A 125,235-nucleotide genomic window follows, 5' to 3' on the forward strand; every position below is an offset into this window, starting at 1 on the left:
TTTCACAAAACACCGATGTTTGATAACTGTACGCCATGCTTATATGTAATTTATGTGTCAATTTCGAATTTCGAACGATTACGGTACAAGTTCTCAATATAACAATGACTCATTCTTAAAATTGTCCTCAGATAGAAAAAAAAATAAAACAAAAGTTATGTGGCGATGGCCAAGTCTTCAGGAGTCGGACTTATGACCCTAACTCAATGAGCCCCTTACCGACTTCCATATAGAACTCTTCTGGGACTCGGTACACCACACCTCCTTCCCTGTCCATCCATGTAACTCGAAAGTCAGGCACCATAAAGGGAGGAAACGAGGTGGCACCCTAAGCCTTGCTGCCGAGTCAGCAAAAGAACCCCGTACCTATACGCAGACGCCAACCTGGACTTCGCAGACAGTCCCAACTTGTGAGTCAGCTTACCGACCGACCGAGCTAACTGCTGTTGGTGAATTACGACGGGAAATTAATACTCTTAAATTAAATGACAAAGCCGCGTGCATATATAAAACCAAAAAATGACACTGCGTGGGCTCGAACCCCTAACTCTGGGTCCGCTGTCAGACAGCCTAACAACTAGGCTATTTCAGGAGGTGCTTTTCTCCTAGAGTTTAAAAGAAACAATCCTTATTTCCGCAGTTGGATCGAGTACTTGTTTTTCGAGAGGTGCGAAAGCCGCACCGCGCTACACAAATAAATGCCGTTACATAACTCTTTTCTACAATCATTCTTATGTACCGAGCAGTTGACTATTCAGAGTCACTACGAGCATTACCAGGCTCGTCCATATTCTGTCTCATTATTGTTTCGCGTCGCGCGTCTTTCGGCCGGCACTGACATCGCGCCGATGGAGTGAAACTCTAGCAAGCTTTTCCTACCTCATAATTTATATCAAACTACTGACCCGTTCAATTCAATTTAATTCAATTAATTCATATTCCATTTCACAGTTCATAAACTACAGCAAAATATAGATTAACAATTGGTGTATACTCAAACAAGAGTACATGTGTTTTAAATATTTACTTAAAATTAACAAAGATGAAAATGGAGGCATGTCCCGGTATTAAAGCGGTTGCTTGAGCTGGGGATGCCATACAAGACAAAACGAACAGACGGACAGCAACAGACAAAAACATTCGGACAAACAAAACATTGAGTCAAGAAAAAAAACCATACAAACAAATATTAAATTATTACGGGCCTAGAATACTATACAATAAAATAACATAATAAGGATTAAACAAACTCAGTGTTAGGTAATACAGATTTATTACAAAGAGCAGTTGTACAGGCGCATTTTAATTTTAGTTTTGAAGTTGAGTTTTTGATATGATAGGGAAGTTTGTACCAGTTGATTGCGCCAGTATATCAATTTGCGTGTTGAACAAGTTGTGTCCTATGTTTAGGAAGATGAATGTTAGTATAGAAGTCCTTGTGTTGTAGATATGGATGTTGTAAATAAAGGGAATGTGCAACATTTTCTTTCGCTGCAATTTTCAGAAATAAATGGATTTGGAGGATCAGTATGTTAGAGTACATATTGTTACACTAAATTGTTTCACGTTTTGGGCTTGTAGATGCTGGAAAAACCAAGAAAACCTATCATGTTCTTGTAGTCTGGTTCCCTGACCCCACTTAAGATGAAACAGAGCAATTGATACACTTTAAGGAATTGTAAGGTCAGAGAATCAGTCTAGCAGGCTTTTACCCCTGCACAGGTGTGTAATCGATTGCAAAGAAAAGCCAGAATAACTAAATATGAACAATTAGGAACAGTTTTTGAAAAAAAGCCAGTTTTCTCCAGCGCTGGTCGGCCGACCAGCGTTGGAAAAATACAGTTTTTCTTAAAAATGTCAGCACACCAGATGCCACAATTTTAAAGGATGCTTTAGACTTTCATTCCCTAACAATTCAGTAAGGTATTTTGTGATAACTTGATCATTTCGTTTTTTGATGTTTGCAAATGTTGTATCTTCCCTTTAAATTGAAAGAGTGTTTGGAAGTGGGTGGGGAGGTGTTTGTTAAAGCATTTGTACATAAAGATATTCTGATGATACATTAATGTTTCTATTAAAGGTTGAGTAGTTTGAGTTGTTTGAACAGAGGATCCGTGTGAGCAGTGCAATGCGATTTGGAGACGAAACGAATGGCTTTCTTTTGAAGAATGAACAGTTGATAATGTGTTCATGAAATGTGTTTCCCCAGACTATATTACATATTTTTTAGGCAGGAGTGAATGAGAGAGCGATAAAGTGTACGAAGAATTCAAGTGGGAAAAATGTGTTTGAGTCTGTGTATTATACCGATGGATTTTGGAATCTTACTAGCAATATCATTGATGTGATGAGTACATGTCGACTTGTTTTCAAGCATTACACCAAGCCATCCAGGAACGATATCAATTAAGCCATATACTTCTACGGATTTCGACTACAAACCATTCAAGGATCAAGGATCTTCAGCTGGACAATGGCGTTCCTCCTCAAAAATTCACATCAAAGCCTGCCATCGTGAAAATATATCAATTAAGCCAGATGCTGAGGATCTTGGCTAAGGGTGCATGTGCTAGTAACCTCTCCCCTCATATAGTTGAAAGGAGATCGACGACAAGCCATTCAAGGATCAAGGATCATCAGCTGGACAACGGTGTTCCTCCTCAAAATTTCACATCGAAGCCTGCCATCGTGAGAAGATATCAATTAAGCCAGATGCTGAGGATCTTGGCTGAGGGTGCAAGTGCTAGTAACCTCTCCCCTCATATAGTCGGACGGACATCGACTACAAGCCATTCAAGGATAAAAGATCTTCAGCTGGACAACTTTGTTATTCCATTAATAATTCACATCGAGCCATCCTGAAAAATTATACATTAATTAAGCCAGATGCTGAGGATCTTGGCTGAGGGTGCAAGTGCTAGTAACCTCTCCCTTCATTAAAGGAGTTCGAAGACAAGCCATTCAAGGATCATTGATGTTCTCAGCTGGACAACGCTGTTCTACCGGTACCATAAAAAAAATGCACATCGAAGCCTGCTATCGTAAAAAGATATCAAGTGCTAGTAATCTTTCCCCTCATTTACCTCAACGGACTTCGACTACAAGCCATTCAAGGATCAAGGATCATCAGCTGGGCAACGTTGTTCTTCCGTTGATAATAATTTTCGAAGCCTACCATCCTGGAAAGACATAACGCAAGCCAGATGCTGAGGATCTTGGCTGAGGGTGCAAGTGCTAGTAACCTCTCCCCTCATTAAAGGAGTTCGAAGACAAGACATTCAAGGATACTGATGTGCTCAGCTGGACAACACTGTTCTAAAAAGAAAAAGAAAAAAAAGAATGCATATCGAAGCCTGCTATCGTAAAAAGATATCAAGTGCTAGTAACCCCTCCCCTCATTTACCCCAACGGACTTCGACTACAAACCATTCAAGGATCAAGGATCTTCAGCTGGGCAACATATTGTTCTTCTGCTATTAATAAAATTCGAAGCCAACCATCCTGGAAAGACATCACGCAGGCCAGATGCTGAGGATCTTGGCTGAGGGTGCATGTGCTAACCTCTCCCCTCATGTATACATGAAGGAATTAGACTACAAGCCATTTAAGGACCGAGGAACTTCAACTAGACAACCATTATTCTTCCATCCAAAGTTCACATCGAAGCAGTGGCGCACCCCGGATTGGGGGGGGGGGGGGGGGGGGCTCAAAAAAAATTCTGGTCGCAGAAAAAAATTTGATTTTTTTCGGGGGGCGGACTATTTTGACGTTGGTGGCGCCACTTACACCCCCATTATACTACTCGAAAATAGGCCACATACATATCACCAAGGTAAAATCGTGGGACTAAAAAAAAAAATTGACAATATGGGGGGGGGGGGCCAAGCCCCCGAGGCCCCCCCCCCCCGGGTGCGCCACTGAATCGAAGCATAACATTCTGAACGGAACCTCTCCCCTCTTGAAAGAACTTCAATTGCAGACCATTCAAGGATCAAGAATCTTCAGCCAGACAACGTTTTTTTTTTCATCACAAATTCACATCGAAGCCTACCATCCTGAAAAGATATTATTCAATAATCCTGATGCTGAGGATCTTGGCTGAGGGTGCAAATGCTAGTAACCTCTCCCCACACATACTTCGACGGACTTCGACTACAATTAGCCATTCAAGGATCAAGGATCTTCAGCTTGACAACGTTGTTCTTCAATTAACAATTCACATCGAAGCCTGCCATCGAGAAAAGATATAAATAAAGCCAGATGCTGAAGATCTTGGCTGAGGGTGTATGTGCTAGTAACCTCTCCCCTCATAAAGTCGGGCGGAACGACTACAAGCCATTCAAGGATCAAAAATCTTCAGCTGGACAACTTTGTTCTTCCATTAATAATTCACATCGATGCACCATCTTCAAAAAAAAAAATTAATTAAGCCAGATGCTGAGGATCTTGGCTGAGGGTGCACGTGCTAGTAACCTCTCCCCTCATATACTTGGACGGACTTCGACTACAAGCCATTCAAGGATCAAGGATATTCAGCTGGACAACGTTGTTCTTCCACAAAATTCACATCGAAGCCTGCCATCGTGAAGAGATATCAATGAAGCCAGATGCTGAGGATCTTGGCTGAGGGTGCATGTGCTAGTAACCTCTCCCCTCATATAGTCGGACGGACCGACTACAAGCCATTTAAGGATCAAAGATCTTCAGCTGGACAATTTTTTTCTTCCATTAATAATTGACATCGAAGCACCATCCTGAAAAAAATATGAATTAAGCCAGATGCTGAGGATCTTGGCTGAGGGTGCAAGTGCTAGTAACCTCTCCCCTCATATACTTGGACGGACTTCGACTACAAGCCATTCAAGGATCAAGGATCTTCAGCTGGGCAACGTTGTTCCTCCTCAAAATTCACATCGAAGCCTGCCATCGTAAAAAGGTATCAATAAAGCCAGATGCTGAAGATCTTGGCTGAGGGTGCATGTGCTAGTAACCTCTCCCCTCAAATACTTGAAAGGAATTCAACTACCAACCATTTAAGGACGGGGAAACTTCATTATTCTTCCATCCAACATTCACATCGGTTCCTACCATCCTGGAAAAATATTAAGCCAGATGTTGAGGATCTCGGCTGACGGTGCAAGTGCAAGGAACATCGCCCCTAATGTACTCGAACGGACTTCGACTACAAGCCATTCAAGAAACAAGGATCTTCAGCTCGACAACATTGTTCTTTCATTAATAATAAACATCGACGCCTGCCATCATGGACATTTATCACGTAAGCCAGATGCTGATGATCTTGGCTGAGGGTGCAAGTGCTAGTAACCTCTCCCCTGATATATACTTGAAGGGAATTAAACTACAGGCCATTCAAGGATCGAGGCACTTCAACTAGAAAATTCTTTCATGGAAAGTTCACATCGAAGCATAACATCCTGAAAAGGTATATTAATTAAGCCAGATGCTGAGGATCTTGGCTGAGGCTGCATGTTCTAGTAACCTCTCTCTCCCCTCATTAAAGAATTTCGAAAGCTCCCGTCGAAGACTATCAACCTGACAAGATATAGGCCAGATGTTGATACGAGGATCTTGGCTGAGGGTGCATATGATAGTTACCTCTCCCCTCATTTGCTATGAAGGACTTGGACTACAAGCCATTCAAGGATCAAGGATCTTCAGCTGGACAACGATGTTATTCCATCAAATATTCACATCAAGCCTGCCGTCCTGAAACGGTAGTATTATGCCAGATGCTGAGGATCTTGGCTGAGGGTGCACGTGCTAGTAACCTCTCCCCACATTATAGTTGAAAGGAGTTCGACGACAAGTCATTCAAGGATCGAGGATCTTCAGCTGGACAACGTTGTTCTTCCATCAACAATTCACATCGAGAGACTGCAATGCTGAACACAATTAAGCAAAATGCTGGAAGATCTTGCCTGAGGGTGCAAGTACTATATAGTAACCTCTCCCCTCATAAACTTGAACAGATTTCGACTACAAACCATTCAAGGATCAAGTATCTTCAGCTGGACAACGTTGTTCCTCCTCAAAATTCACATCGAAGCCTGCCATCGTGAAAAGATATCAATTAAGCCAGATGCTTAAGATCTTGGCTGAGGGTGTTATGAATGTGCTAGTAACCTCTCCCCTCATAACTATAGTCGGACGGACTTCGACTACAAGCCATTCAAGGATAAAGGATCTTCAGTTGGACAACTTTATTCTTCCATTTATAATTCACATCGAAGCGCCATCCGGAAAAAAATAATATAAATTAAGCCAGATGCTGAGGATCTTGGCTGAGGGTGCACGTGCTAGTAACCTCTCCCCTCATACTTGGACGGACTTCGACTACAAGCCATTCAAGGAACAAGGAACTTCAGCTGGACAACGGTGTTCCTCCTCAAAATTCACATCGAAGCCTGCCATCGTGAAAGGGTATCAATAAAGCCAGATGCTGAAGATCTTGGCTAAGGGTGCATGTGCTAGTAACCTCTCCCCTCAAATACTTGAAAGGAATTCAACTACAAACCATTTGAGGACCGAGAAACTTAATTATTCTTCCATCCGAAATTCGCATCGGTTCCTACCATCCTGGAAAAATATTAAGCCAGATGTTAAGGATCTTGGCTGAGGGTACAAATGCTAGTAACCTCGCCCCTCATGTTCTTCTGGTCGGACTTCGAATAAAAGCCATTCAAGAACAAGGATCTTCAGCTTGACAACGTTGTTCTTTCATTAATAATGAACATCGAAGCCTGCCATCATGGACATATATCACGCAAGCCAGATGCTGAGGATCTTGGCTGAGGGTGCAAGTGCTAGTAACCTCTCCCCTCATATTTACTTGAAAGGAATTAACCTACAAGCCATTTAAAGATCGAGGAACTTCAGTTAGACAATTCTTCCATCCAAAGTTCACATCGAACCATTACATCCTGAAAAAATATCAATTAAGCCAGATGCTGAGGATCTTGGTTGAGGGTGTATGTGCTAGTAACCTCTCCCCTCATTAAAGGAGTTTGAAATCTCACATCGAAGCCTACCACCCTGAACAAAATATAGGCCAGTTGCTGAAGCTCTTGGCTGAGAGTGCATGTAGTAGTTACCTCTCCCCTCATTTGCTATTACAAGCCATTCAAGGATCAAGGATCTTCAGCTGGACAACGATGTTATTCGATCAAAAATTCACATCAAAGCCTGCAGTCCTGAAACGATATTTATTAGGCCAGTTGCTGAGGATCTTAGCTGAGGGTGCATGTGCTAGTAACTTGAAAGGAGTTTGTCCACAAGCCGGAAAAAAGATTAAGGATCTTCAGCTAGACAACTGTTAGTTTTTCATCAAAATTTGAACAGGTTAGTTGCTATTCACCCTACTACATATTTTTTAAAAATGTTGTGGTTTAAAGCGAATGCAAAAGCATTTGATCATTCCGCAACTTTTAAACCAAGGTCAATTCGTTTTCCCCCTAGTAACGTCCGAAATTAACAATACCCTTTTGGGTCTAAGGAAAAGCATATGCCGATGTGGTTCTGCCGGTCTTGATATCACTTATATACACATGATTTGTAAACCAAAAACTGCCTTTATAACAGATTTCCGTGCACTTTATTGAATTCAATGTAGCCTATAGCTAATTAAAGGATTCAGATTTCCACGACTTTGAAACGTTTTTCTTTTAATTTAGTAATATTGTTTGTTTTTATTTACTGCATGAGGCCCCAACAAAAACAACCAGACCAACAACAATTAGGACATCGGATGCTGAGGATATGTGGGAGGAAAGGACGCTGCGTTTTCTTGAAATGATAAAGGACCTTCAAGAAGCAAGAATCGACACTTCGATTAAGATGCCTAAATGAAGAGTGCTACTCTGAAATTATATCATTTCAGCCAAATGCTGAGGATCTTGGCTGAGGGTGCAAGTACTAGTAACCTCTCCCCTCATATATTTGAACGGACTTCGACTACAAGCCATTCAAGGATCGAGAATCTTTAGCTGAACAACGTTGTTCTTCCATCAAAAATTCACATCGAGGCCTGCCATCATAAAAAGATATCGAAAAAGGCGAGATGCTGAGGATCTTGGCTGAGGGTGCACGTGCTAGTAACCTCTCCCCTCATTATAATTGAAAGGAGTTCGACAACAAGCCATTCAAGGGTCGAGGATCTTCAGCTGGACAACGTTGTTCTTCCAACAACAATTCACATCGAGAGACTGCAAAATAAAGCCAGATGCTGAGGATCTTGGCTGAGGGTGCACGTGCTAGTAACCTCTCCCCTCATATATTTGGACGGACTTCGACTACAAGCCATTCAAGGATCGAGAAGCCAGAATCTTCAACCGGACAACGTTGTTCTTCCATCAAAAATTCACATCGGAGCCTGCCATCATAAGAAGATATCAAAAAGGCCAGATGCTGAGGATCTTGGCTGAGGGTGCACGTGCTAGTAACCTCTCCCCTCACATACTTTGAAGGAATTCAAAAAGATATATCAATCAAGCCAGATGCTGAGGATCTTGGCTGAGGGTGCATGTGCTAGTAACCTCTCCCCTCATATACATGAAAGGAATTCAAAAAGATATATCAATCAAGCCAGATGCTGAGGATCTTGGCTGAGGGTGCATGTGCTAGTAACCTCTCCCCTCATGAAACTTGAACAGAATTCAACTACAAGCCATTCCAGGATCTTGAGCTCGACGACGGTTGTTTTTTTTCCATCAAAAAATCACATCAAAGCCTGCCATCGTGAAAAGATATCAATTACGCCAGATGCTGGGATCTTGGCTGAGGGTGCACGTGCTAGTAACCTCTCCCCTCATAAACTTAAAAAGAATTCAACTACATAAGGATCGAAGATTTTTCAGCTGGACGGCGTTGTTCTTTCATCAATAAATCACATTGAAGCCTGCCATCCTGGAAAGATATCACGTAGACCAAATGCTGAGGATCTTGGCCGAGGGCGCATGTGCTAGTAACCTCTCCCCTAATATAATTAAAAGGAGTTCGACTACATCCAAAATTTACATCGAAGCCTGCCATCGTGAAAAGATATCAATTAAACCAGATGCTGAGGATCTTGGCTGAGGGTGCATGTGCTAGTAGCCTCCCCCCTCATTTAAAGGATTTTGAATACAAGTCATTCAAGGATCAAGGATCTCCTGAGCTTCACAAAGCTGTTACATCAAAAATTCACACCGAAGCCTGCCATCTTGAAAAGATAGCAATTAAGCAAAAAGCTGAGGATCTTTGATGGTGGTGACAGTGCCGGTAACCTCTCCCTCATATGCTTTTCTCTTCTTTTTTTAAAGTAATATTGTTCTTATTTTCATTACTGGCATGGGGCAATACCTGAGGAAACGAGGATGCGTTTTCTTCAAATGATAACTGACCTTCAAAAATCAAGAATCTACACTTTGATCAAGATGCCTGATCAAAGCGTACCGTACGCAAAAGATATCACTTAGGCCTAAGCCAGATGCTGAGGATCTTGGCTGAGGGTGCAAGTGCTAGTAACCTCTCCCCTCACATATTGAGTTCCACGACAAGCTATCAGAGGATCGAGGATCTTCAGATAGAAAAAGGTTAATCTTCCATTACAAATTCACATCGAAGCCTGCCATCCTGCAAAGATATATTAATATAGCCAGATGCTGAGGATCTTGGCTGAGGGTGCATGTGCTAGTAACCTCTCCCCTCATATACTTCGACGGACAAGGAGGTCGACTGCAAACCACTCAAGGATCGAGGATATTAGGCAAGACAACGGTTATTCTTCTACCACAAATTTACATCGAAGCCCGATATCCTGAATAGATTATTAAGCCAGATGCTGAGGATCTTGGCTGAGGGTGCACGTGCTAGTAACCTCTCGCCTCATATACTGGAAAGGAATTCAACTACGAGACATTTAAGGATCAAGGATATTCAGCTAGACAACGTACGGTTATTCTTCCATCCAAAATTCACATCGAAGCCTGCCATCCTGGAAAGATGATTAATTACACCATATATTGAGGATCTCTGCTGAGGGTGCAAGTGCTAGCATTAAACCTCTCCCCAACATACCTGAAGAGAGTTCGACTACAAGCCATTCAACGATCGAGGATCTTCAGCTGGAGAACGGCTGTCCTTCCATCACAAACTCATATCGAAGCCTGCCATCCTGGAAAGATATCACGTACAAGCCAGATGCTGAGGATCTTGGCTGAGGGTGCAAGTGCTAGTAACCTCTCCCCTCATACACTTGAACGGACTTCTAGTACAAGTTATTCAAGGATCAAGGATCTTCACCTAGACATGGAAGCCTGCCATCCCGAAAAGGAATCAATTAAGCCAGATGCTGAGGATCTTGTTCTATGGTGCTGGTGCATGTGCTAGCCTCTCTCTCCCCTCATTATACTTTGATGACAGGAGTTCCACTGCAACTCATTCCGAGGATCAAGGATCTTCAGCCAAACAAAGGTTAATTTTTTTCATCAAAAATCACATCGAAGCCTGCCACTGTGAAAATGGATTAATAAGGCCAGATGCTGAGGATCTTGGCTGAGGGTGCATGTGCTAGTTAACCTCTCCCCTCATTTGCTATAAGGAGTTCGGAAGGATCTCTTGAGCTGGACAACGCTGTTCTTCCATCAAAAAATCACATCGAAGCCTGGCATCGAGAAAAGAGACCAATTAAGCCAGATGCTGAGGATCTAATAAGATCAGGGTGCCAGTGCTAGTACCTCTATCTCATAAACTTGAAAGGAGTTCGACTACAAGCCATTCAGAGATCAAATATCTTCAGCTGACTAGACAACTGTTAATCTGCCATCAAAAGATCAACAGGTTAGTCGCTATTCGCCCTACTTCATATTTTGAGAAATGTTGTGGTTTTAAACGAATGCACAAATTACAATCGATCATACGTAACTTTAAACCAAGGTCAATTCGTTTTACCCAAAAGTGTTATCCGAAATAACAATACCCTGTTGGGTCTGAAGAAAGACATAATATGCCCAAGTGGTTGTTCAGTTCTTAATATCACTTTTATACACGTAATTTATGAACCAATAAATAGCTTTACAACATATTTCAGTATACTCTATTGAATTCAGTGTAGCCTAGCTATTTAAAAGATTCAGAGTTCTGCTACGTTAAAACGGTATTTTTTTATTGCGTGTAGAAGTCATATTGTTCTTTGTTTTAATTACTGCATGAGGTCATAACAAAAACAACCAGAGAAACAACATAGAAATCGGATGCGTTTTCTTGAAACGAGAATAGACCTTCAAGAAGCATGAAGCTACACTTCGATCAAGATGAAAGCGTGTCGTACTCAAAGATATCAACTCAGTAAGATGCTGAGGATCTTGGCTGAGGGTGCAAGTGCTAGTAACCTCTCCCCTCACATAGTTTCTTGAAAGGAGTTCGACGACAAGCTGTCCACGGATCGAGGATCTTCAGCTAGACAACGGTTATTTTTCCATCAATAGTTCACATCGAAGCCTGCCATCCTGGAGAAATATATTAATGAAGCCAGATGCTGAGGATCTTGGCTGAGGGTGCAAGTGCTAGTAACCTCTCCCCTCATGTACTTGAACGGACTTCGAATGCAAGCCATTCAAGAACAAGGATCTTCAGCTAGACCACGAACCGTTATTCTTTCATCAAAAATTCACGTCCAAACATGCCATCCGGGGTAAAAAATTAAGTAAGCCAGATGCTGAGGATCATGGCTAAGGGTGCAAGTGCTAGTAACCTCTCCCCTCATATACTTCAAAGGAATTCAACAAGCCATTAAATGATCGAGGAACTTCAACTATAGACAACTGCTAATCTTCCATCCAAAAATTCACATCGACGCCTGCCATCCTGAAATAAATATATTTATTAAGCCAGATGCTGAGAATCTTGGAGGGTGCAAGTGCTAGTAACCTCTCCCCTCACATACTTTGAAGGAGTTCCATGACAATCTATCCAAGGATCGAGGATCTTCAGCTAGACAACGAATATTCTTCCTTCAAAAATTCATATCGAAGCCTGCCATCCTAAAAAGATTAAGCCTGCAGATGCCGAGGGTCTTGGCTGAGGGTACATGTGCCGGTAACTTGAAAGGAGTTCGACTACAAGCCATTCAGCGATCAAGGATCTTCAGCTAGACAACGGTATTAATCTTCAATCAAAAATTCACATCGCAGCCTGTCATCCTGAAATAAATATATTAATTAAGCCAGATGCTAAGGATCTTGGCTGAGGGTGTAAGTGCTTGTAACCTCTCCCCTCATTTCAGGATCGAGGATCTTCAGCTGGACGGCGTTGTTCTTCTATCAATAATTCACATCAAACCCTGGCATCTTAAAAAAGGTATTAATTAAGCCAGATAAGCTGAGTATAATATTGGCTGAGGGTGTAAGTGCTAGTAACCTCTCCCCTCATATACTTTGAAGGAGTTCCACGCCAATCTATCCAAGGATCGAGGATCTTTAGCTAGACAACCAATACTCTTTCATCAAAAATTCATATCGAAGCCTTCCATCCTAAAAAGGTTATTATAGCATGCAGATGCCGAGGGTCTTGGCTGAGGGACATGTGCCGGTAACCTCTCCCCTTATATACTTGAAAGGAGTCCGACTACAAGCCATTCAGAGATCAAAGATCTTCAGCTAGACAACGGTATCCTTCCATCAAAAATTCACATCGAAGCCTGCCATCCTGAAATAAATATATAAATTAAGCCAGATGCTGAGGATCTTGGCTGAGGGTGAATGTGCTTGTAACCTCTCCCCTCATTACATTTTAAGGATCGAAGATCTTTAGCTGGACGGCGTTATTCTTCCATCAATAATTCACATCGAAGCCTGCCATCCTGGAGAAATATATTTATGAAGCCAGATGCTGAGGATCTTGGCTGAGGGTGCAAGTGCTAGTAACCTCTCCCCTCATATACTTGAACGGACTTCGAATGCAAGCCATTCAAGAACAAGGATCTTCAGCTAGACCACGGACCGTTATTCTTTCATCAAAAATTCACGTCCAAACATGCCATCTGGGGTAAAAAATTAAGTAAGCCAGATGCTGAGGATCATGGCTAAGGGTGCAAGTGCTAGTAACCTCTCCCCTCATATACTTCAAAGGAATTCAACAAGCCATTAAATGATCGAGGAACTTCAACTATAGACAACTGCTAATCTTCCATCCAAAAATTCACATCGACGCCTGCCATCCTGAAAAAAATATATTAATTAAGCCAGATGCTGAGAATCTTGGAGGGTGCAAGTGCTAGTAACCTCTCCCCGCACATACTTTGAAGGAGTTCCATGACAATCTATCCAAGGATCGAGGATCTTCAGCTAGACAACGAATATTCTTCCTTCAAAAATTCATATCGAAGCCTGCCATCCTAAAAAGATTAAGCCTGCAGATGCCGAGGGTCTTGGCTGAGGGTACATGTGCCGGTAACTTGAAAGGAGTTTGACTACAAGCCAATCAGCGATCAAGGATCTTCAGCTAGACAACGGTATTAATCTTCCATCAAAAATTCACATCGCAGCCTGCCATCCTGAAATAAATATATTAATTAATCCAGATGCGGAGGATCTTGGCTGAGGGTGTATGTGCTAGTAACCTCTCCCCTCATTTAAGGATCGAAAATCTTCAGCTGGGAGGCGTTGTTCTTCCATCAATAATTCACATATTGAAGCCTGGCATCTTGAAAAGGTATAAATTAAGCCAGATGCTGATGATCTTGGCTGAGGGTGCATGTGCTAGTAACCTCTCCCCTCATATAGTTGAAAGGAGTTCGACCACAAGCCATTTAAGGATCGAGGTTCTTCAGCTGGACAACGTTGTTCTTCCATCAACAATTCACATGAAGCCTGCCATCCTGGAAAGGTATATGTTAATTAAGCCAGATGCTGAGGATATTGGCTGAGGATGCAAGTGTTTGTAACCTCTCTGCTAACAAACTTGGAAGGAGTTCGAATTTAAGCCTTTCGATGATCGAGGATCTTCGGCTATACATTTACTCTCCCATGAAAATATAACATCGAAGCCTGCCATCTTGAAAAGAAATCAAGTAAGTCAGATACTGAGGATCTTGGCTGAAGAAGTAAGCGCTGGTCCTCTCCCTTTTAAAGGTTCACTCATAGCCAAATCAGAGTCAGGCTTACTCTTCAAGTGGAGTCCAGCAACTATGTCAAAAATGACTCCATTTTTGGAGTCAAATGACTCTGTTAAAGAGTCTCAATATTTACTCCTTTTCCAGAGTCACAATGACTCTCATAGGACTCTCACTGTTGCGAGTTTAATGTGACTCTCCTATGGGGCTAGGGTGACTCTACTATTGGGTTAAGGTGACTCTCCTATGGGGCTTAGGTGACTCTCCTATGGGGCCTAGGTGACTCTCCTTTGGGGCTAGGGTGACTCTCCTATGGGGCTAAGTGATTCTCTCAAAGAGTCATAGTGGTTTTTCGGTGGAGTCAAGGCACTAAATGACCAAATTATTGTCATGGAGACTATTGCAAAACATTGTAGCAACTTGTTTAATGAAGTAAATTTACCTGCCAGGCAAATAATGCTGTCCAGCAAAAACGATTACATTTTGACGTTTATAAAATCCGTCATACATACTAGTTGTGTTTGAGTGTGTCAAGCGGCTCGTCACCATGAGTTTAGTTTTAAAACTCGTCCTTAAACTTTTGCCCAAGGCCTGTTGTGAAAATGGAGGCACCGTGCCGAATACTTTATCTTGTGATCCATGATTTGTAATTATTACTGTGAATTCCGACTTAACTTACAAAACTTTTCAGAGTTTCACTCCACCGACCAAGCACTGTAAGCAGCAAGAGTGACAAGATGGCGGCAAGCATAGCTACGTAGGCTGGAGACCGGCCGTATCGATCTCAATGTAGGAGAGTTAGTGACCAGACAACAGCAGCAACGCGCTTTACGCGCCATCAACAACAAAATAGAAACTTTGCGAAGCTGGCCATGCACCAATGACTCTTGGACGGGAGTCAAATTGACTCTGTGTTATAGTCCACTTTACTCTTCATGAGAGTAAGGGGCTATTTAACCTGTTTGACGAGTCATTTGACACCAACGACTCTGGGAAGGGAGTCAAATTGACTCTATATTATAGTCAACTTACTCTTTATAAGAGTCAGGGGCCATTTACTCTCTTTGACGAGTCATTTGACTCCGATTTGGCTATGAGTGTTGTTAAAACTCACGTGTGCCATATCATTGTGGTCCTAGCTTTGGAAAAGTACATAGTCGGGTTTTGGATGGTTGGATGGAGGCGAGGCTAAAAAGAGGGTGGGAGGGTGGCCCCTGTATGATCTTTATTAGGTAAGTCGTAGGATTCCCTAAGTTTCCAGACGGTTATTCAACTTTGGCTCATTAAGTGGGCGTCAAGATTGTTGGTGTACTAAGTACACAAACAGTATCACACCAAGTCATCACAGGTCAAAAGCAAGTCATCCAGTTTCAAGTCAAGTGATTAAGCTGTTCAACTATACTGCTAAAGGCACTCAAACCCTTGTCGTTCTTCATCCCATTTCCTTGGGTCTTGTGATTGACATGTGATCGACTTGGAAATGACTTCGTCCAAAGTAAGAAACACATTTTCGTCTGAAAAGGCTCGGGTAGAACCTGACCACTACTTTTCACCTGTGAATGCAGTAAAGGCCAATGGATGACATTAATGTGAGTAATCCTTCTTTTTTTTAAACTTATATAAAAGCATTGTGGCATTTTTTAAAAGAGTGATTATTTCTTTCTGCTTATACTATATTGGTGTTTCCTTTTCAGTGGATGACTGAGATCCAGTTCGCCAAGAAGAATATGGGTTCAGATTTCGCCGCGGGGCAGAATGTAAACCCTGCATAGTATATGCCGTGTGTGACTGTTGAGCATTTATGGCATACTATGCTACAGTGTGCAATTTTGCCTGCATCAATTGCCTGCTAAATCAAGAAACTTCCAAAGAAGGTAACAATTAACGGTGGGGAGGGGTAAACATTATATACCAACATCCAGATTTCCTCACTACCACTGTATGTAAATATGGTTATATTTTTGTGCGATGATCCAATTTACCCCCACTGTCGCCTCGACAAAAGGTCGGGATGTTTTGGGAACGCATTCGACAATATCTATCTTTTCCAATATCGACTATTAGTTAAATGCGATCATTCAGTTTCATCCCTAAACACGGCAAATCACTGCTGTTCTTCCGTTCCAAAATTTTGCAGAAGGTCCCCGGGAAAATATAGCTACTGCAATCAATAAAAACATGACCTGGAATTCCTTCCATTCATATTTTACACAAAAAGACACCAAAGCAGCCTCATTGTGTACACACACAACGAGATCGTTGCACAGGTGCAAAAATGCGTTGAAAATCAATCCATTCACTGCGTAAGCTTTGGACTTTTCTCCGATGAATGCATTTTTTCTATGCGATGTTTTTGTGCACGTACACCTATCAGCTATCGCTGTGTGTGGCACTTTGCACTTGACTCTTCTAGTGCGTAAACTATAGCGTATCCATTTATACTGCGCCCTGCTCATGCATATAAGCGTAAACAAACCTTGGCTTTTTCGCGCGCACAACAGGGGTTTTCTGTTTCTGAAAATCGTCTCGGGTTGTTTTCGGTTGGCGAGTTGGAGTTTTATTGAATTTTGCTGGGAATTTCTGGAGGGCTGCGTGTGAATTGTTAGTTGGTCTGTTGATCTGGAAGCTGCGGCCTTAAAATTAGTTCCATCGTCGAGGCTGCAACCAACCAACCAAGCATGGCTAAAGAGATACCGTAAGTATATTTTGAGTCTCGGATTCCTGACCTTTATCTTAGCAGAGTTTTATTTACAAATATGTATTATATATAGTGTTTATGTAAGTTCTTTTATTTTTATTTTACGTGCCGGTATAGGCATGTATCTTTCAGTCGTGTAGAAAGGGAGGGGCGCATGTTCGGCAAAAATATAACCAACGGCATCTGTAATAATTATAACATTTTTTGCTCAGTCATATCTCATGTTCTTAATAAATTAAGGTACTAACTGATGGCTGTACGATACACGTACAACACGGCTGGTAATTAACCCGCAATTGCAAAGACACGTGGTGTTAATTAATTATCAAAGAACACTTTGCAGTATTTATATTGGGTCAGTCGTCCAATGTAATGTTGATACCACGTATACACGGCTCACACTAAATGCTACTGTTTTGTACAGTGCCTTTTCATTGCTGCTACCTTTACATCTGCTGTTGTGGTGTAGTAGGCTACTATATGAAAGTATTATATGATGGAATTTTGCGTCGGGGTGATATAAATCAAATTAGGTTTTTGCCCTTCGGGAGGTAACACTGAGTATACACACTGAGTATACAGTGTTTAAACGTCGGGGAAGGCCAAAAACCTAATTTGTATGAAAGTATCTTTCATTCATAAGATGGAATTTTTGCGTCGGGGTGATGTAAATCAAATTAGGTTTTGCCCTTCACCGACGTTTATATCGGTTGGCTGGTTCGAATCGAACCAGTTCTGATTCGAACCAGCCAACCGATCCCGTTAGCTCAGTGGTCGAGTGGTAAGATGTCTGCACTAGAAAGCATGAGGTCGTGGGTTCGAATCCGACCCGAGTAATTTCCCCCAAATTTCACTCGGGAGGTAATACACTGAGTATACAGTGTATATAAACGTCGGTAAAGGGCAAAACCTAATTTGATTTATATCTTTTATGCCAAGAAAACCGACGTTTCTACCGATACAAAATAATATATTGGGCCCTTGCCCAATGATCGTTGATCCGTGTCATGCCAAAGGGTTCCCATGGAGGAAGTGGAGCATATATGCCATGCGGACATGCAGTGATTTCTATGCAGAAGTGGTAGCTGAGTAAACCACTGTGTAATTTTCTGAGGTGGCTCCCGTTGAAAAAAGTACTTTAAATCCTTTTTCACTACGGGTTAAAAGTACTACTGCACAGCTGGCGACTGACCAAGTGCAAATTAAAAATACAGAGTTTGGGGTTTTCATGTATTTTGAATGCGTTTGACTGCTCTGCACTACACGGTGGTGCAAAAAGAAGGAAACCCACTTTTGACAGCAATTTTCACCTACTAGTTGAGTATATTTCAAAAATTCAATTTAGCGGTATTAAAGTATTGATCTTTACACATAAGTGACGAAAACAATGATTGCCAATGCATATATATGTGTACGGACGGCTTGATCTATCCGCTTGACTGAGCTCCGGAACTTGATATGAAGGCAAAAAACACTACACTAGACTTACACGTGGACAACAGTGATTTTGGTGACTTGTATTCAAATTAGCATAATAACACTATTCTTGCTTTTTTTAGTAAAGATATTTTTCACCACGTATGGTTGAAGAGCTATACTTCACTACATTGTAAAAAAAAAAAACAGTTCAGATAAGTTCAGTAAGTAGGTTAAAATTCCTGTCAAAAGTTGGTTTCCTCCTTTTTGCACCGCCCTATATATTGTATGATGTGAATTGGAGTACCAAGTAGCCAATTTCATGGCGCTGCCTAACACGAAATCAAAGCATCTAAAGTTATTGGAAGCCTATACAGGGTGAGTCAAAAAGAGGAAACCCAAATGGCGCCCCCTATTTTGACTCACCCTGTATACCTTGTATAAACTGGTTCCCAGATGATTTTTGCGTAGCGCATGAAATAAACTATAGAAGGAATAATTTCTGGTAAAGTAGGGAATACTTTCTGCTTTGCACCGCCATGAAATAAGGTTAAAATATTTTACGGCATTTTATTTTGTTTACCTAAAATCTGCTGTTTGATCAGACGTGGCATCTGACACGTTTTACGGATATTGACCCACTTAGCCCTCAACTGTAATTTACGAGCTGAAGTCACGGGTGTACTTTGTTCTGTTGGCTGTGTTGATTTTGTCAAAAGGGGGTTCGAATTTTGTATTGTGGATGGCTGTTGTGCCGAACTTACAAGCACTTGACATTGGGTAGATAGGCCATGGGTTGAGTGCAACCCATCCTCCCCTTTATAAAATATGCAAGGGTCTTAAAGAGCAATGCAATCCTTGGAAATGCACCTTTGTGTCCCATTGAACCTGTTTTCAATTTTCGTTTTGCCATTTTCAAGGGTATTTTGGTAGCGGTTTTTTGTATGCTCATGCGAATTTCTATATTCATGAGCAAGAGTGTGATGTGATTTTTGGCAGAAACATCAATGTTACAGCTATTTCAGCACAAAGGTTTTGGATATTTCACCGTCGTAGATTTTCTTTGGTGATTCGATGTATCAGTACATGGTGCCAATAAGCAAACTTTTCTCGCAAATATTTTCAATAACCAAAACTTGCACAAAATTTATTCCTCAGAAAAATTCAGTTCATCATTGGACCCTTTAAACAACCTCATGCTGCCACCCTATGGCTTGTGTCCATGATTGCCACACCATTAACTAAACCATGTGTTACGCGCCAACTAGACCATGGGTCCCAACTTATTAAGTTAGGGCCGTCCCAACTCAACTGGAGCACTTCGGTTGGGATGGTCCCAACTTAAGATGAGACCATCGTCTATAGCTGAGGCCACACTTCAGTTGGGATGGTCCCAACTATTTAGATGGGACCATCGTCTACAGATTGGGCTACACTTCAGATGGGATGGTCCCAACTTAAGATGGGACCATCGTCTATAGATTGGGCTACACTTCAGATGGGATGGCCCCAACTTAAGATGGGACCATCGTCTATAGCTTGGGCTACACTTCAGTTGGGATGGTCCCAACTATTAAGATGGGACCATCGTCTATAGATTGGGCTACACTTCAGTTGGGATGGTCCCAACTTAAGATGGGACCATGGTCTATAGCTTGGGCTACACTTCAGATGGGATGGTCCCAACGTAAGATGGGACCATCGTCTATAGCTGGGGCCATACTTCAATTGGGATGGTCCCAACTATTAAGATGGGACCATCGTCTTTAGCTTGGGCTACACTTCAGTTGGGATGGTCCCAACTTAAGATGGAACCATCGTCTATAGCTTGGGCTACACTTCAGATGGGATGGTCCCAACTTAAGATGGGACCATCGTCTATAGACTGGGTTACACTTCAGATGGGATGGTCCCAACTATTAAGATGGGACCATCGTCTATAGCTGGGGCCACACTTCAATTGGGATGGTCCAAGATGGGACCATCCTCTATAGCTTGGGCTACACTTCATGCAGATGGGATGGTCCCAACTATTAAGATGGGACCTTCGTCTATAGCTGGGGCCACACTTCAATTGGGATGGTCCAAGATGGGACCATCCTCTATAGCTTGGGCTACACTTCATGCAGATGGGATGGTCCCAACTATTAAGATGGGACCATCGTCTATAGCTGGGGCCACACTTCAATTGGGATGGTCCAAGATGGGACCATCCTCTATAGCTTGGGCTACACTTCATGCAGATGGGATGGTCCCAACTATTAAGATGGGACCATCGTCTATAGCTTGGGCCACACTTCAATTGGGATGGTCCAAGATGGGACCATCCTCTATAGCTTGGGCTACACTTCATGCAGATGGGATGGTCCCAACTATTAAGATGGGACCATCGTCTATAGCTTGGGCCACACTTCAATTGGGATGGTCCAAGATGGGACCATCCTCTATAGCTTGGGCTACACTTCATGCAGATGAGATGGTCCCAACTATTAAGATGGAACCATCGTCTATAGCTAGGGCCACACTTCAATCGGGATAATCCCAACTATTAAGATGGGTCCATCGTCTATAGCTGGGGCCACACTTTAGTTGGGATGGTCGAAGATGAAACCATCCTCTATAGCTTGGGCTACACTTCAGATGGGATGGTCCCAACTATAAAGATGGGACCATCGTCTATAGCTGGGGCCACACTTCAGATGGGATGGTCCCAACTTAAGATGGGACCATCGTCTATAGCTTGGGCTACACTTCAGTTGGGATGGTCCCAACTTAAGATGGGACCATCGTCTTTAGTTGGGGCGTGTAACAGATGTAATGAAGGGGCATGAAGATATTTTGGTGTACAGTCCGGATGGGTGCATACCACCAAAAAGCTGTAAATGAAGGGGTGCGAGCTCATTTATATATTGTGATCCCAAAGGCCTTTGTAGTCCAATATTATTGTAGCCCTTTGTGTCCTTTTTTACGTTGTTTCCTATATATGAGCACGTACTTGGTGTAGTGCAACCTTATTTCTGTTTTGTCAGGTTCAGACATATTGTTAAAGGAAATATCCATTCCGTTTGCTTTCCCCACAGGTCAGACAATATTGACATTTTGTCTTTGTAAAATAAACTATATGCCTTTTAAAAACAGAAAGTGGCCGACTTAAAACTCTGAAGGTACAATGTAAACAAATGACTAGAATCAGAAATGTTCTTTTTTTCGTAATGAACGATTTGTCTCGTTCCCCTGTCTTTTTCTTGGTAATCAGATTAATTTGGCATTTATTTAACTCTGATGTATTCATATGGAAATCAGTATTGAGATAAATAACATTTACTTCGTGTTTATTGTTCGTGAATTATTTTACCAATGCAGCTGTGGGTTAGTTGCCACAGCTGAACGTTTCCATAATTCCTTCTGTGTATCGCGCTAACAAACACACTAAAAACCTGTCTGAAAACACAGGCTGAGCGTAGCGTTTATCATTCCAGATGTTCTTTCAGCGTGCATTGTTCACCGATACTGAATTAGTCTCGGTTCAAGACTTATGTGGTCAATGTTTCGCGGCGTTGTTTTGGTTACGGCTGTGGTTGAAATTCATTCAGAGCGCCCTCGCACGTCAAACTTCGTCACGCGAGGGCGCACTTCCTTGAATAATGCTAGTCGTTCTCACAATAACTAGAAACTAGTCAGTGTTTTTGACTGTGATTTTCCAAGAGTGCATTCCGGATATCAAGAAAAGATTAGAGCGATTTGATATCTTTCTTTTTTTCAATCGCGACAGTGCTTGGTATTTCGGGAAGGTGACGAAGGATGTTGCTCACGAGAGACTTGCCGGTACAATGTCCGGTACTTTCCTGGTGCGAGACAACGAGACATCTAGAGGAAGCTACGTCATCTCCATGAAGTAAGCCGATCGATACTGAAATAAAAAAAAAACATTTTCCACACGTACCCTAGCTCTTCAATTAAACTGTCCTTTTGTAATAAACGAAAGTTTATTCTTTTTTGATAAACGAAAGTGACGGACACTTTAGCTTCGACTTTGCGGTCAACAAATGAACAGACAAGCCAGCAGATAGGCAACGGTGTTGTTAGTGGAGTCCACCACAAGTCCATTACAAGTTCTTTGTTTTATAAAACACAAGTCCTTTCACAGAAGTCTAGTCACAAGTAACGGGTGAACAAGAACAAAGGAATGACTTCATTTGATATACCCAGCACGATATGAGACAGAGGGGTAACCCCCCCCCCCATCTCCCTATACCCTTCCCATTGTTGCCTAACAACGTGACTGAACAACGTGACTGAAATGGTGGCAGCATGATAAGGATCTATTCCTCCTTGCATAATACCCGTGGCAACGTAAAAAGTAAAGTGTCTTGCCAAAGAACAAAAGCTCAATGCCCTCTCCATATCGAACCTGTACCACTGCATATGCGTCCGTCACGGTAACACTACAATATGCAATCGATTTATTAAAATTTGAGGTCAACTTTGGGGGGGGGGGGTCATACCTTTGTCGCCCTTCTACTACTCATCATCACCGTCTTATCAAAGTCTTGTATCCAATATGTTAAGCTGAATTCGGTTTGTCATTGATTTTAAGTGACAACGGCATGGTGGTTGATTACGACATCCGTAAGACTGGCCGGACGCTCAAGATCCGTGACCGAGACTTTGCCGACCTCGACGCCCTCATCGGCTACTACCAGAAATACCCGCTGGACACCATCACACTCGACACGCCTGTGAGTACAAGTATAGCCGGTGTAGTGTAAAATTTGAACGCCTATGAAAGCTGGTCTCTTTTACCTCCCCACACGTGACCTGTCTGTCCCAATTATCTTCAATTAGGCATGCGCAATAAGCTAAGGAGTCCATATTTCGAAGAGTCCAAATTTTACACTACATCAGTGTAAATTAAACTAGGTTTTGCCCTTCACCGACGTGGTTTGATTTACATCACCCCGACGCAAAAAAAATCTTATCTTATAAATAGTTAATGTGGTACCCGCTGCTATGTTCATCACATTCGAACCAGCCAACCGATCCCGTTAGCTCGGTAGTCGAGTGGTAAGATGTCTGCACTAGAAAGCAGGAGGTCGTGGGTTCAAGTCCCACCCTAGCCTTGTTCAATGCGGTCTCTCGGCTTTTTGTCGAAGGGAGATAATCGGGCCCTGCACCCACAATCAACGCGGCTACGTGCGTGTACCACCGACCCTTGTCCGTGCGTGTACCGTACCACCGACCCTTTTCCGTACGAACGGTTTGGTACTAACACAACCAGCAAGCACAAACACGTGAGTACGGACTGTACGCATGGTGTAATAAGGCAGTAAATGTAGGCCTACTATGTTCTGCGTGTGGGTGTACGTACGTACGTGTGGGGGATATACGCGCCGCGTGGCCTGTCGAACGACCGCCTTGTTGGGTCTGCAACTTCCGGGTTTAATGTCTTTCTTTACTTTTTCGTCCAGTTTTGGAAAAAAATGGGCGGGCTTCAGGTATGCGGGTATGCCGTGATGATTATGTAGGTTCGTCTTGGACCAATCACATGAAACAACCTTCCCAATAGTATGATTAATTCATTTCTAAGCTGACCAATCGTAAGCTTCACAAGAATCATGTGACGTCGCGCGGCATGCATAATGCATTAGTCATCATGGCGTCTTCCATGTCTTTTTAGCGAGAGCGAAATGTTCGTCACTTTTTCAACAATTTGACATTGATTCGAGTTTTTCGGCTCGTGTAATGAATCCATTTGAGTGGGCAACGATCGTCTAATGACAGCATTACCTGCAGAATTCGTTGGAGCCTTCAATACTGCTTCGGACAGACTGGGACTGAACGACTTTCACCCACAGCAACGGGCCGCCATTGCAGCGTTTCTTCGCGGATGCGACGTGTTTGTTAGCCTATCGCGGGCTGACCAATGAGAATTCAGTATATACGCGGGGGTGGTACCTCATTACCGTAATAGGTTTTGCTGGGTCAACTCAAAACCATCAAGGCGTTGGGTTACGCGGACTAGCTCATGCATGTACATGTACATGTACATGTACATGTACAGTACTGTGTGTACGTGCATGGCTGTTGTACGAGTACGTGTGTGATGTACATGTACGTGCGTACGTACATGTACAAGCATAGCCTTGCTGTATGGTACAAGTTGCTTTCTCACTAGCAGCGTACGGGCATCGATATGTGCACGCAATTATGCCTTGCCAAGTTGATTAGGGATTTTCTTATCGGCGATTTTTTTTATCGGCGAATCGATAAGCCCAACGCCTTGGTCAAGGCTAGTCCCACCCGAGTGATTTTTTCCAACTTTCACTCGGGAGGTAACACACTGAGTATACAGTGTTTATACGTTCGGTGAAGGGCAAACCTAGTTTCACCCCGACATCACCCCGACGCAAAAATCTTATCTTATAAATAGTTATTGCGGTACCCGCTGCTATGTACATCAGTTTCGAACCAGCCAACCGATCTCGGTGGTCGAGTGGTAAGACATCTGCTCTAGAAAGCAGGAGGTCGTGGGTTCGATCGAGTCCCACCCGAGTGATTTTTCCAACTTTCACTCGGGAGGTAACACACTGAGTATACAGTGTTTATACGTCGATGAAGGCCAACCCTAGTTTGATTTACATCAGCCCGACGCAAACATTCCATCTTATGAATACATCAGTGTAATGTTAAATTTGAACTCTATGAGGGGTAGTACAGTGCAGTGTGAACAGATTCGGGTTTTAATGTTTCGCTTCAGCGGACAGTGCACGATTGACCTGTAGCTCGTTCGCACTGCACGGCAGCATGAGGTGTGTGCTTTTGTTCAACAGGGATATAGGCACGAGTAGACCTATTGTGCATTCATTGTTAATAAATTAGCATAACAAAACACGCCTCCAAGATGGCAGCTGTATGCAATCGATCTATTAGTGAGGTCAATTTTTTTTTTTTTTGGCCATACCTTTGAAATTTTTATACGTTTATTGTAATACTAATATTTCTGTCGTCATAATGACGTCACAATACTCTTTGTTACAGTGCTCAAAAGAGGGTATGCCGTCCCCGCCCATCTCACCATCTTGGCACAAATAGTGACGGCTGGAAGGAAGTCTATATAGCCACGTATAGGAAAGGAAGTTGGAGTTTGAACCTTCGCGTCCGTTTGACCCAGTTGAACTCACCCAGTGTGAAAAAACTGAGATAAAAAGAATGACTGTTTGTTCTCTGCTTGTATACAGACAAAATGCATGTGTTGAAACGTCGATTTCATGAAGCGTTGGACAGCTCTTTATTATTTGTATTTTTGTTTTAGTAGTACAATATTGTTCAATTCGGTTATACGTTTGATTATACATGCACTTAGTAAAGATAGAGCCAGGTCAATTCCAACTAACTCAAAGCGAAAAGTCCATCACAAGTCAATCACAAGTCATCACAAATAACGTGAAATGACACTGGGCTAACTTTCTTATTCAGCAGTTTACCTATAGCTTGTTAATTGGTTCACCTGAGACTGCATGATTTGTGATTGATTAGTCTAAACGGTCGTGATTGACTTTTAGAACTTGACTGCAAGTTACAACTCCAATTGTTATTTTCCAGAATTTGTGTTTTTAAAAGTTTAGTTTTCTGAGTTGTTTTCGACAAGACATGAATTCAGCATTTTTAACGCAAGTCTTCTGCTGAAACAAAGGCAGTCGTTTATGTGTTTTAGCATACCCACCTTCAAAGTAAAAAAACACGAATGTGACGAATGCGAGATAAAATGTTAGTGTCATGGAGGTTATGTTAATTGTACTTGTATTACAAGCAAAGATATGCATAACTTAGAAACATGATATAATTCTAAACCATTATACAGTAGGCTTTTAAAGGGAATGTACAACATTTGTTTTTGCTTCAATTTTCAGAAAACAATGGATTTGGAGGATTAGCTTGACATAGCAAATATTGTTAAACTGACTTGTTTCATGTTTTGGGCTTGTAGATGCTGGAAAAACCAAGAAAACCAATGTTCTTGTAGTCTGGTTCCCTGACCCCACTTGAGATGAAACGGATCAATTTATAGACCTTGGGGAATTGTAAGGTCAAAGAATCAGTCTAACAGGCTTGTACCCCTTCACAGGTGTGTAATCAGTTGCAAAGAAAATGCGATATGAAAAATTAGGTACAGTTTTTGAAAAAAAAGCCAGTTTTTTTTCCAACGCTGGTCGGCCGACCAGCTTTGGAAAAATACACGTTTTCTTGAAAATGTCAGCACACCAGGAGCCACGATTTAAACAGGATGCTTTAGACTGTCATTCCCTAACAATTCAGTAAGGTATTCCGTGATAATTTGATCATTTCGTGTTTTTATGTTTGCAAATGTTGTATTTTCCCTTTAAGGGAAATGAAATTTTCAAGCCCAAGTATTCTGAAAACCAAATAGTTTTACGTCACAACCGTGTTAAAAACGTGCCTTATATGTTTCCCTAGAATTGTACTTAATCAGTCACTCAAGTAAACTCGTATATGAACTGTATTCGTTGGTTTTAACGATCGATGTCTGAAACTAAGGCTTATCTTCTTATTTGTTGTATATTACTTGTGTTACAAGGAACCAGCTGTATGTATTTTCATTATAAGTAGTTAGACTATGTAGAACAGAGCTTGACGAGTATCTTGCTTAGTACATCCAAAACTGCACTGAAGTTTGAAAAAGTCAACATAGTTATATAAGGGTTAGTCTGTAGACCATATTCACGAGGAACCATTTTTGGTATTGTTCGCTGAATCTATTTTATAAATTGTAAACTGTTGAATGGGATGGTGCCAGACTATTTTATGATGTGAGTGCGTTCCAAGCCTCACTTGGAATGTGGCTTAAGACATTAGGCTATGTTTAATGATCACACATTTTGAATTATTCATCAGAACAGAGTCGGGTATAACTTTGTAATGAGCTTTTATTTTATTGCTCTCATTCATACTTGCAAGTTCCAATAGTAAAGAGTTTTACCTCGCTTTCAATTTAATATGGCTGACACGTGAATAAAGTCCATTCGGATATTTCAATGCGACTATTTCAGTACCCTACTTTATATTGGTACGCGGTTGACTGTTGGCTAGATTATTACTAAGTTACTCTATATTCTGTACAATGCCGTGCGAGATGAGTGCGATTGCGTGACCAAGTTTGACTCGTACGTAATCGACACAATGGCTCCCTGAGAGTTTCCGCAGTTGAAAATAAAGTTTGCGGTGAAAACATCAGTGTTACCTGTTATGTAATTAATTGATACCAGCTTGTAAACTTTTTATTGCTTCATGGTACATGTAGGCCTATATACTTTTCATTTGTGCCTTGGAAATTGTCAGCAAAGAATGTCGAGAAAACCTTTGTCACAACTCTGTGACTCACACCATTGGGGCACAACAAATCCTTGTGTCTTCCAAGAAATGACCAGATTATCATTGAACACACTAGCGCATGCTGCTGGGATTGATGTTGTGATGCGCATCCGTGCACGTGCGGGGATCTGCCGGACGCAGGCAAGCGAAGAATCGTGCTGCGTGTAGCCCGCCGGTATTTTTGCGATGCATGGTTTGTAAGAACATGCAGTTCGTGTGTGCTCATGCGTACTTTTGCCTGAATACAAACAACATAATGTAACCAGGTCGGGTTTTAGTACTTACTCTTACTCGAAATTTGTTTATATACGTATTGTCATATTTTGAGACAACCAGACGATTTCGCTTTACCCAAATTTCATTTTTAGTGGAACCACTTGGTTGGGTGGAGAGTGACCCATTTAAAACTTTTTTTTTCGCTCTCCCCGGCTACACTTGGCGTAGTCGGCAGGATAGCTTTGCTATAAATTTCATTTTGATTTGGGTGCGAACTTAGACAAATTATATCATTAGGGTTGAACGACAGTCAAATAAATAGGGAACTTGACCGGCACTGATGGCATGAGCACATCCCCAGCAGTAGATGTCGATGCCCACTCATCAGAATCACCGATCAGCGAGCATCTAGTGACTTAATCTTGTATCCTTTCTTCAAGTTAGAAACACAAAAGGCCGTGCTCCCAAGGATGACGTCAGTTTTGTATCCTTGACTGACACAAAGGATCTATACTCCTGGGTAATAACAAGCAAGCGACTCCTGATGAAAAGAAAGGGGTGAAAGGTGCGGGTCGTGAGGCGCGGAAGTCCATTGCAAGAAGTGGTGATTCAGTGACACGAGGCCAGCTTGATAACTTGTGAACGAGTTCACTACGCATTTCCTGGTAGAGCTGGTTCGGATCCGGCCTGTATGCTCGCCCACTCACATTGTGTTCGATATAGGCTGCTCTGTGATCCGGTCCTTGATCACTAAAGGTTATTCTTGGAAGTTCAAAGAGACTTGACACCGTACTGTTTCAGTCGCTCTCTTGATTTTCAGCTCTTACCACGCAAATTGAAGAGTTATCGTAAGAAAAGGCCGCAGCTTTGTTTGCCTAAATCTGAATTCGAAGTGAGAGGGATATCTCGAGTCACGGTAATTCCCGTCTGACAAGATATTAGCCTATGCATACACGTGCCTTATCGGTCACGTTCCGGCATTGACCCTAGACAAGAAAGTGTGGCTGCATTAGAAAAGTAGGAATCTATCTGCTGTGGAACTTCCGCAACTACCCGTGGCAATACTGAGGACATAGTGGGAGACTTCGAGTAACCAAACGAAAACCTTCGTTGATCACAAACTACAGGACGACGTCGTTGGCCATTTTGGGCAACTTTTACAACGGCAGATTGGATTGGAAATTATAGTTCACGTCAGCCGCAGCGAAACGTCATTCGAACGAACAAGTGACACCGGGGGAATAACTAACAGGCCTATCGTGTTTGAACTAGCAAACGTCGTATAGTATCCAGAAATAGTGTACAGCAAAAGGTTAGATCGTTCTTGGTTTGTATGCCTTTGCCAAAATGAAGGGGCATACAAAAATTCTAAAAGTTTCTTTTGTGCTCGCCATGATGTGTTTGTTGTCGGTCAGAGGCAATCCCGTGGAGAAGGGGGTATCTGGATTGGTTGGTAAGAAAAAGCAGGACCCTCGCAGTGGAGATATAGGTAAGGAGAGAATTATGTGTTTGATTAGTTACATTCTTTAGTTTCAATATGAACTTCGATCACTTGATGTTAAGCGATGTGCGATACAGATTTCAGGGTGTTTTAATCATTTGTAATTTTATGGAGGATTCTTATGTAATTTTTTCCAGGGAAATTGAAGTAAGAGACAACATATACCACTTGAAGAACTTTTTTTTCCAAATTTTGTTTTAAATTAACGAATTTTGCCACTGTCTATCGTCGCCCTATAAACTTTAATATTAATATTCAACGGAAATCTTATACCTCTGACAGATTAGCTATAACCCGGGGGGTATCTGCTTTTATACATATCACATATTCGATTCTTAATTATTGTTTCCATTGTTTCCGCTTGCCCCCCCCCCCGGAAAAGCAAAAAAAAAAAAAAAAAAAAAATGGCGCAAAGTCATAATAGTGTAAATTTAATGGGTGAAGGGGAAAAATGTCCCTGGCCCCCTCTCCCCCTCTAAAACTGATAAATCAAGAATATGTTGAGAAATACAGGATTTTTTTTGTAAAAAAATATGTTTTGCCCCCTCTAGAAAAAAATCCTGGCGACGCCCATTATTGTTTCAGTTAATAAGTTAGAGTTACGATTAATTACTGCTAGTTTGAAGATCAAAACTCGTTCCATGCGTTTTGTTGACTATAGCAGACGTAGACATCATTGAGACCAAGTGGGGTTGTGGTTAATCAATTTGACATTGTTGTTGAAACGGGACATTCTTTTACAATAATTTATTTATCTATCTCCTTTCCAGATCTATCCAAGCCTGGGACCTGCCCCACTGAACCAGTAGTCTCCATGTTCAGCCCGTCCGTCTGTGCCCTTGACTGCCTCTTTGATCTGGAGTGCCCGGGCACCGAGCGATGCTGCCCGGATCACTGTGGTGGAACGGCTTGCATTGAGACTACGGAAAATGCAGGTACGTGTATAGTCGTCAGGCCCATCATCAAGGGAGCTCGCTAGGAAGTTTCCTCCCTCACTTTTACAACAACTTATGATGACAAACAAACAAACACAGTCAGAGTTCCCAAATGTAAGATTGAACTTGATCAACTGCTGCAAGCTAGCTGCTTACTGACTGGACTGACCTGAAACATATTACATGTACAACTCGGCAAAATTAGCTGGCATAGCCCAAAGCGATTCGGTTTTTTTTTTTTATAGGGAAGACCAGTAGGAAAGGCAAATGACAAGGCTTTTTTGGCTTTGATAAAAGTCTCTCTTAAGACAGAATCGTGTGGCGAATTTTGTTGAAATTAACGTATACAAGTCACATAATTATAAGAGAAATATTTTCCATCGTTGTATTATCCCCTAAACATGAAAGTCCTACACTTTTGCGTTCTTACTAGTTTGGTGTTTCGGAAAAAATAAACACCCATGTGCGATTGTAGTTCCGATTCATCGAGGGTACATTTGCCTGCAGCATAGAAAGGTGGTCTGCATAGGACTCTGTATATAACGCACTCATTGTCATTGACTGATTGATATAGCACCGGCCTTGGCCAAAATGAAAAACGGAAAAATATAGGCCTAAGTGGGTCAGGGCAACTAGGTTTTGTGGCTAAAACCCGGATGCAGCAACGAGTTTCCTGCAATTGTTTATATTGGGCCCTGATGTAGGCTTATCTCGATCGAGTCTTGTTATATAGAAGCACGTACGTCAGGATTCAGCGCTCTTTTGTTAAATACAACGTTTTCCGGCCGAAGTGAATTGGTTTCTATTTGGTTACTTTGTGCCCTCGAAATTTGAAAAGAAAAGAATCAGGTTGTCATTTTGCTAACAATTTGGTAGCCTCACAGGCCGGACAGACACATAGCAATCTCATGACCACATGTATTCTCATGTTGTCGGCCTTTCACTTCCTTCCTTTTTTTTAATTTATCTATGTACATGTATACTTATTCATCTAAAAAGCACTATACTAATGAGACCGAGGAATTCTCAAAAGCGTGCATAGCGCAATTTCGATCGAACGCGTGCAGATTGAAGAAGACTGTCTACAAAGATAAGTCGACGAATTCCTGTTCCACAATTTTACAAAAACCTCGGAATTATGTTGCACGGCGAAACCCCCGCATTGAATAATGTTTAGACCAATCCGGGCACGCTGTCAATTCTATCACGGAGGCCCCCTTCAATGGCGAAAGCATTGTGCTATAGCTACTGTTCAGATAATGACAGTTGCTTTGTATAATAGCATGCACAATGGTTTCTACATTAAAGGGGGCCTCGTGAGTGTACAGTGGGCACGTGCAAGGATTCGTCTATAGGCACTGAAAACAAAATCCACTTGACGGTCTGGGCAGGATTCTGGCCGAGGCCACACGGGAAGGCGAAGAAATACTGCGTCAACCTGACGCCCCTTTGCATCTCTACATACTCAATGTATCATATGCCATACTTGCCTCGAAAAAGGGTTGGAAAATAAACATTTCAATCCTTCTCTGAAGACTAGATTGTCATTTCTATTACAGATGAATCCACCACAACTCGTCCAGTGACAGAGCCAGTAACCACGCCTGCTGCAGATACCGGTGACAACACAGGTGATTACGACACCAAACAGTCGATCACAAGCTAAACGAAGCCAAATACATCATATTTTCTTAATTCATTTAAAAACCCATAACACTCTCTTCTCCAAGGTCGACAATTTGATGCGTACATGATATGTCACCAAAGCATACTGATCAGAACGTACAGTGCGACCATTCGGTTCTGCCAAGAAGTGCCATCTTAAATACAGTCATGCAAAAGAGACAAACGTGCAGTACCATGTTTTCAACAAACACACTCCGCTATCAATTTTGGACCATCCAAACTTCTGAAATTGTTTTTACTGTAGTTGTAAAGAGATTTATTGTAATACCTCCTTTTCTTTTAACGGTTTCTAGAAGTCATTCGGCCACAAACAACAGTGTCTACTGCCAAGACAACAGAAGCTACAACTTCCCCTAAAACCACTGGAAATCCAGGTAGGCCTCCTTGAACATTTGCAGGACCCTTTCAAAATATGGGACCGAGCAATTAACCACCATCTACTATCTACCAGTAATGCAAACAATTTAAAGAGATAAGCATGTAGTACCGTGTTTTTAAAACACACACACTCCACTGTTAATTACTCCACCATCCAAACTTCTTACCGTGATTGTAAAGGGACTTGCATTTTAATACCTCCTCTGTTTGTTTTTGTTTAAGCCACACAACCACAACCAACAGTTCCTACAACCAGGGGTACGGTAGCTACAACTTCCCCTGACAACACTGGAGATTCAGGTGAGCCTCCTTCTTTAACAGTTTCAGTACCCTTTCAAATATTTTCCGATCAAAAAACTTGCTAGAAACAAATTGGAAGCCTGAACAAACGGAAAAAAAAGATGATGCAGACATGGAATCCAAACCCTGAAACTTTAGTGGGATTCGAACCTAGGCCATGGGAGAGGAAACGGCGAGATTCTCATTCATTATAGATTTTTCACTTAATAATTCGGAATATGTGGGTATATTGATGGATTTTGCTATTGCAAAATGTGATCCAAAATCATTTTCAGGAGTAACTGTTTTCAACAGCATCTAAAAGTGAACCCTCGATATCCATCCAGGTTTGAAATGGCAACATTCAGATTTTCACTTCACAACTTCAAATAAGCTTCCATATCAGCGATCCAAGTTGGGTGATCTGAAGATATAGGCACGTGAAGCAACAGCACAAGAAAAGTCCACAATCTCTTTATAAAAGACAAAGACACAAAATGACACCTCAGAAACACGCTCTGTCAACCTCAGGGGCTCACAAGTAGACCTCCATCAATTTGTAAAAATGTCCCTGCACGGAACCTCCAATATCAATATAAGTTCATGGGTGTGTCTTGTCTCACAATTTGCAATCAAGTCGTCACACATCAACCGGTCTCAAATCAAATCACAAGCTTTCAAAATGCGACCGAGACACACCTTTACCTCTGTTCGTTGAATAAAAAAAAGTAAAGGTAAAGGGGACGAACCTGTGTTCACAGGAACAGAGTGCCCATCTCTCTTTTGGAGCGATTTGGCCAGACTCGAGTCCATGACATGCTGCTGTGGGGGATCGCCACACCTCCTCCACAGCGAGTCTGTTACCTTCCCAGCATTGAATAATGCCGATACCCATTTAACACCTGGGTTGAGGGGAGTAATTGAGGTAAAGCGCCTTACTCAAGGGCGCAACACGCTTGGCCACGACAGGGCTCGAACACACAATCTCACGATCGTGAATCCTATGCTCTAGGCCTACCGCTAGAACACACGTGCCTTCCTTGGTTACTTCGATTACAGACTATATCTTGTCATCAGATTTGTACCTTCAGGGGGATGTCGTCGTCAACGTATCGGCCGTTGTTGGTCAGGACTTGGTCCTGCACTGCAAAGTCTCCACGTCCGCGGACGAGCCGCTTTTGCTTTTCTGGATGGTGCAGATAGGCGTCGGATATCTCCCGTGGTCCGATGTGCCACCGACAGATAACAAACGAGGTAAGCTAGGGACGGTGGCCTTAAGATCTTAATGAAGTCGGCTTCTGCCGTGGCAATACTCACTGTATACCAATAGGGCTAGTTATAAGTATTAATACTACGATGATGCATTTTCCGAATTTGTAAAACAAGATGGTAGCAAAAACTGACTAGACTGTAACAATTAAGGCTTTCCATTGAGTATCCAGCCATATCCCCAGCAACTGTTCAAGGTAAGGCCGATATTTTAGAGTTTACAGATAAAACAATTTTTGAAAGCAAGCTGTGGGGGCTACTACATGTGGTTTTTGCTGACATAATCAGTCACTAAATCAATCAATACAGAGAGTGTGGCTTGTTGGTAGGGATTAGCAGCTCATGGCAGAGGGTCGGGAGTTCGAATCCAGCTGCTGAACGTATGTTGTGTCCTCGGAGAAAGCCATTTCATGCACCCTTATATTTGCCTTTCTCCACCAAGGAGTAGAAAGGTATACCAGCATAATCTATTTTCCTCCTGGGGCAATAGGAAAACATGTATTCTCAGTCGTTTCATGCCAGACCAGAGACAAACGCAGACCTAATGAGTTATTAAGATCATTTGTCTTAGCGCCAACATTGCGGCACGTTTTTGATCCGCAGGAAAACGCATGAGTTAGACCCCTTGTTCTTTATTCATTTTTACTGAAATAAAATAACAAAACAGTCCCTCCAGGATAGCTGCTTAAAATGCAAAGGGTCTATTTCATCATGACATACTTTACTTTCTTCTTATCCAATGGTAGTTTTAAACAAAGCTTTACATTTTCACCCTGTAGTATCACACGGCGGCTCCCGGCTGGAGATTAACGGGGCAACGCTGGAGGACTCCCAGAGATTCGTCTGCTTCGGGGGACACTCGAAGGGTTACCTGACGCAAACCTACGTGGTCACGGTGACAGAGAAACCAGGTACCATGAGAATGAGGATGTCAAATCACACTTGTCAAGTCTTTACTCGTAATCACAGGATTCACGTAATCACAAGTCAATTATAAGTTAGCTAGTCTTAAGTGAAATTGTACTAGAATATGTGTTGTCTGAAAGACACGCACATACAATGCAGGGAACTGAAGCTGAAGCTTGGCGTTTGAGCCGAGCGGTGTCTTGTTAGATCTGAGATCCGCACAGAAGGTGAAATGCATGGCCAAGAATCAACCCTTGGACTCAGTAAGTTCGAGCGCAAACTACATGCATTGATAGCTACAGTTTGAATGCCTTTGCCCGAACACACGCTAGTTAACTAAAGGGGGTCTAGTGGAGTGGCGGGACCAGCTGAGGTTGGTCGCATCACTGGTTGTCGACAGCCGCACAATTATAAACTTAAGGGAGCTAGACCGAGAATATTCATGATGACGTTAAATCATCTTTCGACAAAGAAGCGCTCGCACGAACATTAGCGCGCATGCGCCACTTGTGTCACGATTCAGCAACTAGTCAACCGATAATCCTCAATCGAACTTGGTCTGGATTTCATTAGGTACCGATCAAGAAAGTCCAGCGGACGGTTGTGGCAACCACGCCTGCATGAACGGTGGGACATGCGTCGAGGAGGACCAAAGCTTCCGCTGCGTGTGTCCAGATGGTTTCAAAGGTTTGTTGTTTTGATCATGAGAAACTAGCATGTAATCACGCGTTTGGCAAGTCTCCAAAGACTGAATATTCAACTTCATCTAACGGGGAAACTTTAAATTGAGTTGCAGTTCGACTTTGGACTATTTTCAAGCCAGCATTCGCTGTTTTAAAGAGTGCCATCGACTCTTTATTCTGCTTTATTATGGCTCATTGCCAATTTTTCTCTGTATTCACCAACAGGCGAGAACTGCACTGAACCTTCAGACCCTTGCCAGCGACATCCAAACGTCTGCCAAAATGGCGCCACTTGCGTCCCCGATGACGGTGATGCTGTTCTCTGCGCGTGCGCAGAAGGCTGGGAGGGTAGGCACTGCGAAAAAAGGGCGAGCCCGTGCGTTAGCAATCCGTGCCACAACGGCGGTAGCTGTGAGGATTTGGAGGGGGAGTACCAGTGCATTTGCTCGTCCGAGTTTACGGGACCTCGGTGCGAAGAAGAGGTCGTCGTTACAACCAAACCGAATGGAGAAGAGATGTCCGATGCCTGCTACTTGCCGCTGGACAAGGGGAACTGCTCGAGAAAGGAAACTAAATGGTGAGTGCAACTACAGGGTGAGCCAAAAAACCGAAACCCAAAATGCCGGAAACATTGTTTTAGTGAAGTTCTGCATGTAGCACTTTCAAAAATCTAGGATATGAAAGCCCAACTCATTAGCTTTCTATAGTACAAGAATCATTCAAATCACTCATGTACTTTTTAAGTTACGGAATTGTAAACACAAGCACCGTTTTAAAGTTCTTTCCACAAATCACAAAAAAGTAAGTGTTCTTTCAGCACAACTAAAGCAATGCACACACATCCCTATGAAATAGACCCCCCTACTGATATAAAAAAGCTGAACATTTTCGTCTACATTGCCTTCTTTATGTTGCTTGACGCCTCTGTCCACAAGTTGTGGAATTCTTGATCTGAATATTCAATATTCATCACCACTTGGTCAAAAAAAGTGCATTGCATAGGCCTACTTGTACTAATCTGGTCTGCTGAGCAGTTCTATAAAGATTGTTTGTTTTATTCAGTCGAAATACTCACCTTGCTACTCTTCATGTTTCTGTCACGTGATAGGTATTACGACACCGAGACGCAGCTATGCCGACAGTTCATCTACAACGGTTGTCAGGGTAACGCAAACCGATTCCGCAGCTACGACGAGTGCCAGTGGGAATGCCCCGAGCTACCACGTGACCCCTGCTCCCATCCAATCGCCACGGGGCGTTGCAAGGCCTCGATTCCAAGATGGGCCTACAGCACAGAGAGCAAGAAATGCGTTGAGTTCGTGTACGGCGGCTGCGGCCCGACTGGGAATAACTTCCTGACTGAGGAGGAGTGTGCGCAGACGTGCATGTCAGGTAACGAAGCTCAACAAACTGTTTACTGTATGAGTCCTAGATGGGTATATGGTACAGAGAGGGCAGTCTGGGTTCGAGTATGTTCACGGTGGCTGTGCCCCGACTGGGAATCACCTCCTGTATTATTAAATTGCACGACTGAGGAAAAAAACTGAAAACACACGTAAAGTAATCGGCTATTCTAATCTCGGGACAATGCCGGCAAATCTCGGCACAAAGCCGGTAACTGACAGCACAAAGCAAGTAACTGTCGGCACAGAGCCGGTGACTGTCGGCACGAAGCCGGTAATTGACGGCTCATAGTAGGTAACTATTGGTCGAAAGCTGGAAATTATCGGGCATGATCGAAACTTGGGGTTCTCGACACAGAGCCTGCGATTCTCAGCTGGCACTTCTCAGCTAAAACCGTCATGTAAACACAGTCATGTAGTTGATGTTTTCCTCAATGACGTTGATGTTTTCCACAATGTGCCGACAGACACCGGCCTCACAATTATTAGCAACACTGGGCACAGAGCCTGCAAAACAAAAACCATAGATTGAGTCAGCTTTCGACAGATTTTACACGCATTTCCACTACATTTGATGTTGTTTATTTAACACTGAAATTAAGAGCTCAGAGTGGCTCAATTTACGCCAATTAATATGGCGCCTATTACCATTTTATATCCAGATACACAACAGCCATGCGAACGTTGCGGCACTCCGAGTCTAGCAGAAGCGTACTGTGACAGCGACTTTGGTAAGTTAGTTTCTCGTCGAATTCATAGCACTCAAGCTGGTACATGAAGAAATTGCACATGACATCACAACTAAAGTAGCGAAGTAGAAAGATTGCGGATAACACCATGTGGAAATTAATTTCCTCTAGGAAGAAGCGTGGTTCTGAAAAGAACCGGTTGGTTGAGTTTAGAACTCAACGTTTCGGACAGTGTGCTCTGTTCGTCCTCAGGAGGGTGAGTTCTACAGTCAACCAACCGGTTCTTTTCAGAACCACACTTCTTCCAGGAAGAGATTACTTTCCACATGGTGTTACCCGCAAACTTTCTAGTTTACCTCATCCGCCATGCAAAACTTCAAGTCTTTATAACCAAAATAGTCCTGTTCCGAGTTCCCAACTGTGTGTTAAAAGGTACTAGCATCCCAGGTTAGTGTCCTGTAGAATTTTATGTTTCAAATTTCGGCTTCATCTCCAACTTCGGCTTCAAGCCTCAGACTCACGATTTTAGTCCCTGAGCCGAGGTCCTCCAACTTGACGTGCCTCCACTTGTTTCTGCTTCAGACACATCGAATCCCAATTGTGAGGACAGAAGTTGAAGTACTTTTGTTTGGATCCAAAAGTACAACTTACAGCATGGTTTTAGAGCCTGAGATGCAGCCAAACCCAAAAATGAAACCGAGATTTGGAAAAATCCTCCACTGACTGCGATGTTTTGCATTTCCTTTGAGGACAGGTGTTAATTTTGTGTGCATGCTGTCCCCAATCATTAGGATAATTACACAGTCTCTTTGATGTCTTTCTGTGTTTTTAGTGATCACCGGCATCGTCCGTAGACAGTTGATTTCCGATGGTCGACTGAAGACCGTCGTCTTGGAACTGACCAGGAGCTACAAGGGCCACGGTCTGACACTCCGGCGATCTCGATTCCTCGACGAACCGCTTGTCATTGCGAAGAGTCGATCCCATGAATCGAACGGGTGTTCGGGACGCTGTTTTGAAGACCTGGAAGGTATAAGTTTTTCTTGGTCATTTCACTATCCGGCTCGTTAGTGTGACGTCATCTCAATTCAACCATGCGTACTTCACACGGTGTAGCCATTTGGTGTAGCATGCACGAATGGAACCGGAAGTTAACGCAACCCTATAGTGTTTAGCCAATGGGCGCTAGTGTGGTGCGCGCGCGTGTATGACGTTTTTACTAGTGAACCGGATACATCTTTCGTTTCGTTACGTGACCGGGACATTCCGTAGAAATTAAAGCGTTATGAATGCAGAAACGAAAAGTAAAGAACTGCAGTGATATTATACATGTGGTAGAAAAAAAAGCAGCAAAGATATTTTCCTGACAATCTTTAATGAGAACAGTCCTCTTTCAAGAAACGTCCTAACAGGGTAGAAATAAAAGAAAAGAGTTGAGAAGAACGTGGTCCCATAAGAGACATATCTTTGGCAACATAACCCCGTTTATAGTGCACACAATTCCAACAGCATCCAATTTCAACAGCTATTTTTACAGCAGACGACTTTCTTTGTTTCAAGAATTACTTACTTAATATGTTATTAGGAATCAATTCTGCTATTAACACCATTTCAACTGATAAATAGTTTAGGTCCATACTGAACTAAGCAAGTCTTTAAAAAATAAGCTGTTTTGGAAAGATGCGATTAATAATATTTGGACTTCCTTCAAGAACTTTCTACAAATTCATACAAAGTTTTCAACAACAGAAACAATTTTATCCAACATTAGGGTATTGTCTGGTTTTGTTCTAAACGAAGATATTTCCAACAGCCTTATTATGTTTCACAATTATTTTTAATTCCATTCCAGACGGCAAAGAATACATCCTGACCGGGACCCTGTCGGGAGAGGGCGCTAGCAAATCCGTAGCCTTCCTCACCAGCAGTAGCTACATCAAGCCCGCCGTCAGCCGACGGCTTGTCAAGTTAGAATTGATCCGTAACGACCGAGCTTTCAACAGAAGATGCTCGCGACGACTGCAGACCCCACTTTAGACTTCAGTGGAATCCGGCAAACACAAGCGGCTTTTACTGTGGTGTTCGCACTCATCACGCGCAACGCGCACGCACATTTTGGTATTCCTATTGGCTGAAGGAGCCCGAAGTGCGTGCGTACTACCTGAGCGCGACTCGCGCGAGCCTAAGGTTGCAGGCCAGTAAATAAACTTCCACAGATCCCAATGGTAAATGCTCCCACTTCAGAAATTCGGGGAAAATACTCACAACTCTCCAAGGTGTTCGAGACATACATCAAATTAAAGCTTATTTCATCATCTTTCATTTTCTTTTCAATTTTTGGGGGGTCAACTGATGACTTTTAGGAGAAATTTCCATCCGAAGATGATCACCCCTGAAAATAGTCCTGAAGCCCATCGCCATTTTGAAAAACGATGCCTACACTCCATTGCAAAATAGAGCGCTTTAAGGGCCCCAATTTCATCCAAATTGAACGGAACTACAAGCTCACAGTCCTATGCACGGCTTCCACCCATATTTTTTACAAACCCTCAAGTTCATGGCCCACAGCATGCTCAAATTTTGAAGATTTTGAGGGCATGCAAATCGTGATTTGGCCGGCGTAGGCAATTTCAGACCGATTTACTGGTCTGCAACCCTAATGCCACCGCAGAAAATGGCTGCCGCCGGATGTGGGGCAATATTTCGTAAATGTTACCATAGTCAGCACAAGCCTTTACCCAGAGTTCCGCAGTTGTCAGTTACACCCTCGCCACGTGAGGGACCTCCATTTTTAGTAGTTACATTTTGTCATTCAGTATGTCTTTGACAACTGCCTTTTCTTTCTTTTTCCTTCTTTTTATATTTTGTTTTCATTGACGGCCAACCATAGTTTGCCAACCACGGTTTGCCAACCACGGTTTGACAACCACCGTTTGCCAACCACGGAGCAGAAAACCGACTTCGCATCTTGCATGCGAACCTTTGAAAATTATGTTGCGTTTTAATTTACAGAATACAGACTTTTCACCCTCGGCCCTAACACCGGCTCGAGTATGCTATTGAGATTATGTGTACTTTGTTAAAGGACTGCATGATAAATTAAATGCTCCTGTAACGATCCAACATTTTGTTTTTACTCGTCACGCTTGTCCACATAATGCTGCTTTTTTATCTCACATTTAATAAAAGTGTGAAGGTAGTGTTGTACAATGTAGTATTTTTAAAGTTTTTTGTCAAGTGAACAAACATGTCGAGTAGGCTAAATAAACTTTTGCTGTTGTTGAAATTTTGAGGTTTTATAAAACATGAGAAATTGCCAACTTGCTCAGTTATAGTATGCAGACAGGCCTATTTGACTTCGGAGTTCCTTTTTTAGCTGCGGAAAAGTAGCTCAACAAATCGTCATGTCTCCCCGTTCGTCCGTTAGTTAAACAAACGTTGACATTGACTATTGCTCCTACATATTTCGACCGATTTCAACCAAACTTTGTCAAAAGTATCAGTAGCCCAGCCCCAACATGTCACAATGACCAAACTGGGGTCAAAGTTCATCATAGGGTCACTGGGGTCAAAACGCTGGGTTTTTTTTATGAAAACGCTACTCCTTCTAGAAATTACATGGCACAATCACGTGACCCATGCATGAACACGAATTCGTTGGCCCTCTGCAGCCTCCGAGATATTTCCGATCGAGCAAACTGGCCCTGATTAAGTGTTTCGTAAGCCCTGGGCACCAGTGTTCCGAAGAATGGAGAAGGAAGGGGAAAGGACGAGGGAATAAGAACAAAGTGGAGAATGTAAATAATAAACACCGCTGCTCAAAACTCCGCGAAGCTAAAATCCGGTTCTGAAACCCACGTCTAAAGATTGTACATTCTGTCATGTCGGCACAAGCTGCCGCGCGAAGTCGCTTCATATACGGGGGTTGACAGCTACAGCTGTGCATATAAAAGAACTATAAAAAATACCCAAAAAAAATCCACTATAGGATTTAAAGAACCCCCCCCCCCGGCAGTCTGGGATCAGGGAACAGGCCTGAACAAGGTATGCGCAAAGGTACTGAGCATGTACATGCAGTTTTGCGACAATGAAATAAAAACATTTTAGCTGGATTAAATTTTGTATTTTCGAGCAATTTTAAAAATAAATTTTGAACGATTACAGTGCAAGCTTTCAATATAACAAATTAATCATTCTTGCAATTGTCCGATAGAAAAGAAAGAAAATAGAACAAAAAGTTATGTGGCGATGGCCAAGTCTTCAGGAGTCGGACTTGTGACCCTAACTTAATGAGCCCCTTACCGACTTCCAATATAGAACTCTTCCGGGACTCGGTACCCGGCCCACCACACCTCCTTCCCTGTCCATCCATGTAACTCGGAAGTCAGCCACCATAAAGGGCGGAAACGAGGTGGCACCCTAAGCCTTGCTGCCGAGTCAGCAAAAGAACCCCGTACCTATACGCAGATGCCAACTTGGACTTCGCAGACAGTCCCAACTTGTGAGTCAGCTTACCGACCGACCGAGCTAACTGCTGTTGGTAAATGACCGAACCGCGGGCATCGAAAACCAAAAAAATGACAGCAAGCGGATTCGAACCCCTAACCCCGGATCCACTGTCAGACAGCTTAACAACTAGGCAAGAAGAGCAAGAAGAGCATCAATCACTATTCAAACACCCCAATTTTGTAGAGACAAATTTCACTGATATTTTGTGTTAAAAAATTGACATTTTTGACCGATTTTGCCTCCAATTTTTGGCAAATGTTCTTTTTAGAAGCACGCCTGTCCACAAATCGAATTGGAATGTCTTCTAGGGTCCATCAGGCTTCTTTGCCGCAAGTTTTACGGAAATTAATTTTTCGGCAAAAATTGACTTTTTTTTCTAAAAAACGAAGAAAACCCTTCAAAAGCAAGAGGAGTATCAATCACTACTCAAACACCCCAAATTTTGAAACTTTAGGCAAAATTCAGTGATATTTTTCAATAAAAAAGTTCACATTTTCGACCGATTTTGCCTACAGTTTTTAGCGATATTTCCTTTTCAGAAGCATATTTGTCCACAAATTGAATCGGAATGTCTTTCAGTGTCTATTAGGCTTCTTCCTCGCAATTTTTTTTTTTTTAAGAAATTCATTTTTCGACAAAAATTTTAACAAAAAACTGTTCGTGATATATAATACAAGTCTGTTGATTGTTGTGAGAAATGGTAAACCAATAAAAGTATTATAACCCGAACAATCCAGTGTGTTCAATGCGAAAGATGCAATCCGAACGGAAGTCAAGGTTTTTGGGGGAATTTTCCGAACGATATTGAAATTTCCATTTCAGCAGCACGGCTGTCCACAAATCGAATTGGAATGTTTTCTTGGGTCGATTAGGCATCGTCCCTGCAAGTTTTAAGAAAATTCATTTTTTACCCAAAATTTGCAAAGGGTTAGCCTTACATTTTTGTCAAAATTTGCCCCAAAATTCACTTTTCTCCAAAAAAACTCAGAAAGTTCTTCAGAGCAAGAGCAGCATCAATCATTATCCAAACATTCTAATTTTGTAGATTTAGGCAAAATTTATTGATATTTTTTAATAAAAAATTCACATTTTTCGACCGATTTCCCCCCCCCCCCGCCCCAATTTTTGCCGAAATTCTAGAGTCCATTTGGCATCTTCCCCGCAGGTTTTACGGAAATTCAGTTTTCGGCCAAAATTGAAAAATTTGCGAGGGGTTATCCCTGCATTTTTGTCAAAATTTGGCCAAAAATTCACTTTTCTCCAAACAGCCCAGAAAGTTCTTCAGAGGCAAAAGGAACTTCAGTCACAATAGGAACACCTCAAATTTCGAAGAGTTATAGGAGGCAAAATTCATTGATATTTTTGAGTTGAGAGAAAAAAGTTCACATTTTCGATCGATTTTGCCCCAAATTTTGGGCGAAATTTTCTTTGAAGAAGCACGTCTGTCCACATATCGAATTAAAATGTCTTCTACAGTACATTAGGCATCTTCCCTGCAAGTTTTACGGAAAGACATTTTTCACCCAAAATTTAAAAATTGGCAAGGGGTAATAAAGCCTTACATTTTTGTCAAAATATCGCCCAAATTCAGTTTATCCAAACAACGTTAACGCAGAAAGTTCTGTAGAGGCAAGAGGAGCCTCAATTACAATCCAAACGCCCCAAATGTTTGAAGATTTAGGCAAAATTTATTAATATTTTTTAGTAAAAAATTCACATTTTCGAACGATTTTGCCCCAAATTTTATGCGAAATGTTCTTTTAAGTAGCACGTCTGTCATCAAATCGAATTGAAATGACTTCTAGGGTCCATTAGGCATCTTCCCTTAAAGTTTTATGGACATTCATTTTTCACTGAAAAATTTGCAAGGTGTTAGCCTTACATTTTTGTCAAAATTTGGCCAAAAATTCACTTTTCTCCAAACAACGCAGAAAGTTCTTCAGAGGCAAGAGGAGCATCAATCACTATCCAAACACCCCAAATTTTGTAGATTTAGGCAAAATTCATTGATATTTTTAATAAAAAGTTGACGTTTTAGTCCCATTTTGCCCCACATTTTTGGCGAAATTTTCTATTCAGTAGCAAGTCTGTAAACAAATCGAATTCGAATGTCTTCTAGAGTCCATTAGGCATCTTCCCTTCAAGTTCTACGAAATTACATTTTTTTCACCCAAAATTGAAAAATTTGCCTTACATTTTTGTCAAAATTTTGCCAAAAATTCAGTTTTCTCCAAACAACACAGAAAGTTCTTTATAGGCAAGAGGAGCCTCAATCACTATCCAAGCGCCCCAAATTTTGAAGCTTTAGGCAAAATCTATTGATATTTTTTTAGTAAATAAGTTGACATTTTCGATCTATTTTGCCCAAAATTGTAGTTGAAATTTTCTTTAAGCAGCACGTCTGTCATCAAATCGAATTGGAATGTCTTCTAGGGTCCATTAGGCATCTCCCCTTCGAGTTTAAAAGGACATGCATTTTTCACCCAAAATTGAAAAATTTGCAAGGGGTTAGCCTTACATTTTTGTCAAAATTTGCCCCAAAATTCACTGGTCTCCAAAAAACTCAGGAAGTTCTTCAAAGCAAGAGCAGCATCAATCACTATCCAAAGGCCCCACATTTTGAAGATTTAGGCAAAATTTATTGATATTTTTTAGTAAACAAATTCACATTTTTGAACGATTTTGCACCAAATTTTAGGCGAACATTTCTTTTAGGCAGCACGTCTGTCATCAAATCGAATTGGAATGTCGTCTAGGATCCGTTAGACATCTTCCCTTTAAGTTTTACGGACATTCATTTTTCACCCAAAATTGAAAAATTTGCAAGGGGTAAGCCTTAAATGTTTGCCAAAATTTGGCCTAAAAATCAGTTTAAGATTTAGAGGATGCAAAATTCGTTAATATTTTTGAGGGAAAAAGTTCACATATTTAACCGATTTAAAAATTTTTCAAAATGTTGCCCCCCCCCCCCGAAAAATCACTTTTCTCTAAACATTGCAGAAAGTTCTTCAGAGGCAAGAGGAGAATCACTCACATTCCAAACACCGCAAATGTGAAGATTTAGGCATAATTCGTTGATATTTTTTCAGTAAAAAAGTTCACATTTTCGACCGATTTTGCCCCAAATTTTGACGAAATTTCTTTTCAGGAACCTGTCTGTCCACAAATCGGATTGAAATCTTTTAGGGTCCATTAGGATTCTTCCATGCAAGTTTAACCGAAATTTATATTTTACCCAAAATACATGTATTGATAAACATGTATAGGCTAACCCCTTTTCAAATTTTAATTTTGGCCGAAAAATGAACTTCCGTAAAATTTGCGGGGCAAGAGCCTTATGGACCCTAAAACACATTCCAATCCATTCTGTGGACAAACGTGCTCCTGAAAAGGAAATTTCGCCTAAAATTTGGGGCCAAATCAGTCAAAGATGTGAACTTTTTTTTCTCAAAAATATCAATGAGCTTTGCCTCCATCTTCAAAATGTGGGGTGTTTGAATAGTGATTGATGCTTCCCCTGCCTCTGAAGGTTTTTTACTCCGTTGTTTCGAAAGAAATTTCGCTAAAATTTGGGGCAAAATCGGTCGAAAATGTGAACTTTTTTACTGAAAAAAATATCAATGAATTTTGCCTAACTCTTCGCATTTGCGGTGTCTGGAATGTGATTGATGCTTCTCTTGCCTCTGAAGAACTTTCTGCACTGTTTGGAGAAAAGCGATTTTTTGGGGGGAGCAAAATTTTGACAAAAATGTAAAGCTAACCTCTTGCAAATTTTTCAATTTTGGCCGAAAAATGAATTTCCGTAAAACCTGCAGGTAAAGTGCCGAATTGAACTTAGAAGATATAGTAATTCGAATTGTGGACAGACGTGCTTCTGAAAAGAAAATTTCGCCAACAATTTTGGGTAAAATCGGTCGAAAGTGTAACCTTTTTTACGGAAAAATATCAATGAATTTTGCCTACACAATTTTGTGGTGTTTCGATTGTGATTGAGGCTCCTCTTGCCTCTGAAGAACTTTCTGCGTTCTTTGCAGAAAATTGAATTTTTTGGCCAAATTTTGAGAATGCATGTTTTTCAATTTTGGCCGAAAAATGAATTTCCGTTAATTTTGCGGGGAAGAAGTCTAATGGACATTCCTATTCAATTTGTGGACAGACGTGATTCTGAAAAGAAAATTTCGCCAACAATTTGGTCTGTTAAAGCCCCAGGTAATGGATTTTTACCTTCAATCCCTATGTACATTCGGGTGTTCCACTTGACTTTGCTTTACAATATTTTGTATTTCCAGTTTTAAGGGTGAGGGGCTTTGTTTTCTTGAGTTTTCCTATTTTGCGAATATCTGTATCTTTTGAGAATGTTCACGATTAAAGAAACGGTCTTTGAAAGATGTAGTTTATGATGTAATGCATATATTACAATGTACACCTTATGTTTTTCCCGGCGTGTCTTACGTCAATTAAAAATTGCGCCATTAATAATGGTAGGCCTGCCCAGCAGATGTAAATATCAAACTAAACCAAAGTAAAAAAAAAAATTAAACAAATAGAGTATCAAAAAAAATCAAAAAGTTATGTGCTAGCCAAGCTTTCAGGGATCGGTCTGAGCCATAACAATGCCCCAGCCAACCCCTTAGTTCTCTTCTGGGCTCTCGGGTGTCCCGGCCAATACACACTTCCTTCCCTGTCCATCCATATAACCCCGGAGGGCCAGTCGCCATGTAAAAGCAAAGAGCTAAGGGAGGAACAGGGCGGCACCCTAAGCCTTGATCCTCCGAGTGGACCACATGCCCTGAACCTGTACGAAGACGCCAACCTGGAACTCACGGACAGTACCAGCCGCAGTGCTTACCGATTAAGCTAAGGTACAGTTGGTATCTCACGACGGGAAATTAAACATCTTATAATCACTGAATGGAATGCGTGCGTTGAAAAGCAAAAAGACACTGACGGGATTCGAACCCGGGCTCCGCGAATAGTGGACGACGAATCTAACCACTCGGCCATCACGCTTCCTTAGATTTCTCCTCAAAAACAAATTGTCTTAATAATAGGCGGAGAAACGTGGAACATTGCAGCGTGCATTTGGCTCCATGGACGGATTAACAGAGGTCGATATTTCGGGCAATAATGAGTCAACTGTTTTCATTTGTTTGGAAAATTGTAAACGGCAGCCTCGTTAGTCGTAGGCCTGTACGTATGCTAAACATTCTTATCGTTACGCAACAGTGAACACTATTATCATGTGGGCTTTTGTGAAACAGGCATCAGGTGCGTTCAGGAGCGGATCCAGGATTTTCGGCGGGGGGGGGGGGGTTGTCAGGCCCGTTAGATGTTTATATCCGATGAGTTGTTTTTTATGGTAAAGGGTTAACTTAACTTCTTTTTTTAATAGAATTTGGTCAAAACTAGTGCAGCTATATAGAACACAAGTCTATTAATTGTTAAGAGAAATTTTCAAACAAAAAAGTACACACAATTCAGTGTGTTCACCGCGAAAAATGCAATCCGAACATCAGTCAACTTTTTTGGGAAAAACAATACACTCGTTTTCTGAACGATAAGTTTGGAAAATGTTGATGAATTGAGTTGAAATTCGGTCTGGTTATTTGTTTGATATATATTAAGAGAAGTCTATTTATTGTTGAGAGAAATTGTCAAACAATAGGCCTAAAAGTAATGTAACCAAAACAATCCGGTGTGTTCACCGCGGAAAATACAATCGGAATGAAAGTCGTGTGAGCGTGGTGAACGGGCGTGTTTTGAATCGGCTCCGACAGTTCACATTTTACTCGGCAGAATTGGGGCATTTTTTCCCCAAAATCTTCAGAGCAGTTTAACTGAGGGTTTCGACCTGTCTTATTTTGCTTCAACCTGTGAGTATTCACATTTGGAACATTGTCAACTTGCAAAAATGCCGCCAAAACGTCAAGCCTCGACAGCAACAGTGTCTACCCCTGAAGCGTCTATTGACCCCATAGCCCTAGCTACTGCTATATCTGAGGCCTTCAAGTCCCAGGCGGTTCTTGACCTTATCATTCCTGCCCTTTCCGATGCTATATCTCACAACCTGCACCAGGCTATGCAGCTCGAGTTCGTCAAAAGAGATGAACAAATTGCGAAACTGCAGCATGATGTGCGCCATCTTGAATCGAGGATCGAACAACAAGAACAATACAGCCGCCGTGATACGCTCATTGTTCACGGCATTCCTGAGCCAGCATCGCCGGAGATTGAGAATGCTCACAAAAAAAAGATTATCGACGTTGCGCAACACCACCTCAGCCTGGACTTAGGCCTGAACAGTATTGACCGCGCCCATCGTATCGGTTCGCGCCTGGATAAGTCTGAAGAGGTTCGTGCACCGTGCTTGAGAACGACACCGTGCTTGAGAACGACTTTGCACGTACATTTTATACGTTTGTCCAATGCATACATGCTGTACAGCGTCAGTTGGCGAAATCGAAAATTTTGAGAGAGACCCTCAAACTTTTTTTTGTAAAACTTTTCTCTGCGCGTGTGGGCGAGCATGGGTAGGCCTATGTGTTTTATGGCACACTGCGGTATTCTCGTAGCGCCTCCCTCCCCCGTTTTGGTAGGCCCCCAAATTTTTCGTAGGCCCCCAAATTTTGGTAGGCCTATACGCACAGTGCCCACTGTGCCTATTGGGTAATCCGGGCCTGGTTTTAAAGGTAATCGAGACAGCATAATTTGCCTATTTAGACTTCCTGTATTGACTTCCTGAGACTGCGGTGACGCACTGACAGCCAGTCCAACCAACCAATCAAACAACAAAGTCGCCTGTCACTTGCGCGTGTCGCTACTATGGCAACGGGCTCGTCCACGTGCCGTGGTCGCGCGTGCGCCACCTGTTGTCCTCATGTGCCCACATTTTCGGTATTTGTTGATTAAGGAAAACCTAACCCCTCAAAATTGATGAACCGAAAGATGTCCATGTTAGTTTTGATAGTTTGAAGAAAGCGCGGTGAAGATGCGCAGTTCTTAAAGGCCTTGCTTGCCTTGGGCCGGGGATGACTAAATAAAAAACTGTTCGGTCGTTCGTGCCGAATTTTGTGTTCGACCGGTAAAACTAAGATCGCACATATACAGACCATTGCCCAATCAGACCACTGTGCCAACGATATTGCGGAATTGGATTTTGAAATGTAAAGACCGGGGGAAAATCACATCTGATTTTAGACATATGTTTTGACAATGTAGATTGTAAAACATTTGTTTTTGTTGACGCCCGCTTTTTTCCAAACTGTTATCCTGCCACTATTTTAGAATTATTATTTTGAATTTTTCCCCTTTGTTGAATGCCCACCCCAAAATTAGACGACTCCATCCCGAACTTGTACATGAAACCCCTATTTCACATATGACAATAACAACCAAATCATCACATTCATTAAGCTAAAATTATGTTAAGTCGTGTTAGGCAGGCAAATACATGTGGGAATTTCAAAAGTTATGTACCCTTAATGACTGAGTAATAATTTGCATGATTTTTCTTAGGAACTAAACAGAAAAAAATTATAACCTTCGTAACTAATGCACTGCATGTATGCAGTTTGAATTCCACTTGTATTATATCCAAGCGAAATCCCTAGCATGCCTTATTAATGTAGCAAAACCTGTTTGTAGCCATTACAAATAATACAATCTCTGCATTCTGTCCAAATCAAAGTGACTCGTTATTCAGAGAATTCTGCCACTTGGCCTCAGGATTGTTGACCTCACTTCTCCAGCATCGGACGTGACTGTTCCTTTCCCAGGTAAGAAGAGCAGACAACAAACAAATTTCCAACAATGCATTCACCTTTCAATAACGCACCTGTTGGAGAGACACGTGATGTTCAAGCCCCGCCCCTTTCCTTCTCAAGTAGCTGAGCCTATCATATTGCCTTGAAAAGAAAACAAATACTACAAATATATACATCCAGTTGTCTAGTTGGCAATGGACATTGATAAGAGACCAACCAGTGAAGACATCTATGCCCGGGCATTGTTCACGTAAATACCTTGGGTGTTTTAACCGACTGCGATTCATTTTGCGCTCGGTGTTGACAGATCATGACGTTCTATTTGAAAGTGATAGCGTCAAACTGTGGACTCCAAGAAAGGCTGGGCGAAAGGCCAAGTTTATGTTTGTAATTTGTACCGGTTCTCACCACAACGGCAAGGCATCCAGCGGTAGGACACGGCTTATGGTTTCAGTACACCAGACGACATCTTGACGTACCAACTCTGCCGAATAACTTCGTCACTTCACATTGAAGAGCACGAAGCTGTCGGTTGCTGTCGTCCAGATTTAGGAGATGTGCTCGGCGATTGTTCTTTAATAGACACCTCCCGAAAATGCAAGATAATTTTAGTTCATTTCCACCTTCCAGCACGTATGAATGAAGCCAGCTCAGAGTTCAAATGCTATGTGACTTTATTCTGGACAGGTATCCTGCATCTCCGCACGTTGTGGTCGTCTCTGCTGGTCACCAGTTACATCATCAGAGAAATAACAATATCCAGTTTGTCAACTTTGTAAATCCATTTTTAATGATGAAGATTAGATTATTTTTGAAAGGAATTTTCATTCAGTCTCGCCCTGAATAATTAGCGCTCATCTCTTAATTCTTGGCGAGCCACGTGGCGCAAAAACCGTGGGATTTTTCTTTAGCCAATTAGCCTACTGTTGGCGTTGCATGGGACATCATTAGTTTGTTACAGTTGAACCGTGTGTCGTATGCTCTAATTACAACTCACTGGAGTACCATGAACCAATTCTGTGCAGTGTCGCCGTTCAGCGTTTAGTGAGCATCCGAAAGAAAAGATTTTTGTTTTTGGCTGCTTGAAGATAACCAAAGATACTGCATCAATCTCGGGAAAGTAAATTTGACTTCTAGAATTTCCAAAATGGATAAGACTGACTTTATTGACATGGATTCCGTATCTACATGCAGGCAGGGTAAGTACTGATGCTCTTGCATGGTAATTTTGTAGATTTTTAGAATACCTCAATTTCTTTTACAAGTTCCGATTAAAAACGACTCTTGCAAATGACAGTCAATTCCAATGTGACTTTTGCAGCCTCAAGCAGTCTTTTTTCTTCAGATTTTTTCTTCAGATTAAATCATATTTTTTTTTTAGAAAATGTGATTTTCTTACCGTTTTTGCACTCAGATTCATGCGTGCGTGTTGGAGAAGTTCACACCATTAATATGCGAGACTGGTATAGCGGGGGCTGCTGTTCAATGTTTTACCCCATAATTTCTCCTATAAATTAAACCGAGCCCTCTTTCCACAAACTTCAGCTTGCTAATATTCAACATGGTATCTTAGTGAACTATTTAGATGATTCCAAACACATAAAGTGACTTTTCCTACTAAGTCCCAAAACAAAAATGTGTCTTTTTGTACTCTTATATGGAACTGGGTCCCAAACTACACTACCGCTTCTTTTATTTTCACTCGTTCATCCTTCCGAAATCTGGTGTGATTTGTTTTTAACGATATCCTTCGTTTGATCAGTCTCGTGCATTTGCTTGTATTTGTTCACTTCTACAAAATAATTCACTGTACAAATTACGTGCATATATAAAAAAATTCTCGAGCAACAAAAACTTTTAGAGGACCAATATTTTATTTAGGCATTCGCTCTAAGTCGAAGCACATGTGTAAAATGAGACACCAAGAGCCCCATCCAACGCCCAGGATTCTCAAATGGTAAGTTATCAGTTAGGCGTACAGTCTGTTTATGTTCCTTCAACACATTGAATGAAACTACATTTGTGAATAACAAAAACAGTAAATCGAATACCCTCTTAACTCAACCATCCAAGATACTTCGAATTGGGGCCGTATCATAAGTCTGAAGCCTCATAGGTCCGACATCTCACAAGTCCGACATTGGACAAACACTGTTTCGGACTTATGAGGCGTCGGACTTATGCGGCATACAATTCGCCTCATAGGTCCGACGCCTCATAAGTCCGACAATGGACAAACACTGTTTCGGACTTATGAGGCGTCGGACTTATGCGGCGTCGGACCTATGAGGCGGAATAAATAAATGCTATGCCTCATAAGTCCGACGCCTCATACGTCCGAAATTTCGGACTTATGAGGCGTCGGACCTATGAGGCGTCGGACTTATGAGCGGACCCCTTTGAATTCACTCTGAATGTTTGGGTGAATTTTGTCATTTCAATATGTGGATAATGTACAGTCTGCCTGGGCACTATTTTTGGGATCGATAGAAATTCGAAGGCCCGTGAATGTGTAGCCGTAGGGTTCCTGCAGTGTTGTGGATTCAGAAAGGTTCCCCAGGAAAAATAGTTTGGAGTTTGGGTAAAAAAATAAAACTCCCCTCTCATTTTCCAGAGACGAATATTTTTACCGTAAAGACAAACGTTTTTCTTTGCTGTCTAATTTGATAAGTGATTTGAAAAACCAATTATTAAAAACAAACTTGGCCTTGTCATCCCTTTTTAAAATCCAGACGTTGTGGACGGAAATTAATATCAAAAATATTGAAGTCTCGAATTAACTATTTAACATTAATGACTACATATCATAAAAAGGTAAACATTTCGGTTAAAATATGATAGATTTGTTTACAATTCCATTGTTATGGGAGTGGTAATAATTATGGTGAACAATGACTTCACTTCTTGCAGCCAATGTGCCATCCAGATTTTTGTATAGAGAACAGTGGTCTATTCTCTTTGACTGTCCTTCATGATGTCTGTATGTTGATGGTTAATATTTCTTTTTGGGCCTTACAAATTGGTTGAAGGCTGCAGTCCAACTACGAGCTTGCTGATGGTGTGTGCATCCCGCGCAACACGCTCTATGTCCACTACACGGACTTCTGTAAAAAGACCAGCACTCATCCGATGAACGCTGCAAGCTTTGGCAAGGTACAAATAAATTATACCAATGTTGAGACTCTTCTTATAGACATCTAGGTCCACCAACATTCTACTAAAATTGCCAAAGACATTGAATCACAAATTTGTCATAAATATTGCTTTAGTTCGAAGTAGTGACTCATCACTCTACCTATGCTTACCACTCTGACTTGGAAAGATTTCACATATGTTGAGCACCTTAAATCCCAAATTGCGAGTATTAGTAGGCCTTGGGTTTTTTTTATAATAAGACTGCTGTACAGACAGACTGGTAGAATCTGCTACTTTCTTTTCGCATTCTTAATTTTCTATCGTTTGTTTGCCATATATTCTCCCCTCATTTTCAGAGAAAAAAAAACAAGTGCCATCATTTAGTCAAAAGTAAGTCATCTTGAAATGACATAATATTCCTTGAATACACTGCAAAAACTGTGTTTAGTAATTAAACACTTTTCTAAACACTTTTCTTGCTATCAGTTTGTAAACATGTTTTCAATACTAAACATGTTTAGAGTGCAGGATGGATAGTGTTTAGCCATCTAAACATGTTTGCAAAGTGATAGCAAGATTGTGTTTTATTGCTAAACACAGTTTTTGGAGTGTAGACAGTTTACGTAAGACGCCACACTTTGCAGCAGCTCAATTTTTTTAAATTACCGAATCTTATTGCAAAGCTTCGTCTACAGTTTTGTCACAGCACGTCTCACTTCCCAATACCAAACAAATCCATCCCGTCATATCAAAGACATAATGTATATCTAAAACTCTCGAATTGTTTTTCTGCGGCATTTTTCTCATTTTTTCTTGAAGGAATCAGCCCTTTTGACGAAGACATGCTTCAGTCGAGTGATGTCCGTTCACATTGAATTGCCTTTGTCCATAAAGTGGGCAAAGTGGAAATGCACACAAAGAAATAGGAGTGACGATGGGCTCACTTCAGAATCTGTACCATTAATAACACGATTTCAAGGCCTTTATATTTTCGTACCAACACCTGAACACTTTGTTGGCCAAGACACAGTTGTTGTTCTTGTGAAAATCTTATGTGGAAATCACGGCAGGTTATATTGAGTGACCATCTGATTGTAAACATGATTAGTTCAACTTCCGATATTTCAATGGACCCTATTGAATTTGACATGCATTTTGATGGATTTTACGTCAGATAGATTTACATTAATCTTTTTACTGGGCTTTGTCATCCCCAGTGCGACTTTAACAGCACTGTATATCATTCGTTTAGCCCACAAACTTGTGAGGAAAAAAAACCCTCAAAGGATCCCCCGGAAGGGACTCCAACCCGAGACGACCTCGAGCTAACTACCCACGACCTATCTACGAATCACCAAAAAATAACCGTTTTGCGGACATACAATGTTGCTGGAAACGTTTAAGTGTCAATGTAAAGTCATCGTGTTGTTGGTACCTTTTCTGTATATAAATCTCACTTTTACTTAAATGAAAATAAATAAACATTTTGTTCCACTTTGAAATAATCTGAATGATTTTCATTTAGATGATCAGACAGAAGTTCCCGCAGTTGACGACGAGACGTCTAGGAACCAGAGGACAATCCAAGTAAGACATGTAATTTCCCTTAAAAAAACCCTTTACTTTCTTCACAGGCAAAGATGTTTTCTGTACAAATGTGAAGAAAAAAAAGAAAAAAACTAAATCTAGCTGATATTTATTTGCTTATTTCACACTTTTTTGTTTAGGTACCATTATTACGGAATTGCAGTCCAGGAGACTTCCGAATACTATGAAGAAAACTACTCCAGTAAAGTTGCTGAAAGGTAAGAAGTATTTAATATGCTGTGGAAAAAATAAAAGTGAGTAAACTGTAATAACTTTGAAAAAATGAAGTAAACAATCAATCGAGAGAAATACACTCACGTTGCTAAAAAAGGGTTTTTTTCACAAAATGATGATCAGTTAACCTCTGGAAAATACTTAATAAAGTCAAGCCGCAATTCCTTTTCACATAAATTGTCGAGCTAGTCTACCTCGAGTTCAAAATAATTCGGCGTCACAAACAATTTTTGGGCTTGACTGAATGAGTGGAATTTGGGCAGAAAATGCGATCTTTTGGGACGTCTGGAACGAACAAACAAGTAAGTCAACAAACTCATATTTCAGTTATCATTACTTCAATCAAATTTCAGAATATGATTTGTGTGCAATGGACCATTCTATCGGTATTCGCGCACTGGGCTGCTTCGGCGTGTAATACTAGATTCCCCGACAAACACACAAGACAATCACCGGCCACTTTTCCATTCTACCGGCTCAAGTTCCATGTTGACAGTGGTAGTGTTAAACGCAAACGTTAAACACTGGATTTTCGCAGGTGCCGTGTGTAGGAGCCAACAAACCCCTACTTCACTCGATGACTCTGTCTATATGCACACCGTGCGGGATGTATACAGGCTACCAGTCTTTACAAGTCATATTAAATACCGTATTGGGTTAAGTTCACTGTCTGTACCAACTTGATCCATTTTTTTAAAATTGGAAGGCATGGGTCTCGATTGCCATTTCCCCTTTTTTTGAGTCAAACAGTTTGTCTTTGGTAGGGGCCTGACTTAGTTACGGATCTCCAGAGTCAAATTGGAATCAACTTCCAAACATTATAGTTTCGTCTCTGGCTAAAACCCAAGAACTGTACTTCCGACTCAGGAGACAAATCAGCTCAGTAATGCTGATTTTTTTTGGGCACAGGAACATTAATTTATATAAAATGAGATGAAAGTGTAGAGTGTTTTATTTCTTTTTACGAATGTGGAAGGCTTTTGAACGGCTTCCCCAATTGTATTGAGCCAGGGATGAAAGCACAACTTGAAACATAGCCGAGGTTATGGAAATGGGCCCACTACTAGAAAAGAGCTTCAATTCAGTACTAGCTTGATGTACCTTTTGGTGAAGTTACCATTGTAGTTCAACCGCACTGTTTACTGGCTAGGCAAATAATTGGTTGAATTAACCCCTCCATAATTTTATGTGAAAAAAGAAACTTCGAAAAATCTAGCTACTAACTGTGGGGGTAACAGCAATCTTGACACAGGTGTTTCGTGCACACTAGGTCTGATTGCTAAGAGTCATGATTGAATGTCCTTTGTGAAGATAATATATGACGCCTTAATTTGGGCCCTGTCGTTGCATCAGTGGACAACTAGGAAACAACGATTACACGTGTGAGTTGTTCATTTGCACGTCTAATAAGAGAACACAAGATTTGGAAAAAAAATTAAAGCGTAACAAAGGGTAAAATTTGGTCGCCGCCAGCCGGTTGCCGGGCAGACCATCTCTCGCTGTCTGGAATGTCGGATAATGAGGGACAGAGCCCGCCAAAAGTCACCTGCGCTACAATGGTACAATGGCGTGTTGATTGATGATCCCTTTACAGGTGCATTCTTGTAACTGAGGTACAGATCTCCAGGGTAACAGGGGCTACAATGTGAATTAAGGGTCAGCTTAATTTGGAGATGTTCCTGCCCTCGGTCACAAGATAGAAAAAGACAAAGGCCAATCCATACGTTTCCTATGACATCACAGATTCGCATTTATGTTCACTTTTGCCCCAAGCAAGAGCCACCCTTTATATAAATGTATATACTGAAATTTGAAATGAACTAAAGATTGTGTTTACATCATTTTGGATTTGGGTTATTTATTGCAAAGTATTTTGCAAATAATACTAAAATGTAAGAATAATGTGCATCGTCTTATTCAATTTTCATTGATATTAAACTGTCAACTTTAATTCATTGGCTCAATGATCAGGGGAAATAGCAATAGATAGTACGCTGTTCGATCTTTGTTCCAATCGCTACTTAAATACCCGTTACTATTGTTAATCGACACAGCACTTCTCACGAAGTGAGTAAAAGAGAACATCCCAGACAGACGGTGGCCTACTCACCCCGCTGCAAGTTGGGCACACTTCTGCCACCTTTTCCTGACGTCAAGGACATCAAGCTGCCTGGAAACATCTCAGAGGGAAAGGTAAAACTATTTGAAGTTATCTGTTAAAAAGAAAGATTGCAACCATCTTTTTGAAAAAAAATATATGAAGCTTGAAATGGCGGAAGGGGTACAATTATTATAGGTTTGCGTGTGTACTGTAAAATAAAAAAAACACCTTTTTAGATTTAACTACGAACCACAGAGACCTGCACCTAGCTGACAACAGCTGCAGGGTCTGATGGGTGCACGTTTAATAATATAATAATAATAACAAGAGATGAGAGTAGCTCTGGACGTTTCTCGACGTTTCGACAAACATTGTTCAGAAGACAGGTGGGCTACAATCAATTTTTCGATTGAACGAGACATTTGTATTGATTTGAGATCATGCAAACAAGGCATGACAAATTTCATCGAATTTCATCAGCTTTGTACAAGAGAGTGAGATTTAAATGCCATACGAAACAAATACTCACTTTCAGAATCTGCCACTTTCGACTTGGTGCCCTCCAGTGTCGGTACAGCGCTGGAGACGGTGGCTGAAGGCGCGTGCTGCTGCTGCCGAAAGCTTCTGAAGGAATGCAGAATCACCCCCGATATCATTGCACACCTCCTCGGTCGTTTGGCGCAACACACGACCGAGGAGGTGTGCAAAAACATCAGGGGTGATCCTGCATTCCTTCAGAAGCTTTTGGCAGCAACACGCTCCTTTTGCCACCGTTTCAAGCGCTGTATCAACATTCTGAAAGTGAGTATTTTTTTCTTATGGCGTTTAAATCTCACCCTTTTGCACAAAGCTGATGAAACTCACTCCATAAAATGTGTCATGTCTTGTTTATACGATCTGAAATTTTGGTTAAATTCCATTGGTAAAAAAAACCAGTTATTAAGGGTCAAAAGTAGGACTTTTTTTACACGTAGTATACCTGAGTGATAGGTTTGCGGGTACACCATAGAATATCTCTTGAGTGAAGAAGTGCAGTTCTAAAAAGAACTAGAGGGGAGAGTAGTTCTAGACGTTTCTCGACGTTCCGACAGATATTGTTCAGAGGACAGACAGAGTACAGTGCTCTCACTCTCCGAAAAATAATGCCTTTTAAAATCAATGGCCGTTTTTCAAACCCCGGCTTCGGTCCGTCCCGGCTCCAGTTGTATTGCCAAACTGCATTACCGAAGCCAAAAGACGGAGACAAAGCCGGGTTTTGGAAAACGGCCTTGGTATATCCTTTACCCCAGGTATGTACATTTCTGATGATGTACCGCACCCACTGCCAGCGCATTCTGGACACGGTCATCCGGGCCAGCTTCGACGAAGTGGAAACCTACCTCCTCCATTTCTGGCAGGGGATGCCGCCCCACATGCTGGGCGTGCTAGACTCCGCTACAGTCGCTGATATCGTCGGCCTGTGCGACTCCATATTGTACAAGGTTTGGTTTTTGTGACGTGTGTTAATTGAGTAGAACATGGCTACATGCTGCCATAAACTGAATGCACTGTTGCCTTAAAGTGGTCAGAATCTTTACAGGGTGAGTAAAAAAACACCGGAAACCCAAATGTGGGGACCATTTTGTTAATGAAGTTCGGCATTTAGCACTATCAAAATCTAGCATATGAAAGCTCAATTTATAAGCCTTCATTTAGTACAAGAATCATTCAAATCACTCATGTAATTTTTAAGTTATGGAATTTTAAACACAACCACCGTATAAAAAGTAGTATCCACGGGTCACAATAAGCTAAGTGTTCTTTCAGCAAAACGAAAACAAATCACATAGGATGTGTGTGAATTGTTTTCGTTTTGCAGAAAGAACGCCACCTTTTTTGTGATCCGTGGACAGAACTTTAAAACGAAGGCTGTGTTTAAAATTCTGTAACTTGAAAAGTACACGAGTGATTTGAATGATTCTTGTACTAAAAGAAAGCTTATGAATTGGGTTTTGTATATTCTAGATTTTGAAAGTGCTACATGCAGAACTTTACTAAAAAAATGGTCCCGACATTTGGGTTTCGTTATTTATTATTCACCCTGTATAATTCACATTTCACTATCAAAGCACATTTTCATTGTTGTATAAAATCCCATAATTATCATGAATTTCTAAAACAAACTGTAGGCTAACTTTACCTATTTTAACTTTTAAAATGCCACGGTACAATAAGATGCACTACCGTTATATTTCAAAGGCAAACGTTTTCTGACATTTTAAAAGGTTGGTGCAAAATACTTTCTTTTTGGTATCGAATCGTTGAACTGAGTGCATCTTTGTGTCAATTTTCAGTTTTCTTAACGAACCCACAAGAGGTTTGACGGGAAATTTTTGATTCACATGAATTTTCACAATCATTAGGTCAGTCTCGAACTGTAGGTTATTACAACCACGAAAATTGAATAGCGTTTCCTATGAGAAATGGCCAACTCATTGTAGTTGTGAAAGTTCATCCGTTTATACCAACGATAATCCCTCACTACGAGGTTTATAATTTTTCCCTTTTAATATTTTTCACCAGGCCATTGCTGGGGTACTCATGCCGTCCGTTACGCAGACCATACCGGAGAGCCTGACCCAGGTCATCGGCTCGTTTGTCCGCAGACTGGAGGACTGGCTACGCGACGCGCTGGACCAGCTTCCGGAATCTCTCTGCAACACCAAATTCACGAGTACAAAAACTTCTATGTGCCTTGAGCTCTTACATTCGACTTAATTCGATACCACTGGCAAGAGTCTGAGTCACTACGATATAGCAAAGACTGAGCACCAAGTCAAAAGTCAATTGAAACAGGCGAAACCCAGTCTTGGTTCCAAGTCAATGTATTACCAAAAGATAGTTGCTCTCGAAATGTGAAGTTAAATTCTTGCTTTAATTATTGCAACAAATTCCAGCAATACTCAAATCTGCAGATTCGTTAACACTTGATCATATACCATGTCTTTGTTTATATCCCTTGATCACTACATTATCTCCATATCTCTGGTGGTTTGGGTTTTTTCCCTCTTCTGTTTCGAAGATTTCTATCTTTTCTTCAGCCCTGGAACCCCATGAAGAAACAGTTTTGAACCATTGTCAGTGCAACTATTGATCCTTCCTTTTACATGATTAGTCAATAAAACAGTGCGCAATGACCAACTGATCAAGACTTTTGGTAAGGTATTCCAGAGAAGCTCCTTTAAACTTGTTAACTGCGAGAAATACACAGAAACCGAAGGTGCAGGCAACGCTTATGTCCAATCTTGAATGAGCCGCTGGGTAAAAACAAGCACAATACGTTATTAATTCACCAACCACAAGAACCCACTTTTTATTCACCAACTCCTTCCCAGTGGCCAGGTACTTCTCGCGTCTGATTCAGCGCCAGGGGTCTCTCAACCATCTCTGCCAGGCCTCCAAAGCAACCATCCAGACCAGTGACGTCACGTCTCAGATGGCCGATGATTGGTCCCTGATCGACCACGTGACGCTACGTAGCCAGACGCTGTACGCCGTGCAGGACATGGCGCCTGCGCCTCAGCTAGCCCAACGTTAGTTGGAAAAAGTGTTATCAAATGTTGACTTGCTTTTGAAAAGTGGCGGAAGAAGTTATCAGGAAAGACAATAACATTGGTGTTGATAGCCCTTCCTACACAAATTCCGTAATTTGCGAAGAAAATGACATTTTATCCTTTTTTATGATTCAACTCCCCCCCCAATGATAATAGAAGGTAAATGTGTATAAGGCTCATGTATCCACCAGGACTGGTGCTCAAGGCGCTACATCATTATTAACCCTGCTCAATGGGCCCATGAAACATTCCAAAAAGCATCTCAGCTCCATTGGGAGTATACAACTCGGTGCTGCCTGTTACACGCAAGGAAGCTAATTATATCACAATAACCGTCTCTGCCCTCATAGGTACCCATTTACTCCTGGCACATGCACCATAACCCCAGGCTGGACTCGAACCCACAACCTGCAGCTTTACCCGCAGACCACGAATCCAGTGCCCTTAACCACGAGGCCACAGCACATACTCCACAGATTTTCGCCTACACCATTACCGCTAACCTGGCCGTGTCTGCAAAACTATTACCGAAATCCCCCTTTGATTATTGCTAATATAAGTTTTATAAATGAAAGGAACTTTGCAACCGTTTTTTTGTCTTAATGCTCACATTATTCCGACATCTGAATGGTACTTATTTTTGCTCACAACAACATGGCAGTAGCCGAGTGACGTCACACGTATAGAGTCCCAGCATACGCTTGCAAGCAGTCAGATCAAACTTTGATCATCACTGTTACAAAGTATCCTCCGTAGTACAGGAGATATGTCGTTTGTTTGCATAAAAGGTTGCATAACAAAGTAAACTTTGTTCTCTGCTGTCACAGTGTGCGAGGAATTCGGTGGCCTTTTAGAGGAGCAATCGTCACTCGAGGCCTACACTGACTGGCTTGACTCTCTACTCGAGAAGTGCGTGGAAAAGGTTAGTCTTCATCAAAGACAATGGAAACATAGCATGGAGCGCCCTCACTGGGGTAGTTTTTGATAGTTAAATTGAGTGACTATGAAATGTACAATGTGCCTACCCGTGCTTGTCACAGAGAACAAAGACCTGTCCCTCGATGTGACGTCAGATGCGAAGAGTCTATTGAACTGGTACACATGTTCTCCTTCGCTTGAGTCATCATTACGGGCTGTGCACACTTATAAGTAGTCTGAGTATCACCCTTTATCCACGGAGCCAAGTCTCCTGTATAACGTCTGATATGTCTAAACATGCAAATATATGTAAGCCGTGCGCCAGCCAATCGGAGTCGACTTTACTAAATTGTGACGTCATTTCATTCCCAATTCAGGACTAATGGTTTGATTGGTCAATTCGAATGCAGTGTTTTGTACAGTTTTGTAACACAGTTTTTTTAATCCATGTCTACGACGCGCAACGGGTGAATGACCGGAGACCCGATATAGAAAGCGCCCGCTAATTGGTCAAAGTCCAGAGGTCAAGATGCGGTTGTCTTGCATAATTAATCAACGAATCTGCTCAAACAAGGGGCTCTGATTCTAACTATTTGTGATTCAAATCGTTTCTCTTGTTCTTACTTTTTCTTGCAGCATCAACAAGGTCAAGGGTCAAGCAGCGTGTGTCAGAGGGCACGGCGGTTCATGCTCATTTGGTCCTGTTTGAGCACAAAGGTCATGAGAGACATGACGCTCCACAGCTCCCCAAGTTTCGGTGAGAAATGTATAGACCTAAAGACTAAGAGCATGTTCGATCAAGTGGTCAGTTCATGACGTAACTTACGCCTAGGCACTCATAGTAATGTGCAAAAGTCTCTTGTCAAACGATGGTCAAATGGCTCCCTGAGGTACACCGTGATGTGGGGGGCTGTACGTGGTCCAATGGTTACGGTGTTATGTGCCGAGGTACACGGGTTCGAATCTTGACGGGGAACCGTTCTTGTGCTTTTGAGCAAGGCACTTTACCATAATTGCTTCTACATTCGGATGGGACGTAAAGCCGTAGGTCCCGTGTGTTGTGTAATGCACGTTAAAGAGCGCAGTAATACTTTTCGCTAAGAGAAGGGGTTTGCTCCGGTGTTTCTGGCAGTGGCTGCAATATGCGCCGCAGCACCTTGTAAACCCTTTATAAAGGTGCTACATAATGGGTCTCACATTTCTCATAAACTTCATTTACCTGTCTTTAAAAATATACATAACTGCCAGCGCCTTGAGTACCTAATCGTTGGTAGATACGTGCGCTATACAAGACTCCAGTATTATGTGCGCTGCTATTGTAACGGGCTACAACGAAATGAGGCTGATATAAAGTAAGTTTACGGTTGCACTGCGTTTATGGTGCTACCGTAATTTTCTTTACCATGCAAACCTTCAAATCGTATCACATTAGTAGGCTGGTCGCTTGCGGAAAGGTGGCTGAAGACATACACAAATTTCTGGACCAAAATATACGTTAAGAGGAACGGTTAAGTACACTGAAATAACGTAATGAAAAATAACGTTATAGTTACATTGATGTCTCACTTTTATGCACATACAGGTTCGTTCCATCTTCTCCACATGACACTGGATGAGTACGTACACTACAAGATGGAGCTGATCCACACTCAGGAGCGAGCCGACAGCTTACTGCGCAGACTCAAAGGAGAAACGCAGGGAGGTGGGTTTATGTAAATGGCTTATATTCGCCAGTTTAGCCTCCCTTTCAACCTTTGGTGTATATACAAAGATCCAATAACTGAAACAACTACATGTATTCCTCTGTACACCATAGCTGTGAAAAGATTTGATCGACGACTGATCCACACTCACGAGAAATATCAAGGAAGAAACAGAGTGGTGTGTTTATTTTTATGACTCGTATTTGCCAGTTCAGCCTCTTTCATCGATGTTTAATACAAAGACCCCAGCATCGCTAACACAACTACACCTCTAACATCATGCTATTTGTTTCGACAAGTGATCCACACTCAAGAGATATCTCAAGTGAGAAACACAGGGTGGTGGGTTTATTTTTATGGCTATAGTATTTACCAGACTTTAGCCTCTCTTTCATCTGTACCATGACAACTGATCCAAGAGAGTTGACAGCTTGTTGCAAAGGCACAATAGAGAAACACAAGGTGTGTTTATCGAGGTCATTGGTGACTGAGATTTGCCAGTACAGTCTCTCTATCAAAACAATGGTGCATCCTATGGCTATAACAATTATAAACACTTTAGCTATGTTACCAATAACGACATAACTGATCCTCACTCAGGAGCAAGCCTTCAATTCGCAGAAAACGATCCAGGAAAAAATATGGGTAGTAGATTTTACGAGAATTAATTTGATTATTTGCCAGTGTAGCCTCCTTTTCAACCACATGCTACAAAATGTGCCATAGCTTTAACAAGTACCATCTATTAAACTGGTGCGACCATGCATATGTACCTCTATTTTTGTCTTCCCGAAGCCTTCGACACTGACGACATTTTTTCGTTGATACCAAACTGGAGGTTGACGTCGACAAAGCCGTCCTATCACACGCCGTGCCGACAGCAGTTTGGTGCTCAGACCACTACATCTCTACCCGCAAGTGAGTCACTTCAATTTTCTTTTAGCTCATCCGTTATCATTAAAGAGCATTGCAATCTGAGTCCTCAAAAGATGATGCAGCAGCCAAGCGGTGATTGAATTCTCCACATTTTTCAAATTTGGGCATAATTTTTCTTCAATGGGCCAATTAGGCCAAGCTTCCATGTAATCTTCACCCCTACTATACACCACAAGCCTGTAGACTCCCATTGGCCAGACCCTAGCCACTCCGGAGTAAGGAGTGTTGAAAGACAGAAGCCAAGATGGCGGCTAATGCCTTTGTGCAGTAATGGAGATCTTAGTGGCCAACCCCTAAGTGCCGCCGATCCCTTTGCGTCAACCCCTCGTGCCGCCCAGAGCTCAGACAGGTTGTAAACCATCCCTGGACACGTGAAAGACCTATATCTTGTGCATGTACAGGCATGACAGGGTTATTGACCTATAAGCACATGTGGTGATAAAATTCTCCACGTGGTTGCACCGCGTAAAATGTTTGGGCTTGATGGGATGATGCGGACCTTTCATAACAATTGACGTATTTGGTTATAAAAATCCTTTTGCATATTCCCGGTAGATTCGCACAGTCTGCCAGCCGACTGCTACTATTTGAGCCGCTCAGGTCCCTCATCAGACATGGCCTCAAGTTACATGACCTGCTCGGAGTCACGTGGTCCATCTCATGTTCCGGGCATGCAACAGTCGCCGGCAGCGGGTTCACATTTGGCGAGTCTCAGCGAGTTTGGCGACTATCCCCCTTGGTCGATTTACAGCTCAGAGTACGTGTTGATATTGTCACGTCCGAATAATATGTCTGTATGGTATTATCGTCCGATAGAGTCCAGCCACTATGTCTAAATGGCTCCATGTTAGGCTACGACTACTTAACTTTTGAAGTGTCAAAGAGATACGGTCTGTGTGGATGGACGCTTCAACAGTGTCCCTTGAGCCAGTGATGGAGTCATTTCAGACAGAGTTGCTGGAATCGGCAGTCAAGATGTTAGAAAGTAATCTTGAATGAAAAGTTGAACAAAGAACTTGACTGGAGCGGGGCTTGAACCTGCGACCTCCAGATAACCATTCTGGTGCTCTTACTAACTGAGCTATCCAGCCCCATGTTGGCGGTTTCCCAATTAGTCAATATCTTTGCTCAAGGGGCGCTGGTCAGAAGCCATAAACCAGTTTATGCCATACAGCCAGGTATCGCGTCCAAAGTCACGATACAGACCTGGGAAATAACAAACGGGGTTCACTCAAAGAGGATAGCCTACATCTTTTCATTACAATTTTTCAAATTAACCACAAAGTAATCTTGACTCTCTTTACAATATCAGTGTTGTCCATAGCATTGCGTGTCCCAATCACGTCCAGCTGATTGAACTAATCATTTCCATACCTTCATCTTCATTGTCATGATCATAGTCGCCGTCCTCATAAATTTCGGAATTATCGACATTTTTATCATTATCAACATCATTACTACCAAAGTGCCACACCACGATAACAGCAACCATTGATCGCACTTAGTACTGCTAACATCATCTGTCATCGTCAATTCTGTTTGCCCTCTTTACCCTTTGCAGAAATAGTGCCTTCACGCCCGTGACTAGTAATACCGACTGTGCAACCGCCAAAGCGCCTTACCCAAACAACCCATTCATGGTGCAGGACGCTCCGCGCGACCACCCATTCCATGCAACATCGGCATTTACTTCCAGTTGCTATCATGGCGACGGTGTCTGTACCAGTGACGCCCAGAAAGACCCCTGCCTCGACTGTGATGCAGCGCTGTCAAGGAGCAGCTTTGAAAACCAGTCGGAACCGGTCGGAGCCAGATACGTTCGTCGACTTCCACCGGCGCCGAGTGATGCAACTTGCGCTCTGATGGACGGTCACCAGCTTGTTTCAGATACTCCCTATCATCTCAACGACAGGGAGTTTCACCACTTTGCGAACTACGCCCAGCACCAGGAACCCTTTCACACATCGACCCATGCAAATGAGTACAGACATTACGGTTCATCACTGTGCAGTTAGCCTCATCCGCGCAGGGTTGACTAAATAATTTCAAATTCAATCCTTAAGGTACATTCGGGTGTTCCACTGTGGTTTTCCTATTTTGTATTTCCAAATACAAAATAGGCCAAAAAAAATAGGCCGAAAAAAATAAGTCGGTCTCTGGTCAGCGCGCGCGTCGATTTTAATCATGCGCGTCAATCTTTTTTTTTCCAAAATGCTCCCCGGTAGCTGCAACAGCGCCCTCTATTGCCGCACCTCCTCCATTTTTTTTTACCAAAGAGCATCAAGGAATGGGAAATTGCACCAAGGCAAATGATCGAGAGCATCAAGGCAAATTATGGAGGAAACCAATGTACATGAGGACACCAAAAAAAGCAAAATAGTACCCCACCTTGTCTGTACAATCCAAGCTTGAAGAAGAAAAAAAAAGCCAAAAAAAAAAAGCCGCATCCCCGCGTCAATTCCGGAACTTTGGTCTGACCAGAGACCGATTTTTTTTTTTTTGGCCTTAAGGGTGATGGGGTTTTCTTTTCGTGCGTTTTCCTATTTTGCGAATTACTATATTTTGGGGGAATGTTCACAATTAAAGAAACGTTATTATTTTGAAACATTAACCTAATCACAATGTACATTTTTATTTTTGCCCGGTACAATATTGCATACTACGTTTCTTACTTAGTAGTGGTAGCGACATTAGTAATGGTACAGTCATATTGATCTAATGATGTAAATATCAAACTAAACCAACGGGTTTTTTAAATATAGAATAAAAAAAATCAAAAAGTTATGTGCTAGCCAAGCTTTCAGAGATCGGTCTGAGCCATAACGATGCCCCATCACAATCCCTTAGTTCTCTTCTGGGATCTCGGGGGTCCCGGCCAATACACACTTCCTTCCCTGTCCATCCATGTAACCCCGGAGGGCCAGTCACCATGTGAAAGCAAAGAGCTAAGGGAGGAACAGGGCGGCACCCTAAGCCCTGATCCTCCGAGAGGACCACACGCCCTGAACCTGTACGAAGGTGCCTACCTTGAACTCGCGGACAGTACCAGCAGCATTGCTTACCGATTAAGCTAAGGTACTGTTGGTATTTTACGACGGGAAATAAAACCTCTTATAATGACTGACTATAACGCGTGCGTTGAAAAGCAAAAAGACACCGACGGGATTCGATACCAGGCTCCGCGATTCGTGGACGACGGATCTAACCACTCGGCCACCAGGCTTCCTTAGAATTCTCCTCAAAAACAATTTGTCTTCATAATAGGCAGAGAAATTTTCGGGTGGAAATTTCTCCCAAAATTCTTTAAATTAAAGAAAGACGAGGAAATAAGCTTTAATTTTATGTGTGTCTGAAACACCTTGAGAGAGTAAATTGTGAGTACATTTCCTGACTTTCTGAAGTGGGGCCATTTATCATTTGGGTCTATGGCAGTTTATTGCACCCATAGGGACACTGTTAAAAGCGGGCCCGTATATGGACACCCACGGACAGTAGGTGGTGCTCTTCATCGCCGACGACTGACGTGACTCGCTTTTCCCGATGATGTCGCCGGCCCCATCCTGCTCGCCCCCCCCCCCACTCCCCCCTTCCCCGCTCGCTCTTAAAATCTGTAACCGGTTGCAATTTGCCACTGTGCAACCGCCCCTCCCCCGCTATGCCGCTGCCCTGAGGTGTGTACTGAGGCCAGTCGCTCGGAAATATGTTGCCATCAAAAAATTAACGGTCGTGTTGCTTGCGACTAATTCTCCGCAAACATTGCTTGAATGCAAATATCACCAACAATATCTTTGCAACGTTCGTCTTGGCATTGCTAGTCGGTGCTGGAAGTAGGAGTTTTTCAGAATGTAATAAATACTAACTAATTTTAAATGGAATTAGTATGCCGGTATTTACAAAATAGATAACATGTTAGAGTCGACACACACTTTTTTCTTTTAAATGAAAAACGAAATTCGATGAAAGATGATGTCTCAAAACCGCCAAACTCACTGGTTTGACTGGAATCCTGCTGGTGCACAATTTTAACGTGTTTTTAGATTGGGTTATGGTCGAGAATAAGCTTTATGTGGCCTCTCTGGACTCCCATATATTTGCACTAAGTTTAATCGGGCACCATTTGCAGTCATCAGCCGACATTTAAAGCTAAAATATCAGGTAAAAAAAAAAGCTGCGTCGCCGCACCACTATTTGGGCAAGCTCCATACCAGAAACCGGAGACTTTTTTGGGGGGGGGGGGGGCCTAAACCTACATGGCAGAATCATTATTACACCTGTGTATAGATATTTACATACCTGGTATTTTGTTTTAGAATCGCCTTGAACAGAGGTCTTGCAGCTAATGAACAAGTAGGTTATTTTGCATAATTGTTGAATCGCTTGGATAATTTTTGCTGATTCATGCACGGTCATGATTGCGGAATACACGGCAGAGGTGAAGAATTGCATGATTAAGAGAGATTTACTGGCAACATTTATGAATTCTTACTGATTAGGCTAATCGATGTTTCTCAATTTTGAAGGAAAAAAACCGATAAAATACAATAATTAGTGATATTATGTACACTGTTTCAGTGATGTGCTTGTTTTACACCCCATTTATATTGCCTATACATGGAGCTGGTCCTCGCCCGTCATGCATACATTTGCTATGACTGTATTTAAGAAACGCATTGTTTTCTTCTGCAACTAAGTAAAGGTATTTACCATAGGCCTATGCACATGCGTGAAAAAAATATCACGTGATTGATACAGTCACAGATCACCAGAACTTTTGGCTTAACTTTCAGTGGATAGTCGGAGTGCCATTGTGGCGTAGCTGCTTGTATATGCAGTGTGCCAGTGAGCCGTTGGATCGAACCCTGATGAATTATTGTTTGTCCCCGTTTTTTCTCCCGAAGCGAATTTTCTTTCTATAATTGTGATAAATGAAGGGAACCATTCCGTTAATTACCCGGCGCATGCGCATTATTGTCAGTGACTAATAATTCGTGCAGAAAAAGCATTGCGTGCCCGCAGCGCCCCGGGGCCTGAGGCGATTCACTACGCCCCCTCCCAACCTTCCCCCACCCGACCCTTCCCCCCACCCCACCCGACCCTCCCCCCAGGCCCAAGTTCGCGCACTGTCGCACCAGCGTCGTCTTGAACAAAGACTAGCATTTTTTTATCAAAGGCCAAGGTCCATTTTGGTGGCCGCACTTTGAACTTGTAAATTTGCTGGCACTGTCGGCCTTGCAGCGCATACTGACATTATGCATCGGGCGTGCGTATATTCATGCATGAAGAAGCGGCGAGAAGTAAACATCAAAACGAATAGGCCCAGGGAACTTCGGAATTTACGCGGATAGAATTTAGGTAAAGATCGTTAATTTGGTAAGTTTATGAAACTAAAAGTCGGCCTACACTTTTAGCGTATTTTCTAAATCATTGTTTTGCGTTTCAAATTGAGCACATGCCCAAAAGCTTGTTCAAGTTGTTGTACCATGGCCATGGGTGTACTAACTTGTAACGTCAGGCTTGCCACCGTCTGTGACCACAAAACAAGACACTGGAATGAGTATTAAGCAAAATTAGAAACGTTAAGAACGTTTAGAAACGTTAATTTCGAATTCTGTTTTTGTACAACTGTATATATATGTATATTTAATATATAGGCCTATATTTGCATAACTATTCGTGTACTTGTGATCATATTAAAGCAGTGGATGCTTTGAATTACGTTCTGTTTTGTTTTCAAAATGCATTTATTTAACTATCCTATAATGACTAGAGACATTTTTGGATCTTCTCTCATTTCAGAAAAATGGAGCAACACAGCCACTGCAGGTCCTGCTATAACATTAGGTGTTGTACGGATCTGACGGCGTGCATGATGGTGCACTGCGAGCTGGAATGCGGGGCCAGGTTCCACGCCTGCAAGCAACACGACCACCTCGCGCTGTGCCGGAACCAGCCCGCCGCCTGCCCCAACGCGGGCTACGGCTGCCCGACCCGCGTGCGGAGATCACAGATGCGCAGCCATCTTCGCCGGTGCCCGGCCAGCGTTGTGCAATGTAAGATGGAGTGGAGCCGGCTCCGGGTCTGCCCGAATGCGCGGGAGACCCTGAGCGACAGACCGCTCCGTCTTCTGACAGAATCCGACCGGGAAGACCTCGATATCGCTCTCACTCTCCGGGACCAACGCATGCTCTCCGAGTCCGTTCGGGCATCAGTGGAGGTGCGGGAGAGACTAGCAAACAGTACTAACGATATATATCCTGCCGTACCCTTGCCTGATAGTGCGTCTAAGGGTCGAAGCTTAAAAGATAAATTAATCGAGCTTGACTGCATCTTTCAAACAGAAGAAAAGAATTGTCTTTCATATTGGGACAGAGTGGATTGTGTACCTTGCTACATGAAGAGATGGTACCCTAAAGCCACAGAATCCGATCCCCATCGATCAGAACCAACAGAAGGAAGCGAGTTGCATGACGGGATAGGTGAGGAGACAAAAGATGAGAGAACCAACCTAGTAGCAGCCTTGTTCGTTGGTAGGCAACCACACAGAAGTGATTTGAAGATTGTCATGATGAGAAAGGTAAGTTACATGTAAATAGGTCAGACCGTAAGCTGTGGTCAACTTTGTGGCGTTCACAAAAGGTGCAGTTTACACCGTAAAGCTGCAGGCCCCTAAAGTTCACTGTACAGTGTACACACTTGTATCTTGACGCACCGTAGTAGTAGTAGTTGTACGAAAGATCTGAACATCAATTTACTGGCCTGCATCTAGACTGTACCGTGTTTTGGGTTTTATAATGGGGGACCCAGGTCCTGTATGTACTACTCTGGCCTTTAGTCAAGGCCCGCGTGGCTATACCCGGACGTGTGGCGCCCCGGATGCTGGCACGAAAAAAAGATCAGTGCGAGTGGCAAAGTCGTGGGAACTACCCGTAAATGCGCACCCTTAATCAACTCTCATCATAATGTAAATAATGTGTGAGGTAAAAAAGTCGTATGCCATTGTGACACATTATTTGCACATCTCTTAAAGGTGACTTCGGGCGATTCATCCAGGGAGGAGGGATGTGGCGTAGACTACGTACCAGCCGCCACCTCATCAAGCGCCTCAACTGTGCCAGGATCCCTGGACCTAGATCTTCGCGCACATTCGACCTCTCCACTTGCAGAAAAACCCAAATGCATGTTCATGTTCCGCTGTGCGCAGGTTGGTAGCTCTAATTTTGACTTGGGCTTGCTTCAAACAGACACAGTATTCTGTCGTAACCGTCAACTGGGTTTTGTTGATTATATGTGCCGAGTATCCCAATATTCGTTCAACCACAGAATATTCGAATTGCATTTTAACAAACACGTGAGATATCTAAAGAAGATGACAAAATCTTGTGTCGATGTCTGATGAAAAAAACTGTTTGTTTTCATTCGTATAAGTTGAGAAGTTTATTGTTTGTCATGTAATAGCTGAATAATACCGGAGTCTTATGTAGCGCACGTTTCAACCACGACAAGTAGGTACTCAACGTGCTGGAAAATCATGTCTATTGTTAAAGACAGGTAAATGAAGTTTATGAGAAATTAGAGACCCGTTTAATATGTAGCACCTTATAAGGGTATACAAGGTGCTGCGGCCTATATTGCAGCCACTGCCAGAAACACCGGGGCAAACCTCTTCTCTTAGCGATAAGTGTTACTGGGTTATTTAACGTGCATTACAAACACACGGGACCTACGGCTTCACGTCCCATCCGAAGGACAAAGCAATAATGGTAAAGTGCCTTGCTCAAGAACACAAGCATCATATGTTCCAACGGTCAGGATTAGGGTCGAACACCATTGGACCACAGCACCCCACATAATTATGCCACTTTTTTGCATATTCCCCAAGCACGCAGACAGCCATTGAGATCACTACCAACATGATGAATCAAATCCAGTTTTGGGAACGTTTGCATTGGGAGCCAAGTGTTCCTGGTGTGCCTGATGTGCAGGCATAGCACGCATCATAGAACGCATGATTGGGATTTTATCGGATCCCGGTACCAATTAGTTCAATCCTAAGACTGGGTTTCATGCATCTGGTTCATGCGTAGCATCCTCTCATACGTGCTGATTGGACTGCACTTATCAGGGACCTGTACATTAAGAAATAGTGACAATGTATCAAACGCACGTATCCACCACTCAATGCGCTACATCCCTGCTCATTGTGCCCATGAAACATTCTTAACACCATCTCAACTCCCTGGGGAGTATACAGCTCTTTGCCGCCATTTCGGCGCAAAGCAGCTAAAAACAATCACAATAACCATCTCTGCCCTCACAGGTACCCATTTACTCCTGGGTGGAGAGAAGCAATGAGTGACTAAGTGCCTTGCCCAAGGGCACACGCACCATATGACCCCAGGCTGGAGTCGAATCCACAACCTGCATCTTTACCCGCAGACCATGAATCCACCATTACCCTTATTAACCAAGAGGCCACAACACCAACATCGCATGCTGGACCAAGAAAACCTTGTTGGTATATTTGTCTTTGGCAGGATTTTAGATTGGACGAATTTGGGTCCCACTACAAGTTCGTTCACGATGAGGTCCACATGGGTCTCGATGGCTGGCTAGTTCAGCGCTGCCCTCTAGCGATCTATGGTTGCACGTACTCGCAGCATCAGCACTACCCCAACCAGGAATGCAACAGAGTTGTTTACAACCAACCACTGGAGAGTTTCACATTCAAACGGGTAAGGGGTGTAATCATACGGTTTTTGGCTGGTATGAGAGGCCAGCTTTGCTTAATTAATTTTTTTATAGCCAAATAAGCTACCTTTGAGTTGGAATGTTTCCAACAGAGTTGTTATAGCTCGATTCAATGACTCGACTCGAGTCCGACTCGAGTCACAATTTTTGGTGACTCTACTCGAGTCGAGTCCCTAAGGGCAATTGACTCGACTCGACTCGGGTCACTGCGAGCAAATGACTCGACTCGAGTCCCTCATCAGAATGACTCGACTCGACTCGAGGAAGGAAAATACTTGACTCGATCTCGACTCAACTCGACTACACACTGTGATTCGACTCGACTGGGCTCGATTTGACCTTCCTGACCAGATTCGACTGACTCGAGTCACTTCTTTTAAATGACTTGACTAGACTCGCGTCTCAAGAAAATCAGTGTCTCGTTACAACTCTGTTCTGCAAGCGAAAGCGCATCATACACTTTATATTAGGCCTATGTGTGGTTTTAGTAGACGACAGTTTGTTATTAAATTTGCTCTGATAGGGCGACCTCATTAAGGCAACACATATATGGGTCGCTAGAGGGCATCGCTGAACTAGCCAACCATCGAGGCCCGTGTGGACATCATCATAAACGAACTTAAAGTGAGACCTAAATTCTTCCAATCTAAAATCCTGCCATGTAAGTGTCGTACTATTGTGGTTGTTAATTTTACTATCATTACCGTTATCGAGATTTATCATTTCACCCCACCAAAAGGTGGAGGATATCTCCAAGGATACAGCTCAGATTGAAGAGATGCCAGCATCAACCAACGATTACACGGGACAGACTTCAGCAGCTCTACCAAAAGGCAACTCGCCATCGGGTGAAACGGACCGCTGCTCCACTGCCCGACCCAGAGTCCACCGATCTCTCTCTTGGGAGCCGGACTACCTCAGCCTGCTTCCCGTAGAGCTCCTGCGATACCTCACCTGGTTCCTGGACCCCTTCACCCTGAATTTCCTGGCGCAGACGTCCAGGTGCCTGCGTCTTGTATGCTGTAGCGTCCTGGAAGAGCGGGGGATGGTGGTGCCGCAGTGGGAAAAGATGGACGGAAGATGGAGAGTCGCTAAGGAGGTATGTATATTGTGATTTCATTCGTCAAGAACAGTCACATGTTCGAATTTCACAGGGGGTTGGTAAACAGGGGTTGTGGGGTGTTCGTCACCCCCTGGCCTAATATTTTTTTATCAGGTAGTTAGAGCCACAGAACTTTTGCAAACGAACTTCAACAAAATAGTCGAACAGCAACGTTACCCAAATTAATTTGCCGTTCACGCACGCGGGTTCAATGCCTGTGAGACTCTCTAAATTCCGAATCTGGATATGGCGTTTCTCAGCATCATAGGGAAATTCAGATATCCAACCTGGAAAATGTGTTTTTCAAATCTTACATGTCTATTATCTAGTAACACCCGTTAAACCTCGTCTGCTTGGTGAGTACCAATGTTCCTCGGCGAGACCAAATAATGGGCTGGGTACCTGTGGTCCCTAGCCATGTTTTTCAGTCCCTATGTTCCCCTAAACTAACCCTAACCTAACCCTAATATCGGGAATGCGGAACATAATTATTGGGACTCTGGAACAGGGGTCTACCCGATGTTTCCCGATACCGATGTTCCCCCAAATCCTTTGGATTAAGGCTAGAGTTAGGTTTGGGAAACATCGGTATTGGGGAACTTAAGTATACACCCGTGGAACAGAGGGATTTGGGAACATCGGGTCGACACCGTTTTACCGGTAGACCTCTATGAATCAGTAGTAACGAGCATAACACTCAGTCCTTCATAACGTTGGCATTGCCCCCACACCAGAAGCGGGAAGTTGCATTTTGCTGCATGTCAGTGGTCATGTTGATATTTTCTTATGGAATTTTGTTTCTCTTTAGGTCTGGAATTTCAGCACAGCAGTCAGCCCAGTCCGTAAGTGGTGCTCGACCGAGCCAAACCGTATGGCCGCTCATCTCACGAACTGTCCGTACAATGTCACACATCCGTACACGGGGCCGCGTGTGCGTCGCGTCATGATGAGAGATCCACAATTGCCACCCGCGTCGAAACATTGGACGTATGAGGGTTTGGAATATCCGTGTTGGAATGATGACTGAAAATAAGTCATGAGTGGAGCCATGAATGGAGTCGTTAATTTACAGTGCCCTTTTGTCTCTAGTGATCCGAACATTGTAAATGGCCGGAAAATTGTACCCAGGACAACCCTTTAATGTTCCAAGTGTAGTAGAGGTAAATTTAAGTTGTGGTTTTTCTTCACTGGTTCCTTTACCTAACAATTTTCCGGCGGCATTTTTTTTTATCTATGTCATCTTTAGTGGAGTCAAGGAACCAGACTACTTGAACATTCGTGTTTTTCTTGGTCTTTCCAGCATTTTCGAACACAAAACTTCAACCATCGTAACAATATTTGGATCTATTATACTAACCCCCAAAATAGTTCATTTCTGAAACTTACAGCAAAAGCTGGATGTACATGTACATTCCCTTTTAAAGGACTATAACATCCAGTAGGGGGCCATTCAAAATTCTCAATGTCTTTAAATTTTGATTTGTTTTTTTCCAAATTGTTTTGACCCACCTATCCACCCCTATATTCGATTTGAAAAATGTGATTTGTTATGCAGTATCAAAAATCCAAATACATGTACATGCGCTTGCATGCACATACATTCGTAAACACCGGCAGTCGTGGACCCCCTTGGTTTTGTACACACATTTCAATCGAGGACTAACGGTCAATTGTGGACGTTTTGTTTGCATGAATTGTGTCCTTACTTTTTTTCCCGGTCCACGATTGCCGGTGTGTAAATACTCATGTACACACAGTACATGTACAACAGGCCCGTCTGTACTGTCGGTTTGTATTGGGAAAAAAGTTGGAAAAGAAATGCACGCAAGGAACGCTGGTGCATAGGCAAGTCAAAATATCTAGATTTTTTTGTTTTTTTCTTGCTTTTTTATAAAAAGTGAATTTGGATTTTCAATTATTTATCTTGACCCACCCACCCACAAGTAGGAAAAAAAATTCAAATTTAAAAATATTTACAGTCTTTTGAATGGTCCCCAACAAATAAATTTGCTGGTTTGCTTTTGCAGGCCTTTACACAGTTTTAAATGTTGGTTTTAAATGGCGCGCTTTTCTTCTAAAATTTTGCGCAATATTCAGAATTAACGAATAAGGAGCGTCCTATCCTGCACTTAATTCCAAAATTGAAATTGATTAATTGATTGCTTGAATTGACATGGGCCGAGTTTTTGTTTTCGTGCGATGTCTCATTTGAAAGCTCACAGATATTTGTGATTTGTTTTGTTTAATTCTATTTGTAAACAACATAGTTATTGAGGATCCTAAAGAAAGACTTTTTTTGACACGACGTATGATCTGATGTTGCGCCGGCATATACTATCGAATTCACACTAGCACTGTACAAGAGTGGCGCGGATCCAGGTGTTCGGGGGTCACACCACCCCCACCCGGCCCCAGCTCTGTCAAAATGATTGTGCATATTGCTTTAAAAAATAATGCAAACCTCCCCCCGCCCGCTATCTGTCCGACACCCAAAAAAATATACTGCTACCGTGACGTCCAACTGTGCACAAAGTACGGACAGGACAGAAGCAGCTTGGTTGGATATAGTCGGAGTGCCATTGTGACGTAGTTGCTTGTATGCAATGTGCCAGTGAGCCGTTGGATCGAACCCTGATTAATTATTTTTTGTCCCCGTTTTTTTTTCTTCCAAAGTGAATGTTCTATCTATAATTGTGATAAATGAAGGGAACCATTCTGTTAATTACCCGACGCATGCGCGTTATTGTCAGTGACTAATATTTCGTGCAGAAAAAGCATTGCGCGCCCGCAGCGCCCCGGGGCCTGAGGCGATTTACTACGCCCCCCCCCCCCCACCCGACCCTTCCCCCTACCCCCAACAGACCCTCCCCTCAGGCCCAAGTTCGCGCACCGTCGCACCAGCGTCGTCTTGAACAAAGACTAGCATTTTTTATCAAAGGCCAAGGTCCATTTTGGTGGCCGCACTTTGAACTTGTAAATTTGCTGGCACTGTCGGCCTTACAGCCTGCGCATACTGACATTATGCATTGGGCGTGCGTGCATCCATGCATGAAGAAGCGGCGAGAAGTAAACATCAAAACGAATAGGCCCAGGCAACTACGGAATTTACGCGGATAGAATTTAGGTAAAGATCGTTAATTTGGTAAGTTTATGAAACTAAAAGTCGGCCTACACTTTTAGCGTATTTTCTAAATCATTCTTTTGCGTTTCAAATTGAGCACATGCCCCAAAGCTTGTTCAAGTTGTTGTACCATCATGTATGGGTGTACTAACTTGTAACGCCAGGCTTGCCATCGTCTGTGACCACAAAACAAGACACTGGAACGAGTATTAAGCAAAATTAGAAACGTTAATTTCGAATTCTGTTTTTGTACAACTGTATATATATGTATATTTAATATATAGGCCTATATTTGCATAACTATTCGTGTACTTGTGATCATATTAAAGCAGTGGATGCTTTGAATAACGTTCTGTTTTGTTTTCAAAATGCATTTATTTAACTATCCTATAATGACTAGAGTCATTTTTGGATCTTCTCTCATTTCAGAAAAATGGAGCAACACAGCCACTGCAGGTCCTGCTATAACATTAGGTGCTGTACGGATCTGACGGCGTGCAGGATGGTGCACTGCGAGCTGGAATGCGGGGCCAGGTTCCACGCCTGCAAGCAACACGACCACCTCGCGCTGTGCAGGAATCAGCCCGTCGCCTGCCCCAACGCGGGCTACGGCTGCCCGGCCCGCGTGCGGAGATCACAGATACGCAGCCATCTTCGCCGGTGCCCGGCCAGCGTTGTGCAATGTAAGATGGAGTGGAGCCGGCTCCGGGTCTGCCCGAATGCGCGGGAGAATCTGAGCGACAGACCGCTCCGTCTTCTGACAAAATCCGACCGGGAAGACCTCGATATCGCTCTCACTCTCCGGGACCAACGCATGCTCTCCGAGTCCGTTCGGGCATCAGTGGAGGCGCGGAAGAGACTAGCAAACAGTACTAACGATATATATCCTGCCGTACCCTTGCCTGATAGTGCGTCTAACGGTCGAAGCTTAGAAGATAAATTAATCGAGCTTGACTGCATCTTTCAAACAGAAAAAAAGGGTTGTGCTTCATATTGGGACAGAGTGGATTGTGTACCTTGCTACATGAAGAGACGGCGCCCTAAAGCCACAGAATCCGATCCCCATCGATCAGAACCAACAGAAGGAAGCAAGTTGCATGACGGGATAGGTGAGGAGATAAAAGATGAGAGAACCGACCTAGTACCAGCCTTGTTCGTTGGTAGGCAACCACACAGAAGTGATTTGAAGATTGTCATGATGAGAAAGGTAAGTTACATGTAAATAGGTCAGACCGTAAGCTGTGGTCAACTTTGTGGCGTTCACAAAAGGTGCAGTTTACACCGTAAAGCTGCAGGCCCCTAAAGTTCACTGTACAGTGTACACACTTCTATCTTGACGCACCGTAGTAGTTGTATCGTACAAACTTTACGAAAGATCTGAACATCAATTTACTGGCCTGCATCTAGACTGTACCGTGTTTTGGGTTTTATAATGGGGGACCCAGGTCCTGTATGTACTACTCTGGCCTTTAGTCATGGCCCGCGTGGCTATACCCGGACGTGTGGCGCCCCGGATGCTGGCACGAAAAAAAAGATCAGTGCGAGTGGCAAAGTCGTGGGAACTACCCGTAAATGCGCACCCTTAATCAACTCTCATCATAATGTAAATAATGTGTGAGGTAAAAAAGTCGTATGCCATTGTGTCACATTATTTGCACATCTCTTAAAGGTGACTCCGGGCGATTCATCCCGGGAGGAGGGATGTGGCGTAGACTACGTACCAGCCGCCACCTCATCAAGCGCCTCAACTGTGCCAGGATCCCTGGACCTAGATCTTCGCGCACATTCGACCTCTTCACTTGCAGAAAAACCCAAATGCATGTTCATGTTCTGCTGTGCGCAGGTTGGTAGCTCTAATTTTGACTTGGGCTTGCTTCAAACAGACACAGTATTTTGTCGTAACCATCAACTGGGTTTTGTTGATTATATGTGCCGAGTACCCAATATTCATTCAACCACAGAATATTCGAATTGCATTTTAACAAACACGTGAGATATCTAAAGAAGATGACAAAAATATTGTGTCGATGTCTTGAGAACCTGATGAAAAAAACTGTTAGGTTGTTTTCATTCGTATAAGTTGAGAAGTTTATTGTTTGTCATATAATAGCTGAATAATACCGGGGTCTTATGTAGCGCACGTATCAACCACGACAATTAGGTACTCAACGTGCTGGAAAATCCTGTCTATTATTAAAGACAGGTAAATGAAGTTTATGAGAAATAAGAGACCCGTTTAATATGTAGCACCTTATAAGGGTATACAAGGTGCTGCGGCCTATATTGCAGCCACTGCCAGAAACACCGGGGCAAACCTCTTCTCTTAGCGATAAATGTTACTGGGTTATTTAACGTGCATTACACAACACACGGGACCTACGGCTTCACGTCCCATCCGAAGGACAAAGCAATAATGGTAAAGTGCCTTGCTCAAGAACACAAGCATCATATGTTCCAACGGTCAGGATTAGGGTCGAACACCATTGGACCACAGCACCCCACATAATTATGCCACTTTTTTTGCATATTCCCCAAACACGCAGACAGCCATTGAGATCACTACCAACATGATGAATCAAATCCAGTTTTGGGAACGTTTGCATTGGGAGCCAAGATACTCCTGGTGTGCCTGATGTGCAGGCATAGCACGCATCATAGAACGCATGATTGGGAATTTATCGGATCCCGGTACCAATTAGTTCAATCCTAAGACTGGGTTTCATTCATCTGGTTCATGCGTAGCATCCTCTCACACGTGCTGATTGGACTGCACTTATCAGGGACCTGTACATTCAGAAATAGTGACAATGTATCAAACGCACGTATCCACCACTCAATGCGCTACATCCCTGCTCATTGTGCCCATGAAACATTCTTAACACCATCTCAACTCCCTGGGGAGTATACAGCTCGATGCCGCCATTTCGGCGCAAAGCAGCTAAAAACAATCACAATAACCATCTCTGCCCTCACAGGTACCCATTTACTCCTGGGTGGAGAGAAGCAATGAGTGACTAAGTGCCTTGCCCAAGGGCACACGCACCATATGACCCCAGGCTGGAGTCGAATCCACAACCTGCATCTTTACCCGCAGACCATGAATCAACCATTACCCTTATTAACCAAGAGGCCACAACACCAACATCGCATGCTGGACCAAGAAAACCTTGTTGGTATATTTGTCTTTGGCAGGATTTTAGATTGGACGAATTTGGGTCCCACTACAAGTTCGTTCACGATGAGGTCCACATGGGTCTCGATGGCTGGCTAGTTCAGCGCTGCCCTCTAGCGATCTATGGTTGCACGTACTCGCAACATCAGCACTACCCCAACCAGGAGTGCAACAGAGTTGTTTACAACCAACCACTGGAGAGTTTCACATTCAAACGGGTAAGGGGTGTAATCATACGGTTTTTGGCTGGTATGAGAGGCCAGCTTTGCTTAATTAATCTTTTATAGCCAAATAAGCTACCTTTGAGTTGGAATATTTGCAACAGAGTTGTTATGGCTCGATTCAATGACTCGACTCGAGTCCGACTCGAGTCACAATTTTTGGTGACTCTACTCGAGTCGAGTCCCTAAGGGCAATTGACTCGACTCGACTCGGGTCACTGCGAGCAAATGACTCGACTCGAGTCCCTCATCAGAATGACTCGACTCGACTCGAGGAAGGAAAATACTTGACTCGATCTCGACTCAACTCGACTACACACTGTGACTCGACTCGACTGGGCTCGATTTGACCTTCCTGACCAGATTCGACTGACTCGAGTCACTTCTTTTAAATGACTTGACTAGAATCGCGTCACAAGAAAATCAGTGTCTCGTTACAACTCTGTTCTGCAAGCGAAAGCGCATCATACACTTTATATTAGGCCTATGTGTGGTTTTATATTACTAACAGGTCTAATAGTAGACGACAGTTTGTTATTAAATTTGCTCTAATAGGGCGACCTCATTAAGGCAACACATATATGGGTCGCTAGAGGGCATCGCTGAACTAGCCAACCATCGAGGCCCGTGTGGACATCATCATAAACGAACTTAAAGTGAGACCTAAATTCTTCCAATCTAAAATCCTGCCATGTAAGTGTCGTACTATTGTGGTTGTTAATTTTACTATCATTACCGTTATCGAGATTTATCATTTCACCCCACCAAAAGGTGGAGGATATCTCCAAGGATACAGCTCAGATTGAAGAGATGCCAGCATCAACCAACGATTACACGGGACAGACTTCAGCAGCTCTACCAAAAGGCAACTCGCCATCGGGTGAAACGGACCGCTGCTTCACTGCCCGACCCAGAGTCCACCGATCTCTCTCTTGGGAGCCGGACTACCTCAGCCTGCTTCCCGTAGAGCTCCTGCGATACCTCACCTGGTTCCTGGACCCCTTCACCCTGAATTTCCTGGCGCAGACGTCCAGGCGCCTGCGTCTTGTATGCTGTAGCGTCCTGGAAGAGCGGGGGATGGTGGTGCCGCAGTGGGAAAAGATGGACGGAAGATGGAGAGTCGCTAAGGAGGTATGTATATTGTGATTTCATTCGTCAAGAACAGTCACATGTTCGAATTTCACAGGGGTTGGTAAACAGGGGTTGTGGGGTGTTCGTCACCCCCTGGCCTAATATATTTTTTTTTATCAGGTAGTTAGAGCCACAAAACTTTTGCAAACGAACTTCAACAAAATAGTCGAACAGCAACGTTACCCAAATTAATTTGCCGTTCACGCACGCGGGTTCAATGCCTGTGAGACTCTCTAAATTCCGAATCTGGATATGGCGTTTCTCAGCATCATAGGGAAATTCAGATATCCAACCTGGAAAATGTGTTTTTCAAATCTTACATGTCTATTATCTAGTAACACCCGTTAAACCTCGTCTGCTTGGTGAGTACCAATGTTCCTCGGCGAGACCAAATAATGGGCTGCGTACCTGTGGTCCCTAGCCATGTTTTTCAGTCCCTATGTTCCCCTAAACTAAACCTAACCTAACCCTAATATCGGGAATGCGGAACATAATTATTGGGACTCTGGAACAGGGGTCTACCCGATGTTTCCCGATACCGATGTTCCCCCAGATCCTTTGGATTAGGGCTAGAGTTAGGTTTGGGAAACATCGGTATTGGGGAACTTAAGTATACACCCGTGGAACAGAGGGATTTGGGAACATTGGGTGGACACCGTTTTACCGGTAGACCTCTATGAATCAGTAGTAACGAGCATAACACTCAGTCCTTCATAACGTTGGCATTGTCCCCACACAAGAAGCGGGAAGTTGCATTTTGCTGCATGTCAGTGGTCATGTTGATATTTTCTTATGGAATTTTGTTTCTCTTTAGGTCTGGAAGTTCAGCACAGCAGTCAGCCCAGTCCGTAAGTGGTGCTCGACCGAGCCAAACCGTATGGCCGCTCATCTCGCGAACTGTCCGTACAATGTCACACATCCGTACACGGGGCCGCGTGTGCGTCGCGTCATGATGAGAGATCTACAATTGCCACCCGCGTCGCCAAACATTGAACGTATGAGGGTTTGGAATATCCGTGTTGGAATGATGACTGAAAATAAGTCATGAGTGGAGCCATGAATGGAGTCGTTAATTTACAGTGCCCTTTTGTCTCGAGTGATCCGAACATTGTAAATGGCCGGAAAATTGTACCAAGGACAACCCTTTAATATTTCAAGTGTAGTAGAGGTAAATTTAAGTTGTGTTTTTTTTCACTGGTTCCTTTACCTAACAATTTTCCGGCGGCATTTTTTTTTTATCTATGTTATCTTTAGTGGAGTCAAGGAACCAGACTACTTGAACATTCGTGTTTTTCTTGGTCTTCAACCATCGTAACAATATTTGGATCTACTAACCCCCAAATAGTTCATTTCTGAAACTTACAGCAAAAGCTGGATGTACATGTACATTCCCTTTTAAAGGACTATAACATCCAGTAGGGGGTCATTCAAAATTCTCAATGTCTTTAAATTTTGATTTGATTTTTCCAAATTGTTTTGACCCACCTACCCACCCCTATATTCGATGTGAAAAATGTGATTTGTTATGCAGTATCAAAAATCCAAATACATGTACAGTCGTGGACCCCCTTGGTTTTGTACACACATTTCAATCGAGGACTAACGGTCAATTGTGGACGTTTTGTTTGCATGAATTGTGTCCTTACTTTTTTTCCCGGTCCACGATTGCCGGTGTGTAAATACTCATGTAAACACAGTACATGTACACCCAGGCCCGTCTGTACTGTCGGTTTGTATTGGAAACAAAGTTGGAAAACAAATGCAAGCAAAGAACGCTGGTGCATAGGCAAGTCAAAATATCTAGATTTTTGTTTTTTCTTGCTTTTTTATGAAAAGTGAATTTTGATTTTCAATTATTTACCCTGACCCACCCACCCACAATTAGGACAAACAATTCAAATTTAAAAATTTTGACAGTCTTTTGAATAGTCCCCAACAAATAAATGTGCTGGTTTGCTTTTACAGGCCTTTACACAGTTTTAAAAGTTGGTTTTAAATGGCGCCCTGTACTTCTAAAATTTCGCGCAATATTCAGAATTAACGAATAAGGAGCGTCCTGTACTTAATTGCAAAATTGAAATTAATTAATTGATTGCTTGAATTGACTTGGACCGAGTTTTTGTTTTCGTGATATGTCTCATTTGAAAGCTCACAGAAATTTTTGATTTTTTTTTTGTTGTTTAATTATATTCGTAAACAACAAAGTTATTGAGGGTCATAAGAAAGACTTTTTTTGACACGACGTATGATCTGACGTTGCGCCGGAATACTACTATCGAATTCACACTAGCACTGTACAAGAGTGGCGCGGATCCAGAGTGTTCGGGGGTCACACCACCCCCACCCGGCCCCCGCCAGCTCTGTCAAAATGATTGAGCATATTGCTTTAAAAATAATGCAAACCTCCCCCCGCCCTCTATCTGTCCGACACCCAAAAAATAAACTGGTACCGTGACGTCCAACTGTGCACAAATTACGGACAGGACAGAAGCAGCTTGGTTAGGGGGTATTTTGTACACTGTTCTTTATAATAGATCTAATAATCGTGGGATTTGAACAGCGCCCCCATTGAAAGCATGGTGTGAGCCATAATGCATCACATCGTTATTTGTTCCCGTATCGTTGAATGTTGTATATGGCGTTTCTTACGTCAATTGCAAATTACGCCATTAATAATGGTTGTCATCTTGATCGAACGAAACTTCATTTTGATTGTATTTAAGAAAGGCATTTTTTTCTTCTGCAACTGAGTAAAGGAAATTACCATAGGACTATGCACATGCGTGAAAACTATCACGGGATTGATATAGTCACAAATCATGAGGACTTTTGGCTTAAATTTCAGTGGATATAGTCGGAGTGCCATTGTGACGCAGTTGCTTGTATGCAATGTGCCAGTGAGCCGTTGGATCGAACCCTGATGAATTATTTTTTGTCCCCGTTTTTTTTTCTCCCAAAGTGAATGTTCTATCTATAATTGTGATAAATGAAGGGAACCATTCTGTTAATTACCCGACGCATGCGCGTTATTGTCAGTGACTAATATTTCGTGCAGAAAAAGCATTGCGCGCCCGCAGCGCCCCGGGGCCTGAGGCGATTTACTACGCCCCCCCCCCCCCCCACCCGACCCTTCCCCCTACCCCCAACAGACCCTCCCCTCAGGCCCAAGTTCGCGCACCGTCGCACCAGCGTCGTCTTGAACAAAGACTAGCATTTTTTTATCAAAGACCAAGGTCCATTTTGGTGGCCGCACTTTGAACTTGTAAATTTGCTGGCACTGTCGGCCTTGCAGCGCATACTGACATTATGCATTGGGCGAGCGTGCATCTATGCATGAAGAAGCGGCGAGAAGTAAACATCAAAACGAATAGGCCGAGGCAACTTTGGAATTAACGCGGTTAGAATTTAGGTAAGGATCGTTAATTTGGTAAGTTTATGAAGTCGGCCTACACTTTTAGCGTATTTTCTGAATCATTCTTTTGCGTTTCAAATTGAGCACATGCTCCAAAGCTTGTTCAAGTTGTTGTACCATCATGTATGGGTGTACTAACTTGTAACGCCAGGCTTGCCATTGTCTGTGACCACAAAACAAGACACTGGAATGAGTATTAAGCAAAATTAGAAACGTTAATTTCGAATTCTGTTTTTGTACAACTGTATATATATGTATATTTAATATATAGGCCTATATTTGCATAACTATTCGTGTACTTGTGATCATATTAAAGCAGTGGATGCTTTGAATTACGTTCTGTTTTGTTTTCAAAATGCATTTATTTAACTATCCTATAATGACTAGAGACATTTTTGGATCTTCTCTCATTTCAGAAAAATGGAGCAACACAGCCACTGCAGGTCCTGCTATAACATTAGGTGCTGTACGGATCTGACGGCGTGCAGGATTGTGCACTGCGAGCTGGAATGCGGGGCCAGGTTCCACGCCTGCAAGCAACACGACCACCTCGCGCTGTGCCGGAATCAGCCCGTCGCCTGCCCCAACGCGGGCTACGGCTGCCCGACCCGCGTGCGGAGATCACAGATGCGCAGCCATCTTGGCCGGTGCCCGGCCAGCGTTGTGCAATGTAAGATGGAGTGGAGCCGGCTCCGAGTCTGCACGAATGCGCGGGAGAATCTGAGCGACAGACCGCTCCGTCTTCTGACAAAATCCGACCGGGAAGACCTCGACATCGCACTCACTCTGCGGGACCAACGCATGCTCTCCGAGTCCGTTTGGGCATCAGTGGAGGCGCGGGAGAGACTAGCAAACAGTACTAACGATATATATCCTGCCGTACCCTTGCCTGATAGTGCGTCTAAGGGTCGAAGCTTAAAAGATAAATTAATCGAGCTTGACTGCATCTTTCAAACAGAAGAAAAGAATTGTCTTTCATATTGGCAGAGAGTGGATTGTGGATCTTGCTACGTGAAGAGACGGCGCCCTAAAGCCACAGAATCCCATCTCCATCAATCAGAGCCAACAGAAGGAAGCGAGTTGCAAGACGGGATAGGTGAGGAGATAAAACATGAGAGAACCGACCTAGTACCAGCCTTGTTCGTTGGTAGGCAACCACACAGAAAGGATTTGAAGATTGTCATGATGAGAAAGGTAAGTTACATGTAAATAGGTAAGACCGTAAGCTGTGGTCAACTTTGTGGCGTTCACAAAAGGTGCAGTTTACACCGTAAAGCTGCAGGCCCCTAAAGTTCACTGTACAGTGAACACAGTTGTATCTTGACGCACCGAAGTAGTTGTATCGTACAAACTTTACGGAAGATCTGAACATCAATTTACTGGCCTGCATCTAGACTGTACCGTGTTTTGGGTTTTATAATGGGGGACCCAGGTCCTGTTTGTACTACTCTGGCCTTTAGTCAAGGCCCGCGTGGCTATACCCGGACGTGTGGCGCCCCGGATGCTGGCACGAAAAAAGATCAGTGCGAGTGGCAAAGTCGTGGGAACTACCCGTAAATGCGCACCCTTAATCAACTCTCATCATAATGTAAATAATGTGTGAGGTAAAAAAGTCGTATGCCATTGTGTCACATTATTTGCACATCTCTTAAAGGTGACTCCGGGCGATTCATCCCGGGAGGAGGGATGTGGCGAAGACTACGTACCAGCCGCCACCTCATCAAGCGCCTCAACTGTGCCAGGATCCCTGGACCTAGATCTTCGCGCACATTCGACCTCTTCCCTTAAAGAAAAACCGAAGTGCATGTTCATGTTCTGCTGTGCGCAGGTTGGTAGCTCCATTTTTTTGACTTGGGCTTGCTTCTAACAGACACAGTATTTTGTCGTAACCGTCAACTGGGTTTTGTTGATTATATGTGCCGAGTATCCCAATATTCGTTCAACCACAGAATATTCGAATTGCATTTTAACAAACACGTGAGATATCTAAAGAAGATGACAAAAATATTGTGTCGATGTCTTGAGAACCTGATGAAAAAAACTGTTAGGTTGTTTTCATTCGTATAAGTTGAGAAGTTTATTGTTTGTCATGTAATAGCTGAATAATACCGGGGTCTTATGTAGCGCACGTATCAACCACGACAATTAGGTACTCAACGTGCTGGAAAATCCTGTCTATTGTTAAAGACAGGTAAATGAAGTTTATGAGAAATAAGAGACCCGTTTAATATGTAGCACCTTATAAGGGTATACAAGGTGCTGCGGCCTATATTGCAGCCACTGCCAGAAACACCGGGGCAAACCTCTTCTCTTAGCGATAAGTGTTACTGGGTTATTTAACGTGCATTACACAACACACGGGACCTACGGCTTCACGTCCCATCCGAAGGACAAAGCAATAATGGTAAAGTGCCTTGCTCAAGAACACAAGCATCATATGTTCCAACGGTCAGGATTAGGGTCGAACACCATTGGACCACAGCACCCCACATAATTATGCCACTTTTTTTGCATATTCCCCAAACACGCAGACAGCCATTGAGATCACTACCAACATGATGAATCAAATCCAGTTTTGGGAACGTTTGCATTGGGAGCCAAGTGTTCCTGGTGTGCCTGATGTGCAGGCATAGCACGCATCATAGAACGCATGATTGGGATTTTATCGGATCCCGGTACCAATTAGTTCAATCCTAAGACTGGGTTTCATTCATCTGGTTCATGCGTAGCATCCTCTCACACGTGCTGATTGGACTGCACTTATCAGGGACCTGTACATTAAGAAATAGTGACAATGTATCAAACGCACGTAACCACCACTCAATGCGCTACATCCCTGCTCATTGTGCCCATGAAACATTCTTAACACCATCTCAACTCCCTGGGGAGTATACAGCTCGATGCCGCCATTTCGGCGCAAAGCAGCTAAAAACAATCACAATAACCATCTCTGCCCTCACAGGTACCCATTTACTCCTGGGTGGAGAGAAGCAATGAGTGACTAAGTGCCTTGCCCAAGGGCACACGCACCATATGACCCCAGGCTGGAGTCGAATCCACAACCTGCATCTTTACCCGCAGACCATGAATCCACCATTACCCTTATTAACCAAGAGGCCACAACACCAACATCGCATGCTGGACCAAGAAAACCTTGTTGGTATATTTGTCTTTGGCAGGATTTTAGATTGGACGAATTTGGGTCCCACTACAAGTTCGTTCACGATGAGGTCCACATGGGTCTCGATGGCTGGCTAGTTCAGCGCTGCCCTCTAGCGATCTATGGTTGCACGTACTCGCAACATCAGCACTACCCCAACCAGGAGTGCAACAGAGTTGTTTACAACCAACCGCTGGAGAGTTTCACATTCAAACGGGTAAGGGGTGTAATCATACGGTTTTTGGCTGGTATGAGAGGCCAGCTTTGCTTAATTAATTTTTTATAGCCAAATAAGCTACCTCTGAGTTGGAATGTTTCCAACAGAGTTGTTATAGCTCGATTCAATGACTCGACTCGAGTCCGACTCGAGTCACAATTTTTGGTGACTCTACTCGAGTCGAGTCCCTAAGGGCAATTGACTCGACTCGACTCGGGTCACTGCGAGCAAATGACTCGACTCGAGTCCCTCATCAGAATGACTCGACTCGACTCGAGGAAGGAAAATACTTGACTCGATCTCGACTCAACTCGACTACACACTGTGACTCGACTCGACTGGGCTCGATTTGACCTTCCTGACCAGATTCGACTGACTCGAGTCACTTCTTTTAAATGACTTGACTAGACTCGCGTCACAAGAAAATCAGTGTCTCGTTACAACTCTGTTCTGCAAGCGAAAGCGCATCATACACTTTATATTAGGCCTATGTGTGGTTTTATATTACTAACAGGTCTAATAGTAGACGACAGTTTGTTATTAAATTTGCTCTGATAGGGCGACCTCATTAAGGCAACACATATTCGTCACCGTTTTCACGAAGAGCCACATATGTCCAAAATTACAATTTTTTTCGATTTAGATTTTTTTCAATATTTCGCATTAAAACAATGTACTTAACCATTTTTATATGGGTCGCTAGAGGGCATCGCTGAACTAGCCAACCATCGAGGCCCGTGTGGACATCATCATAAACGAACTTAAAGTGAGACCTAAATTCTTCCAATCTAAAATCCTGCCATGTAAGTGTCGTACTATTGTGGTTGTTAATTTTACTATCATTACCGTTATCGAGATTTATCATTTCACCCCACCAAAAGGTGGAGGATATCTCCAAGGATACAGCTCAGATTGAAGAGATGCCAGCATCAACCAACGATTACACGGGACAGACTTCAGCAGCTCTACCAAAAGGCAACTCGCCATCGGGTGAAACGGACCGCTGCTTCACTGCCCGACCCAGAGTCCACCGATCTCTCTCTTGGGAGCCGGACTACCTCAGCCTGCTTCCCGTAGAGCTCCTGCGATACCTCACCTGGTTCCTGGACCCCTTCACCCTGAATTTCCTGGCGCAGGCGTCCAGGTGCCTGCGTCTTGTATGCTGTAGCGTCCTGGAAGAGCGGGGGATGGTGGTGCCGCAGTGGGAAAAGATGGACGGAAGATGGAGAGTCGCTAAGGAGGTATGTATATTGTGATTTCATTCGTCAAGAACAGTCACATGTTCAAATTTAACAGGGGGTTGGTAAACAGGGGTTGTGGGGTGTTCGTCACCTCCTGGCCCAATATTTTATTTATTTGGTAGTTAGAGCCACAGAACTTTTGCAAACGAACTTCATCAAAACAGTCGAGCAGCAACGTTGCCCGATTGTTTTGCCGTTCACGCACGGGTTCTATGCCTTTGAGACTCTCTGAAATCCGAATCTGGATAATGGCATATCTCAGCATCGTAGGGGAAATTCAGATATCCAACCTGGAAAATGTGTTTTTCAAATCTTACATGTCTATTATCTAGTAACACCCGTTAAACCTCGTCTGCTTGGTGAGTACCAATGTTCCTCGGCGAGACCAAATAATGGGCTGGGTACCTGTGGTCCCTAGCCATGTTTTTCAGTCCCTATGTTCCCCTAAACTAACCCTAACCTAACCCTAATATCGGGAATGCGGAACATAATTATTGGGACTCTGGAACAGGGGTCTACCCGATGTTTCCCGATACCGATGTTCCCCGAAATCCTTTAGATTAGGGCTAGAGTTAGGTTTGGGAAACATCGGTATTGGGGAACTTAAGTGTACACCCGTGGGACAGAGGGATTTGGGAACATCGGGTGGACACCGTTTTACCGGTAGACCTCTATGAATCAGTAGTAACGAGCATAACACTCAGTCCTTCATAACGTTGGCATTGCCCCCACACAAGAAGCGGGAGGTTGCATTTTGCTGCATGTTAGTGGTCATGTTGATATTTTCTTATGGAATTTTGTTTCTCTTTAGGTCTGGAAGTTCAGCACAGCAGTCAGCCCAGTCCGTAAGTGGTGCTCGACCGAGCCAAACCGTATGGCCGCTCATCTCGCGAACTGTCCGTACAATGTCACACATCCGTACACGGGGCCGCGTGTGCGTCGCATCATGATGAGAGATCCACAATTGCCACCCGCGTCGAAACATTGGACGTATGAGGGTTTGGAATATCCGTGTTGGAATGATGACTGAAAATAAGTCATGAGTGGAGCCATGAATGGAGTCGTTAATTTACAGTGCCCTTTTGTCTCTAGTGATCCAAACATTGTAAATGGCCGGAAAATTGTACCCAGGACAACCCTTTAATATTTCAAGTGTAGTAGAGGTAAATTTAAGTTGTGTTTTTTTTTCACTGGTTCCTTTACCTAACAATTTTCCGGCGGCATTTTTTTTTTATCTATGTCATCTTTAGTGGAGTCAAGGAACCAGAATACTTGAACATTCGTGTTTTTCTTGGTCTTCAACCATCGTAACAATATTTGGATCTATTATACTAACCCCCAAAATAGTTCATTTCTGAAACTTACAGCAAAAGCTGGATGTACATGTACATTCCCTTTTAAAGGACTATAACATCCAGTAGGGGGCCATTCAAAATTCTCAATGTCTTTAAATTTTGATTTGTTTTTTCCAAATTGTTTTGACCCACCTATCCACCCCTATATTCGATGTGAAAAATGTGATTTGTTATGCAGTATCAAAAATCCAAATACATGTACATGCGCTTGCATGCACATACATTCGTAAACACTGGCAGTCGTGGACCCCCTTGGTTTTGTACACACATTTCAATCGAGGACTAACGGTCAATTGTGGACGTTTTGTTTGCATGAATTGTGTCCTTACTTTTTTTCCCGGTCCACGATTGCCGGTGTGTAAATACTCAGGTACACACAGTACATGTACACACAGGCCCGTCTGTACTGTCGGTTTGTATTGGAAACAAAGTTGGAAAACAAATGCAAGCAAAGAACGCTGGTACATAGGCAAGTCAAACTATCTAGATTTTTTTGTTTTTTCTTGCTTTTTTATGAAAAGTGAATTTTGATTTTCAATTATTTACCTTGACCCACCCACCCACAATTAGGACAAAAAATTCAAATTTAAAAATTTTGACAGTCTTTTGAATAGTCCCCAACAAATAAATGTGCTGGTTTGCTTTTACAGGCCTTTACACAGTTTTAAAAGTTGGTTTTAAATGGCGCCCTGTACTTAAAAATTTCGCGCAATATTCAGAATTAACGAATAAGGAGCGTCCTGTACTTAATTGCAAAATTGAAATTAATTAATTGATTGCTTGAATTGACTTGGACCGAGTTTTTGTTTTCGTGATATGTCTCATTTGAAAGCTCACAGAAATTTTTGATTTTTTTTTTTTTTTTAATTATATTCGTAAACAACAAAGTTATTGAGGGTCATAAGAAAGACTTTTTTTGACACGACGTATGATCTGACGTTGCGCCGGAATACTACTATCGAATTCACACTAGCACTGTACAAGAGTGGCGCGGATCCAGAGTGTTCGGGGGTCACACCACCCCCACCCGGCCCCCGCCAGCTCTGTCAAAATGATTGAGCATATTGCTTTAAAAATAATGCAAACCTCCCCCCGCCCTCTATCTGTCCGACACCCAAAAAATAAACTGGTACCGTGACGTCCAACTGTGCACAAATAACGGACAGGACAGAAGCAGCTTGGTTAGGGGGTATTTTGTACACTGTTCTTTATAATAGATCTAATAATCGTGGGATTTGAACAGCGCCCCCATTGAAAGCATGGTGTGAGCCATAATGCATCACATCGTTATTTGTTCCCGTATCATTGAATGTTGTATATGGCGTTTCTTACGTCAATTGCAAATTACGCCATTAATAATGGTTGTCATCTTGATCGAACGAAACTTCATTTTGATTGTATTTAAGAAAGGCATTTTTTTCTTCTGCAACTGAGTAAAGGAAATTACCATAGGACTATGCACTTGCGTGAAAACTATCACGGGATTGATATAGTCACAAATCATGAGGACTTTTGGCTTAAATTTCAGTGGATATAGTCGGAGTGCCATTGTGACGTAGTTGCTTGTATGCAATGTGCCAGTGAGCCGTTGGATCGAACCCTGATGAATTATTTTTTGTCCCCGTTTTTTTTTCTCCCAAAGTGAATGTTCTATCTATAATTGTGATAAATGAAGGGAACCATTCTGTTAATTACCCGACGCATGCGCGTTATTGTCAGTGACTAATATTTCGTGCAGAAAAAGCATTGCGCGCCCGCAGCGCCCCGGGGCCTGAGGCGATTTACTACGCCCCCCCCCCCCCCACCCGACCCTTCCCCCTACCCCCAACAGACCCTCCCCTCAGGCCCAAGTTCGCGCACCGTCGCACCAGCGTCGTCTTGAACAAAGACTAGCATTTTTTATCAAAGGCCAAGGTCCATTTTGGTGGCCGCACTTTGAACTTGTAAATTTGCTGGCACTGTCGGCCTTGCAGCGCATACTGACATTATGCATTGGGCGAGCGTGCATCTATGCATGAAGAAGCGGCGAGAAGTAAACATCAAAACGAATAGGCCGAGGCAACTTTGGAATTAACGCGGTTAGAATTTAGGTAAGGATCGTTAATTTGGTAAGTTTATGAAGTCGGCCTACACTTTTAGCATATTTTCTGAATCATTCTTTTGCGTTTCAAATTGAGCACATGCCCCAAAGCTTGTTCAAGTTGTTGTACCATCATGTATGGGTGTACTAACTTGTAACGCCAGGCTTGCCATCGTCTGTGACCACAAAACAAGACACTGGAATGAGTATTAAGCAAAATTAGAAACGTTAATTTCGAATTCTGTTTTTGTACAACTGTATATATATGTATATTTAATATATAGGCCTATATTTGCATAACTATTCGTGTACTTGTGATCATATTAAAGCAGTGGATGCTTTGAATTACGTTCTGTTTTGTTTTCAAAATGCATTTATTTAACTATCCTATAATGACTAGAGACATTTTTGGATCTTCTCTCATTTCAGAAAAATGGAGCAACACAGCCACTGCAGGTCCTGCTATAACATTAGGTGCTGTACGGATCTGACGGCGTGCAGGATGGTGCACTGCGAGCTGGAATGCGGGGCCAGGTTCCACGCCTGCAAGCAACATGACCACCTCGCGCTGTGCCGGAATCAGCCCGTCGCCTGCCCCAACGCGGGCTACGGCTGCCCGACCCGCGTGCGGAGATCACAGATGCGCAGCCATCTTGGCCGGTGCCCGGCCAGCGTTGTGCAATGTAAGATGGAGTGGAGCCGGCTCCGGGTCTGCCCGAATGCGCGGGAGAATCTGAGCGACAGACCTCTCCGTCTTCTGACAAAATCCGACCGGGAAGACCTCGACATCGCACTCACTCTGCGGGACCAACGCATGCTCTCCGAATCCGTCCAGGCATCAGTGGAGGCGCGGGAGATACTAGCAAAAAGTAGTGACGAAATATATCCTGCCGTACCCTTGCCTGATAGTGCGTCTAAGGGTCAAAGCTTAGAAGATAAATTAATCGAGCTTGACTACATCTTTCAAACAAAAAAATCGGATTGTGCTTCATATTGGCACAGTAAGGACAGTGTACCTTGCTACAAGAAGAGATGGCACCCTAAAGCCACAGAATCCGATCTCCATCAATCAGAACCAACAGAAGGAAGCAAGTTGCATGACGGGATAGGTGAGGAGATAAAAGAAGAGAGAACCGACCTAGTACCAGCCTTGTTCGTTGGTAGGCAACCACTCAGAAGTGATTTGAAGATTGTCATGATGAGAAAGGTAAGTTTAATGTAAATAATTAAGACCAAGGTGTGGTCAACTTGGTGGCGCTCACAAAAGGTGCAGTTTACACCGTAAAGTTGTAGGCCCCTAAAGCTCACTGTATAGTGTACACACTTGTATCTTGCTGTATTGACGCACCGTATACAGTAGTTGTATCGTACAAACCTTTATGAACAATTTGAACATCAACTTCCGAGATCTGATTTTGGGGGTTGGGTTTCTTTAACGGACACCCGGGTATCCGTGTTTTTTTCTTTATTCAATGGGGGACTTTAGTCAAGGCCCGCGTGGCTATACCCGGACGTGTGGCGCCCCGGATGCTGGCACGAGAAAAGACCAGTGTGAGTGGCGAAGTCGACGGTACTACCCGTAAATGCGCACCCTTAATCAACTCTTATCATAATGTAAATAATGTGTGAGGTAAACAAGTTTGTCTGCCATTGTATCACAGTATTTACACATCTCTTAAAGATGACTCCAGGCGATTCATCCCGAGAGGTGCAGGGATGTGGCGTAGACTCCGTACCAGCCTCCACCTCATCAAGCACCTCAACTGTGCCAGGATCCCTGGACCTGGATGTTCGCGCACGTTCGCCCTCTACAGAAAAAGCCAATTGCACGCTCATGTTCCGCTGTGCGCAGGTTGGTAGCTCTAATTTTGACTTGGGCTTGCTTCTAACAGACACAGTATTTTGTCGTAACCGTCAACTGGGTTTTGTTGATTATATGTGCCGAGTATCCCAATATTCGTTCAACCACCGAATATTCGAATGGCATTTTAACAAACACGTGAGATATCTAAAGAAGATGCCAAAAATATTGTGTCGATGTCTTGAGAACCTAACGAAAAAAGCTGTTAGGTTGTTTTCATTCGTATAAGTTGAGAGGTTTATTGTTTGTCATATAATAGCTGAATAATACCGGGGTCTTATGTAGCGCACGTATCAACCACGACAATTAGGTACTCAACGTGCTGGAAAATCATGTCTATTGTTTAAGACAGGTAAATGAAGTTTATGAGAAATAAGAGACCTGTTTAATATGTAGCACCTTATAAGGGTATTCAAGGTGCTGCGGCCTATATTGCAGCCTCTGCCAGAAACACCGGGGCAAACCTCTTCTCTTAGCGATAAGTGTTACTGGGTTTTTTAACGTGCATTACACAACACACGGGACCTACGGCTTCACGTCCCATCCGAAGGACAAAGCAATAATGGTAAAGTGCCTTGCTCAAGAACACAAGCATCATATGTTCCTACGGTCAGGATTTGAACCCATTTACCACGGCACACGAGTCGAGCACCGTAACCATTGGACCACAGCATCCCACATATGCCACTTTTTTGCATGTTCCCCAACAACGCAGACAGTCCATGGCAAGCGGAGCCAAGTGGACCCGCAGACCATGAATCCATCAATGCTCTTAACCACGAGGCCGCAACACCAACATTGCATGCTGGACCAAGAAAACCTTGTTGGTATATTTGTCTTTCGCAGGATTTTAGATTGGACGAATTTGGGTCCCACTTCAAGTTCGTTCACGATGAGGTCCACACGGGTCTCCATGGCTGGCTAGTTCAGCGCTGCCCTCTAGCGATCTATGGTTGCACGTACTCGCAGCATCAGCGCTACCCCAACCAGGAATACAACAGAGTTGTTTACAACCAACCACTGGAGAGTTTCACATTCAAACGGGTAAGGGGTGTAATCATACGGTTTTTGGCTGGTATGAGAGGCCAGCATACAGTTCTTTGTACCTTGCTGGCTGGCTGGCTGGCTGGCTCCCCGGCTGGCTGGCTAGCTGGCTGGCTGGCTCCCCGGCTGGCTGTCCATCTCCTTTCCTGACTATCACCTTATGATGCTTGCCCGTCCATTATGTAGTATTTACATCACATGCGCTGCTTCTTTCTTGTCCCGACTGTAACTTTACTAACGAAAGATAATTTGTGAAGGGAAGATTCGAGTCTCAATCAGAAGTCAAAAGTGGATATTTTTTATTTCCAAGCTACAGCTTTGCTTAATCACTTTTCTTTATAGCCATTCTGAATCAACTGAATAGAAGTTTGTGTGTTCTGGGGCCAGCTGTACCAGGCTTGTCTAGTTGTGATCGCAAAATGATATGATGACACAGATAGAGGTCACGACATGAGTCTAAAGTCAACTAAGCTACCTTTGAGTTGGAATGTTTGCAACAGCCTGTTATGGCTCGATTCAATGACTCGACTCGAGTCTGACTTGACTCACAATTTTTGGTGACTCTACTCGAGTCGAATCCCTAAAGGCAATTGACTCAATTCGACTGGGGTCACTACGAGCAAATGACTTGACTCGAGTCCCTCATCAGAATGACTCGACTCGACTCGAGGAAGGAAAAATACTTGACTGGATCTCGACTCAACTCGACTACACAATGTGACTCGACTCGACTGGGCTCGACTCAACCTTCTTGACCTGACTCGAGTCGACTCGAGTCACCTCTTTTTAAATGACTTGACTAGACTCGAGTCACAAAAAATCAGTGCCTCCTTACAACTCTGTTTTGCAAGCGAAAGCGCATCATAAACCTTATATTAGGCCTATGTGTGGTTTTATATTACTAACAGGTCTAATAGGACGACAGTTTGTTATTAAATTTGCTCTAATAGGGCGACCTCATTAGGGCAACACATAATGGGTCGCTAGAGGGCATTGCTGAACTAGCCAGCCATGGAGCCCCGTGCGGACATCATCATAAACGAAGCTGAAGTGGGACCCAAATTCGTCCAATCTAAAATCCTGCCATGTAAGTGTATGTCGCCCTATTGTGGTTGTTAGTATTATTACCATTACCGTTATCAAGATTTATCATTTCGCCCCAACAAAACAGGTGGAGGATATCTTCAAGGATACAGCTCAGATTGAAAAGATGTCAGCATCAACCAAAGATTCTAAGGGACAGACGTCAGCTCTACCAAAAGACAACTCGCCATCGGGTGAAACGGACCGCCGCTCCACTGCCCGACCCAGAGTCCACCGGTCTCTCTCTTGGGAGCCGGACTACCTCAGCCTGCTTCCCGTAGAGCTCCTGCGATACCTCACCTGGTTCCTGGACCCCTTCACCCTGAATTTCCTGGCGCAGGCGTCCAGGCGCCTGCGTCTTGTATGCTGTAGCGTCCTGGAAGAGCGGGGGATGGTGGTGCCGCAGTGGGAAAAGATGGACGGAAGATGGAGAGTCGCTAAGGAGGTATGTATATTGTGATTTCATTCGTCAAGAACAGTCACATGTGCAAATTTAACAGGGGTTGGTAAACAGGGGTTGTGGGGTGTTCGTCACCCCGGCCCAATATTTTATTTATTTGGTAGTTAGAGCCACAGAACTTTTGCAAACGAACTTCATCAAAATAGTCGAGCAGCAACGTTGCCCGATTGTTTTGCCGTTCACGCACGGGTTCTATGCCTTTGAGACTCTCTGAAATCCGAATCTGGATAATGGCATATCTCAGCATCGTAGGGGAAATTCAGATATCCAACCTGGAAAATGTGTTTTTCAAATCTTACATAGTAACGCCCGTTAAAACTCATCTGCCTTCTTGACCAATGTTACTAGATAACTTGGGTGCGTACCAATGTTCCCCGGCGAGACCAAATAATGGGGTATGTACCTTTGGTCCCCTAGCCATAAATGTTTTCCAGTCCCTTTGTTCCCCTAACCCTAAACCTAACCTTACCCTAACATCGGGACTGGGGAACATAATTATATGACTCTGGAATAGGGGTCTACCCGATGTTCCCCAATACCGATGTTCCCCCAAATCCTTGGATTTGGGCTAGGGTTAGGGTTAGGGTTAGGGTTAAGGAACATTGGTATTTGGGGAACATATAGTTATTGGGGAACATAAGTATGCACCCGTGGAACATAGGGACTTGGGAACATCGGATGGACCCCGTTTTACCGGAAGATCGTTTCTATGAATAGGTAGTCTCGAGCATAACACTTCCTTCATAACGTTGGCATTGCCCCCACACAAGAAGCGGGAAGTTGCAATTTGCTGCATGTCAATGATCATTTTAATTTTTCTTATGGAATTTTGTTCCTCCTTAGGTTTGGCAGTTTAGCACAGCAGTCAGCCCAGTCCGTAAGTGGTGCTCGACCGACCCAAACCGTATGACCGCTCATCTTGCAAACTGTCCGTACAATGTCACACATCAGCACACGGAGCCGCGTGTGCGTCTCGTCATGAGAGGTCGACGATTACCACCACTGTGGGGTAGGAAACAGGGGGAGTACGAGAATTTGGAATATCCGTTTTGGGATGAATGAAATAAGTAACAAGTGAAAGTCGTCAATTTACAGTGCCTTTTTGTCTCTAGTGATCCAAACATTGGAAAAGGACAGAAAACTGTACCCAGGCCAACCTTTTTATATTCCAAGCAACACATTTTAACTCTCAACTCTCTTGTAAATAGTGTAAATTTTAAAAGAGGGACAAAATGTGTAAGCAATTCCAGTGTGATGTAATGTTTGCAACAGGGCTTTTAGGAGCTCAGTGAATAAACCTGAAGATGTAGGCCTATTTTCCAGTCTCATGCATCCATCATCTAGTAGTAGTATGATAGTCGAAGAGTTTTCAGACTACGAGTTTGGATCATTTCTCTGAATCATTCATTAGATATCATGGTCATGCCGTGAATCCACTTTTACCCCCCAAAAAACCCGAGTTGGTCTGTTATATTCAGAGTTTTGTATCGGGCTTACTGCCCTCTCTTAGGCCAAAAAAATATATTCGGTCTCTGGTCAGACCAAAGTTCCGGAATTGACGCGGCCACGCGGCTTTTTTTTTTTTTCTTCAAGCTTGGATTGTACAGACAAGGTAGGTACTATTTTGCTTTTTTTGTGTCCTCATGTACATTGGTGTCCTCCATACTTTGCCTTGGTGCTTTCGATAATTTGCCTTGGTGCAATTTCACATTCCTTGGTGCTCTTTGGTAAAAAATAGTTGAGGAGGTGCGGAAATCGAGGGCGCAGTTGGAGCTACCGCGGAACGTTTTGGAAAAAAAAAAGATCGACGCGCATGATTAAAATCGACGCGCGCGCTGACCAGAGACCGACTTATTATTTTTTTTTTTGGGGCTTATCTCAAGCTGGTAATTGGGTGGGGTGGGGTGGTATTACCAGATGAATGCCCAACACCACCAAGGAAGATCAAGGAGTATCGCTTAACTACTTGTTGGGCATGCCTATATCTTACTGCACACGCAGCTTGTCACAAAATTAACAGCCAATGTAGCATTTGTTTTTATCAAGTAATGAAACCATCTATTATTTTGTTGAATCGTTGAAAATGGTTCATGAACAACATGAATCCTGAATTGAGGGAATCTATATCCACATACAGTGTAGGCCTACATAATTGTATGTGTGTCCAGAGTGAGTGGCTGGTCACCTGTGGTTATGGCCATTTGCCTGAAGGGATTTACCAGATAATGTTACAGTGGGGCTGGTAAAAGATAACTATGAAAAGGGGAAATCACCTCATGTTAATGAACAGATCCAGTATATACCGCCCCATGGTGTTCAGACCAATCACAGCGGTGATTTAGGCCCGACGTGCGTGCACAAAAGTCCGACATGCGTGCACGCACGTATGATGCGCGCGGCAGGATAATGCAGCGTGGCATTGGAGAGGAGCACGTGTTAATTTAACCAGTGCGCAGTGGGCGGGGCTTACTGGATCGGTCCATTGGCTCTATCACTGACATTACACTGCCTTTCCTAACGCTGGAATTGCCATAAGCAACGAACTTAAGAATTCAATATCAGAAACTGTAAAAACAAGTGCAATTGAAAACTACTTGAGTTATTTTGAAATACATGTAGTGTATATGCTAAGCATGATGTGAATTCACATTTATTCCATTCTTTTACTGAAATTTAGTGTGCCCATGTAGACATTTATTGTGAATCTGCAAAGGTTTAGTCCAGTTATGTAGTGGACTGCCGTTGCCTCGTGATCGGGAGCCTGCATTGAATTCGTGATCTGTGGTTAATTCTGCAGGTTTTGGGTTCGAGTCCAGCCTGGGGTTATGGTGCGTGTGCCCTTGGGAAAGTGGTGCACGCCTCAACGAACTATACTAGCTGCATGCGTCAGTCTTTTGACCAGCCCGTCAGACGCCCCCCCCCCCCCCCCGACGAGCAACTGGCCTCCATTGGCAAAAACCATAATAAGCGTAAAAATTATATGTATTAGTGTGGGTTTTTTTGTGGTGTGCCCCCCCCCCCTAATTTGCACTGTGCCCCCCCCCCCCACCCCCAAATGCCCGGAGCTCAGTATATGGCGACGGGCCTGCTTTTGGTTGGGGCTGGCTTCAGAAAACCAATCTGCTTCCTTCATCAAATTCTGCTTCATTTTCTGTGTGACACTTTGCAAACGACAGACAGTTTAAGCTATTAATGACTAAGTTTAAGCTATGAATCAAGATCCACACTGAAAACCATGCAGGATTACCTATGTCTTTTGGTCGAGAGCTCACACAAAATCTCCAAAATCTCATTAAAAGAACAAAACAGCAAAGAATAAAAGTCGCCGGGGAGGGCTGGTGCCCCCCCCCCCCGGCGAGCAATTGGACCCCAACGGCATACAGGGCCTACAGGGCCTACATACGTATTTTTTGTATTTCTTTATGGTAGTGGTCCCCCTAGTTGTGACTATTTCCCCCTCTCTCTCCCCCCCCCCCCCCTGATGCTCGGGGCTGGCGACGGCGCTGTGTCACGGTGCCCCATATACGATCCCCCTAAAAACTGTTTTCGGCTAGGGGACGCTTATATTGATCAGCTGTGCATAAGTTGAGGCATATTGCTGTCGATGTTTTGGTCAACGGCAGTGGTTTGCTTGCCTATGCATTTTGGGTTGGACAAATGTCGAGGGACGAACTTGCTGGCCTCGGCATTTTAGCTTCTTTTCATCCCTTAGTCAGGCTTGATTTCTAACCTGACCCAATTGCCCTGGTGAAGCCACTGTTGTGCGTCGCTAATTGCCGCCTTATTAACAGAGACTCTACGATTGTGGTTTACAGGTGTTTAACAGCATTTTTTTTAAAGCGATCACTGCACCAAAAGCCAGAATATACAACCAGATCAATGCAGAATCACGAGAATCAAGGAAGAGGCACAAGAACATGAAGAAAGATAACGGTTTACTCCATATGTAGTATCAGCACTCTAGCACACAGTTGTAAATAAGCAGTTCTCATCACTGTCTGCTTATACGTGCATGCAGAAAACAAAGGACAGAAGCAGCTTGGTTAGGGGGTATTTGTAGTTTATTGTACACTATTCTTTTATATAGTATTTATAATCGAGGGATTTGAACAGCGCGCCCCATTGTAAGCTAGTTTGAGTATCACCTGTTGGAGCCATCTCCTGTCTATAACGTCTGATATGTCAAAGCATGCAGATTTTTGCAAACCGCGCGCCAGCTTATCGGAGTCGACTTTACTAAATCGTGACGTAATTTCATCCCAAAATCAGGACTAACGCTGTGATTGGTCAATGCGAATGCAGCGTTTTGTAATACAACAACAGCCGGGAGCGCATTTGCGTAACACGATACCGATCGCCTCGCGCCGTGACATTTTTTTTAAATCCATGTCTATGACAGGCAACGGGTGAATGACCGAAGACCCGATAGACCTATAGAAAGCGCCTGCTAATTGGTCAAAATCTAGCAAGTCAAGAGGTGGGGTCTTGCCTAATTAATCAGCAAATCTGTTCGCGCATAATAGACCACAGCATTTCTATTACATAGATTAATTGAAAGCATGGTGCGAGCCATAATATACATCACATCTTTATTTGTTCCCGTATAATATTGTATATGGCGTTTTCTTGCGTCAATTGCAAATTACGCCATTAATAATGGTAGTCATATTGACCGAACGAAACTTAATTTTAATTATAGTCAATTATCAAATATTCATTGATATATGATATAGACCTTTGTCTCGTTTTTGATATCACCGTATAGACCTGCCCAGTAGATGTACATATCAAACTAAACCAAAGTTTAATAAAATAGAGGATAAAAAAAATCGAAAAGTTATGTGCTAGCCAAGCATTCAGGGATCGGTCTGAGCCATAACAATGCCCCAGCCAATCCCTAAGGGCTCTTCCGGGATCTCGGCGTTCCCGACCAACACACACTTCCTTCCCTATCCATCCATATAACCCCGGAGGGCCAGGTACCATGTAAAAGCAAAGAGCTAAGGGAGGAACAGGGCGGCACCCTAAGCCCTGATCCCCCGAGTGGACCACATGCCCTGAAAAATAAGTCGACATTTCAGGTAATAATCTGCAAACTGTTGACATTAACGGCTACCTTGTTAATCGTAGGCGTATACGTGTGCTAAACATACTCATCGTTACGCAACAATCGGAACACCATTTAATAGACGGTCCGCCAGTGGTAGGCTTGTGGCATGCCTCCAGGCCAGTGGCCTGCCGCTCCAAAACCACCGGCGGACCACCAGCGGCAATCAGCAGCATATATACCACCGGCGGTCTACCGCTCCAAAATCGCCAGCGGACCATCAGCGGCAATCAACGTTCGTCGCTGTCCCCAACAGTCCATCTTCAGCCTGTATATCCACGAGAAAATAATGTCAACAGTACGTTCTCATCCTTAATTTTAAAAAAGACGAAAACAACATACCAGGACAGCCCACTACACTAGGGGCGCTGTTTATGATGTATGCCCATCTTTATTTTATGTGCAGCGCTTCGCTCGTACCCGGTACCCCCTTCCCCACCCAACCCCCCCCCCCCCCACCTCCTTGCAACCAGGCCCAAGGGCGCTGGGCAGGGATGGGCTGCCGCTTCACGGTATCTTGTGAAGGAATTGGGGATGGTATAGTGGGTAACTTATGATGACCTTGTTATAAAGCTGCAGCTGTTTAAAGGGTGCAGACCAGTAGAGCGGTCCGAAATTGCATACGCCGGCCAAATCACAATTTGCATGTTCTCAATTTTTTTCAGTACTTGAGCATATTGTGGCCCATGCACTTGACGGTTCGTGAACAATAAGGGTAGAAGCCGTGCACAGGAACGTGAACTTGTATTTCTGTGCAATTTGGATGAAATTTGGACCCCAAAGCGCACTATCTTTTAATGGAGTGTAGGCACCGTTTTCAAAATGGCCATGGGCTTCAGGACTATTTTAAGGGGTGATCATAATTCGGATGGAGATTTCTCCCAAAATCATCTATTAGACCCCAAGGACAAATAATCAAATGAGCTTTAATTTTGATGGTGTCTCAAAAACCTTGAAAGTAACTTGTGAGTGTTTTCCTGACTTTCTGAACTTGGGGCACTTATCATGGGTGAGTTTACTGCACCCATAGGGTTGCAGAACAGTAAATAAACTTCCATAGACTCCAAATGCTCCCATTTCAGCAATTCGGGAAAAATACTCACAACTCTCCAAGGTGTTCGAGACACACATCAAATTAAAGCTTATTTCATCATCTCTCATTTTCTTTTCAATCTTTGGGGGGTCAACTGATGACTTTTAGGAGAAATTTCTATCCGAAGACAATCACCCCTGAAAACAGTCCTGAAGCCCATCGCCATTTTGAAAAACGATGCCTACACTCCATTGCAAAATAGAGCACTTTTAGGGCCCCAATTTCATCCAAATTGAACGGAACTACAAGCTCACAGTCCTGTGCACGGCTTCCACCCATATTTTTTTTAACAAACCCTCAAGTTCATGGCCCACAGTATTCTCAAATACTGAAGAATTTGAAGAAAAGCGGACACTCAGAGACACTTTCGGAAAGTAGGTGGCGCTCTTCATCCCTGCCGACTGACGTGACACGCTTTTTCCGACAGGCCGATGTCGCCGGCCCCGCCGATTTTGCTCAGTCACGCGTGCCAGCCTGGCTCGCTCTTAAAATCTCTAGCCGGTTGCAATTTGCCATTCTGCAACACACCCAACACCCGCCCCCTCCCCCAGTAACTATTTTGAGCGATAATCGAAATATTGCATCGTCACGCACACATTTCATAAAGTATGACATTTTTTTAAAGTTGGTGTGTAGGGCCTATACCTGTATTTTTTTTAAATTGAGATTATCTTTTCCGGACGAAATTTAAACGGAAAATACAACATTGGCAGACATCGAAAAATAAAACTACATGTACCAAGTTGTTACGAAAAACACCTTACTAGGATGTTGGTAACTGGCAGTTTAAAGCATCCTGTAAAATTATGACACCTGGTGTGAAGTCATTTTCAAGAAAATGGTACTCTTGTATACATTTCCAACGGTGGTCGGCCGACCACCGTTTGAAAAATCGAACTATTTTGCAACTACTGCTTCAAATTTACCTCTTTTTTTCATTCTAAATTGGTTTGCAAATCGTGATTTGGCCGGCGTACTAGCAATTTCAGACCGATTTACTAGTCTGCAACCCTATGATGGTACGTGGGTGTGCGCGGTGTGTGAGGAACATGCATTACTAGCACAATTTCTGGTATAACGTTTGGTATGTAGCGCCACCTTTCGTTAGAAATGGTAAAGTTTATGCTAGACTGTTTTTCAGCCACTATTGTATTGTGAACGTTTATAAGCAATAATGATATTCTTGCATTACAAGCCATGAAGACACGAGATGAAATTTAAAGTGCAGTTTGAATCTCTACAGTATTAAATAATATATGAATATATAACTGCGGAAGTCAGTTCATTTTGACAATCAATGATATCCCGATGACAAATTAAACAGTAAATCACACGGCTGTTTTCGAGTCTATGCCGTCTGCACAACTCTATTTTTAGCTCCTTTGATAAAGTCCCAATCTAGCGGCCGAAGAAATTTTGGGCGTCGGGCGATTTTCCTAGAGGCGACTGAATCATCGCTTACGATTTTAATTACTGCTGAATCTGGACAAACACAATCTCCACAGTCAATGAAGAGCATCAGAGACTGCTGAGGACGTTTGGAGGAACTTGCAGGACTTGTTTTGAGACGCAAATGTTGGGCGAATCGGCGGAGATAAATTAAAACCATGACGGAATACAAACTGGTTGTTGTTGGAGGTATGTTGCATGGAATCCCGTTGCCCGTTGCATGCACGTTGTTGGACGCGGAGCGTGCGCTTCCGGATAGGGCCCCTATGCAGATAATGTACGATGAGTGAACGTGTACACATGTATTTCTCGATCCAGCCCCATAAATATGGCCAATTTTATCGTGAAGTGTAGGGCCCCTGTTTTGTTCTGATCAAATTAGAGTAAAAAATGTTTGTTATTGCTCAAAAATCACCTTTTTACAATCAAAAGCAGACTTTTCTCAATTCTAGTGACACCCGTTTTGCTATTTTGAACAGATTCTTGGGGTAGGAATCACCATTTTCCGGTGCGATTTGTGCCTTGCGATTCAGCGCGCGGTGATAGCCATCTTTCATGTCTTTATTTTCGGGTCGCGTGTTAATTGTTGTCGCCGCGCTGTCATTGCATTTTACCCCCAAATTTCCCTTCAAAATCCTGCCCTCTATCTATGACATACCTGTTTATTGAGAATGTTGCCAACTAGTTTGGTAGGCCTAGGTCCAATAATTTAAAAGTGGATTTTGTTCCCGTATAGGAACCGGGCCCTTCACTACACGATCGCCCAATTTACTGGACTACCTCCGTAAATAAGGGCCACACTTGGAACATGTACCCGAAAATGTAGAACTTTGTCAATGTTTCATTTTACATTTAGACTTTGTCATGTTTGTTTGTAGGCCTAGTTTATTTACGCTTTAGAACTTTAAAGCACACTCACCCTCTTTATAGAAAAGAAGTCCGGCCTTTCTCAGACGTCTATTTTTCGTGTAATTTCCAGGTTCATTTGCACACGTTTGCGTATCTGAATTCCAAAATCGAAAAGATCATGCGCCTGCTGGATCGTTTCTGCTGTCAGTCAGGTAGACTTGAGTCAAGGCGCACGTGGTAACCCGAACACGAATAAAAGACCATGCGAGTGCAGTGGGGGCACACAGAGCCAACAAGCTCCGGCAATTTAAAAAGAGAATTTGCTCTTTAAAAACAGAACTTGCATAAGGCCAAACAAAACAAAATGGTGTGTTTACGGTAACCCAACGGACCTGGAATTTTTTTGGCCAATTTGCCGACCTCAAACTTTTTATTGCCACTTTGAAAATAAATATTAATTTTAAATGAACAAATTTCAAACCTTTCAAGTACTTTTAATTATTTGCCACAAACTTAAACGATTTTCCACACTTGAAACTGACCATGATTTGACACAATCATAGTTGTGTTAAACGTGCAAAAATCGCGACGATCTCAAATTGAATTCTCAAACTACATGAAGTACGATTATTTTTGCATAAATGTATCGGGGTGAACTGGTGCGCGTGCAGAGCTAGCTCATTTGAATCTGATGCATGAGGTTGAGTAGTGAGCACCAGCCTACATGTACGTGATTTAGGTTTTTATGAAATACATTGAACAGACTCTTTCTTGGAATATTACTTGCGCATGGTCATGCATATCACATGAGATGAACCTCCTCCCAAAATTTGGGACTCTCAATACTGGGTATGAGAGTCCCAAAACTTAAAACTCCCTAGGCCTTTTTGCTAGGATGTAGCCTCAATCCTGCAAAATCCTCCAATTGGCCTCATGGAAAAATAGCATATAGCCTCAATCCTGCAAATTCCTCCGTTGTTTCTTGAATATGGTCCATGGAGGGGTGACCACTGCCTGAATCCTGCAAAATCCTCTGGCTATGACTGTCAATAGGCTGAGGCAGAGGCAGTGACATCCTGGAGCAGTGCGGAGGATGTCAAGTATAATCAAGGACTAAATTTATGCATGGCTGAGCATACACGTAAACAACACAAGGTCCGGCCCAAGACCTTGACACAGTGCATACTCCGAAATCAGCAACGCACTTTGGTCATGTAACCTCAATCCTGCAAATTCCTCCAATTTGCAAAAAGGATTTTGGAGGATTCAGGGCGGTTAGGTATTGAAAACATGCAGTGCAAGAAAATAGACTGGCACATGAAACCACCAGTCCAACACCGCTTCAGTACTGCATCAATCTACTGTCAGCTGACTGTGCCAAAAGAAATGTCTAAGATGTCAGGTACTACCGGTATGTCACTATTTCTACACATTTCTCCATACTCAGGCACCTGACTAATGACAATGAATGAAGAAGTCAGTTTTGTCAAACAGTTGGACCATGGATGGACATGTACATGTAGAAGTCTAGTCTTTAGCCTCATTTTGAAATCACTTGATTTCCCGCTCATGTGCAAGCCAGTGCCCTCCTTTAAACATTGAATTGAGTCTTCAAACTTGGTTGGTGAAATACTGAGAAACTTTTCTTTGCCCAACGACAGTTTTTGAGAAATTTGCTGGCTAAAGAGTGAGTAAAGTTGGCCTGATCTTCTTTTGCATCATTTTGAGCACTTAACCCTAACTGCCCTGAATCCTCCAAAATCCTTTTTGCAAATTGGAGGAATTTGCAGGTTTGAGGTTACATGGCCAAAGTGCGTTGCTGATTTCGGAGTACGCACTGTGTCAAGGTCTTGGGCCGGACCTTGTGTTGTTTATGCTCAGCCGTGCATAAATGTAGTCCTTGATTATACTTGACATCCTCCGCACTGCTCCAGGATGTCACTGCCTCAGCCTATTGACAGTCATAGCCGGAGGATTTTGCAGGATTCAGGCAGTGGTCACCCCTCCATGGACCATATTCAAGAAACCACGGAGGAATTTGCAGGATTGAGGCTATGCTTTTTTTCCATTAGGCCAATTGGAGGATTTTGCAGGATTGAGGCTACATCCTAGCAAAAAGGCCTAGGGAGTTAGGGTTTTAAGGTCCCAGTCTGGGCAAAACCCTATATTAAAGAGGAAGATTTGAAACGGAAGGGGCCAGAATTTTACCATCATGACCATAACAAGCATAAGATGTGTTCATTACATGTGTTCCGGTCATGTGTTTCTGTCGGAATGGTTGTGCACTAGACGTAGTAACTGTATAGTCGAAATGGGAAACGGCCATGTCTGCATCATTTGACCAGTCTCAATACATGTCGTGAATTTCTATACGCCCGAGGACAATGCTTTGTGTTTCCCTTTGTCCCTGTAATACATGTATAACACTCTCCCATAGACTAAGCACATAACCGTACAATCATGGACCATTTTCAACGAAAGACCCAATGCTCAAGAACTGAAAGAATCTTTTGTTTTCCCTTCTGTGTGTCTGTCCTCTATCGTAAAGCCATACATGTACATGTACACACCCTCTTGTTTTACTATACTCCCGAGGACAATGCTTTGTGTTTTCCTTTGTCCCTGTAATATAACACTCTCCCATATCTACTAAGCGCATAAACCTACCACAGAGGACCGTTTTGAACAAAAGACCCAACTCCCGAGGACTGAAAGGATCTATTCTCCCTTTGTGTATCTGTCCTCGGGAGTTATGTAGAACAAGTAGGCCTACACACAATCTTGTTCTGTAGGCCTAATTGTGGGGACTGCACACCTGTTGAGCGATAGTTATTATGGGGACCAAAGATGCTATGGAGACAGCAGAAAGTCCCCATAACTCAGTCCTGAGTTCCCTAACAATAGAAAACTTCCCCACAACGCAGTGCAGGCCAGGGTATGTTGTTCCTTACTCCATGGACAATGCCAGTTTTGTTCTGTTGAAGGTCATTGAGTGTTTCATGTTTACTCAGCCAGCCACAAAAAGCAATTGTTTTCCTGTTTTTTGTTCTGTGACCTTATTGGTTTTGAGGCTGCCAACTTTTGTGTGTCATCTGGCAGCACATCCTCAAAGTTTAACCCTGGCTATGACATGTATGACATGAGTGCTTAATTAAGTGGAGACGCCCAGCCCGAAATATTTCCAAGAAAAATTAATTCTGCTGATTGTTAAATTGATACAGTTGCAACTTGTTCGTTTTATTCCAATCAAATTTGTGACATGTGCCAACAATACCCAGTAGTTGGAGTAGTTCCAACTAGGAACACGTGTCCAACTACATGTACCATTCTTTACAAAAACGTAAGAACAAGACACCTTCCTATATGTTTACGAGAAGTTTGGGCAATACTGGTTGTTCTAACTTCTAAGCCATGGCTGAAATTTACGCAATGTGAGGCTACTAATACAAAATGATTGTCAAAAGTATAGTTGGGACAGCCCAAACTACAGGGTTATTAAAAAAAAAAAAAAGCGAAGCCCAAATGTCAGGACCGTTGTTTTAGTGAAGTTCTGCATGTAGCCCTTTCAAAATCTAGGATACGAAAGCCCAATTCATAGGCTTTCTTTTTGTACACGAATCATCCAAATCACTCTAATGTACTTTTCAAGTTACGGAATTTTAAACACAACCACTGTTTTAAAGTTCTGTCCACGGATCACAAGAAGGTAAGTGTTCTTTCAGCAAAACAAAATCAAATCACATAGGGATGTGTGTGAATTGCTTTCATTTTGCTGAAAGAATGCACACCTTTTTTGTGATCCGTGGACAGAAAGGTACATGAGTGATTTGAATGATGACTAAAAGAAGCTTATGAAAGAAGCTTTCATATCCTAGATTTTCAAAGTGCTACATGCAAAACTTCACTAAAACAATAGTCCCTACATTTGGGTTTCGCTTTTTTTTTTTACTCGCCCTGTATAGTTGGGACTGCCAAAACTATAGTTTGGCCTGTATAGTTGGGACTGTCTAAACTATAGTTGGGACTGTCCAAACTACAGTTGGGACTGCCAAAAATATAGTTCAGACTGCCCAAAGTAAACATGGAACTGGCATAAAACTGTAGTTGGTGCTGCCAAAACTGTCCTTTGGACTAGGGACTAACCAAACTACATGTATGTTTGGGATTGTCCAAACTATGACTTTGTGACTGCCTAAACTTTTGTTGGGACTGTCCAAACCATAGTTCGTAGATGCAATAGACCCATGGCGAATGCCAGTGGTCTATGATATGTGAGCAGATTTGCTGATTAATTAGGCAAGACCCCGCCTCTTGATCTCCTAGATTTTGACCAATCAGCGGGCGCTTTCCATATCGGGTCTTCGGTCGTTCACCTGTTGCACATCACAGACAATGGATTAAAAAGCCCTGCGGCGCGTCACGCGTTCTGTATCTATCATGTTCATAGGATCATGTTACGCGATAACGCGCCCAGCTGTTGTTGCATTACAAAACACTGCATTCGAATTGACCAATCAAACGTTTAGTCCTGATTTGGGAATGAAATGACGTCACGATTGAGTAAAGTCGACTCCGATTGGCTGGGGCGCGAGATCGCATAAATTTGCATGCTTTGATATATATCAGACGTTAGACAGGAGTCTGGGCTCCGTGGATAACGGGTGATACTCAGACTAAACCATAGTTGGGACTTAGTCCTAAAATTTGGGACTCTCAATACTGTGTATGAGAGTCCCAAAACTTAAGGTATTGAAAACATGCAAAACACGAAAATAGACTGGCACCTAAAACAACCAGTCCAACACAGCTTCAGTACTGCATCAATCAACCATGCCAAAAGAATTTAAGAAATATGTGGCATGAAGCGGGAACTAGTCTCAATTTACTACACATTTCTCCATAGTCAAGCCACCAGACTATTGAGACTGAATGAAGAGGTCAGTCTTTTCAAATAGTTGGACCATGGTTGGACATGTACCAGTCTAGTATTTAGCCCCATTTTGAAATCACTTGACTTCCCTCTCCTGTGCAAAATATTGAAGAAAAGTCTCCTTAAAAAATTGAATTGAGCCTGCAAACTTGGTTGGAGAAATACTGAGGACATTTTCTTCGGCCCAGTGGAATTTTCAGAGAAATTTGCTGTCTAAACTGTGAGTAAAGTGGGCCTGATTTAGTTTTGCACGTTTCAGAGCACTCCAGAGCCCTGTGTCTGAGTTGGGACTGCCCAAAACTTTGGGACTGCCCAAAGTACATGTATACATGTAGGTTGGACTGGTGTAGGTGAGACTGGCAAAATTGTAGTTGGGACCGCCCAAACTACATGCATAGCCTGTGTAGTTGGATGAGTTGCAGATGTAACATACTGTAGAGAACCATAATACATGTACATAAAGCTAATTACACAATAACTACCCACTGAAGGACGTACATGGTACAAAGTTTTTTTTTTCAGGCAATTCGCTTGGATGGGGGTCAACAAGTTCCATATTTAGGCCAGTTTAGCCGACCTTGGGATGTCTCATTAGACACTTCCTGCCACAGGAAGTTTACAACCGCTAGTAGAAGGCTAGGGTTTCAAAACCCATACAAGCACCACATGTAGGCCTACATGAAAGATTTTTGGCAGTGATTTTTCTCGCCATTTGAAGTAAAAAGAGTCCATTAAAGGGAAGATACAACATTTGCAAACATCAAAAAACGAAATGATCAAATTATCATGAAATACCTTACTGGATTGTTAGGGAATGACAGTCTACATCATTCTGTAAAGTTGTGGCTCACCTGATGTGCTGACAGTTGCAAGAAAAACTTCATTTTTCCAACGCTGGTCGGCCGACCAGCGTTGGAAAACTGTCTCCTACATGTAATTTTCCATATTTAGTTCTTCTGCATTTTCTTTGCAATTGTTTACAACTTTGAAGACTATAAACCTGCTAGACTGATTCTCTAATCTCACAATTCCCAAAAGTCTATAAATTGCTTTGTTTCATCTTAAGTGGGGTCAGGGAACCAGACTACAAGAATATGACTGGTTTTCATGGTTTTTCCAGCATCTGCGAACCCAAAACGTGAAACGAGTCAGTATAACAATATGAGCCATAACATACTAATCCTCCAAACATGCCAAATCCATTTGTTTCTGGAAATTGCAACAAAATCAAATGTTGTACATTCCCTTTAAATTAATGGGTTGCACTACATTTTTCTTGACTGCTATGTTGGAAATCGTGACAATGGATGACAGTAATTACATAAAAAATGCTGATCTTATCTTTTGGTCAGTTCATCATGCACATTGCTGTTGGGTAAAGTAATTGCGTAGTACATGTACATGTATGTAAGACAAACATGGACTCGACTTGTCGGTGTTTGGTGTCAAGACAGATTGACATAAACAGTAAATGTGAACTGGCCAGCTTATTTCTGTCAAAAACATACACTGTGCCTGTTCACAAGATTTGACTGAGCAAACATTGAAGTGGTAGAGGTAAAAATGTTAGACACAGTTGTGTAATTTTGGACACGCTGTTTCTGTTAAAATCTCACAAGTTGTGCAATCACAGTTACAGACATATTCTTCGTGTACATGGTAAAAATAAACCACATCTGCTGCATTTACTAAGGGAATAAATGTGTGCTCCGGAGGCTTTTAACACTCTGTTTAAGACCGCTTAGAGTCTGGGTGCTGATAATTACCCGAGCCGGAGGCGAGGGTAATTATCAGCACCCAGACTCTAAGCGGTCTTAAACAGAGTGATAAATACCGACCGAGCACACATTTATTCCCATTCATAAATACCTTTTCGGTAAAAAAAATCAAATAATTTGTTCAAAAAATCCCGGTTTTGTTCAACAAGTTCACTTCATGCTTTTTGAAACATCCCTCTAGCAAAATAATGGAGTGTTCAGCTGGTGAGTAAGATGTAAACAACCCTTTTATGGAGATTGACGCGCGCGTAGCATGTTCTGTGCGATGTCGTGCAGAACGCACCTGGGGCGTTGCGTTTTGAATTACGAACTAGAAAATTCTGACTCGCTGGTAGTGTTGCGCACGCCTACCGGTACGTGAGGATTGTGAACGTTCAACCAATGAAATGGTAAGAGGCACTGGATTTGTAGGAGTCCACATTTTATGTGACACTGGAAAAGTGTTTAAGACTCGGCTAGCCATGTCTTTATCATCCGTTTAAGACTGGCCACGTGATGGGCTCTCGACCAATAGGAATAGCTAAACTGTCTGAGGTATTTATGAATTATTTGTAAAACTGTGTGACAAAGTTACAATCTCCTGTACACCCGTTTTTTGTTCAACAGCTGGAGGTGTAGGGAAAAGTGCACTAACGATACAACTGATCCAAAACCAGTAAGTACATTGCCACTCTGTGGACCCATCCGTTATAAGGCTCTTTTTCTCTTGTTTTATTCAACAGCCGGTGGTGTCGGCAAGAGCGCCCTCACGATACAGCTCATTCAAAACCAGTGAGTGGCCTCAAAGGCGGGTTTATACTCGACGCAAACGCACTTTTGTGTTGTCACGACAAGTTTTCGTGCCACGTATTCACCAAAGTTGAACACATTGCAACTCCGGCGAAAGCCGGAGCAAACGTTTATGTGGTGTCAAATAGGCTTCGCGTTCGCCCGAAGTATGAGCCAGCCTTAAACCTACCCCTACCCCTACCCTCCCTAACGCTCATCCACCCTCCCCCACCCTCCCCCAACTCAAACCTTGCATTTGTCTCTGCCAAAGTTTGGCCCTTCTAGTGTTTTCAAGGGTTTGTTAAATCTGATTGAAAAGCAAATTTTGCAAATGAACAAAAATGAGGTTTTCTAATAACCTCTGTAGATACCTCAATGGTAAAAGACTGTTTCTTCCCATAACGTAATTTTTGTTGACTTTCCACAAAGCCGGTACATGTAGCCAGTGAACATTGCACTGTTTTAAAATCAACCAAATTCTTGTCTTGTCTTTCAGCTTCGTGGATGAATATGACCCTACAATTGGTGAGTTGGCCTTTTTGTTTAATTTACCACTAGCAAATGGTGAAATATTATTTTTATTTTTGTTGATGGTAATGAAACCAAGGATTCCTCAAAAGCTCCCTAGGCACTGCAGCTCGCAAGCCTGAAGAAACCCGTAGAGAGAAGACAATGAGAAGAAATTACAGTTTTAGAGGTGGGAGGAAAACCCCAGAGCAATATTCTGGGGGAAACCCACGGAATCAGGTAGGGACTGGAAAATCCAATCCACAGGTGGACCAGGGGAGGAATTGAACCCAGGCCATATAGAGGTTGGAGGCGAGGGAAGGGCCACTGTGCCAACCTGACTCTCCTAGTGTTGTATTTGAGGACATTTCCATGAGCATGTGAGCACGAATATGAGTACAAGTACTCTGCCATGAGTACATGTACACGTACCTTGATCAAATGCAAGTACAAGGCAATTTTTTGTGTGACTTCAATATAAGAGCACACTCCCACGAGTGCTTTCCGTATGTACAAGCACATTTCAGTGGGTAGTGAGTACACATGCTCTTAAGGGCCTTTTTTGCTTGTCAATCTAGGCCAAGTTCGGGCAAGGACCATTAGTCGACTAGTGGTTGATTTGTGACGTACCTTATGCCTGCGCACTGATAACAACGTGCGAACGTCTCTAGTCAAACGCTGGTCAAAATGTCATCGCAAAACGTCTGGATCCTGGCTCTCTGGTAGCGTTATGAATGCGCGCAGCTATTGGTTACCAGCGAAGCAACCAACCCCAGTAGGCTGGTTCCAAATAGTCGACTAGCGTAGTCAACCACCGTCGACTAGACAGAGTTCGGGCAAACGTTAGTTAACCATTGGTTAACTATAGTCCTTGCGCAAACTTGGCCCTGGGTGTTAGGCATGTTAAGCAAATCCAAATGCCTCCCAAACAGTAAAAAAAAAACCTGTTTTATTCCTGCCCGTACCACTTAACCCTAAACTCCCCAACTCCATCAAAATCCATCCCCCCATTTTGGTGGACTTGGGGGGACTTGGTCCTGCAGGCCTGGTTTGACAATATCTTGATGGAGTATGATGGACTTGGGCCTGGAAGCCTAAAGCAATGTATACACTGGAAGCAGTGTGATTGATGGATTTTGGCCGACTTGGTCCAGTATTATAGTAAAAGACAAGTGGTGATGTGCATCGGGTCGGGTTGACAAGGCCAAACCGACCCGAGACATTTATTTTATAAACCGAATCTGAACCGAAACCGAACTGGACTACCTAAAACCGACCCGACCCAACCCAACAACAACTCAAAGAAAACCGACCCGAACTGCCCGATACCAAACCGACCCGTAAAAACGAATATCTGGCTTCGGCAAATGTGAACGATTTTTGCGCCTGAACTGACCCGCTTCGCGTAAAATATGTCGGCTTTCAGTAACTGAATCATGCCGTGCGGCACTTACAGTGTGACCTACTGGTGGGCCTACATGTTATAGGCCAATCGAGACAGACCGCCAAACCCTTTTTAGTCGCACCGCGCGCAGTGACTCTGCACTTAATAGCGCACCATGTGAATTTCCATTCTGTTTCGGTTCATTTCGGTTTTATTTTGGGTTTTCCAAAATGGCTAACCCGACCCAACCCGAAAATTGCAAACGGGAAACCGAAACGCCCGACTAAAATGATCGACAAACCGACCCAACCCGACCTGAAGTTGGTTTCGGGTCGGGTCGGTTTCGGTTTCAGGTCGGGTTTGCATAATATGAAAAGACAGTAGGGAGTTACCAGTAGGGTTGAAGAAAGTTTAGATTCCCATGGGAGAACGCTTCCATGAGTACAAGTACTTGTACTTCACCATGAGTATGAGTACGAGTGTGCTGGAATTTACTACCTTACGGAGACATGCACACAATAGGGAACAAAAGATTGTATACGTCTCCAGAAGAACATTTCTATAGATGAATACGTCTCCACAAGAATTTCACGAAATAGATATATGGATTTTACTCAAAAACTAGGAATTTCCAAGGTAGGTTGATCTGTCGCAAATGGAAGAGTTTTAGAAAAGGGATATTTAGTCCAAATTTCAGCCCAGGAAATTAATTCTGGTTAAAATAAGAGCATTTTGAAACTTCAATTTCAAACTCGAAAACTTTACTACACGAGAACAAAGAAATGTCTCCACAGGAATACAAATTCCAGAATGGGTGTGAGTACGAGTGTGAGTACAGGTATTTTTTATTCATGAGTATGAGGATATAAGTGCAAGTATTCTCATGAGGAAACATGTACATTGTACTCCAGTACGAGTGATACAAATGTAGTTGTGAAAAGGTTTGAAGCGTTTACTGATACTGACCCTGTGATTGCATTGCAGAGGATTCCTATCGTAAGCAGGTGGTCATCGATGGCGAGACGTGTCTCCTGGACATCCTGGACTCTGCTGGTCAAGAGGAGTACAGGTAGGGCCGGGTCAATGGTTCATGGCTTTGTGCATGGACTAAAGAGGGCGCTGTGTTGCTAAAGCCTGGTTCGTACATGACGTGAATGCGAATTTGACATCAGGAAGCATTCGCTGCGGAATTTCGCTGCAGTTGAAACGTGTTCAACCTTTGCACATTTTGCCGCAATTGAAATGTGTTCAACATTTGCAAATTCGCCATGACGTCGCAAATTCACGAACACACGTATTCTTATTCGCTTTTGCACTGAGTATGAACTGGCATCGACGAAGAGGTCTGCCAAACCTCGGTTTTTAACTGCAGCTTTCACAGGGTTCACACAATAAAGTCTTCTGAGCTATTCTTGAGACAGAGACAACGATAAGGATTGGAAAAAAACTTCTACTGAAAGTGTACAAACCCGTACCATCTTTAGGCCCTTTCGCACCATCCAAAATCCCCATGTCGGACCCAGATTGAACCCTTGCAGATCTCAGGAATCCCTCCGACACAAGCAAGAATCTGTACAACGTCTACAACAGATGATATTCAACCGTGGTCAGAACCAGGGTTAAGTCTCTGTTGGTGAATGATATCCAGATCTGTGACCAAAGCAGTGAAAGTATCTCTGTCGACCCGTGTTGAATCGGACAAGGGTCCAATTTCATGGCTCTGCTAACCACAGGATTCCGCGCTTACGACCACCATTCTGTGCTAACAGCACTAGCTGATAAATACTGCGCTAACCCTGTAAGCACAGAATCCTTCCAGGATGAACTGTAGCATACATATGTGCATCTGCTAAACCTGTGAAATACGTTTACCGTAAGCGCGGAATTTTCTGCCACAGTAAGCAGGGATTTTTCGCTAATGGTAAGCAGAGCCATGAAATTGGCCCCTGGCTCCGCTCACGGACAGGCGAGACGATACCGTAAGAAGGCCTTATTGTGTAAATAGAACACAACTGAATATACATGAAGGCCAGTAACACCTGTTAAAAGCATTGATTTGCATTTTCATCGGTTCCCGTTTCCCACGATCTCGATCCCAACAGCGCCATGAGGGACCAGTACATGAGGACCGGGGAAGGCTTCCTGATCGTCTTCGCCGTCAACAACCGCAAGTCCTTCGAGGACTTCAACCTGTACTGGTCGCAGATCTTCCGCGTGAAGGACACGGACGAAGTCCCCATGGTTTGTAAGTACCGACCAGGCAAACTGGCCCAGTTGTTTGCAGCGACAAAACTAGTCCTACATCCTCCTGGTTTTCAAGCCAGACAGGGTGATATTGCAGAAATCTGCCAAAAAAAATCCATTCTGTCAAATTTTCTGTCAAACTCGTTTTTTTTAACGAAAATTCTGTTAAAGTTAGACGAAAATCGGCTAAAACGGTCACCTTTGCGCAGCAGGGCTGACCAGCTAACCCTGAACAGTCAGTGAGCCCACAAAATCCTTTCAGAATTTGTTTTGAGATTTTGCAGGATTCAGGAAAGTAGTTTTCTTCACACACAGGCCCTGCGTCCCTTGTGAAGGGGTCAAGTTCAAAGACAGTGCCTATAAAACTGGGTTGCTGCGCAGTTGTGCATTTTGGAGAATTCAGGAAATTCACTAACTCAAATGCAGAGGGAGTTAACCCTAACACCCTAGGCCTTTTTGCTAGGAACCATCCTCAATCCTCCAGAATCCTCCAAAATTTTACAACAGCGTCTAAATTCTTGAAAATTTTCAGACAGTCCTGCCTCAAAATGCATTCATCCTCCATCCTCCAAAATCCTCCTCATCCAAAAATGTTGCACTTATGTTCAAATGAAGGGTACCCAGCCCCTCAATCCTTCAAAATTGTCAGACAGTCCTGCCTCACAATACCATTCGGCCTCAATCCTCCAAAATCCTTTTCTGAAAAATACCATTCAGCCTCAATCCTCCAAAATCCTCCAAAACCACAAGGAGGATTGAGGAGGATTGAGGAGGATTGAGGAGGGTTAGGGTTAACGAAAATTCAAACCTCTGGACCCATTCCAACTTTTCTTCAAATCTTACAAAATGATTATTCCTCCTTCCTACTTTTATTTCATTAATGCAGTGGTGGGAAACAAGATTGACTTGCCAGAGAGAACAGTGGACACTCTGGACGGTCTAGCCATGGCCAAGAGCTCAGGCATTCCTTACATTGAGACGTCCGCTAAAACCAGGCATGGAGTGGTAAGTGACTGGAGATCCCATATACAGGGCGAGTCAAAAAAAAGAGGAACTCAAACCCACAAAATTAAATATTTAAATTTAAAGTAAATTTCATACTTAAAAAAATATGTAGCACCAAAAATAATAGTGACTGGAAAGCCAATTTCAAAAGCTACTTTTAGATGAAAAAAATTACTGAAATTGCTTAATCCATTCAAAGAATATCACCATTTAAACGCAACGACCTAAAAACCTGTCTCGTCCAAAAAAAAGCAATTTATTGTGTGTTTTGACTGTTTGGAACAACAAAGAAAATGACACAGAATACTTGTTTCAACAACTGACACAAACTGTAGTACAAAATATTTTTGATTAACAACCCTGGTTAGGCAAAACAATATGATGTGTAAAATCTACTTTTTGAAAAGACGGGCCTTCACAATGACTTTGTCGCATATTCTTAACGTTTAAACTAAGATTTCATCGCTGGTAATATTTGAAGACAATTGTGACGACGATTGTTGAAATCGCATTTTTTGGACGAGACAGGTTTTGGGGCCATTGGGTTTAAATGGTGATATTCTTGAACGGATTGAGCAATTTCAGTACTTTTTTCATCCAAAAGTAGCTTTTGAAATTGGCTTTCCAGTCATTATTATTTTTGGTGCTACATGTTTTTTTTTAAATATGAAACATATTGTTTGGGTTTGGGTTCTGCTTTTTCTTGACTCACCCTGTATGACCCTTCAGCGTGAAAAACAATTTAGAAGTGGCACGACCGTATTTTGAGAAACAGCCTATAGTACAATAGAATATTGATGAAAATTTGTGTGAATGATTTTTGAACAAGTGATGAATGTATACTCCGAATTTCATTCTGATATGCTTTTACAGAAATGTGCATTGCTAAGGAGTTCATTTGGGAAACTTGAACAACAATTGTCTCAAGTTTGTTTTTACTTTCTGAGAACCAAAAATTTTGAACTGAAAATATCTTTGATTCTTTCAGATTTTGTCTGATTCCCATAAGCTATACAGGGCGTCCTGAAAATAATGGGGCATGTAAACCCCGCCATTTTCGCCAATTTACAACCAGAATTTACTGCAAATGTTTGCACGATTATTCTGATCTGCTAATTGTCATTTTGTTTTCAGGACGATGCGTTCTACACGTTGGTCCGAGAAATCAGGAAAGATGTAAGTTTGATATACTTTTCTGTCTCAGAATGCGTGTTGATAAATGTAGTGTTAAAAATGAAGAGTTGCCTTTGTTTGTGTGTTGAGTGACATTTCGTTTTGATACAAACACCAGAATAAATCCCTGTCATCTGGTTGGTGGATCGTTGATCACATGTCATTGAATTAATTGTCCCAACGCGCGCCGTACAGTGCAGTGGAAGTTCTTTTGCACGGTGAATAGAACTTCCTCATGGTTTCAGTGCTGCCGTTGGTGGCGCTGTGACACGAATCTATTTCGCAAAATGCGGATGTTATGTGAGACTGAAACACCGTTTGTCCTCCTTTTTGAAGCAAATAAGATATGCTGTCAAACGATTAGACAAATTTGCAAAACACAGGAACATCTGTTGAAGCATTATTTCTGATTCACAACTGAACAACTGCTTGTCGGGATTTTACTCGGGACTGAGAAGAGAAAACGCGGCACACTATATCAGATGACGAGGATTTATTCAGGAGTTGTATAAAACAAATAATCAATATTTCACATTTGTGCAATGGTAAGAATAATTTCATTTGGTGACAGATGGAATGTTCCATTCCTCGCGGCTTCGCCTCGTGACATCGAACATTCCATCTGTTAGGCCAAAAAAAAAAATATGTCGGTCTCTGGTCAGCGCGCGCGTCGATTTTAATCATGCGCGTCGATCTTTTTTTTTCCAAAATGTTCCGCGGTAGCTCCAACTGCGCCCCCTATTTCCGCACCTCCTCAATTTTTTTTACCAAAGAGCACCAAGGAATGGGAAATTGCACCAAGGCAAATGATCGAAAGCACCAAGGCAAATTATGGAGGACACCAATGTACATGAGGACACCAAAAAAGCAAAATAGTACCCACCTTGTCTGTACAATCCAAGCTTGAAGAAAAAAAAAAAGCAAAAAAAAAAAAAAAAAGCCGCGTGGCCGCGTCAATTCCGGAACTTTGGTCTGACCAGAGACCGAATATTTTTTTTTTTTGGCCTTGCCTCATGAAATTATTCTTACCATTGCACTCACAAACATTCATTATTTGTATATTATTTGTCATGTTTGGGAAAAAGGGAAACTTATATCCTTTTTTTTATATTTACTTTTGAGTAAAGCTAAAAAATGCACCCTTTACCAGGAATTAAGAATGTTTTAAGTTGTTCCTCTGAAAGACGCCGAATTGTTCTGTATTCGTTTATTTGCAGTATTTTCACATGCCTGTAGTTTCGAAGAAATTAATTAAGTGAATTGTGTTTTCGTTTTCGTTTACAGAAAGAAAGGCGGAACGCCAGCAAGAAAAGAAAGAAAAAGAGCAAGGGAAAATGTGTTTTGCTTTAAGAAAATAAGACAAACAAAATCCTCTCCTTTCTAAAATTAGGATAAATTTTACAACCAGTTTCCAGTGTCTCTTTGTGTATTTCAAAAGTCATTTGAGCTGACGTATGTTCAATGGGGGCAGCAAATACAAGAGGTGGTATCGTAGACTTGGGGGAGTTTACGAAACCCTGGCCTCATCTCCAGTTGTGTCTCCAGCCAAAGATGGATAAGGCGAAATAAAATAAAAACATGTTTAGCGTCCACGCCCCCTTCCTTTTTTTAAGGCCGCCCCCCCCCCCTTTTTTTTTTTTTTAAATCGTAAAAATGATAAATCTTCAACAGTGACATCATTTGGGCCTCTTTATCTGTTGCATCTAGCCCATATAACACGTATAAAGCTAACTGTCATTTCCTGAGTCTAATGGCAGCCATCTAGAAAAGTAGCCCAGTCGGGCGGCCATTTTGGTGGGGAGAAAAAAAAAGAGTCTCTCGTTTCCTTTTTTTCAAAAAGGCGGGACGCTAAACATGTTTTTGTTTTATTTCGCCCAAGTATCCTGCTCATTAGAACAGTCCCCCATTAGCAGTGCATAAAACTGCACTTTAAGATTTGAATATAATTATGCTTTACATTTTTTTTTAACTTTCATAAGGTGCTTACCTAAATATGTTATAAAAGATTTGCAATCAAGTGATCACAGTTCATCACGTCGATCACATGTTGATCACATGTTAATCCCAAGTCAATCACCTGTCGTCTGTCGATCACATGTTAATCACATGTCGGTCACATTTAAATCCCATGTGGATCACTTGTTGATCACATGTCGATCACTTCCTGATCACATGTTGATTACCTGTCGATGGCCTGTCGGACACATGTCAATCACATGTCGATCATATGTCAATCACATGTCGATCACATGTCGAATAACATGTCATTCACAAGGCTGTTTTTCTATTTCTCACTTGTTGATCACTCTTAATATATCCCTGCCCTTCTACCCCCTACCCCCACCCCCCACCCCTCTTCCCCCCACCCCCACCCCACCCCCAACAATTCCTTCTTTGAGCCTTATTTTTTACTTTGCATCTTGAGATAATTCTCATCACTCTGCAGCCCATTACCCTTCACATTTTTTGTATATAAACTCTGAAGAAAATGTAACGTGTACATCTTTTAACCCCCCTGTATATGGAACAGCCGTAGTATAAGTAAATAAATTAATGAATTTGAGATGATGATGAATTATGCAGTTCTTTTGCCAGTGGCACAGATAGCTACCTGTACTTAGTATGTAGTCCTATTTTCCGAGTGCTGTTCTTTTTACTCTCATTTCATAACGTAGCCCAGATAATGTAAAATAAAAACAAAATGTACAAAAATGGAGACTTATACATGTAATTGAATTGTAGGACTTATCACACTTTTTCAATTTTTTCCCCTGTTTTCGTGGTATTTTATGGTTGTACATTGTGTTCGTGAAACTTTTCCTCTGTGTCCACTAAAAATTGTATTTTGTGAGTTAAACAAGAAATAACGTGTCAACATAAAAAAAAAATGTGTAGTTATATGTAGAAAGCAAAGCCTTAACCATACTTTTTAAAGGGAATATACAACATTTGATTTTGCTGTAATTTTCAGAAATGGATGGATTTAGGGGGTTTGTATTTTATACCAAATATTGTTACACTGACTTGTTTGAAGTTTTATGTTCGTAGATGCTGAAAAAACCATTCATGTTCTTGTAGTCTGGTTCCCTGACCCCACTTAAGATGAAACGGAGCAATTTATAGACACCAGGGAATTGTAAGGTCAGGGAACCAGTCTAGCTGGCTTGTACCCGTTAATGTTTGTGCAATCGATTGCATAAAATATGAACTAAATGGTGAATTCGGGGGCAGTATTTGAAAAAAAGCCATGTTTTTGCGTGGGAAAGTGATACAAATATACCACTTTTCTTGAAAATGTCAGCACACCAGGTGCTATGATGTCACAGGATGCTTTAGACTGTCATTCACTATAACAGCCCAGTGAGGTATTTCATAATTAGTTGGTAGTTTTTTTTCTGTTTGCAAATGTTGTAAATTCCCTTTAAACATTCTCATTGATGTGTCTCTGATTTTTTTTAAAAATTTATATTGAAAACCTCATCTTTATCTGCTCCTTATTGCAATATTCATCTAGCTTCCTGTTGTAAAAAATACAGCTTCTCTGTTGCAAGGGCGGATCCAGAACACAATTTGGGGGGGGGGGCCAAAAAAAAATTGGTCCCCTCAAAAAATGGGTCAACAAAATTTTTGGATTCTAGATGCTCTGTGGTGCGATCTGAGGCAATTTCTGACCACTTTAACCAATGTTTTTTTGAGGAAAAGATGGTGTTGTACTCATTGCCTGCCTTTATTGCGATGTCACATTAAAAAAAAAATTGGTTTCGTTTTTTTTTGGGGGGGGGGGCCCCATGGCCCCCTTTGCCCCCCCCCCCCTCCCCCCCCCCGGATCCGCCCTTGCTCTGATGCTACATTTGTAAATGTAATTAAAAGGCCAAGTAAATCAAGACATGAGCAGGCTTAGTGCCAGACCCCAGCTAGGGTGCACAAAATTCTAATTAATCGGATCAGAATGGCTAGACGGTTTGTAAAATAGATGTAGTGGTGTTAAAGGTGGTGGCAATGCAAAATTCACTTTCTCTGTTCATATGGGGACTGGACTTGCCTCACACATGTATCATGAAAGTATACATACATGAAACAATTAGTGGCACCAGACTATTGTGGTGTACTAGCCTACATGAATAGGCCAGCCTTCGCTCGTACCCCCCGCCCTGCAAACAGGACGCTGGGATACTCTGATGAGCTTCACAGAATCTTGTGAAGGAAGTGGCCTATGACCTATGTATAAAGCATCTGGCTGCAGCTGTTCAAGACCGCAGTTAGACAATGTGCGCAAATGCTATCCGAAAACTTCCTATAGAATGGCGCCCATTCCATACCGGATGTGATTTCTGTTTCATTGCGGACCATGCGGACCAAATTTTGAGTGTCGCATAATGCAATCCGACCGTTCGTGATTCGAAGCGGAGCCTGAGCGAGTGACGGGAATAGACCGCTTGCAGACGCGATCGATAATTGACGCGCGAAGGTGCACGATGCCATGTTATGGGACAAAATCTGCCTGGATAGATATACGCCTGTCCCACAACATGGCGTCGCGCGCCTTCTCGCGTCGATTATCGAACGTATCTGCAAGCGGTCTATTGTAAATTTACAACACAGATAACTTTTACAGAATTTCCTACATTATTACGCTTTTCAACGAGACAAAAACATCTCTAGACTGGAATAAAGGAGTATTGAATCAGTCTTAACGGCCGTTTCAAACCTTGCAGAGTCATGACCTTGATGACGCGCAGGTCACTGGTCACGCAAAATCCAACCAATCAGAGCATGAATTCATCAGAGTATCCCAGCGTCCTGTTTGCAGGGCTGGGGCTAGGCTACGAGCGAAAGGCCAGCCTTACAAACTGCTCCCAGACTAGTGAAAGTCACCAGTGACAGTCAGAATGTAGTATCATTTCACACTTGGCAGTCGGGGAGGCAGTCAGCCGGGGAGTCGGCCAGTCAGGTACCAAGAGGACTCTAGGCTTGCCATCTTTTGGACCAGCAAAACTAACTTTGGTTTCCCTACTTTTTGGGGTGGGGAGTGTGCGACCTAATAGTGCATGGTTAGGCTTTGCGACTCATATGATCAGTGGATCATAGCAGAGGTTCCAATCCAGCCGCTGGTCACATGTCCTTGGGCAAGCCACTTCGCCTCCATTTGCCTTTCTCCACCCAGGAGTGCGAATGCTTGCCAGCACTAGCTGGGAGTAACCTGTTAAGACTGGCATCTATCCAGTGGGAATAGAAATATTCTCAGTTGTTTCATACCAAGAAAACCGGAGATTAAATTCAGTTATTGGCCATATTGGACTTTTCCTTAGCTTCTGTTTGGAGGCCATATTCTCCCCTCCCGGCCCCATTTTTTCCCTTCCAATTTTACAAGTTTCAAGTGGTGAAATAATGCGTTGTTATAGCAGCGCAAACACACCATAATTACAAATAATTACCATCGTTTTGAGTGGAGTATAATTTTTTTAATTTGAAACAATTTTTTTGCATATTTTTTCTCGGCCGTTG

The 125,235-nt window shown here is 42.8% G+C and overlaps 6 protein-coding genes across 8 annotated transcripts; all 6 read left to right on the plus strand.

Moving 5' to 3' along the window:
* Positions 1-16,438: 16,438 nt before the first annotated feature.
* On the plus strand, positions 16,439-26,126 carry LOC119725328 (crk-like protein). Its single transcript, XM_038196719.1, has 4 exons — positions 16,439-16,802; positions 21,994-22,116; positions 22,819-22,960; positions 25,260-26,126. Exons 1-4 carry the CDS (start codon positions 16,786-16,788, stop codon positions 25,311-25,313), a joined length of 336 nt encoding a protein of 111 aa, XP_038052647.1. The 5' UTR covers positions 16,439-16,785; the 3' UTR covers positions 25,314-26,126.
* Positions 26,127-27,802: 1,676 nt separating this feature from the next.
* Positions 27,803-39,713, plus strand: LOC119725329 (protein crumbs-like). 2 transcript variants are annotated; one of them, XM_038196720.1, is made up of 13 exons: positions 27,804-29,316; positions 30,099-30,263; positions 31,823-31,894; positions 32,243-32,323; positions 32,550-32,627; positions 33,684-33,860; positions 34,655-34,786; positions 35,355-35,468; positions 35,690-36,041; positions 36,573-36,856; positions 37,530-37,598; positions 38,389-38,586; positions 39,409-39,713. In XM_038196720.1, exons 1-13 carry the CDS (start codon positions 29,175-29,177, stop codon positions 39,591-39,593), a joined length of 2,049 nt encoding a protein of 682 aa, XP_038052648.1. In that variant the 5' UTR covers positions 27,804-29,174; the 3' UTR covers positions 39,594-39,713. The 2 variants fall into 2 exon arrangements, with proteins under 2 accessions (XP_038052649.1, XP_038052648.1); XM_038196721.1 differs by lacking the exon at positions 32,550-32,627 and having other exon boundaries at positions 27,803-29,316.
* Positions 39,714-47,976: 8,263 nt separating this feature from the next.
* Positions 47,977-66,188, plus strand: LOC119726016 (transcription factor RFX4-like). The gene is made up of 16 exons (XM_038197635.1): positions 47,977-48,417; positions 49,768-49,840; positions 51,710-51,785; positions 52,858-52,981; positions 54,489-54,550; positions 54,691-54,768; positions 56,839-56,977; positions 58,175-58,366; positions 59,448-59,598; positions 60,260-60,457; positions 61,306-61,400; positions 62,033-62,153; positions 62,979-63,098; positions 63,895-64,017; positions 64,591-64,792; positions 65,597-66,188. The coding sequence occupies exons 1-16, from the start codon at positions 47,977-47,979 to the stop codon at positions 66,048-66,050; spliced, it is 2,649 nt and encodes an 882-aa protein (XP_038053563.1). The 3' UTR covers positions 66,051-66,188.
* Positions 66,189-88,128: 21,940 nt separating this feature from the next.
* Positions 88,129-91,190, plus strand: LOC119725330 (F-box only protein 30-like). The gene is made up of 3 exons (XM_038196722.1): positions 88,129-88,319; positions 89,201-89,560; positions 90,372-91,190. Exons 1-3 carry the CDS (start codon positions 88,179-88,181, stop codon positions 90,588-90,590), a joined length of 720 nt encoding a protein of 239 aa, XP_038052650.1. The 5' UTR covers positions 88,129-88,178; the 3' UTR covers positions 90,591-91,190.
* Positions 91,191-93,497: 2,307 nt separating this feature from the next.
* LOC119726017 (F-box only protein 30-like) lies at positions 93,498-98,505 on the plus strand. Its single transcript, XM_038197636.1, has 5 exons — positions 93,498-94,202; positions 94,677-94,847; positions 95,703-95,900; positions 97,072-97,428; positions 98,287-98,505. The coding sequence occupies exons 1-5, from the start codon at positions 93,498-93,500 to the stop codon at positions 98,503-98,505; spliced, it is 1,650 nt and encodes a 549-aa protein (XP_038053564.1).
* A 6,503-nt stretch (positions 98,506-105,008) lies between these two features.
* On the plus strand, positions 105,009-121,309 carry LOC119725333 (GTPase HRas). Of its 2 annotated transcripts, none has more exons than XM_038196727.1 (8): positions 105,009-105,281; positions 113,372-113,420; positions 113,914-113,942; positions 116,293-116,377; positions 117,411-117,553; positions 118,439-118,557; positions 119,692-119,733; positions 121,015-121,309. In XM_038196727.1, the coding sequence occupies exons 1-8, from the start codon at positions 105,251-105,253 to the stop codon at positions 121,078-121,080; spliced, it is 564 nt and encodes a 187-aa protein (XP_038052655.1). In that variant the 5' UTR covers positions 105,009-105,250; the 3' UTR covers positions 121,081-121,309. The 2 variants fall into 2 exon arrangements, with proteins under 2 accessions (XP_038052655.1, XP_038052654.1); XM_038196726.1 differs by lacking the exon at positions 113,372-113,420 and adding an exon at positions 113,256-113,304 and having other exon boundaries at positions 105,010-105,281.
* The last annotated feature ends 3,926 nt before the right edge of the window (positions 121,310-125,235 follow it).

This window comes from Patiria miniata, unplaced genomic scaffold (assembly GCF_015706575.1).
Source record: "Patiria miniata isolate m_02_andy unplaced genomic scaffold, ASM1570657v1 HiC_scaffold_19, whole genome shotgun sequence".
NCBI lineage: Eukaryota > Metazoa > Echinodermata > Asteroidea > Valvatida > Asterinidae > Patiria > Patiria miniata.

Excerpts from the sequence above, each read along its gene's own strand:
- LOC119725330 (XM_038196722.1), top strand. The coding sequence starts at position 88,179 with ATGGGTCTCGATGGCTGGCTAGTTCAGCGCTGCCCTCTAGCGATCTAT. Across the intron at positions 88,320-89,200 it reads AGAGTTTCACATTCAAACGG|GTGGAGGATATCTCCAAGGA; the intron begins GTAAGGGGTGTA and ends CCCCACCAAAAG. Across the intron at positions 89,561-90,371 it reads GATGGAGAGTCGCTAAGGAG|GTCTGGAAGTTCAGCACAGC; the intron begins GTATGTATATTG and ends GTTTCTCTTTAG.
- LOC119725333 (XM_038196727.1), top strand. The coding sequence starts at position 105,251 with ATGACGGAATACAAACTGGTTGTTGTTGGAG. Across the intron at positions 116,378-117,410 it reads GCTGGTCAAGAGGAGTACAG|CGCCATGAGGGACCAGTACA; the intron begins GTAGGGCCGGGT and ends CGATCCCAACAG. Across the intron at positions 118,558-119,691 it reads CTAAAACCAGGCATGGAGTG|GACGATGCGTTCTACACGTT; the intron begins GTAAGTGACTGG and ends TTTTGTTTTCAG.
- LOC119726016 (XM_038197635.1), top strand. The coding sequence starts at position 47,977 with ATGCCGCCAAAACGTCAAGCCTCGACAGCAACAGTGTCTACCCCTGAA. Across the intron at positions 62,154-62,978 it reads CCACAGCTCCCCAAGTTTCG|GTTCGTTCCATCTTCTCCAC; the intron begins GTGAGAAATGTA and ends ATGCACATACAG. Across the intron at positions 64,018-64,590 it reads CACTACATCTCTACCCGCAA|ATTCGCACAGTCTGCCAGCC; the intron begins GTGAGTCACTTC and ends TATTCCCGGTAG.
- LOC119725329 (XM_038196720.1), top strand. The coding sequence starts at position 29,175 with ATGAAGGGGCATACAAAAATTCTAAAAGTTTCTTTTGTGCTCGCCATG. Across the intron at positions 33,861-34,654 it reads ACCGACAGATAACAAACGAG|TATCACACGGCGGCTCCCGG; the intron begins GTAAGCTAGGGA and ends TTCACCCTGTAG. Across the intron at positions 38,587-39,408 it reads CTGTTTTGAAGACCTGGAAG|ACGGCAAAGAATACATCCTG; the intron begins GTATAAGTTTTT and ends ATTCCATTCCAG.
- LOC119725328 (XM_038196719.1), top strand. Across the intron at positions 22,117-22,818 it reads AGCTACGTCATCTCCATGAA|TGACAACGGCATGGTGGTTG; the intron begins GTAAGCCGATCG and ends ATTGATTTTAAG. Across the intron at positions 22,961-25,259 it reads CCATCACACTCGACACGCCT|TGCTCAAAAGAGGGTATGCC; the intron begins GTGAGTACAAGT and ends TCTTTGTTACAG.
- LOC119726017 (XM_038197636.1), top strand. The coding sequence starts at position 93,498 with ATGGTGCACTGCGAGCTGGAATGCGGGGCCAGGTTCCACGCCTGCAAG. Across the intron at positions 94,203-94,676 it reads AGATTGTCATGATGAGAAAG|ATGACTCCAGGCGATTCATC; the intron begins GTAAGTTTAATG and ends CATCTCTTAAAG. Across the intron at positions 97,429-98,286 it reads GATGGAGAGTCGCTAAGGAG|GTTTGGCAGTTTAGCACAGC; the intron begins GTATGTATATTG and ends GTTCCTCCTTAG.